Source organism: Wyeomyia smithii, chromosome 2 (assembly GCF_029784165.1).
Source record: "Wyeomyia smithii strain HCP4-BCI-WySm-NY-G18 chromosome 2, ASM2978416v1, whole genome shotgun sequence".
NCBI lineage: Eukaryota > Metazoa > Arthropoda > Insecta > Diptera > Culicidae > Wyeomyia > Wyeomyia smithii.
The window spans coordinates 53,471,698-53,615,876 of NC_073695.1; the positions used below are offsets into that span (position 1 = coordinate 53,471,698).

The window sequence follows — 144,179 nt, forward strand, 5'->3', positions numbered from 1 at the left end:
GCATACAATGCCTGGTAATGTTAACAAGCTTTACAATCGCACAAGTAAATCCAATTAGGCTCCATCGGCGTGTGGCAGATCCACAAAGTCGCGCAATAATGCGAAGTAATCATGTAAAACGGGATAAATGTGTAGCTCGTTGGATACGAAAGCTTTTCACAGTCAGTTTTATCTCATAGTGCTTCGCATCAATGGAAAAGTGGCCTTCGTTATGTTGATCGAATTAAAGCTCAACCGATTGCGTGTGCATGATTTTGCATTATCTCGGTCAACAGCTGAGATTGAATGGAAATGCCCTTTTCTAGGTAAATTGGTTATTCCGTTGATATTTTAACAAACAGTGGCTATATCTTCCCAAAATGTTCTAATGAATTTAGGTGAATAATATATGAACACCTTACAAGATGAACAAATAGATAGATTAATTGAAAAAACTAGAAGAAATGACACAAAAACTGTTAGAAAAGGATCAACGCAACTAGAACAAAAACTACCCGCATACAGCCATCTGGAAACAGTAAAAAAATACGACATCATTGAACGAATGCACAAAATAAAAGCAATGAAACAAAATTTTATTGAACTGAATAGTTTTAAGTTTTTACCAGCTTAGAATAAGAAATTCTTAAAGACCAATGGCAAACAAGAAACCAATTATATGCAGAAACAAACTAAGGAGAGCAAAGTTCCAAGGAGCTATCTGAGGCAAAAGGATACATCGATAAACATTGATTATATAAAGATCTTATATAGAGAACTGATAAATGGGTGCGAAATAAAAAATAACACCTTCCATCTTTTTTCTAAAGATTCAAGCTCTATTTCTTAAAATTGTATACCATGGAACTGGGTGAAATTGATCAATTTTTATAACAATTAACTAGCTTCATGTACATTTTTCCCGAAATAGTATAATTTCAAAACAAGTACTGGTATGTGCTCCAGTAAAACTCTATGACTATTGGTGAAATTTCTATCATTTATTTCATGAAATGAATTCGATAATTCTATTAGGTACTATGAGGTAAACTGGGGTGAAATTGATCGCCATTGAAATCCATACATTCTTTTGGAAATGTGCTTTTTTTCGATATGCTAAAGTTAAATGATGATTTCTTTGCTGAAAAATATCATTCACAGCTAGTTTGGAAACGAAAAAAACGATATTTCAGGTTAAAATTTTTTTTATTATTTCTGTTCACAAGCTGCTTGTTGCTAAATTTGCTCTTATTTGATTGTCGTTAGACCAATTCCAATTCGGTTTGTTGCAAAAGCTCAAAAACTAGCTCTGAAATTTAAATCTTTGTGGTTTCCTGCGAATTCATCAGTATTTTTTTAATGGTGTGGAATGATCATTGTTGAAAATTACATTTTTTGAGCTTTTATCAAACTTTGCTCACTTCTCCAAATTTAACGTTATTAAACCGCAGCTAAGATTACTTTAAGTGAATTCAATGATTTTGTTTGTTATTTGGAAACCTATTTGATCAATTTTGATTGAGTTTTGACCGAGTTAAAGATTTTTTCGAAAATATGAAAGATAGCACCGGGCATGCAAGGGTTAACTTTGACAGGTAAGTGAATCATGCAAAAGCTGCGTTTGAGGACATGTTAACATTGCCTAGTGTTGTAAGAGCAATATCTTTTGACTAGTATTTTTCATCACGAATTTTCAGGTGATCAATTTCACTCATTGATCGATTTCACCCCATTCTACGGTACGCAAAATACGACAAAGAAATAGCGAATAGTAGGATAAGTAAATAACGTCAGTATGGCCGTGATTATGTAGAGCAAAAAATAGAAGAACAAAGTACCACTTACCTAAGTAATTAGGAGCGATATGGATAGAGAAGGGCGGCACGGGACTTTGTGGTTTCTTCTTCAATAAAATATAACAAGTTCCGACAAGAGTCCTTGGCAGTACCCTGCACGTAATTATGCTGAACAACGTGGACACTTCTGTTCCAAGTTTCATTGATCGCAATAAACAATAAGATGTTGTGGTGTTTATAACGTACTTTGTTCGAGTGAAGATGGGGAATTATTCTAATCTTGCTAAAATTTAAGAGATTAGAATATAATAGGTTTCTCTTTGTGTGGAGTAAAATTGTGTAGAGTTCTACATTCTCTAATGTTTATGTTAACTTTTGTAAGAAACTAAAAAACTACAAAACAGGGTTGAACGGACTTCTTTTGCCCAATCTAGAAAAACGGCCATCGACTGAATTGCAGCAATTATCGAGGTATAAAGCTTCTCAATTCTGCTAATAAGATTCTCTCCCGCATCTTGTTTCATACACTGTGGTCGTTGCTGAAAGCCTTCGTTGAAGAGTGTGGTTTCCGGAAAGGGCGATCTAAAATGGATTAAATATTCATATTGCGTCGAATCCCTGGCAAGTTCAGAAAAACGAACATGAAGGGTTATCATATGTTCACCGCCTTCAATCGATATACGATTCAGTTAAGCGCAACAAGTTATGGCAGATTGAGCTTGAAGGCAGTTTCCCAATAATGCTGATTAAACTGATTCGTGATGTTGAACGGTCTGAAGCAGCGTAACGGAGAAATTGTAAGAATACAGATTGGGTATCATTCAAGGAACACCTGATCAATTCACGAACTTTCAGTTACAGCAACATCCGAAATTCAGTTGACCTGAATTCGGCAGCAAATGATCTACAAACAAGAATCATGGATGATTTTAACACAAACTGTCCACTAACACAGCGGTCAGTATGTCGTGACGTACCCTGATGGAATGATCAACTCAGTGACCTTCCTCGGGAAACTAGACGGTTGTTCAACAGGCCAAAAGTCACTTCTAACTGGGACGACTACAGAGCGTCCCTCACTAAATACAACGACAGGTACCACAACGCTAAACGGAAATCCAGAGCTCGTTTCTGTGAGAGAATCCAAACTCCGCAGGAAGCTATGCGGCTCCAGAAGGCGATGTACAAAAACCATACTAGCGGTTTATGACAAGTAAGGAAAGAGGATGGATGCCTCACTGTTACTACCAAGGAAACGTTGGAGGTTCTTATGAACACCCACTTTCCTGGATCGACAAAGACCGAAGAACTGAATAGTGATGGGTCGCGGCGGGACAGTTCGAGACATATGGTATCTCGGGAGTCCATCCTGCTGACCCGTCGACTGTTGACGGGAGCTTCAATAGGTTGGGCTCTAAGCACATTCAACCCTATGAAGTCTCCAGGTCCAGACGGCAAATTACTCTTCTCTCTACAAAAATCAGAGGCAGCAATTATGTCCGAACTCATCAACGTCTTCAGAGCCAGCTTTATCCTGGGCCATATTCCGGATAACTGGCTGAAGATGAAGGTAGTGATAAAACATTACCTAAGACTTTCAGAGCCATAAGTCGTCCCTTCTCAAGTTGATGGAGAAAATAATGGATAAATATATCCGTGATGAGTTTCTTAAAGACTCCCCGCTGCATAGGAAACAACATGCCTATCAAAGCGGCAAGTCAACAGAAACTGCTCTTCACAGCTTAGTGACGTTGATTGAAAAGTCCCTGGAATATCAGGAGACGGCGCTATGTGCCTTTCTTGATATTGAAGGGGCCTTCGAAAACACGTCCTTTGCATCAATTAATACGTCTCTCTTCTACAAGGGAATCGACCAAACTTCAAGGAGCTGGATACACGCAATGCTCTCCAGCAGAGTGATCACAGCAACCTTTGGAGATTCGTCTGTTACAATGTCGGTGATCAAGGGATCAAGGGAGGAGTTCTCTCGCCCTTGTTATGGTCACTAGTTGTCGACGCACATCTCAATAAGCTTTCACAGCTTGGATACGAGGTCATTGGATACACTGATGACATCGTCCTCATCGTCAGAGGTGAATACGACGCAACTCTGTCGAGCCGAATGCAAGCGGCTCTGAAAGCCACCATCTCATAGTGTCTACAGGAGGGTCTAAACATAAACCCCTCAAAAACAGTCCTAGTCTCCATCACTCCTCCAACACTGAAAGGAGTTAAACTGAGCTTCAGCAATGAAGTTAAATACCTGAGAAACGAAGTTAAATACCTAAAAACTGAACTGGTCTGCAATGCTGGAGCATACCGCTAAGAAAGCGACCTTGGCGATCTAAAACTGCAGAACTCTGTTCGGTAAGACCTGGGGACTGAAACCAGACTTGGCACTCTGATCTTACAAGACCATTGCTCGACCAAGAATCACCTATGTGTGGTGGCCTAAGGTGAACGAAGTGACCGCGCAAGCCAAACTCAAAAAACACAGGAGGGTTGTGTGCAAAGCCACGACCGCAAGAATGAAGTAGAATACTTTTACAAGAAAGAAAACCCGGTTGCTTGCGTGTCAGTCATTTTTTAACTTGTTGTTCAACTCAATAAGATACCGATAACATCTTAGCGTTATCACTGACAGTGCGAATATAGTATTCCTTGTGATAAAATAAACATTGAAAAGCTGATTTAACACTCAAAACTAGACGGCTTATATGTTGTCAAAATGAGTCAACATTTTTAATTGAATGCATTTACTAGTGCCCGCTATCGCACAGAGACTGCATTTCACTAAAGTGCCTCACTGCATCAGCTGCTATCGATGCTAAACCCGCCGCAACTGCTACGCTATCCGTATCCATGCCAATATTTTAGCCGCTATACGCTGGTATTGGTATCCGCTGTCCCTGCATCAACTGGCCCAACTGCTATCGATGCTGAGATCCACTAGTACACCATCCATTGCTATGCCACAGCTGGGGCCGCTATCTGCCTGGTATCCACTGCACTGCTACTGCCGCTGCTAAGGGAAGACTGCTGTTGTCGCTGTCTAGAACTATTATGAGCGGCTTCGACTGAAACAGGCTCTTATATAGGGATGGAAAACCAATCTATAGTAGACGGAAATCATCGATAACTATCGATAGCCATTTCAGTCGATAATTCCCATCCTTACTCTTATACAGACAAATAGCAAATTTAAAATGGCAAGTTCTATGATTTTGTCGACCGTGCTTGGGAAGCAATCATATTAACAACTAATCAGATCAGTCGAATTTCGCGCTGCTGATAATGGAAGCTTTTCGGATGTTGTTAGAATTTTATTTCATCCTGAAAAGGACAATTTGTTGTTTAATTTAATGTTTGATAAGATGCCGATCACATCTTTGCGTTATCACTGGCAGTGCGAATAAAGTATTCCTCGGGGGAAAATAAACACTGAATAGTTTTCCAGAACGTTTTTTTTTTCATAGGATGCATTTGCTAGTGTAACTGCTATCGCTCAGAGACAGCATTTCACTAAAACGCCCACACTGCATCAGCTGGCCCTGCTTATATTGATGCTGAGACCAACGTCAACCGCTGCGCTATCCCCGTTGCCACAGTAGTGGACGCTTCCGTTGCCATTGGTATCCGTTGCCATTGGTATCCGCTGCCCTGCATCACCTGGTCCTGCTGTCGATGCTGAGACGCGCTCCGCTATCCGTTGCCATACCACAGCTGTGGCCGTTATCCGCTGCATTGCTACTACTGCTGCTAAGGGAGGACTGCTGTTGTTGCAGTCTAGAATTATAATGAGCAGCTTTGGGTGAAACAGGCTCTTATATAAGCCAAATAGCACATTTCAAATGGCAAGGTCTATGATTCTGTCTACCGTGCTTGGAAAGCAATCATATAACGACCAATTAGTGGCCGAAGTTTTCGTTTTGACAAGGCCTTACTATTTTCAATAGTACAATAGTTTGGAACATAAAATTACAATTATCTGCATTTGGGAAGAATCTTAGAAGATTTTCCAAGCTATTGCTGCAAGAACGAAGGAAATTCATCGAATACTAACCGATTTATTAGCATTTGAAATTGGACATATTTTTCACTTTTTTCGGTTTTAGATTTTCATTTCACATCCCTATGTAGCCGAACTTCCTGAGAGAAGTATTCTACTTCAAAATCACAGGAGGGTTGTGTGCAAAGCCACGACCGCAAGGTTGAAGTAGAATACTTTTACACAGCTCTACTTACGGCTGTAAATTAACCTACGGCCGGCGTATCGGTTCGCGCCGCTTATCGCGTTTAGCCTGGCAGAGGCCTAATGCGCACGGCCAACACAATAGAAAGGTGTTTTCACATTGAAAATTAGACACGGCTTTACTGGAGTAAGTGTTGGCAAATGCATCTACCGCTAATACCGCCGCTATCGTACGAATAATGACTCGCGTCTAAGAACACCCGAACTGTTTCGCCGTGCCGCTTCCATTTACTTTCTCATTACATCGGCCTTAGGGAGGTACCGGCTGCACCTACCGCTGAGGCTGTTACCATACTGGCAGAGGCCTGAGACGTGGTGACCAACCACAGGGCAAGTGATTTGTTTAATATGAAGGCAGCCACAGGCGCGACCCGCTGCTATGGTCTGTTACTGCTGAGTGCCGATATCTGCTGTTACTGCTGTCAACGTTGTGGGCGGTCCATCCAGTTCACCTTCCGACTAATGAATGTAGCTTGTTTTCCCAGAAACACTCTTTTATAGCCGAAGGGTGCTACGAAATAGGCCACGCCTTTCAGTTCAGGTTTAGCATTTCTTTACGTTCTTTAGACGAATTATTCCACAATTCGCATTTGATTTTTGTATCCTGCGAATAAACACCGATGGTGCTCTCACACACGCAACGGTTTTAACCCGTATCTTATTACGGTTTGTAACTTCAAGCGATTTCGTTTGCTCGCTGTTGCGTGTTGCATCATGTTGCAACTTGGCAGCTGGGAGACGACGAAATTCTGTTTATGCTGATTGATTGAATCGGCTTCATATTAGCTCTGCATAGTCGAACTAACTGTCTTTGTGAATGCGGTCTAACAGGGCAGTTTGTTATTCAAAGTTGGTCATGCTGATCGCAGCCTTTGCACTGCCCCTACAGTGGGGGGTTTACTAAATAAAGTAAAAGTAAAAATTAGACAACTACAACAGAATTTGATTGCATCCCGCACAGAATGTCTGCTTGTGTTGATGCCAGAAAATTATTAACCTTCAATTATTTGTTTATTTGCCTTGAAAAAAGCATTTTGCGGTACAAAATCGGTTACTGATTACAACTTTTGAGCTGCCCTAACATTAGGGGAATTAAGATACACGGACAACATGCACTGTGGAAGCTATTTTACATTCAGTAAATTCGACGGGTGCGACAAATTCAAATTGCTAGATGCAACAAAGAATGCTTGCTTGCGTTGACAAAAATTATTAACTTTCAATGACTTGTTTATTTGCCTTGAAAAAGGCATTTTGATTTCCAAAATTGGATTTCCTGATGGCAATCTTCATGCTGTCCCAACACGGGGGGAATAATGGCTGTCTGACGACACACGCTGAGAAAAATCGCGCTGCTCCTTAGACGTGGTGACCAACCACAGGGCTAGTGCTGCTGCTAAGCAAGGACGACTGCTGTTGTCGCTGTCTAGAACTATTATGAGCGGCTCCGGCTGAAACAGGCTCTTATATAGGCCAAATAGCATGCTTTCAATTGCAATTTATACGATCCTGTCGACCGTGTTTGGGAAGCAAGCATATAACGACCAATCAGAGGTCGAATTTTTCGTTTTGACAAGGCTTGACTATTTTCAATAGTACAATAGTGCGAATAATAAAATTACAGTTATCTTATTTTGGGAAGAATCTTAAAATATTTTCCAATCTATTGCTGCAAGAACGAAGGAAATCCATCGAATACCGTGCTGGATCGAAATCCGTACACCTAAGCACATGATAATCTTCGACGGTCAATATAAAATCAAGAAATCACATATTGCTTTGAACTGACATGTTTAGTTATAGGTCTACTTATATTTTATCACTATTTTCCAGCAAAATGATTAAAATCACTCTGAAACTCGAAAAAATCATGTTTAAATAGAACATGTTTTGAATCGAAATCCGTACACAGTTTTTTGTCTAAATCAAAACCCGTACACTTTTGAATCGAAATCCGCTCACACGCGATATAGACTGGATCAAAGTCCATACAACAATAAATCAAATTCCGTATAGATGAAGAAGTACAAAAATGAACATCTTTTATTGATAATTTATCTTTAAATTACCGAATAAGTATATTTTGAGGATCAACTGGCTCCTATAGTTTCACACGGTTTTCAAATTTTTGATATCAGCTGAAATAGTGCAATATTCGTAGCGTTTCGTAGTAACCGGAACGCCGGAACCTCTCGAAGCTTCGCGGTACGACTTTCCCTTGCGCACCTCAGTCAAAGCTCGTTTAAAATTGTTTGCAGTATATTTATACTTGTTTTCTTCCATTATATGCTGAAAACAAGAAGAAAGTTCAACAATATATGCATGATACACACGCTGTACGGATTTCGATTCAAGCAAATAAAAAGAATCAAAATCCGTACAGCACAGTTTTTGTTGAATAAATACAACTTACACTATTTATTAGGCAATACACAGTTCGAAAATGACAAAGACTTACACTTTCCATCAATTTTAAAAAGATTCACAGAGTAAAACACTTATATCTCACTTGAAAATCGTTTTTATCTGAAGAACGTTTCCTTAGTAAATTCTCTAACGATACAACGAAATGACAACTGAAACCGATACACGATTGATTTTTCATTTTTAATATTTTTATTTCATGGCCTACTGGCGCATAGTTTAATTTTACAGAAGGCCAACAACTCAACGGATATGTACATGTAATTATCATATGAATTTTCACTTTTATAATGCTTAAAACTGAAGAAAAACATCAAGGTGTACGGATTTCGATACTGTACGGGTTTCGATCCAGCACGGTACTAACCGATTCATTAGCATTTGAAATTGGACATATTTTTCACTTTTTTCGGTTTTAGATTTTCATTTCACATCCCTATGTAGCCGATCTTCCTGAGAGAAGTATTCTACTTCAAAAATTCATTTGCGTGTTTAAATAACGGTACCCCGCCGCGTCGAAAACGGACATCGCGCGGCAGTTCGTGGACACCGGATACGCCCGTTCCGGCATCTACAACATCTTGGCAATATTGGACACCAACCAGAGCATTGAAAGAAAGCCCCGTTTCCGGACGGCCGACAACCCTGAGCGACAAGAAACTCCAAAGGAAACTGAAGAGGAAGACCGAGGTAAAAGTAGCTACATCGCTGCGTGCGCTTGGCCTGGAGGTCTGTGCAACCGATCAAACAGTGATTGGCTAACATGGACGGTCAATACCCGTTCACTAGTCTCGGAGCTGCAGGCAATGACGCAGCGGCAGCGCCTGAATAAGATGGTCAAATCGATTTTCCTGGCAATTCACGACGTGGCGGTGGTGATGGACGACGAGACCTGTCTCACCCTGGATGGCAACGACTGGCAGGGCATTATAGTACGAAGTACCTGCCGGATGTTGCGTCGGTTACCAAAAAATACCATAAGGCCGAAGACACGGTGTTTTGGCCGGATCTAGAGTCGTCTCACTATTCGAGGAATTCATTTGAAGAGATGGAACGGCTAAATGTCGATGCGGTACCCAAGTTGGCGAACCCGCCCAACGTTTCCAAGATGCGTCTCATCGAGAATTTCTGGCAAGCCCGAAGCGTAAAATCCACTTCAACAATTTTGTCGCGGAATTACAGGAGAAATTGATAAATAAAACAAAAAAAGAATTAAAAAAACATGCTTTCACACATGTTTTCGTCCGCTATGGCGAATGTTCCGGTAAACTGCCGAAAGGCCGCACACAAGAGCGTAGATTTTTTTGCAAGTAAGCTAACATAATTACCTTCCATAGGAAATTTATCAAACTCAATTATCTGTCCTAGTTATTTTTTACCGAAAAAAGTCCATTTTTTAACGCATACGTTAGAAACGTTAATGATACAATACGGAAGCACAAGTGAGGACGAGAAGGACGACGCACTGTGGTCCAGGATTGGTCCAGGATTGAAAAAAGGTGGTCAAAAGTCATTTTCTCTTAAACGTTAAATTTTAGAGCAATACTGTCTTCGGGAAAGTTTCAGAGTAAAACCTAAATTAATCCACCTAGCGGTCAGACCCAGCCTTTGCCATTCAAACTTATTATATTAAGAAATAGATTTACATGGACGCTTCAATCCAATAAAAGTATATTCACTCTTTGGGTTCTAAAATATTGATATTGTAATTGAAGTATAAAATATGAAATTTGACGTAATGTTAGTGCTTAAGAAATAGCGAAATAAGAGAAATGATTAATTCCGAACAATTTCATCACGAGCGATACCGGGAACGTTCAAATAGTACGAAACCGCATTTAAATTATGTTAAGTCCACTTATATTAATCAAAGCAGGTATAGTTTTAAATAGTCTTTAAATTTATTTTCTTTCCATAACTTTTGAACCACATATCAAGTTGTTGTGAACTTAGTTGTTTGTAAATTTAAGAGATATCTCATTCGTATGACGCTAGTTATGTTGAATAAGTCGTGTAATCTTTGAGATAATAGACTCGTTGAAATGGGAGCGTATAGAGCAGCCGAATTATGAAACTAATTGTTCAATCAGAATTCATCAGTTAACCCTTAACTAGCCCGTTTATCTGATATCAATATTGTTCAAATCGGTTGTGTAGTTTCTGAGATTATGGAGTTTCGTGATTTTCATATTCCGATACACGAAGTTACAGTCCTATTACAGTTAAATCCAATAGGGTGTTATGAGACAGCTAGACTTTTTATTTGACACTAATTTTGTGGAAATCGGGTCAGCCATCTCTGAGAAAAGTGAGTGAGTCCGAGTAATCTTCGGAATATGTTCCTTTTCATAACTGGATTTCACATTTTTAAACATAACAGGCAAAGTAATAGTCCGATTGCAAAACAAATCAATAGGTTCTTATAAGGCAACTAGACCTTCCATTCGACACTGATTTTATGAAAATCGGTCCAGCCATCTCTGAGAAACATGAGTGAGATTAAACACTCTCCAGAACACGTTTCTTTAAATAACTTCTGGACCGCACATGTTCAATCTTCATGAAACTCAAAAGTTAAAGGTTTTTTAAGTAGCTCGTTCATTTAAAACCAATTTTGTTAAAATCCGTTGAGTAGTTTCTGAGATAATGATGTTTCGTGATTTTCACATTTTTGAACATAACCTCTAAACTAAAAATCCTATTGCAATGAAATTCAATAGGGTCTTATGGGGCAACTAGTCCTTTCATTTACAATTATTTCATGAAGATCGGTCCAGCCATCTCTGAGAAAATCGAGTGAGATTGGGAGAGCGTTACACACACACAAACACACACCCACACATACGCACACACATATACAGAAAATGTTCAGCTCGTCAAACTAAGTCGATTGATATACGAGATTCGACACTTTCGAGCACTTTTATACCTTCGGTTTTTCCAGTGATTGCTATACCTCTCTAGGAGAAAGGCAAAAAGACCCTTCTTTGGATATTAACAGATCCGTGATGAATCCCCCTACAAGTGAGATAAAAAAACATTTTCTCTAAAAATCAATATTTTTTATCGCCATATTTGGTAAAGTTTTCCAAAATAACATAACAAAAAACTTTGCTGAAGACACTAGGTAGCTATTCCTCAATCTTACTGAGCTATCTGATTATGTTCAATAATGTTTTGAAAAAAAGATTTTTTCCGTTGAATTTCATATTTTATATCACTATACCACTGATATTCTCACTGAACTTTTAAAACAACATCAGACCTTTATTTCATATATGTTACAGTAGACTTTATTTTACGATTATTAGGTTTCTATCAATTTTTCCTGCCAAAAAATTAACTTTTGACAAATAATTTTCAATTTTCTGCCGTTTTCCAACACATCCCACGGCAAGATTACCACCAATTGAATTTTCCATGTGCTTTGCACACACGGTAGTTAAAATTTTTGCAGAAATTTGCAGAAACTTTTAAAATCATGGAACAAAACAACTTTAACGTAGGTAAGTTCATTTACGTCACGTTAATCAATAACGGATCTTTGTTGGATAAAACATAGCAAGCTTTGCATTTTTACGTTTTGTTGCATCTTTCGAAGTATTATGAATGCATGTAAACAATAACTAATTATTATTGTTGCCTACTGCAGACAAAATATATGAGCGGTGCACCTATTCGAAAACATTTGAGCTGAAATTCGAATTTTCAAAAACCACGTGTTTATGAGTATCGATTATCCTTCAAAATATGCATCAAAACTTAAAAATGCAAAGCCAGCTATGTTTTTTCCAACAAAGATCCCCTATTGACCATCATGACATAAATGAACTTACGTTAAAGTTGTTTTGTTCCATAATTTTATAAGTTTCTGCAAATTGCTGCAAGAAACTTTAACTGCCGTTTGTGCAGAGCACATGTACAATTCAATTGGTGGTAATCTTGCCGTGGGATGTGTTGAGAAACGGCAGAAAATTGAAAATTATTTGTCAAAAGTTAATTTTTTGGCAGGAAAAATTGATAGAAACCTAATAATCGTAAAATAAAGTCTACTGTAACACATAGAAAATAAAGGTCTGATGTTGTTTTAGAAGTTCAGTGAGAATATCAGTGGTATAGTGATATAAAATATGAATTTTAAAGGCAAAAACCTTTTTTTTTTAAACAACATTGAACATAACCAGATAGCTCAGTAAGAGTGAGAAATAGCTACCTAGTGTCTTCAGCAAAGTTTTTTGCTATGTTATTTTGAAAAAGTTTGCCTAAGACGGTGATAAAATATTTTGATTTTTAGAGAAAATGTTCTGTTTATCTCACTTATAGGGGGATTCATCACGAATATTTTAATGTCCAAAGAAGGGTCTTTTTTTACTCTAAAACTTTCCCGAAGACAGTATTGCTCTAAAATGTAACGTTTACGAGAAAATGACTTTTGACCACCTTTTAAAGTAGAATACTTCTCTCAGGAAGTTCGGCTACATAGGGATGTGTACTGTGGATTTGATGGTTTTCATCCTATTACTTTTGCAGAGTTGAAAGATATTTGTTTCTCTTTGAAGAGATCGGCTGGTATCGACAATGTCAACGCAAAAGTAATATAAGATTGCTTTCATGTAATTGGACACGACCTGCTGGACCTTGTCAACGAATCTTTACAAACAGGGCACGTGCCTGAAGTTTGGAAGGAATCTCTTGTGGTTCCTATCCTCAAAATTACTGGGACGGATGAAGCCGAAGAGTACCGCCCCATTAATATACTGCACACATTAGAGAAAATTTTGGAGCTAATTGTTAAAGGCCAGCTAATGCGTTATTTGAACAGTAATAATTTGCTAATCCCAGAACAATCAGGTTATCGAGAGGGACACTCTTGTGAGTCTGCATTGAACTTGGTGTTAGCAAAATGGAAAGAGAAAATCGAGGCTAAAGAAACTATTTCTGCGGTGTTTTTGGATCTAAAACGCGCTTTTGAAACAATTTCTAGGCCCTTGTTGTTGCAAATATTGAAGCGCTTTGGTATCGTAGGGACAGCATACAAATGGTTTGAAAGCTATTTGTGTGCTAGAACTCAGAAGACTCGTTTTTATGATTCTGAATCAGTTTCCATTGCTAATACACTGGGTGTACCGCAAGGAAGTGTTTTAGGGCCCATTTTGTTTATAATTTATATTAATGACATGAAGCGAGTTTTACGGTTTTGCGATGTAAATTTATTTGCCGATGACACTGTTCTGTTCATAGCGGCTAAAAACCCAAATGATGTTGAAACACTTTTAAACCAAGATTTACATTATCTGGCGAATTGGTTAAATTCTAAAAAACTTAAACTAAACATTAACAAAACAAAATATTTGATTATTTCTTCGGCCAACTCCAGACCAGACGTAAATATTGCAATTAATGGTGAGACGATTGATCGCGTGAATGATGTAAAATATCTTGGAGAAATCATTGATGACAAGTTAACTTTTAAGTCTCACATTGACAACGTCATCAGAAAAATGGCTAAAAAATACGGTATTCTGTGTGGTTTAAAAAATGAATTGACTGTTAGTAGTAAAATTGTGTTGTATAAATCAATCATTTCACCACATATAGACTTTTGCTCATCCATCTTATTCCTTGCAAATAATACACAAATATTGAGATTACAGCGGTTACAAAATAAAGTAATGCGATTTATATTAAGATGTAATAGATACACTTCCTCAAGTTTCATGCTGGACGCGTTGCAATGGCTTTCTGTGAAGCAACGAGTATATTTTTTGACAATGTTGTTTCTTTATAAAATTTTTAATAATATGCTGCCTCGATATTTGTGTGATCGAATTGATAGAAGAAGTGATTTTCATAGGTACAACACTAGAAACGCGGAGGACGCTAGAACACCACACTTTTTATTTAGTAGATCACAGAACTCTCTGTTGTACAAAGGAATTAACTTTTTCATTTCGATGCCCAGACAAGTGAAACGTGCAGCAACAATGGCGGAGTTTAAAAGGCTTTGTATTTCACACATAAAATCTGTTTTGTAGACATATTTCAACGAACCTTTTGTAAATTATGGAGAAGATTGTAATATTTAAGATTTTTTTAAATTTATCTGGTACACTAAGTTATAATGTTCATTGATGATGATGGATTTTTGTTTGAATATAGCTAATAATATTAAATAGTAGAGTTGAAAAAAATGAGTTGACTACACATGTTTGAGCCACGCGCGCGTAGACTGACATAGACAATCTGGATACTGAGTACATCAGGGCTAAACCCCTGAAATTGGAACAAAAGGCATATCGGGGTGATAAGTTGCTTTTTGGTTTGTAATTGTATATAAACTTTACCAAGATTTTTAATATTTATCTGTTTTCACGATTTATAACAAAGGGTTGGGAGAAAAAACTGAAAAGACTTGGGTTTGCCTGTGGACTGTAAAGCTCGTTATCGAGAACTATTGTATCATAGGATCTCTCTCGTAGTTCTGGATCGTTATCCTGAACCAATTCTGATTAGTTAAAGCTCCTAAATGTTAGGTTCGATTCCTAACCAAATCCAGATAATTTTCGGGTTGGAAAATGTTTTGGATGAGCCTTGGATCAATGATGTTATTGGAAAATCGCTTTTTTTTTATTTTCAAATTATTGGTATTCTTTTGAAGGGTTACTATGTCTGTATTAATAACCAGTCCGTTATTTGTTTTCCTACTGGTTACATTGTATGTCTCTAAATAATATCTTTCATAGATAAATCGACCAGCTCAAACCGTTGTAGGGGAATGAGGTGGGATTTTCAAAAAAAAAAAAAATAACAGGAGGGTTGTGTGCAAAGCCACGACCGCAAGGTTGAAGTAGAATACTTTTACAAGGAAGATAACCCGGCTGCTTACGTGTCAGTCATTTTTTTCTAGTAAATAAACGTTGACTAATCAGATCAATCGAATTTTGCGCTTCAATAAGGATTGACCTTTTCCAATAATATAGTAAGTTGCTTTTATTTCATCCGGAAAAGTACAATTTGTTGTTCATTTTAGTATCGGATAAGATGCCGATCACCTATTTGCATTATCACTGACAGGGAGAATAAAGTATTCCTTGTGATAAAGTAAACAATAAAATGCTGATACGACACTCAAAACTAGACGGCTCACGTGTTGTCAAAATGAGTCAACTTATCATTGAATGCCGTAACTAGTGCCCACTATCGCACAGAGACTGCATTTCACTGAAGTGCCTCACTGCATCAGCCGCTATCGATGCTCAGATCCGCTGCAACTAGTTCGCTATCCATAGCCATGCCACAGTTGTGGCCGCTATACGCTGCCATTGGTATCCACTATCCCTGCATCAGCTGGCCCAGCTGCCATCGTTGCTGGAATCCGCAGCAACTAGTGCGCTATCCATTGCTACGCCACAGCTGTGGCCGCTTTCCGCCATCGCAGGTATCCACTGCACTGCTAGTGCTGCTGCTAAGGGAGGACGACTGCTGTTGTCGCTGTCTAGAACTATTATGAGCGGCTTCGGCCGAAACAGGCTCTTATATAGGCCAAATAGCATGTTTTCAATTGCAAGGTATATGATTCTGTCGACCGTGCTTGGGAAGCAATCATATAACGACCAGTCAGAGGCCTAATTTTTCGTTTTGACAAGGCTTGACTATTTTCAATAGTACAATAGTGTGGAGAATAAAATTACAAATATCTTCTTTTGGGAAGAATCTTAGAAGATTTTCCAATCTATTGCTGCAAGAACGAAGGAAATCCATCGAATACTAACCGATTCATTAGCATTTGAAATTGGACATATTTTTCACTTTTTTCGGTTTTATATTTTCATTTCACATCCCTATGTAGCCGAACGTCCTGAGAGAAGTATTCTACTTAAAAAAAAAATTATCGCTGTACGCGGATGATAGCGCGATACTGGCAAATGGACGAATGCCAATGGACTACCGAGCCCGGCTGCAGCGTGGGGTAACTGCATTCGTAGACTACCTTGCTAGATGGAAAATCAAAGCCAATGAAGCGAAAACTCAAACAATTATCTCCAAGCACCGTCAATCGCAAAAAATCTCACCACCGGAAAGTTGTCGAATAACGATCAACGGTCATCCCGTCGAATGGTCCAGCAAGGCAGGCTACCTCGGTGTTACCATCGACGAAAAACTACTCTACAATACTCACACAGACAACCTCAGAAAACGATGCATCGGACTGATGAAGCAATTACACCCGTTGACATGCCGTAGGTCGCGGTTGTCGCAACGGAATAAAATCTCAATCTTCAAAACGATAGTCGCTCCGATAGTAAACTATGCCATGCCACTATGAGGTTCCTGTACCGAGACCCATAAAAAGAAACTCCAGATAGTCCAGAATCGTCTGCTAAGGAACATAATGAATGCCCCCTACGACATCCGAATAACAGACCTGCATCGAGCGGCCAGATGCAAGACAGTACAGGAGCGAATAGAAAATTCCTACGCCAGTTTTGTGGAGAAGGCTCTCTCCTCAGAGCACCAACTCATTTGAGGCCTGGTAAATTAGGTCATAAAATTTTAGTGTAAGTAGGATTTTCAAATTAAAATACTGATGGTTGAACCATCAAAATAATGAACATATGAAAAAAGGAAATAACTGATATTAAAAATATTTAAAAAGAAACCCGAAGTTGAAAACAAAACATTGTAAATCTATTAAAATGTAACATTGTAAATCTATTAAAATGTTTGAACATTGTACAAAACAAAAAGAATTAAATAAAGACCAATTTTAATGTAAAAAAAAATAATGTAACGAAGCCGCTCATAATAGTTCTAGACAGCGACAACAGCAGTCATCCCTTAGCAGCAGCAGTAGCAGTGCAGTAAATACCAGCAATAGCGGATAGCGGCCACAGCTGTGGCATAGCAATGGATAGCGCACTAGTTGCAGCGGATCCCAGCATCGATAGCAGCTGGGCCAGCTGATGCAGGGGCAGCGGATACCAATGGCAGCGTATAGCGGCCACAACTGTGGCATGGCTTCGGATAGCGTAGCAGTTGCAGTGGGTATATCTGACCATTAATGAAAATTGCAATTACAGCAATCGGCCTTTTTCAAGGCTACTAAATGTTTTTGGAAGAGCATAATGAATGTTTAATAATAAACTGCAACTGAGGTTTGATGCTGCTGCAAATGCACAGCAGTGTGATGTTTATTACGATTTGTTGATACTGTGCTCAACAAGCGGTATATATGAAACAAATCCGATTTCAAACAGAAAAGTTTGGCACGTTCTGCTCACGATGCTGAATCTGTTTTAGAAAATTCACAACACTTCATTAACAAGGATGTAACGTCTTGAAGAAGACGGCTATAGTTTGACATCACACCAGAATTTCCACCGTCATACTCATGTCTACCATCGGCAATATCGAACCAAGCCGCGCAACACGACACAATACATGTTATTTTGTTGCCTTAATGAGAGCTCTATCGGTCCGGCTCGACAGAATGTCCACAAGAAATCATTTTTGTACATCCGTGTTACGAAATTGAGAAAATCTGTAGGAACTGAAAAAATAACGGGGCCAGAATGAATGAGATGTATTTTTCGTACATTGGTATTACGACATATGAAATAAAATTTTTCGAACGTTGTAGAATGGTATACCTGAAAATAATTAAGTCACACCTGTTTTCCCAGTTATACCATTTCACAAGGTTCGAAAAATGTGTTATGTCCGAGCGGATATAACACGCTATTTGACCATTAAGCATTTATGCGATAATTAAATGAAAATTGCAATTGCAGCAATCGGCCTTTTTCAAAGCTACACTAAATGTATTTGGAAGAGCATAATAAATGGTTATTACTAAACTGCAACTGTGGTTTGATGCTGCTGCAAATGCAGAGCAGTGTGATGTTTATTACGATTTGTTGATACTGTGCATAACAAGCGGTATATACGAAACAAATCCGATTTCAAAATGACTGACACGCAAGCAGCCGTGTCGTCTTTCTTGTAAAAGTATTCTACTTCAACCTTGCGGTCGTGGCTTTGCACACAACCCTCCTGTGATTTTTTTTTTGTTCGCAATTCACCCTCTGTCCCTTTCAGCGGCTGCTCTCCCATTTCTCATACGCATTCAAGTACCGTAAACTGGAGTGACTTTGATCACTCTACCTCGCTTTTAAATTTGTGATAAAAAAAACTTTAGAAGAGCTTGATTTTTGTTGTAATCTTCACTGATAGTGTTGAAATATGTCTAAATTGCTACTGTTCATTTATTTCCTGCTATTTAAAGAGTGTTTCCCATGCTGAAATATGACTTGAAAATAAAGTGGATTTTGAGCAATTTTTATTGTATACAAACAATCGGTTCAAGCAGATACAAAACAACAAGCTGCGATACGTAAAGTTTGTTCATTTTGTTCCCAGATTAGTTCTTGAAACAAAAAAAAGATTAATACAACGCTTCTTATTATTATTATTGCATTTTTTTCCTCAAAGGCGATGTTGAGTCCCAATAATCTCAACAGTGTATTGTATGATTTCGTCTTAATGACCACCAAAGACGTCACGTTACGTGCAACTTTGAACTACTGGATAAATCATATTCCACGTGGATTTGTTTTTGGTGTTTTAGACCCCCTTTCTCTCTCTTCATAGAAAATCGGTCATACATTTTCTAAAAATTTTGTATGAATCCTGGATATTCGTCAACAGAAACTGTTGACGTGAAATATGAATAGCCCCCAAATTGCTTCTCATATTCATAAACTCATTCAGGCCATTTTAGATTTTTCAAATTTGTTGAAGTAGTAAAGTTCAACTCCAAATTCAATAAAACAATGAAGTGATCAAAGTCACCCCCGAATGATGATTGATGGAAAAATTTCAGAACATATTTATAAATAGCAGAATTGTTGCTAAACTTTGAGAGTAGTGGTTGGATCTTGCTCAATTCATGCCAGTATTCATTTTAAAAATACCAAATAATTTTTCATTCCTTCTTGAAATATTGAAGAAATATTCAAAAAAGTGATCAAAGTTACCCCAGTTCTAAACATCTGTTCTGTAAGAAACATGAATTCCAAGATTTGGTGAATATAGGTCAATGCGTTCCGGAGATATGGTAGTAGATGTACAGTCAAACCTGTTTTTGTGCGACTTTTTTTTGTGCGGCTTTTATTATGCGATTATTTTTTTGTGCGACTGTTTTTGTGCGATTTTGGAAAAGGACCACTTCCGACAACATTTTCAGTCATTTAGTTTTTCCGATTCTTGGAATGAGTTCCAACGCATTACATAAGTGTTGCGTCAAAAAATTACTATTTGAGCCAGTTTTACGTGGGAAAAGTCACGAATTGCTAGCCTACGAAGGAAAGCGGTTGAAAGGATTAGTATGTTTAAAAAAGTTACGTTTATCAATCCGATGTTTTAAAATTGTTCTCATAGGTATTCTAAATCAGAATCAACAACTTTCGAGTTATTTTCAACTGAGATTTTTTTTATGCGGTCCCTAACAACAACAACAATCTCCCACGCTTAGCCTTGTGGCTAATAGCGGTCTCGATCAACTAGATTAGTTGAGAGAATTCGTTATCGATATTGCTTTTGGCACATTTTGCATGTGTAGGATAAGTACAACGATACACCGTGCCCCAGTGCTGAGTCGAGAAAATTTCCAGCTCGAAAAGATCCTCGACTCGATCGGGAATCGAACCCGATATCACAACCGTGTGGGAGAGCTAGCTGACCGTCATCGCTAACCGCAGAACCACGGGGACCACGTTATGCGGTCCCTATTCACCGCATAAAAAAAAATTTTGTTTTGATAATGTTGTGGAAATATTGTTCTAAAGCTGCACGTGAAATTTCAAATGATTTTTTTATGCGATTTATTTTGTGCGGTCTCTATCCCTCGCACAAAAATAGCTTTGACTGTATATGCGTAAAAAATGCCAAAGTACTGCTCGAACACCTCGAACGCCAGAACCATAATGGGTTAACCCTCTAGTGCCGCCTTTAGACGGTCTTCAGTTTAACCTCTAAAAAGCTTCAGTCAATACTTAAAAAATGTTTATAAAATTTCAATGTGATTTCTTCAAAGTCCGTCTGAAAATTAACTTGGGCACTAGCGAGTTAAAGGATGTAATTTTTGGTGGCAACACTTTAAAGATATCTTTTACGGGTAACACTTCAATTTTGGAAATACGCTCATTTCAAATGTTGATATCTCTGGATGGGACAAATGAAAAGTAAATCTTCTGGTTCCATTTAGTAGAGCAACTACTTTGCTATATAAAAAAATTGGAGATAAGATATTTACTCAAATTGAATAAAACTAATTTGGATCTGCTAAGTGTTTGGTCAGTAAGGTGAAATGAAGCTTGATGAACTGTAATAAATTATTCTCAAGTAGTAATTTCGATCAAAACCAAAAAAATGCTTAAAATACTTAACCTCAACTGCCTAAAGACCCCAATAAATCTCATTGCGGAACCAATCGATACAAAAGCATTTCATGGTTACTTCGAAACCGAATCAAATCTGGTGACATCAATGAAGGCCAAGAACCAATCTTATTGCGGTTGCCTTTCACCACAATAAATCTAACTAACTCTGCGTCGTCTATTTGAAGACGGCCATGTGTCTTTCCAAATACAGTTTCCAGGGCTATCTGATATAGAATAGTATTAATGGTGACCAAATCCATCTATTTTTCTGGAAAGTAGAACGCAATAAAGTTGCCTAGTTTTTATGTTACTTTTCAATAGATAATGAGATCCAATAGATAAAGATTATTTTAGCCATATCGTTGAAAACTGTTCTACTATTTTTTCTCACCTTGGTTCAAGAATTACGTCTCTTTCAGGTAAGAAATAAAATAATTATTAAACTGAGAAAATCCAAATTTTACGAAAAACGACCTTTAAAAATGATTTTGTCAAAGTTCCACTCTTTTTCACCATGTCGATTGGCAACTATAAAGCGATACGGTAAAGGCGCCGGAATATTTCTTTCCCCTTGCCTTGAATCTATTGCTTTTTGCATTGATACTTTCTGACAACTTTATTTCAATTCGATCGTTTCAAAGGAAAATCAAAGACTGCCACTGTTAGGATTGGCAATCATTGCTACATTCTTTTTTTGTTCGATACCTCGACGAGAATATTCTCTCTTCGACCATCATCTTTTGCTGGAATTCATTCAAAAGCAAAATGTAATCGGGTTTTCCACCGCTTCTCCTCCCACTGATTTTACCGGCAAAAATGACGTGTAAAATATATGGATGGATGTGAATTTTTATACACAGCGGATGTTTTATTCATTGTTCAATTGCACACCTCTTTGTCGTAACACGTCGTTTGCGAGGTGATCAAACGTAACGTTGTCAAACGTATTTTGACACGGCAGTCATCGACTATGTGACGGCAATCTTTTCGCATCGGCGAATCGACGGCATCCATTTGGATTTGCTTTCATTTCAAAAGAACTGCGAAATTATGTTTTTTTGCCATCGTCATCATCATCGCTCGCACCGATTGATGACATAATGTGCGAAATGTGCATTCACACTCTAATGCGTAATGAAAATTCAACGAAAGTTCTAAACCATTCCGCACGACGAGTTCAGCTTTTTGATGGGTCGATTCTGTGGGATAATTGGAGATGAAATTGGAAATTTATTGTGTTGAATTTATAGGCGGGCAGCACTTTGGGAAATTTCACTGCTCTAACTGACAAACGCAGTGTAATACGCAGTTGAAAAATTGTTATCGTGTTTAACTAATAAATTTGACGATAGGAAAGTTTATATTCCAGCCGTTGAGACCATAATATTGCATGACAAGTATATCTAATTACTCCAAATATTTTCCGACTATAATACGTATTCGTAGCGATACAAGTCCCAAATGGCCAAAGTAATCCTGCACTGAGCCGTTGTGGTCCACTGCAATGAAAGCATTTTCCAAGCACGATTCTCATCAATAATACAAACTCTGCCCAGCGCAGTTTGGCTAACAGTTTCAAAGTACCATCACTAGCAACTTGCTACGTAATTATCTGTAATATCCCCCCGAGAGAGAGAGCAATAGTGTTGCTTTTGTATGCTAAACTGATAACTGTACTGAACGTCCCGGGGGTGCGCTTCAAAACCGACCGTTATGTTGAAGTTAAGCCACTGCATTGCGCTCATTCAGTATATTTCTGATGAGAAATTAAACATATTTTCCTCCACCATTCGCTTGCCGAATAATAAAGTCCAGTGGAAACTCGAGCAGTGATTGAATATTTATGAAACCTTCTGCGCCACAGCAAGGCCACCAAAGATCGACCCGTTCCAGACCCCAAGTCATCATTCAAAAGTAAACATGTTTTGAAATCAGTGAACCGATTGCTGTGAAAATGTTATGAAAGGAATCAACTGAAAGGCAGATTTGTGTGCTTCAGTGTGGATAGAGAGTCTTACTTGACTCCTCGACTGCAGCGGTCAGGTTGCGAGATTGATTTATCGTCGTGGGTCATGAAGCGCAATCGGTCTCTTCCGGAGAGCGTCCGGAAGGTTACACGCCATTCAACTTTTTCGATACATTCAACGTCACACGCTGGTAAATTGATTCCTTCACGTGCACAAGGGTGGGAGGAATGTGGCAGCATGCGTTTTATTCGAACAACTTTAGTGGCCGTTTACTAAGGCAGTTTTGAGGCATATTTTACCAATCAGTTCATTTTGTTGTAGAAACTTAGTAGTTAAAACTGTCAACGTGTCAAGTCCACACAAAACTTCAAACTGCGTTCGAACGAAATCTGTTGGCAATACGAATGGGAATAGGAGCATGTTCGTCCGAATGATGGATGTTTACTTGAGTACTGTTATTGATCGCCCGTAATCAGTTCCTGAAGAGATCTTTTGGACCGTGATAATAAATTATAATAAATCACAAGTGCAGATGTTTCAGGTTATGAATATCAATTACGTATTCTGTGTGGTTCAAGAACAACATAAAACTCAGAAATATTAATTATTATGAAATTAAAAGAGAGAGTCCATCGTTTTCGATAAACCTAATCACGTTTCTCCTGTGAAACATCCAAGAGATTATCAGTACGACTTGAACTGCCTTGCAGAACGGTCGCATTTAACCAACAGCTTGAGGCTTGTCTTAGACTACCGAGAGATATTGGAAATTTTCCGCTCTCAACAAGTAATCTTTTCTAAAGAGTATCTGTTGAACCGCAAAGTATTGAATTTGTTTTTAACGTTTAACGAGTGATCAATGTGTAAATTTGTGTTGACAAAGTTTGTGTAAAGTGAAAGTGAAGTGAAAATCATCCTGAAATGCCAGGACGAACCAAAAAAGCTCGCTTTGATGCGGCTATGAGGAAACGTGAGGCTTCTCCTCCGATTGATTCAGAAAGCAATAGGTATTTTTTCTACTATAGGGGATCAAGAATTTGAAGCTTCTCATTCTGAGCAAAATGCCGGTATGAAGAAAGCTAAAGTTCCACCTATTGTGGTAATCGTTGCAAATTTTAAAGCTTTTCGTTCAGAACTTTCATCATTTCTTTCTGATGTGAAAGTTAATTTTCAAATTGGCCGCCGAAGCGAAATTCGTATTTTGGCCGAATCTTCTGAAGGCCATAAACATCTATTACAGTATTTGACTGAAAAGATGTACAAATTTTATAAGGCTGTTTAAGGCTGTTTTGAAAGGACTTTCAAATGACCAAACTATTGATAAAATTTAAGATTGTTTGACAGAATTTTTTGGTTTTTCCCCCAACCAAGTAATTTTGATGAAACGTAAATCAAATGCAAATATTAATAATACTGGAATACACCAAGAAAATCACTTGGTACATTTTGATCGTACCAAAGTAAGTAATTTGAAATTTTTAGAAAAAGCACGTGTTTTGTTCAACGTGCGAATAAAGAGAGAAAACTTCAAGAGACATGGAGGCATCCATAATCTCACGAAATGCCGGAATTTTCAAGCTTATGAACTCGTAACTGCCATATGACAACAAAATGCATGATTTGTGGTGGCTCTCCCCACACAAAGGACATCTGTCCTGTGAGAGAGACCACTGATAATTTCAAATGTGTAAATTGTGGAGGTAAACACAAATCAAATTTCTTTGATTGATTCTGTTAGGTCGAAGATTATTTCTTCCAGACAGCGTAGGTATTCAAATTTAGAAAACAACAAACTGAAAACAATTAATCTTGCTCAGGCATCACCAGGCATTTCATATGCTAGTGTCCTTAGGGGCCGTTCCTAAACCACGTGGTCATAAAGAGGGGGACGGGGGGTTTGTCAAAAGACCACAAAAGATCACGCATGGGGGTGGGGGGGTTAACGAAATGACCACGTGGTCGTTTTTCCTGACTTATAATTTATTGTTTCCACCAAGTCAAAAATGAAGCTCTTGCATGTTAGCAATATAGAATGTACTGAAAGTTCAATAACAAAAATGTGAATAATTTAAGCGAATTTTTGACACTTGACAAAAGAAAAGACCACGTGGTTAAAGTCGCAATGGGGGGGGGGGGGTTTGGTCAAAAGACCACGAAAGACCACGGGGGGGGGGGGGTACGGGGGGTATGAAAAGTGATCATAATATGACCACGTGGTTTAGGAACGGCCCCTTACAGGTAATATTTCGAATTCAAACAGCAACAAGCGTTTCGTGTTTGGTGCTGAAAAGCACAGAACAGATATGCAACTTCGAACAAAACTCTGCAGCAAATCGGTGCTCAAGTTTTCGCATTCATTTTTTGCTGTTCCATCCTACATTAAGTTTACAGTGCATCGTTCGAACAGTCCGCTCCAATAGTTTGAACATGCACCAAAAAACTTTTTTTTTTGCTTTAATGACCAGGCAAAAAGGTGATCTTGAATAGTTGAATCTATCAAAATCAAGTTAAGACAGGATCGCATTCAAGAAATCTTTAAAGTGGAAATTCAGAAACAATTCACAATCAACGTCAATAAACTAAAAATCTTTCAACCATTCAAACATTTTATATACCTAACATTGCTAGAAATGCATATCAGACGCGCTGTACCAGCACTGCTTACGACATTAGGTACAATGTAAAAAAATGATTGTCGTTAGTCAAGATATTCAGTTTTCAACTTGGGCAACAAGGAAATTCATTAAAAATATATCTACATAAAAACCGTTGCACGTATGCGGGTGGTACTGTACGTTTACCATGAAAAGGCACACTCGCTATACCAGTACCGGGGAGAACAAAGGATTCTCTCGATGAAAAAGCGGCGAGAGCTCATACAGTCCTTTTGTTGAATGAATGGATTATAAGCGTAATGAAATTTCGAGTGTAAAATGCATTCTCTCCACCGATAGATGTCGATACCTTAAATAAAGAGATTTTGTCTCGTTTTTGGTTCTTCAGTTGAACAGATGTGTGAAAAGTCAGCCAGTATTGATTTAGGTAGTCCTACTCCCGAGAAGATTGACTACCTACAACAATCCATGCTGCAGTTAATGTCCGATTTGTTGAATTGTACTCGATGTACGAGGCTGTTCAAGAAGGTATAAAATTTACAACTAATATTGTTATGAAACTAAAATTCAGTAATGACTTTAAATAATGCTGTAAATTTTCTAAATTGGAATGCTCGCTCTTCAAAAGCGAAAGAAGATGAATTTTTTAATTTTTTAACAGTCCATGATGTGCTTATTGCAGTTGGGACTGAAACGCTTTTAAAGCCTAACATTAAAATAAAAGGAAACCCCAACTATAATAGTTCACAAGTTCGATAGAATTGATGTTGCCGGAGGTGGAGTTGCAATAGTTATCCACCGCACATAGGATTATTCGAGCCAAAAAGCTGGCCAAAAGTCCAAGCTGCTCTATTTTGGTAGTAATTGGATAGATTTATATCAAAAACGTGTTATTTTCGTATAATCAACACAAAAAAGGTGATATCCATTTAAAACGTCACCCAATATATAAAATATTACCTTAAATTCGCTTAGTCTATTTTTTAGTGTCTTTTTACACATGATATAAAACAAAGATATAGAAATTTCCATATGAAACTTCATTTAATAAAATGTCAATAAAACAAAAAAGAGGAACCCGGAGGATGATTTTTCTTTTCGTATATTTTCAGAAGGCTTTGACCTTTCTGTCAATGAATAAAGCTTCAACGGGACTTGCGCGGAAGGTTACTAAATCGTATAATTAATTTCACAATATTATGGATTTTTCGCGGTCGGTTTTCACAATCACTTATTTCGTAAACAATCCATAATTATTTTATGCATTCAACGTTTTAAATATTGCAAAACATTTTATTTATCTTGTAGATTATGTCCTGTGAGAAAGAAAAACTATTTGACGAAATTTTTCAACTTTTTACGCCACCCGGGCAGTAGCACGTATTTTTCAAATTGATCAATTTAATGTGGAATAACTTTGAAATATAACAGTTTGGTTTATGTGATAAGACATCAATGGGTTCTGGGATAACATGAGGGTATGTTTCAACTGAAATCAATTAAAAATAATGGAAATCGTGAATTTTGTATGTCGGACTTTTGGCCAACTTTTTGGGTCAAATACTCCTATGTGCACCGGTGAATAAAACATCGTGCTATGCCCAACTTGAAACGAAGACTATTGAAAGTTTGGGAATTGAAATCGGAACAGATATTGGCATTTTATTTATAGCCGCAGTGTGTTTATCACCGGTGATTTTAATGCAAAACATCGATCGTGGAATAATGCACAAAGCAATTCCAATGGAAAAATATTGTTTATTGATTGCTCGGCTGGATTTTATTCAGTTTCATTTCCAAATGGTCCTACATGTTTTTCTTCTGTTAGGAATCCATCCACAATTGATTTGGTATTAACAAATCAAATTCATTCATGCAGTGATTTGTTAACTCATGCTGATTTTGATTCTGATCATTTTCCTATAACTTTTTCCATATCCCGTGAAACTTAACTTAAATTCCACTAGGTCTGTGTTTAATTATCACAAGGCCAATTGGGATCGATATCGTACCACGATCGAAGAAAGCTTGAATTGTGATATTGTATTACAAAACAGTGCTGACATTGACGGAGCATTGGATGATTTGTACAGTTGATTACTCAATGCCCGAAACTTATCAGTTCCTAAGGCTAGAGTGAAATTTAATACACCTATTATTGACAACAAGCTTCAATTTCTTATACGTTTGAAAAACACACTGAGACGTCAATATCAAAGAACTCGTGATCCTGCTTTGACAGTTATTTTCAAACGAACAAACAAACGAAAATCAAACATAGATTCACTTTCTTGCGAAATGAGAATTTATAAGAGAAATTGAACAACTAAAATCATATTCCAAACTTTTCTGGAAGCTTTCGAAGGTTCTTAAGAAACCTTCAAAGCCCATTCCAGTCCTCAAAGATGGTGACCAAATATTTCTTACGAATGAACAAAAAGCTCAAAAACTTGCTCAGCAGTTCGAAAGTGTTCATAATTTCAATTTGAACGTAATGAGTCCTATTGAAAATGAAGTATTACAAAAGTATGTGTTGCGGCAGAACGCAGTTTGTCGCAGCTCCCCAGCCGGCGATCCAATTCGATCATTATATACACGGTCACAAGCAATAGACAATAAAGTAACTCTACTCAGTTCACTCGCAGCCACCGCCGCTGGCGGCTGGTCATGCTACCGGCAGCAGCTATTGTTTTATTTTATATCACCGTTCCGTTTGTGTGTTCGTTTGCTGCTGTTGGTTTTAACAACGGGTCCTATCGTGCGCGATCATATTTGGTGCCGTGACCAGGATCGCGCCAATTTGGCATCACCCGCGAGTGTTCGAACGCCAATTTTTACTAACGGGACGTCACCCGCATCGAGCTAAACCTACACGGCTAAGTTAAGTGTTAAAGTTTTTTACGTTTACGATTTATCCCTCACGCGTTGAATGTGAGCCGACAGTCGGTGTCGGCAAGGAAACAAAGCCCACCAGTCTTGCCGCAACGCAATGGCAACAAGAACAATCACAAACGTGCGGTGAATGAAAACAATAGCCAGATGTAGATTTGTTCTTACAAAAGTGAGTGGAATTCGGACTACAAAGTTAAGTGAAGGTTAAACGAACGTTTGTTTTATGAATTTGCAACCGTAATAGTGAAAATTAGTGTGAAACATCTTCGGACAATGCACTATGGTCGGAATCGTGTGAATTATACGACAAAAATCTGACAATGGTTCTCGTGTGCCGCTCAGTGCTGAGTCAACGACGAACAAGAAGTATAAAGTTGCCTTCAACAATTGGCGGAGTATGCCGTTCGCTAATTTCGAGGAATGCTGATAAACGGGACGAATCGACTTTCATCCGTTTCATCATGGGTAGCCACAAACTAAAGGTGGCCAGGTGGTTCCAGTAACCGATGCCTCTAGGGGTAGCGCGTTTAGGTCAACCGCGGCGACCGAAAACTGCTGCCCCACAATCCTGCTTAGTTAAGTATTTATTCTTATCTGCAACAATGCAGTACGTTTACGCTGTGATAATTTTCAGTTCACGTCAGTTACCTGACTGTTTTCAACGGAGTTAAACCTCCACCCGGACCGCTGCGTCTACGTGTTTTCGGAGTCGGACCTCCGCCTGGACCTCTGCGTCATTATGTGTGTTTGGAGCCGTGCCTCCCCTTGGATCCATGCGTCCCCGCCATGGAATGGTTAGCAGCCGTGCCTGCTTTCGATGGAGCTGTGTATTCATCTCGGACCCACGCGTCTGTACAAAGTGATGTTTATGGAATAGCGCCTCCATTAACGGACCTGTGCGTCCACGCTGTTTTCGGAGCGATGCCTCCAGGAGCCTAGCCTCCTTTGTGTAAATATTCGGAGTCGTACCTCCACCCTTCGGAGCCCTGCCTCCTCGTGTTGATATTCGGAGCCGTGCCTCCAACTGCCGGACCCCTTCATTCGGAAAACGTTGAAACCCATAGGGTTTCAAGGGGGGGGGAGTATGTTCGCGCCAAAAGTCCCGCCTCAGATGGGCACAACTGTAAGTCGCCCACCACACAGGCTGAGGCCCAAGCGACGCCGACTTGTGCGCGCTTATTCCAAGCTTAAGAATATCAGCTTCATCATAATATCGGAAGTACTCTATCCTGATACTGTTGCGGTTCAGGTGTTCATTGCCAAATTAATGAGTTTTTTGAAAACAAAAATACAGTTGAAAAAAGCGATATTAATGTCTGATGGAGCGCCTCACAATACAAAAATAAAAAAACTTTGCAAGTCTTTGCAAGCTCAAAACAAGATATAACGTCGATGCAGAGTGGCATTTTTTTGCGTCTTCTCATGGTAAAGGCCCATGCGATGCAATTGGTGGCACATTAAAACGAATGGCAAGAAAATGCAAGTTTAGCTAAAGAACATGAACATCCCATTACAAGCGCAAAAGAATTGTATGATTGGGCTAATCAGAAAAGTAATAAAAATTCATCAAAATTGTCATTTAGTTAGGTATCATATGAAGAAAATGAACAAGGAGTAACAGAATGGAGCAATATTTTCAAAAAATCTAAAATAATAGCTGGCACACAAAAGTATTACTCTTTTGTTCCGATTTCAGAAAATAAGATACAAACAAAGCTGTTTTCAAAAGATGACGAATCATTTACTTATGATGTATATAAAATATAAGGTGACACTAGTTCTGTAAAGTGTCTATGTAATAAAAAAAAATATGTTCCTAAGATAATAAAACTCGAAAATAAATATTTGATTTTTATATATATTTATATCACTTAGGACATTTAACTCTTTCCTTGAGAACCGTTCGCCCAATCGTTTTGTTGTATATTTTTGATCAAGCATTCCAATGAACGTATGGTTTTTGCTGGAGAACCATGGACAAATTAAGAAAAACGTGTATTTTCCTAAACTTTAATAATTGTTTGAGCTTAAATTAGAAATAACTCGAAAACCAATGCCTTTAGAATGTTAACTATCAAGAGCTTTTTGATTCAACATGACTCTCTGCATCTTTTAAAATCATCAGAATACAAATATTTTGAAAAATGTTTGAATTAGAATTTTCATAAAAAAATTAATCTACCATAAAAAATTATTTTTCATTTCTCCATCCTGGACTTTTTTTTTAAAAGTTGCGTATTATCGTCAAGTTTCTTTAAAAAAAAATTTAAAAAAAATTCAACTCTTTTTTTTTTAAATTGAAATATAATGTTTATTTTTATTTTTTTTTGGTCAAAAAAACAATTTTTTTTCTACAGTGTATATTTTTTTTTATGATGCATTTTTAATTTCCTGCAACTCATTCTCAGACAGTTTTTCTATACAACCAACGGTTTCTGGGCTACAATGCTTCGAATAAAACCTATGCCAAAAGGCATTCTTCCTTTTAGAATGTAACTCATGGGTGTAAAAAATCACTCCATCTGTGGAGAATGCTCAGTTTGCTGAGCCAAATACGTGTGCAAAGTTTCATTCAAATCAAAAATGGTCGATTAAATTTTCGCGTATTTTCAGGCGATTTGAAATAATTTTGCTCATGTAATAGTGTTGATATGTCACCGTTTGTGGCAGAACACACAAGAAAAATTATTATTGGATTAAACATTTCTTGGAGAATAGAAAAAAAATTCATTGCTATTTTTTCTACAAAATGGCGGCTGTACAGCGATTGCCGTGAACCGCTTTTTTAAAAGTTCTTTCGCGGCGAGCAGTAGAAGCGTGCCCAACGCCACCTATAACCAAAACAAAATTTTCTTCATTATCTACATGAGTGTTGCTAGTGAAGTACGCATGATTATATTTTCGGATTTTTTTCGCAAAATGGCAACGGTTTGAAAAAACAATTCTTTTTCGACAAATAAAATCGTTTATAACTTTTGTTGTTGTTAATCAATCTTCAAAATCGTGTGTACTTCACTAGATAACTAGTTAAAATTATTTAAAACTAGTTAAAATTTCAAATCAATCGGATGTAAACTTTTTCAGTTCTGCTGCTCGCCGATTTTGAAAACATGGTTTCGAGAAAAACGCGTTCAAAGTTTCAAAACGCTATAAATCTCATGATAAATAATAAAGCAATAATAAAGCCCCTAATAATTTTTTTACCTTCAGTCAGCTATCCCTGCGCCGTAAAATTGTTCTTCCTGGGCTTCATTTTCCTCTTCTTCCTTTTTGTTATCTGATGTAAGGCTGCGCTTAGCCTTTATCGCGATATGAGACATGCGATGCTCGGCGACTTTGACGCGCAAAATGCAAAACTCAAATTTGTCACTCATATTTAAGTACTTTTGAATATAACTCACAGTTGAAAAGTGTAGAAAAACTCAAACAAGGAACGCACACAACGAGAATGGCTGATCGACTAAACAAAGGGAAATTGTGAGTAAGGGGCCGTTCAATAATAACGTAAGCATATTTTTCCACTTTCCCAACCCCCCCTCCCCCCTTGTAAGACATCGTAAGATTTTTTGATATTCTCCCTCCTCCTAGTAAGATCTTACTATATATACTATATATAGATTTTTATTATAGTTTTATCATCCTGACGCAAGCACAATACTTCGTTTTAATTCGAGTTAATCATTCTGCCGTAATTTTCTTTTAATGAATTTTACCGTCCACACTTTCATGAACATGGTTATTTGAACATTAACAGCTGCATTAACAACATTAACAATGTTTTTCTTACGTAAGATATTCAACTCACCCCCCCCCCCCCTGTAAGACAGCGTAAGAAAATTGCACACCCCCCCTCCCCCTCTACTTGCTTACGTAATTATTGAACGGCCCCTAAACACGTGCTATGGAGACGCTATAACGGTAGAAACTTGATGCAGCGACCTCTATACTTCAAATTTGAAACACTATAACGATCATGGGTAACTTCTGTTAATTTACAAAGCCTCGAAATAAAAAGAAAAACGAGCATGGCCAAAACAAACGAAAAATGTTATTTTGGAGCATGAAAGTTGTTCGGTAAAAATTGATTTAAACGAATTTTGAGTTTAGATCAGTACTTGGGCGATGTAGATTTCAATTCTAGGACAGTTTTGGCATGATTTAAGCCAATAAAAAAAATGAAGAGAAAATTTTTTTTGGTGGAGCACATCTACCTTTTCGACAGCAGTTGTAAAAAAACAAAACATTAGCTAACACTCGTTAAAAATCATTGGCGGTTTTAGGAAAACCAGCCTCATGCGCTATGTCACCAAAACAGTGGAGCATATTATATGCGTCTGTCTAGAGTTCGAGTGACCACGGCAAACAAATAATATTTCCAATAAAATGAAAATTCGCTGTCGCCTTCGGATGGAACATCCACCGTACCACCTCCTAGTCAAAAATTCTGGATCTACTTGTCCCGTATCTCTCGTGAAGTCACTGCTGAACAAGTTTGCGAGTTGGCAAAGCAAAGATTGGGCACAAATGACGTTGACGCTGTTAGGTTGGTAGCCAAGGGAAAGTATATCAAATCGCTGTCATTCATTTCATTTAACGTTGGCATTAGTGCTGACCTAAAACCAGAGGCACTTTCGACTTCAACGTGGCCTAGAGGAATGTTGTTTCGCAAGTTCAGAGACAATAATGCTGCTGCAAATTTTTGGAATCCTATTCAATCGATAGCGGTCTCGATCAACTAGATTAGTTGAGAGAATTCGTTTTCGATATTGTTTTTGGCACATTTTGCATGTGTAGGATAAGTACAACGATACACCGTGCCCCAGTGCTGAGTCGAGAAATTTTCCAGCTCGAAAAGTTCCTCGACTCGATCGGAAATCGAACCCGATATCACAACCGTGTGGGAGAGCTAGCCGACCGTTATCGCTAACCACAGAGCGACGGGGACCACAGAATGCAGACCCTCAACAATCTTCAATCATGGATCTGATGTCAACTCACTTCCTAGGACCCAGGACGAAGTAGTAATGACGGAATAAATTGTATTCAAGACACCATCCTTCCTGTCTTCCAACAACTGGGACGCAATGATAATAGTGGAAGCCCCTAATCCCCCCTCCGCAGTCGTGTCATTCCAGCCAGCGACCAGCAGCCGTCCCAGGCCTGCGTGTGGGCATGGAGAAGGGGTCTTCCAAATATCTAACGCAGGCAAGTATGATTCTATTTCACACTTGACAAGATCTAATCTGCCTATCGCTTCCAGCCTTTCCTCGTTACCGCCAACCATATCTCATCAGCCATCTGTTACGACCGAGCTAAGACGTCCTTTGGTTAATGTACGAAACGAACGAAAGTTACGCATCTTTTACCAAAATGTTCGTGGACTCCGGACAAAAATCGACACTTTGTTTCTTGCTGCTTCCGACTCTGAGTACGATGTTATCGTTCTCACTGAAACATGGCCGCAGCTTTTCGGTAGTTCATTCACTGTATTTCGAATGGATCGCAGTAGGGTGAATAGTCGAAAATCGCGTGGTGGTGGAGCCTTGATGGCCGTTTCCTTCAGGCACTGCTGCTGCTTAGACCCAGCACCGATTAGTAACACACTTCGGCAACTGTGGGTAAAAATCCAACTGGATAGGTCAACCTTAAGCATTGGAGTGTTGTATCTGCCCCCTGATCGTCGAAATGATCTTGATGATATTCAGAAACATGCTGACTCAATTGGATCCGTTCTATCCCGTCTGAATCCCCACGACATTGCTGTTCTATTTGGGGATTATAACCACCGAGAGCTACATTGGGTAGCTTCGGAGAGCAGTGGCCTTGTTGTTGATACAAGTAGATCACGTTTAACCGCAGCTGGAAGTGCTCTGTACGACGCATTCTGTTTTAACGGTTTGACGCAAACAAATCCAGTCAAAAACGCTCGTGCTAGAACTCTCGACCTAGTGCTGGTGAACGAGCCAGCGTTTCAGAACCTTTCTGTTATGGGGGCCAACGATCCTATGGTGAGAATTGACCCGGATCATCACGCTCTGGATGTAACCGTGACGGAAGTAGTGCCTATTGCACTTGAATTAGCTCCACAACATCGTGGATTCAATTTTAAGCTTGCTGCTTACGATGTGTTTAATGAAGCGTTATCAGCAATTGACTGGAAATTCATCGATTCGCAAGAGGATCTGATAGACATTGTCGACATGTTTACCGCAACGATTCGAACAGTAATTGTAGCTCATGTTCCACTGCAACGACCACCGATGAAACCTGCTTGGGCTAATCGACATCTCCGTGAGCTGAAGCACCTCAGACGAACTGCTCAACGAAACTATCAAGCAACACATACAAATTTTACAATCAATTCCTGTACTCTCGTTACATTGAGCGAACTCAAAGAAGTTTACGTCGACATCCAAAAAAAGTTCAGGTCTTTCTTTCGTTCTAAACGAAAGGAAAATGGACCAGCTTCCATGTTCCTCGGTAATTTGTCTGCTAACACAGCTTCTTCTAAATGCGAATTATTTGCTGAGAATTTTAAAGCCGCTTTTTCGTCTTCAGTTGCTATGCCAGATCAGATTGACGCTGCAATACGCGATACTACGCAGGAGAGTTTCGATTGTGGAATTTTCCAAGTGACAGAAGCGCACGTTTTGAGTGCAATTCGAAAGCTGAAACATTCCACTTGTCCTAGGCCAGACGGGATCCCGCCATCATTGTTGAAAAACTGCTCGAACGAACTGGTGGCGCCTCGTGTAAAGATGTTTAATCTTTCTCTGCAGCAAGGATTGTTACCTACTAGTTGGAAAAATTCATTGCTCACACCGATACACAAAGAGGGGACAAGTGCAACATAGCTAATTATCGAGAATTTACATCATTATGTGCTTGTTCCAAAGTTTTCGAAATAGTCGCCAGAACACTGCTGTTTTCATCGTGCAACAACTATATTTCTAGCAACCAACATTATCCTAAGAGATCCGTCACAACCAATCTGTCGCAGTTCTCTTCGTTGTGTTCTCGCTCAATAGACGCGGGAATGCAAGTGTATGCTGTGTACACAAACTTTAAGGCTCCGTGTGATCGTCACATTCCGAGCCATTTACAATGTCTTCTGGAGTGCCGCAAGGGAGCAATCTGGGTCCACTTTTATTCTCACTGTTTATTAACGACGTTGCTACAATTTTACCGCGAGGTACACGACTCCTTTCCGCAGACGATGTAAAAATGTTTCGGATTATAGCCTGTCTTGGAAACTGTTTGGAGTTACAAAAGTTGCTTGATGCTTTCAGTGATTGGAACAATCGTAATCTTCTTATCCTGTGTGTAGAAAAATGTCATGTGATTACCTTCAGCAGAAAGCTTCAATCAATTAGCTTTCCATACAGCTTGTCTGGGCAAGCTCTTCAGCGGGTAAGCCAAGTATAAGATCTTGGCGTAATTTTGGATAGTCAGCTTACATTCCGGGCACACTACGAAGATGTCATTTCAAGAGCCAACAAGCAACTAGGGTTTATTTTTAGAATTGCCGATGGATTCCGCGATCCACTGTGCATGAAAGCTTTGTACTGCGCCCTGGTAAGATTGATGCTCGAATCAGCGGTTGTCGCTTGGTGTCCGTCTGGATTGATCGCATGGAAGCTGTTCAGAAAAAATTCGTGCGTATGGCACTAAGGCATCTTCCTTGGCATGACGCTACGAGGTTGCCCCCCTATGAGCACCGCTGCATGTCATTGGGGATTGAAACGTTGGAGAAAAAAGATCCAACGCACAAATTATCTTTGTTGCGAAGGTCCTGAAAAATTAAATTGATTCACCCGCTATTCTCGCAAAATTGAATCTCTACGCTCCAGAAAGGAATCTGCGGAGACGTCAGCTTTTGAACTTGGAGGCAAGGTAGAGTCGGTACGGCCAGTATGATGCGATTAGGCTTATCTCTACGAGGTTCAATGAGGTTGCAGAACTGTTCGACTTCAACGAACCCATCAACACTTTTTTACGTCGCCTGCGGATTTGCTAATTATTTATTGTTAATCGTCTTTAGTTGTTAATTTTATTCATTAAGACAAAAATTGTCAGATGGAATTTTTAAATACGTACAACATAACATAACATAACAAAATTAGAGAAACACTCAGCAACGATAAAAAAATCACGCAAATTCGATACTTTGCATCAAATTCGCATAAATACCTACTCAAAACCGCCTGAAGTGGGAAATTTTAATTAAGATGCGACCTTCAGCGTCTGGTAACACGTTCAATCAGTCTGATCAAACAAGTTGTCTTCGTTGCAATTTTCCTGCAACAATCTGCAAAATTAGCCTCCCAAACATCGTAAGGAGAGAAATACTTGCTAGTTAAACCATTTCAAAACGTCATGACAATCCAGTCGGTTCGCAAAAATTTAATCAAAACATACTTTTATCCGCTGCCGCGCTTCATCAAACGAATAGCGAAACTCTCAGTTGCCAACAAAACGAAATTGTTATCCAGTGCTTCATTATCTGCTAACCTCGTTTCAAATTGAAATTCCTTACCTCGAGTTGCGAGACCGATTGTTGTTCAGTTCAACAATGAGCGAACGAGCGAACCTGTTATCTCTGCAAACGAAACCACCCAACCGGGTGTAAAATTACCGGATGGATTGCAGTGACTAGGGTAGGAGCTCCAAAAGTTCACAACTTTACCGGTATCAGAGTGGTACGGCGCTTCGTGTGAAGAATTCGTAGTACTTTTTCAAACCCCTAACGGTGTCCCAACCAGACTCCAGATATGGGTTCATATTTTTTTGACTGGTGTTCACCCGTCATTGTTGATGTTGGCTCGGTTCTTTTTGCTCTTGATAGCCTCACTCAAGTCGCGGCAGTCAAGTGTCAAAGAGTGGAGAAAAATGACGTTCAAGATTATGTAAAATGTGGTGTGTGCACTTTTCTTGGCAGAACAAACCGCGCACCCTGTGGGAAAGATCACTCAACCAAAAACCGCTTGCGTAAACGTTGTACAAATCACACGAAACAAAAGTTGCAACTAAATCTATCACTAGTTGTATGAAACAAAGCGTTATTTTGGAGAAAAATAGATTCGCTTGCCGAATGAAATTCTATGCTGACATGACATGAATTTCTCTGACTTTGATATTTTTTTATATAAAATGGCAACATCATGACATTCGTGTCATAAATACTTTTGATATGTTAATTTCAAAGTACTGTGCTGGCGGCGTTAGTTACAGCGGCAAAATATTGAATGATAAAGTTATACAGGGCGCATTTCTGCCAGTCGGTATCAGATTTAACTCCCGAGGAAATGCAGACAAATATTTACAAATTTTATTTACTTTTTTGGAAAATCCAATTATTTCCGCTCCACAATACAAATTTGGCCTTGTTGAAGAGTGTCAATCAACCGCACGCACGCACGCAACCATGCACACGCATTTGAACCACCCAGTCACTCCACTCCGGCCTGGTGCCGGGTGGTTACAGCTGCGAGGTGAGTTCTGTGCAAATAAATTGCAATCGGGTCATCTTGTATTTATTTTTAATTTCCTGCTGTCGGCATAGGTAATAACATTGGAAAATGTTGATGCGATTAATATTGTTTCAGTTGCGGTTTGGTAGCAAGGAAAATATGTAATCACATTTTTGAAATCGTGTTAACCACTGCTGCGTGGAGCCTGCTAACCGCTGCTATCCGTTGATGGGGAACGATATTTATTCTGTCTTTTAACCGATACATTGGGTAAAAAAAATTGACAGACGCAGGACAGATGGATGGACAGAGCAATCGATGGTGACGGACATTATGAAGAGTTGTTTATGTTAATTGAGTTCTTTTTTCTCGGTTTGTTGGACAACAACTGGCAGGAATATTAATCAACGTGTACAAATTAATATGGAACTAGAGTTTTTGAATTGTAATAAACTGAGAGCGTCAAAAATGACAAGCCTAATGGGAGATTATTTATTGGCATATTACATATTTTTTCCATTACTCATAAATTCTGCCGTAAGAATTGGTTTTCATTTTACAGTTCATAACATAATCATACAGTCGAAAATTGCCATCTCCCAGCAGCGACAATGTTTTCGCTACTGCTCAGCAGCAACATTTTGAAAACAAACATTTATTGACCCACTGCGACTAGCTCTGTTGTTTTTGCGGAAGCTCTCGGTCCTGTACCGGTTCGTTAACCGAATTAATTGCTCTGTTTTTCACCCAGCAGGAGTAAAATTACGGCCCAAATTATTTATCACGCCACGGTTGCACTCACTGTAATCTCGGTTTCGGGCAGTTATGAAGTGGCACCGCGGTTTGCACCGGTTTCTACACCTTCTTGACCTTCAACCCCTGTCTAGGTGTTTCTGCTTTCCGCCCTGCCCAAAGTAGCAAAACGGGCAATATTTCTACATGCATACTATAATATAACACCAACGTGGAGTTTTACGTTTGTTCCTTCGGGGTGAAACGGCCATGATGAAGCTGCACGAACAGAGCTCGACTTTTGGCTGCATTTGGGGTGTGCCGCTCTTCAGCTACCAAAACGTAGAGTGTCCCGCGCTGTCAGATATAAATTGAATTGTTTATGTTACTTTTGGAAACAGTGTCTGTGGCAAGATTCATATTACTAGATGAATGTTTCAACTTTTTTTTTGCGCAACCAAACTCAATTTAGTTCGAATAAGCTTTGCGGCAGACAGTAAATTTAATATGCGGTTTGCATCCGAAAATTGATAAAATATGCACAGTAACTGCTTTTCAAGTCGAAACTTTAGGTAAGTATTAAACTAAAGTGATTTGCTTCTAATAAAATAACATCAGAGACTACCTGAATGAGAGCTAATCGTTTCTTAAACTTTCTTAGCTTCCTCCTAAATTGTTCAATTAACCTAAATTAATCGGTGCATCCCGCGCCCCATCACCTTTCTACAAGGGTTTCCTCAAAGTCTAGTTTGCATTTATGCTGCACTAAGCGATGAGACTGTTCGCTACACTGGAAACCCAAGCCAGGCTGGGTAATAAGAGTCTTCTGTCATAATATAACAAGCTAGTGGAAACTACGGCGAATCTCATTACCTTCAATACCGCACTAGGGAAGTCACGGTGGGACCGCGATTCCAGCTCATAGCGGGTTGATATCACTATCAGTTTGGAGCACGTCTCAACAGTGCTGTCTTCTTCCCGCTGAACTTTCAGCAGCAAACCGAGAAACAACTAAACACAATGTAGGAAGGTACGTGAACATAGAGCTGACATTCCCGGTGCAATATCAGTCTTACCGAGTTACGGCACACTGCCGGAGAAAGGTTGGCACTCATCTTTGCCCGGTCATCTATACGCGACCCGTGCTGTATCATAGCTAGGTCCTAACCAATGGGAAAATTGAATTTCATCTTGATTTGCTTGTTCTGTTTCTGTTTCTACGGCAGTTTTCTAGTGTCACAACTCACCACAGTCTATTACTTCTGTACTTGCCACGTGTCACGGTGAGTCCCGAGTGTATGGAAAATACTGCTTCCCTAACACGAAACTATTTCTTTAGAAAAAAACATTAGGTTGGTGGCCATTGTATGTAATTATCATAGAAATAATGTATTTTTTCGTTAAAAAATTAACATACCTAAATAATTGCCTAAAAATCAATTTAAACCTATTTATAATCTAAACCAAACCGGGAACATTTTTTGTTAACTATTCGAAGTTTAATTTCTGTATCAACTGAATCTCAGTTCAATATTTTGGAAATAATCCTAAAATATTGTTACCTAAAAATGTGTCAGAACGTTAACGTAAATATTTGTATGTGAGATATGTGTAAGGAAGTCAAACGCGGCCTAAAATTTTAACCTGAACGAGGACGACTGCGTCAAAATTAGAAACAAATAAAAAAATGAAAACCTGATTTCTATACTAGGTTTATATAATACGTTGAATGTGAATCATTCGGTTTTATACCTTAAAGTTTCCTACCTTTTTTTTTTTGATCCTGATTGATTTTTCCGACTACCATAAAAATTTATTTCCAAAACGCAAAATTGGGTATCTGCCGGCTTCTTCAGGATGGCTGTATTTCACCGGTTAACACAGGTGTGGCCCTTAAGCTTAAACTAGAAGATTATTGGATTTAGGCCGTTCCTGAGAATTTCAGTGCCCCTAGCCACCAACATTTTTTCAGATACTTAAATGAGTATTCTCGTAAACATAACGTTGAAGCGATAAACCCGGCGAGCCACTTCAATGCGACACTGTCACGTAAGTTGACGCATTTCTACAAAAATTTCACATCAATCAAGCTTCGTTTCAACGTTTTGACCGATTAAAAATGCACAGATGTAGTTCATGGAATCATCAATTTCAAAAACTTGTTTTTTGATGCCAAATGTCTTCGAAATGCATGAACATGTCTCAAAATTTTGTGCTGGGGCCAATAAAACATACGGGAGGAAATTGATATTCGAATTTCGTTTAGCGATAGGGCTCTAATGATAATTTAGAGCATTTTTAACTGTTTTATTATTTTTCACGATAGAGACTAGTTTGTTTTTTTTTCTCTGTGTGCGCTTGTGTTTGAAGCAGAGCAGGTTCATGCTTCCTAGAAAAAACTACTATCTCAGTCTTCTCCGGAGAGAATTCGATACCTAGCTGTAAAGCCCAAGCAGACAAATTGTCCAAGGTATCTTGCAATGGTCCTTGCAAATCGGCAGCTTTGGCTCCTGTAACAGAGATTACACTGTCGTCTGCAAGTTGTCTTATCGTGCATGAGTTTGCCAGACATTCGTCGATGTCATTTACATAAAAGTTGTAAAGAAGGGGGCTTAAACATGAGCCCTGGGGAAGACCCATGTAGCTAATGCGAAAAGTTGCCAAATCGCCGTGTGTAAAATGCATGTGCTTTTCGGACAAAAAATTGTGCATAAAATTGTTCAAAATTGGAGAAAATCCTTGTCGGTGAAGTTTACCCGAAAGAATGTCAATAAAAACGGAATCAAAAGCCCCCTTAATGTCCAAGAACGCAGACGCCATTTGTTCTTTGCGAGCATACGCCAGCTGAATATCTGTTGAAAGCAACGCAAGACAATCATTCGTCCCTTTGGCACGGCGGAAGCCAAATTGAGTATCTGATAGTAGGCCATTTGATTCGACCCAATGGTCTAAACGACGGAGTATCATTTTTTCCATCAATTTCCGGATACAGGATAGCATTGCAATCGGCCTATAAGAGTTGTGATCAGAAGCTGGTTTCCCTGGTTTTTGGATGGCGATCACCCTCACTTGCCTCCAATCCTGCGGTACAATATTTTGCTTCAGGAACTTATTGAACAAGTTCAACAAGCGCCTCTTGGCATTGCCGGGTAGATTCTTCAACAAGTTGAATTTGATTCTATCTAACCCAGGCGCGTTATTGTTACAGGACAGGAGGGCAACTGAAAATTCTGCCATCGTAAAAGGTGATTCTATCGCGTCGTGGCCCGGAGACGCATCGCGAACAATGTTTTGCTCAGGAACAGAGTCCGAACATACTTTCCTGGCAAAATCAAATATCCACCTACTTGAAGACTCCTCGCTTTCGTTGACCGTTACGCGATTCCGCATTCTTCGGGCTGTGTTCCAAAGAGCGCTCATCGATGTCTCCCTCGACGTCTCGTTCATGAACCGACGCCAATATCCGCGTTTCTTTGCTTTAGCCAAGCTTTTAAGCTTGGTATCAAGCTCGGAATACCGTAAATAGTCGCCAGGTATACAGTCAGGTTTTTTTTACGCAGGAGATACGTACCTCGTAAAAAAAACCGCGTAAAAAAAACCGCGTTAATTCAAAAATCCGCGTAAAGAAAAACCACGTTTTTTTTTAAATCCGCGTATTGTAGTCCAGCAAGAAGGGCTTTAGAAAAAACTCGAGGCGCTCTAGAACCAGTATTTAAAATTGTCCTCTTTGACGGTCATTCCGGATCTTTCGGTGGGCGGAGAGTTTTTTTTTTTGGACTAAGTATTTTACTAGATAAACACTTAAACGTTTCTGGTTCCCCACGTTAATTCGGAAATTCGTAAAAATTTTTATGAATTATCGCGGTATCGCGTGAAAAAAAACCGCGTAAATTCAAAAATCCGCGTAAAAAAACCGCGTTAATTCTAAAATCCGCGTAAAAAAACCGCGTTAATTCAAAAATCCGCGTAAAAAACCTGACTGTACCTCCCTTCTGGAAGGCCCAAAACGCGTCGGATCTTTGTGTGTAGACATCGGAGCACTCTTGGTCCCACCACGGAGTGGGAGGCCGTTCTTTAATCGTTACGCCGGGATATTTCTTCGTTTGGGCTTGCAACGCGGCGTCGAGAATCAAGCCCGCGAGGAGGTTGTATTCTTCAAGTGGTGGATGATGTTGAATCGACACGACCGCTTTTGAAATCATTTCCTCGTATGACTTCCAATCGACATTCCGTGTGAGGTCATACGGAATGTCAATTGGTCGCATGCGAGTTGACCCGTTAGTAATTGAAATAAGAATAGGCAAATGGCCGCTACCGTGAGGATCGAGGATTACCTTCCATGTGCAATCCAACTGTAGCGACGTCGAGCATAAGGATAGAGTGGCTTGGGCGCGCTGGAGGTTTCGGGATACGTGTCATTTCACCGTTGTTTAAAATAGTCATGTCGAAGTCATCGCAAAGGTTATAGATTAAAGAGGAGCGGTTATCATTGTAAGGGGAACCCCAAGCCACACCATGAGAGTTGCAGTCTCCCAAAATCAAACGTGGCGAGGGAAGAAGTTCTATTAAATCAAAGAGCAGCCGTTGCCCAACGTGTGCTCTGGGAGGAATTTATATTGAGGCAATACAAAGCTCTTTACCTTGTATTGTCATTTGACATGCGACAACTTCGATGCCTGGAATCGAGGGGAGGTTAATACGATAGAAATAATAGCACTTTTTAATCCCTGAAAGTAATCCTCCATATGGGGTGTCTCGATCAAGGCGAATAATATTAAAATCATGGAAGTTGAGATCAATATTTGAAGTGAGCCAAGCTTCACAGAGGGAAAATGCATCGCATTTGTTTTTATTTATTAAAACTTTAAGAGAATCCATTTTTGGTAAAATACTTCTACAATTCCACTGTAAGACAGAGATAGAATACTTCATATACGCAGATGAATTAGGCATCGAAGGATACAATCGCTGCAAGGTGGTGTCAACTGCTTCAAAAATGATCTAACTGTTGGGAGGAATGCTGTAAGAAAAATTTTAATAGGATCGGGTACATTGAAAGTTTCAAAAATCCAGTCCACAATGTCAGAAAATTTCATTAATCCAGAGTTTGTTTCATCAACTGGGAGAGCAAAAGGAACAACTGGGGTTTTAGATGTTCCTGGCAGTGCTGGAAACTCCTTCTGGGACTTTAAATTTGCAGGCCCAGGAGGAGTTTGCTTCGGTTTTTCCGCAGCACTGTTTGGTTTGTTTGTAACTTTCATTTCACTTTGAGAAATCTTAGGACCTTTTCTGGGAAGTTTAGGAGAGGAAATATTTTTCCTCTTTCTAGACCCCCCTAGGATTGGCGTAAGATGTTCCCGCTGGTGAATCGTCAGAATCGGTTTCATCAGAGGACAACAGATCAGAAGGGTTTGATGTAATGGGATAAGTGGTAACGGTCTTCTTCAGCATCTCAGCGAACGCTTCGAACGCTCTCTGAGAGACCTCTTTATTTTATCCCTGCGCTGCATGTACACCGCACATGTCGAGAGCTCATGCTGACTCTCCCCACAGTGATTGCATTTTTCAGCATTTTTACTGCAGGAATCATCCGCATGATTCTCCCCACACTTGCCACAACGTGCCTTATTGCAGCAGTAGGCGGCGGTGTGGCCTAACTGCTTACAATTCAGGCAGTTCATGACGCGAGGCACATGTAATCGCACAGGGAGACGAACCCGGTGGATCGAGACGTGGCTTGGTAGTGCTGACCCGGCGAACGTAACTCGAAACGAGTCTGACGGAGTGTATACTGTTTTGCCACCGATGATCGATGCTGACCGCAGTTGCTTGCAGTCGAGCACCTTTTCATCGGGACATGTGTTGTTCTTAAAGCACCCTTTGGTACTTTCCAATATACAATCGACGGACAGACTCGAATCGGTTATGACACCGTCGATCTGCACGTCTCGTGCGGGTATGTAAACGCGATACTCGCGTGTGAAGAGCTCAGAGCAAGCTATATCGTTGGCCTCTTTCAGGTTACTGACCACGACACGGAGCTTGTTAGGCCGGACCTTGGAAATTTCGGTCACGCCCTTGTACTCCTTCGTCAGGTCTTTAGAAATCTGCAAGAGGTTCAACTGTTTCGATTTCGGTCCCGCCTTTGGCCGAAAATAGACAGTATAGCTGCCCTGGGCTCCGTCTGGGTAAAGCCTGGGGCGAGGGGGGACTGAAGAATGAACAGGGGAGGGGGTAACAGAAGGGTCAGGGTCAAAGGGGTTCGGGGACGGTGGCGCGGGAGGCGAGGGATCTACATCCATCGCGCTAAGTCTAGCGCACTAGCGCCGACAAGAACACGTACCTTTTTACTTCTCCCTTCCAGTAAGGTTGGTTGTCCGATCGTTCGAAGCAGCACCAAACAGCCACCAGCAGCGAGCCAGGTGTGAGATCACTCTACACAGCGATACAGCCCAACTGTCAACTGATGGCTTCTTCTTCTTTCTCTTTTGTGTTGAAATTCTCGTCAACTCGTCCAAATCGGCTTACGCACCAGCTGGCAGTGCGAAACAGTTGCACAAAGGCGCGACCTTGAACTCGGATTTATTTCACTCGACCAGGCAAACAATGCCAACACTTGCTCACACGTCTTTTATTTTATATTCTATCGGAGCGATTACCAAACACGTCCGATACTGATGCGTGTTCGGAACAGAATGAAAAGAATATGTTTTGATTTAAATGAAATTTCTAGCAAATAAGTGTTGATCATTCATCGGCAGTAATTTTTCCTCGATGAATAAAGACTAAACCGTTTTCATTTGGACATTTTAATATTTTTTATGAATGTTAATGAATAGGGTAACGGGAGTATTTTGGCCAGTTTAAGGAAATTGTTGCACAATTTATTGAAAACAAACACAATTTTTCAACATAAATACTTACTCTATTGTCCAATTGTTAAGAGCTAAGTGTCTATTTTAACATACATCGTTCAACAATGCAATATATTGGAAAATGTTCTAGGAATAACAAAATTTCTACTTAGTACTGAAAACATATTTTGGTCCACCAAATTTTTATTTTGGCGTACCTCCATATTTAGAACCGTGTATGGAAATATGTCGGACTAATTATATTTAAGATCATCATCAGTATTTTTAGAGCAGAAATAATGGAGTTGAGGAGGACATCCTTGGGCTGTAAGTTTTTGGAAATTTTAAGCATCTAAAAATTAAAAGATTAGGCTTATAGTGGTTCGACAAACATTCTCAGCCAATTTCAAATCGTTGAATGTAATAAATTAAGAAGTAATTACCTGTAAATTGTCACAAGCTGATTTTTTGTTCAGCGCGCAGCGGCCGAATGGTAAACAAAGAGCTGTCAAAAATTGGCATGGCACAAAATATGTTCGCCTTAGAGAGAAACAAACATATTTCCGCCATGCCTTAAATTACTATTCAAACTTTTTTCCACACACATGGTATAGCAATTTGTACATACGAACGAATGAGAAATTTAATTCGATGGCGTGCGCTTTTAAAAGCGATTAATATTTGCCACCACCCGCTTTCTGCTGCCCCAGAAAGAACCGTCCGCTTTGCCAGCCAACGCACGAGTGAGAAGTTCAATTCGATGGAGTGCGTATGATACTGCTAAAGTTTTGGAATGTAAATGACGGGGTAAAATGTTCGAATAGTACCTTATATATCGAGGTTTCGTCAGTTATTCAAAAAGAGGGAGGAGTTCAGAAGAATAGGGAATGATAAGGAAAGTAAAACAGCATCGGAAACAGAAAGTGACCTCGAGTTAAACAACAACAACAACAAATCGTTCACAAAGTCAGATCGGTTATATCCGTTAGTGTCGGCTATGCTTGGGAAGAGAGGTAGTGATTGGCTGATGCCAAAACCCCGATATTCAGAAAAGAAATGACTGATAAATAAGCGCTCAAAACCTGACCACTTTTCCCTGGTTGAATTACTAGATTCTCAAATGCAGGCGCCTAACTTCGATATAGACGTTAGTCCAACGTCAAAAAAAACTAAAACCATGTACTTTCTTGAATTTAGACTTTTTCTTAAATGAGAAGGTTTTTTTTTTTCTTCATCTATAATTTATTTGACACGGCACAAATACAATTTTTTGTTTAACGGCGCCAATTATATCTGGTAGCTTACTTTCTAAAGTATCTTAATAACTAAAAGCAAATTTTTTATCCTCGCTGCCGACTACGAGCTGAAACTAAATCTAACTTAAAGCTAGAATGTTTTGCATTAAAAGCACTGATTTGTTGTTTGATGGTTTTCCATCGCCATAGGTAAGCAGCATATTGAATATGTTCCGCTGCTGGGCCAAGATATTACGGACTGGCATATTGGGTTGTCTCCCTCGGGACCTGAGAGTATCGTGCGGGTCTAGTTGCTGTTTCCGGATCCAGGTTCTTAACGTGTTCTTGTCGTTTGGTTGGATGTAGGCGGAAGGGAATAGGATTAAACTGGGGCGTGGATGGATTTCAGGAAAACGTATATAAGGGACATGTAGGATAGGTCACGGCTCGCCAAGACATCACGAACAGGAACAGCCGGCTGCCTACTTTCGGCCTGCAGGGAAGCTATTAATTTAGACCTGGCGTCACGGTGTACAGGGCATGACCAAACCACATGCTCTATGTCGTGATAACCCTCACCACAGGCACAGATACCACTTTCCCCGAGCCCAACACGACGGAGATGCGCGTCAAATCAATAGTGATTGGACATAAGCCGGGACATCACGCAAATGAAATCCCGACCTACATCCAACCCCTTGAACCACGGGTTCGTCGACACCTTGGGGATTATGGAATGTAACCACCTTCCCAATTCCCCTCTGGTCCAAGCATTTTGCCAACTGGTGATCGTATTCTGACGTACAAGTGCGAAAAATTCATTAAAAGCAAATGGTCTATCATAAATTTCACCGTTTGTTGCGCCCACCTTAGCCAAAGAGTCCGCTTTCTCATTGCCCGGTATCGAGCAGTGAGAAGGGACCCACGCTAAGGTAATCTGGAACGATTTTTCGGATAAAGCACTCAGATGTTCCCGTATTTTCCCCAGGAAATACGGAGAGTGCTTAACATCTTTCATCGATCGGAGAGCCTCAATGGAACTGAGACTGTCCGTAAAGATGAAATAATGGTCCGTGGGCATTTTTTCGATAATCCCTAGGGTGTACTGAATTGCAGCCAATTCTGCGACGTAAACAGAAGCAGGATTATCAAGCTTATGGGAGACGGTTAAATTGTTATTGAAAATACCGAAGCCAGTGGACCCATCAAGAAGTGATCCGTCAGTGTAGTACATATTGTCGCAGTTGATGTTTCGATATTTATTGGAAAAAATTTTGGGGATCTGCTGCACTCGTAAATGATCCGGGATTCCACGAGTTTCTTCTATCATGGATGTATCGAAAAACACAGTAGAATCAGAAGTATTTGATAAGTCGACACGATTTGGAATATTCGAAGAAGGGTTAATTTTTTGGGACATGTGATGGAAATACAATGTCATAAAACGGGTTTGAGAATTAAGTTCGATTAACCTTTCAAAATTTTCAATCACGGGACGGTTCAAGACCTCACATTTGATAAGAATACGAGAAGACAGGCTCCAAAAGCGGTTTTTGAATGGTAGTACTCCAGCTAAGACCTCCAAACTCATCGTATGGGTCGATTGCATGCAACCTAAGGCGATACACAAACGACGAAATTGTATTCGCTCCAGTTTGATCAAATGTGTGTTTGCTGCGGAGCGGAAGCAGAAACACCCGTATTCAATAACAGACAATATCGTTGTTTGGTAAAGCCTTATAAGGTCTCCTGGGTGGGCTCCCCACCATTGTCCGGTTATTGTACGAAGAAAATTCACTCTTTGTTGACATTTTTTCATCAGATACCTCACGTGACAACCCCAGGTGCCTTTAGAGTCGAACCAGACACCAAGATATTTTTGTACCAAAACCTGAGAAATCGTTTTACCCATTAATTGTGTTTGAAGCTGTGCAGGTTCATGCTTCCTAGAAAAAACTACTATCTCAGTCTTCTCCGGAGAGAATTCGATACCTAGCTGTAAAGCCCAAGCAGACAAATTGTCCAAGGTATCTTGCAATGGTCCTTGCAAATCGGCAGCTTTGGCTCCTGTAACAGAGATTACACTGTCGTCTGCAAGTTGTCTTATCGTGCATGAGTTTGCCAGACATTCGTCGATGTCATTTACATAAAAGTTGTAAAGAAGGGGGCTTAAACATGAGCCCTGGGGAAGACCCATGTAGCTAATGCGAAAAGTTGCCAAATCGCCGTGCGTAAAATGCATGTGCTTTTCGGACAACAAATTGTGCAAAAAATTGTTTAAAATTGGAGAAAATCCTTGTCGGTGAAGTTTGCCCGAAAGAATGTCAATAGAAACGGAATCAAAAGCCCCCTTAATGTCCAAGAACGCAGACGCCATTTGTTCTTTGCGAGCATACGCCAGCTGAATATCTGTTGAAAGCAGCGCAAGACAATCATTCGTCCCTTTGGCACGGCGGAAGCCAAATTGAGGATCCGATAGTAGGCCATTTGATTCGACCCAATGGTCTAAACGACGGAGTATCATTTTTTCCATCAATTTCCGGATACATGATAGCATTGCAATCGGCCTATAAGAGTTGTGATCAGAAGCTGGTTTCCCTGGTTTTTGGATGGCGATCACCTTCACTTGCCTCCAATCCTGCGGTACAATGTTTTGCTCCAGGAACTTATTGAACAAGTTCAACAAGCGCCTCTTGGCATTGCCGGGTAGATTCTTCAACAAGTTGAATTTGATTCTATCTAACCCAGGCGCGTTATTGTTACAGGACAGGAGGGCAACTGAAAATTCTGCCATCGTAAAAGGTGATTCTATCGCGTCGTGGCCCGGAGACGCATCACGAACAATGTTTTGCTCAGGAACAGAGTCCGGACATACTTTCCTGGCAAAATCAAACATCCACCTACTTGAAGACTCCTCGCTTTCGTTGACCGTTACGCGATTCCGCATTCTTCGGGCAGTGTTCCAAAGAGTGCTCATCGATGTCTCCCTCGACGTCTCGTTCACGAACCGACGCCAATATCCGCGTTTCTTTGCTTTAGCCAAGCTTTTAAGCTTGGTATCAAGCTCCGAATACCGTAAATAGTCGCCAGGTATACCTCCCTTCTGGTGAGCCAAAAACGCGTCGGATCTTTGCGTGTAGACATCGGAGCACTCTTGGTCCCACCACGGAGTGGGAGGCCGTTCTTTAATCGTTACGCCGGGATATTTCTTCGTTTGGGCTTGCAACGCGGCGTCGAGAATCAAGCCCGCGAAGAGGTTGTATTCTTCAAGTGGTGGATGATGTTGAATCGAATCGACCGCTTTTGAAATCATTTCCTCGTATAACTTCCAATCGACATTCCGTGTGAGGTCATACGGAATGTCAATTGGTCGCATGCGAGTTGACCCGTTATTAATTAATATAAGAATAGGCAAATGGTCGCTACCGTGAGGATCGAGGATGACCTTCCATGTGCAATCCAACCGTAGCGAAGTCGAACATAAGGATAGATCCAAAGCGCTTGGGCGCGCTGGAGGTTTCGGGATACGTGTCATTTCGCCGTTGTTTAAAATAGTCATGTCGAAGTCATCGCAAAGGTTATAGATTAATGAGGAGCGGTTATCATTGTAAGGGGAACCCCAAGCCACACCATGAGAGTTGAAGTCTCCCAAAATCAAACGTGGCGAGGGAAGAAGCTCTATTAAATCAAAGAGCAGCCGTTGCCCAACGTGTGCTCTGGGAGGAATTTATATTGAGGCAATACAAAGCTCTTTACCTTGTATTGTCATTTGACATGCGACAACTTCGATGCCTGGAATCGAGGGGAGGTTAATACGATAGAAAGAATAGCACTTTTCAATCCCTGAAAGTACTCCTCCATATGGGGTGTCTTGATCAAGGCGAATAATATTAAAATCATGCAAGTTGAGATCAATATTTGAAGTGAGCCAAGCTTCACAAAGGGAAAATGCATCGCATTTGTTTTTATTTATTAAAACTTAAAGAGAATCCATTTTTGGTAAAATACATCTACAATTCCACTGTTAGACAGAGATAGAATCCTTCATATACGCAGATGAATTAGGCATCGAAGGATACAATCGCTGCAAGAAGGTGCCACTGGGCAGTCAACTGCTTCAAAAATGATTTAACTGTTGGGAGGAATGCTGTAAGAAAAATTTTAATAGGATCGGGTACATTGAAAGTTTCAAAAATCCAGTCCACAATGTCAGAAAATTTCATTAATCCAGAGTTTGTTTCATCAACTGGGAGAGCAAAAGGAACAACTGGGGTTTTAGATGTTCCTGGCAGTGCTGGAAACTCCTTCTGGGACTTTAAATTTGCAAGCCCAGGAGGAGTTTGCTTCGGTTTTTCTGCAGCACTGTTTGGTTTGTTTGTAACTTTCATTTAACTTTGAGAAATCTTAGGACCTTTTCTGGGAAGTTTAGGAGAGGAAATATTTTTCCTCTTTCTAGACTCCCCAGGATTGGCGTAAGATGTTCCCGCTGGTGAATCGTCAGAATCGGTTTCATCAGAGGACAACAGATCATAAGGATTTGATGTAATGGGAGAAGTGGTAACGGTCTTCTTCAGCATCTCAGCGAACGCTTCGAACGCTCTCTGAGAGACCTCTTTATTTTATCCCTGCGCTGCATGTACACCGCACATGTCGAGAGCTCATGCTGACTCTCCCCACAGTGATTGCATTTTTCAGCATTTTTACTGCAGGAATCATCCGCATGATTCTCCCCACACTTGCCACAACGTGCCTTATTGCAGCAGTAGGCGGCGGTGTGGCCTAACTGCTTACAATTCAGGCAGTTCATGACGCGAGGCACATGTAATCGCACAGGGAGACGAACCCGGTGGATCGAGACGTGGCTTGGTAGTGCTGACCTGGCGAACGTAACTCGAAACGAGTCTGACGGAGTGTATACTGTTTTGCCACCGATGATCGATGCTGACCGCAGTTGCTGCAGTCGAGCACCTTTACATCGGGACAGGTTTTGTTTTTAAAGCACCCTTTGGCACTTGCCAGTATACACTCGACGGACAGACTCGAATCGGTTATAACACCGTCGACCTCCACGTCTCGTGCGGGTATGTAAACGCGATACTCGCGTGTGAAGAGCTCAGAGCAAGCTATATCGTTGGCCTCTTTCAGGTTACTGACCACGACACGGAGCTTGTTAGGCCGGACCTTGGAAATTTCGGTCACGCCCTTGTACTCCTTCGTCAGGTCTTTAGTAATCTGCAAGAGGTTCAACTGTTTCGATTTCGGTCCCGCCTTTGGCCGAAAATAGACAGTATAGCTGCCCTGGGCTCCGTCTGGGTAAAGCCTGGGGCGAGGGGGGACTGAAGAATGAACAGGGGAGGGGGTAACAGAAGGGTCAGGGTCAGAGGGGTTCGGGGATGGTGGCGCGGGAGGCGAGGGATCTACATCCATCCCGCTAAGTCTAGCGCACTAGCGCCGACAAGAACACGTACCTTTTTACTTCTCCCTTCCAGTAAGGTTGGTTGTCCGATCGTTCGAAGTTGCAGCCGTTACAGCCAGCAGCACCAATACAGCAGCACCAAACAGCCACCAGCAGCGAGCCAGGTGTGAGATCACTCCACACAGCGATACAACTCACTGTCAACTGATGGCTTCTTCTTTTTCCTCTTTTGTGTCTCGTCCACTGCTGTAGCACAATTCAGCCAGCAGCCAAATCGGCTTACGCTCCAGCTGGTAGTCACGATGCGAAACAGTTGCACAAAGGCGCGACCTTCAACCCGGATTTATTTCACTCGACCAGGCAAACAATGCCAACACTTGTTCACACGTCTTTTGTTTTATATTCTATCGGAGCGATCACCGATCACACGTCCGATACTGATGCGTGTTCGGCACAGAATGAAAATGAGAAAGTTCTCCAACTTAAAATTGTTCAAGTGGTAGAGCTCAGTATGTGCAGCAAACTGTGCAGATATGTCATGCACACTAGAGTGCTGATGAGGTGTATGAAAAAAAATGACTTACGAATTGCGTTTAGCGGTAGGGCTCAAAAGTTTCGTCTTCTCGAAAAAAGTCCCAATGCAAAATTTCAGCTCGATCGGACATCGGGAACACGTGCCTCAAGGCGGTCAAGTTGCAACGAAAATTTTAACCCCTACCGGTAAACGGTATTCGAAAAGTCGATTTTCATTGGCACTCTAATGCATACCCTTTATACTCAATTCAATGCTGGCATTGAAAAAAAAAATGACTACTTGTATTGCAATGAATTTACACACATTTCCCTTCAGACATTTTAGGGGCCATCCACATACCACGTGGACAGCTTTGGGGGGGGGTATGGCCAATGTCCACGGTCCATACATATTTTTTAGAATTTATATGGGCAGTTGTCCACGGAGGGGGAGGGGGGGGGTCAAAATCGTTAAAAATCTGTCCACGTGGTATGTGGATGGCCCCTTACTAAAATCAATGGCGCATCGATACTTCTAATATCGAACTCATTTTTGCGGTGGTGCTACACCGTCATAGACTACACTTTGTAGCTTGAAAATGAACAGCAAAACGAAACTAGCACTGCGTGTAGCAATTTTTTGCACCACACTTCTTCTTCATCTTTTGCTTTATGTGCTGTGTTTCTGCCGCTCGCAGAAAAACTAACTAACACAGCTGAGCGAAATCACTCTAGTGATGATACACAGACGCACACTGCGGTGCGCGCTACTGAGATAAATTCAAAAGCGTTCGAAGAGCAAACATGCCTGACGTACGGCTGGATTTAATATTTTTTAGGTTTGAGCTGCAAAGCAAACAATGGAAACTACCTTCCTACCTAGATGCTCCCTTATTTGATATATTCATCAGAGACACACAGTAAAAGCACTGTAGTGGACTCTGTAGTGTAGATATTGTGCGTAATGTTCCTCCGTGTGAGAAAGATTCTGGTCTTTCAAAAAAATGCTACGTCAATTTTACTCTAACCCCTCTCCCCCTTATCGCAGACTGTCTCGAAACGATGATACCCCCTACCCCAATGAATGCTACGTTGAGTATGCTTCCTCACTAAAACCGGCAGAGCTATTCACCGGACGAAGTGCTGGCCAATGCACCTACCTCCGACGCTACTACCGCTGCAACTATTACTGCTAGTACCCACTGCCGCTACTGCTGCTCCTCGCTGCTACTTAGCTAGGACCGTTTCAGTAGCCATCCATTAGTAAACTGTTTGGTTTGATCAGATCAGTTTGGCTTGTATAGCCAAAAGTGTGCATTCCCGGTTAATTAGTTATATAACTCTGTCTAGCGGAATAGCAACCAAGCGACCAATCAGAAGTCGAAATCTGCGATTCAACAAGGCTTGATAATTTTCAATAGTACAGTAAAGTTCTTTTTTACACGATTCTACGTACTGTGCAAAAAAAACGCCTTATTTGGAAAAACTTCGTAAAAAAAATCCTACAAAAATGAAACTGTGTGAAAAACAGCCTACTATAGTCTGTTACTGTTACTATTATTTACTGTAACAATTTACGCGAAGACGAAAAATCGTGCAAAAAAGCATGTAAAAAACACCGCGTTATTGGAGAAAACGAAGCAAAAAAATCGCGTTATATGTGAAATTGTCGTAAAAAAGAACCGTGTAAAAAAAGACTTTACTGTACAATAGTTCGCATAAACAAATTATAACTTTCTGCATTTTCACTGATGAGTTTCCAATCGATTGCTGTAAGAACGAAGGAAATCCATCGAAAATTAACCGACCTGATTAGATTAGACAGATTTTAGATTTGTATTTTACACCCCTATAGAGCCGATGCACACCCTTTATACTTCCTAAGAGCTCAGACTAAAAAATAATTAAAGATTAGAGCCATATAACCATTCCTTTTCAATTTAACCACTCCAATGCGAACGTTAACCGTGCACTTCCTTTCACTGTTGAATCAATGGAGACGCTAGGTTTACCATTCGAAAGCGTTTTAGGGAACGAGTTTAGGGAGAAACTTGAATATAGAGCTCGAGAGCAATATTCTAGAGAAAAACTTTCTTCTACAAAGTTGTTACACATCATGAGGCGGTTATTTTAATCTTAACACAAATTACGGTGATCAAAATTTTCGATGCAATCCTTCGATGCTAACCTTGCAAAGAAAGATTTCATCCCTAACTACACACACTGCTGTGCAAGGGATGAGCAATAGAATAAGTCGGCAGTGGAATGTGGTACGATATAGATTGTGGAACAGTTCCACCGTCCCCCGTAGTTTAATAGGTCAAAACACCATGCCGGAGACAGGGAGATTGCGGGTTCAAGTCCCGTCGGGATGCGGTATATTTTTCCAAATCTGTATCATATTTCCAGTTCGCTTATTTTTCGCTTTCCCTACTGCACATACTGTCTGCTTAATGAATCGATTTAGAGTTAGATAATTCATAGATCATAATAAGGTGACAATGGAACAATTTTTGCCACTATGAATTTTAAGTACAAAAACAACATTGTTTAATATAAGAAGAAACAATCTTTCTCTTCAATATGTTTTGTTTCACGCTTTTTTGAAAAAACTTTTATAAGTAAGACATATAGATCAAGTTAAAACTTACAATTTGACTCAAGAAGTTGTAAAGGTAAGTCACGAACTTCACAAGTGCACAGCTTGCGAGTTTGGATATGCTCATCATGCTGATATATTGCGTCCCATGTGATGGAATTCGGTCACTTTTCCTATGAAAGATAGACTGACTTTTTTTTTTCTTCAGAAGCTGTTTGCCACTTTCGCCGAGAATATTCGTGCAGTCGACTCGTGGTATATTTATCGTATAATCGACAGCGGAAGAATTCACACTGTTTAGAGGGTCGGTGCACCGATCGTGCATGGCAAAATCAAAGAAATAGAGAAAATAACATGTGGAGTCGCTTATCAGTAAATGCATAATTTTTTCATACAGTCTCTTATTATACAAAATCAATCTGCGTCTTTCATATAAAATTATGCGAAAAAAAAACAATCGCATTTCTGAGGTTTGGAGTAAATTTTAAACAATTGTATGTAAAATTGAACCATACCATTAGATTGTTCTTGCGCCTTCATTTTTTAATATTAGGTATTATTTGTTCATATAACTTTCCAACTATACAACTACCTGGAAAGGAAACAGATTGTGTAAACACCTTTTTAATACAACCAAGATCGTTCAGTTCAACCGTATATCTGATTTTATTGAATTTTTTTGTAACCTCAATTTGTGATGACATTAAAATAACCGTTACATCATATGTGACAATGTTGTAACAGAAAGATTTCTCCAGAACTTTGCTATCGAGCTCTAGATCCAATGTTCCCTCTTAACTCGTTCCCTAAAACACCGTGCAATGGTTATTTGGCGTCTCCACCGATTTGACAGTGAAAGGAGGTGCACGGTTAACGTTCGAGTTTGAATAGATGGGAGCTTTTGATTCGTTTTTGAAATGGAAAAGGGCACGAAAATTCACAGGAATGGTTAAATAGCTGAATTCTCTATTTTTTTTCAGCTTAAGCTTCAGATCCGCACCTGTGTTTGCTGGTGTTATAAATATATGTCATTCCATACAAAGTGTAGTTGCCATTTGGACATAACCATCACAGATTCTGCTCAAAGCAGAAGGTAATAGGTAATTATTCATCTAGTGTCGCTTTGCAAAAAAAAAAAACAATATTGATGTCGATTGGAATTGTTGTAAAACAACGCATTTTGGTCAAAACCTTTTTATTATCTTTTCTACATTTTATAGACGTATGATATCCGAAAAACACTGAGCAAGAGCCAGGAATCCAGCAAAAAACATTATGTTTGATCGGAAGTGTTGTTAGACAGATTATTTTTGTATTTGATTATTATCATTAAATCATTAAATTTGCATTTTTGCTTTAAATTTGATTTTGTTATCGTGTTCCTCGGAAAATTTCACGTAATAAACACTTATCACCCCGAGGTAATAAAAGCCAATCTCCAGTTATAACATTTTTATGAAAATACTTTGAAATTGCTTAAATATTTTTTCTTGAAATTTATAGACGTTAAACGTCTGAAAAATACTGGTAGGTAATTTTTAAAGCAAAGAAATCGAGAATTCTGTATTCTGTATTTGACCGGAAGTGTTGACAGATAGATATTTTTTTGTATTTATAAACTAGACTTGTGTTTCTCGGAAAATTTTACGTGAGAAACACTGATCACCCGATATTTCCAAAGTAACACTAGATGAATTATTCCCGCAAATTTGAGCAAAACCTGTGATGGTCGTGTTCAAGTTTGTGCTTTTTTCGTGGCCATTTCATAAGGAACAAATAAAACACCGAGTTTTACCTGATATCTGTCACAGAATTATATCAATTTTACAAATGCCATTTGTCTAGCCTTCTGTCATAATCAACTTCGATTATTTTCAATTTTAACTCAATATTTTCTTATTTGACTTTACCTTAATTCGGCCACAAATTTAGAAATAGATCTAAGAAATAATCATTGCAGTAATAGCAGAACAAATCAACAACAATAATCTTTGATAAATATTATTTTAGAGCACAATCTTGCACCCTAGCGTGGTCGGGATAGCGTCAAGATGAACGATACTTCGGTGTGTAGTGCGTCTGGCACGTAATTTCACTACTTGAGTATATTCTTTGGGAATACTATATCAATAGCGTTTCCTCCATACCTCGCTGACATTTGCTTGTTCAATGATGACAGTCTGATTTCGGATTTATTCGAAACCTTGCTGATTTCTAGGCCTAGACAAAAAGAACTTCAATTTAATTCGTAACCAAATTGTCAAATTGTAATGTGTAGACAAAATAAGGTAACTTCCATAAATTACGTAACGTACCTAGTGGCGAGTAACGCATGAGGCCTTGTGGTCCCCGTGGCTCTGTGGTTAGTGATGTCGATCGGCTGGCTCTTCCACACGGTTGTGATATCGGGTTCTATTCCCGGTTAGGTCGAGAATCTTTTCGAGCTGTAAATTTTTTCGACTCAGCACTGGGGCACGGTGTATCGTTGTACTTATCCTACAACATGTAAAATGAGCCAAAAACAATATCGATAACGAATTCTCCAAACTAGTTGATCGAGACCGCTATAAGCTCCTCAGGATAGCTTGCGATATTGTTGTGTTACTGTTGAGAGAAAGTGTCATGATTATTATAATTCGTGCTCGTGTGTCTTTCCTTTTTACACATACTGATCCGAGCCTCGCTGCGTCTGGCCAATATTATCGTCAATTACAATTCCCTGGGGAGGTTACAACTGTATGGCCCTCTGACAAGTTTTATTGTGAGAGGGATTTATTTTTGTCGAGGTTTTGTAGAGTTGAGCGTAAAGAAGAGTTATTGAAAAGTCTGAGAATAAACCTATGCATTCGTTGACATCGACTAGTTTGGATTCTACTAAGATTCGAACCCACGACCAGTCGTTTGTCGAGGCGGTCTCAATAACCTGCAGCTACCAAGTTGTACGTGACCAGGTCCCGTTTGCTTTGGTTGAAGGCGGCTACTGTGAAGGATGTTGGAAAAATCCTGAATATGCAGTATTGAATACCGATCAGCAACTGTGATCACATTGAGGCCTCTGTAATCCTCACACGGTCATCATTTTTCCTTCCGACTTCTTGACCATGTCAAGGGGGTTGGTCCAAGATCTTTTGAAAGGTTGGCAGATACCTTTCTCCATCAAAAACCTGAACTTCGCTTTTAGTTCATCCAGTTTAACGATCGGAAGACGGTGAGAATACAGGCTGACCAGTGGTGATCATTTGATGGACGTTTTCGTGGATGTGTTGTTCATGTTTAGATTGGTTATGGCTAGGTACTACTTGAGGATGCCGGCTAACGGCAAGTTCACGTCGAAGGTGATGACGGTGGATTCGGAGACGGCATTGATGTTGCCAGGCGAGGTTGATTGCCAATGGTGGTCATGTTGATTAATGTAGGGTTCGAGCAGGAACTGGTTAAACGATGTGTTTCATATGTCCGAAAATGTGCAACGACAGCGGTTTTTAGTGTTTCGAACCGGTCTTTGTTCGTAGATTCGTTAACTTCACGATGACGCAATATAAAAAATTCACACGTTGTCCAAGTGTCATTACGTAAAATTTTTGTTTGTCGTGCTTGACCTTGAACTACTATCTACAACTTCGCTGAAGACATCACATAAATCTAACAATTGGCACAGATAAAAACAACTAATCGAAATTTAAGCTTTTTTCTTATTTCTCCATGATCAACCTTTCGTAGTTACCATCAACCATGGTTTACGGCAGATCGATATACATATTCGCTCAATGTTCGTCGAAAAACATTTCTGACGTTTGTTAAAAAATTTGCCGGTGTAGTTAATACAAATTTTAAATATAGAAGTTAAAGTTCATGACATCTTAAACAACATTGTAATATCCGTTTTATACAATACTGTAGATTTCAAACACATCAGTTTTAATCAACTTCGACATTTCCATACATAGACCCCATTTCGAGCACTTTATTGCTTCAGGTTCTAATTTATAACCGTTGCTTCCAAGGTGCTGAAGCTGCTGAACTCAACCAAAAGCAGAGGGAGGAAGAGAAAGAAGGATTGTTAGATTGTAAGTTATTTCACACGCACAACGGAAAAACAGTTGCTCCGATAAATCATGAAGTTTCCTTCCCTGACGTTCGCCGTTACTGCAGCAATCAAACCGCGGCGTGAGTTTCCGGAACTTTTTGCAGCGGTAGGCCATTACAGTTTTCCCATGGTACACTGCTGTTGAGTGTTGGGTGCGGGATGTCTTGAAAACGAGGAATTATTTTGCCTGCCAATATTGTGGGTCGTTTCGAAAGGCGTGTGAAAAGCCGACTACCGACATTTCCAGTTCCGTTTGTTATCCCACTGCTCGATGGACGGTGAAACGGAGGTGTTTTTTGCTCTGTACAATGCTTCTGTCCCAGGGGAACTCTATACCTAATACCAGACAGGCGTCAAAGGAAGAAGGTCGAAAGCTAAATCTGAATGGGCCATAATTCAATTTTTGACAGTTATTCATTTATGCCAAAAAGCGATTACTACGAGATTGGATCGCCCAATCGGATGAGGGTTTCCGTTGCTGCTGACGGGGGAAAGCAGTTAGTGGGAAATTGACTTAGAAGATAATGGAAAATGGGAACGAGTTTTGGGTTGCTCACGGAAGAGTGGTTTTCGGCCGAGATTTGCATGTGGATTCGCATGGGTGCTTGCAATTTTGAAGGACATGATAGTTTAACTCTGTCAGAATTAGAATGGGAATTGGTTTCTATAATAGACTAAATTCGGTTCCGGTTGAAAAATACCTCCTCATTAAAGCATTTTTATTTACATATTTTTTATATATTTAGCATGAAAATCGTTTGTCTATTGTGTTACTATCCTTCGGTGCAATTCACTGCCCTACTTAACCTCTTATGGCGACTATGTGTTCCAAACACTAATGACTGCTTGCCTCCTCCATCAATTATTACCATTCATCCCCTAATCAGGCGAACGTATCTGATTACAACCGAAGCCAGCACCGGTCAATAGACGTGGAATCGAGTTCACGCACCCCAATCTGTGTGCTAGTTCTGTGCATGCCGATGTTGATCATTAAACACACGAAATATGATCCAGCCGATGCGGTCCGGCAGCATTCCGGTGCGCGGTGGCCGCTTTCCCCCGACCGGAGTAAACCATAACCGGCAAACAACAGTAAATCACGGTTCGATTACCAGTCGAGACCGGAGGGCGCCGCCAACTGTCGGCTTGTAACGGGGTGCAATTACCACTCTTATCGGAGTCGGTGGAATGTCTGCCCGGCCAACCGGAAAGTGGAGCACAGTACAGTCTAGCCAGGGTGGTTCGCACATTAGAGCGCCAGCAGCAGTCTGCCGGTTGCTACACTCTTCGGAAGAACGTTAAAATTCACACAAAAATTGTTCAAGTGTGGTTAGAAAAGTATGTGAGGTGGAATGCTTACGCCGATCTCGCTTTAGGTCATCAAAACTAAGGGTGCCCGGTCATATCACAGAGCTTTCGAGTAGTCATAATTGGAGAACGAACTGTGTAACTGGATAGCCTTGGAGCGCGGTGAGATTTACAGGTTGTTCACATTACAAGCCGCTGTAAATAGTTCAAAGAAAATCAGTGAATAACTACGATTTCATTATGCGAATAACCTGCTACTCAAATGTGTTGCATTGCAGATGAAATTATATTATTGCCACGACGTTCTCATAATTATACAGAGTAGCTAAAGTACTTAGTAAATAGAGTAACGAGTAACTAGAAAATCTCCAGTGGTGTTTTGACCAATTATGGTTCAACCATGACACTTTTTATCCACTTTATCTATTTAATTCTATCACTTTTCACTTATCACTTGCATATACGTATTTCAACGCTTACTTAGCGCCTTCGACGGTGCTTCTTTGAACTGTGGAGAAAAAAGCGAAGCTCCTATACTGCTTATAATCGCATACCAGTCCCATATGGATTTTCATCGTTTTTGAGTTAAATATCAGATTCCATCTATTTCTTACTCTACTATCGATTAAGGAAACAAAAAAGTATGTTTTATTAGAAAAAGGTCAGAAAAATATGTGAGGTAAAATTTTCCCATCTTAAACATAATCGCGTATCAGTGCCACCAAATGTTTTTCCTAAGTATGGCCATATTTTTTTCTTCAATCCATATAATAAATACTTGGTGCTGTTTTTCGAGCTTTTTACTGTTGAAAAATCATCAAATAATTAATAATTGCAAGGTTATTTTAAATAAATTCTACACAAAAAATAATTTTAAGTAGACACTGAAACTCCAACTTTTTCTGAAGGTTCCCGAAAGGTTATTGGTTTCGTCAATCAGAGGGATAATAGCCTTGAGCAATACTGCTTTCTGCAACGGGTTAATTTTTTGTGGATGATTTGCTCACTTCAAATAATTATTCAAGTTGAAATTGTCAAAACTCAGAAGTTTTTAGTTGCTTAGCTAAAAACAGCTTGTACCTCTTTTCATCGCCGTCGTCTTCCGTCAAGTCACAGTTGTAATGAAATTGGAAACTTCTCTTTCTCAATACCACTTTTCCAATAAGCTAAATGCACGGGCTAGAAGCTGTCTACGGCCATAAACGTCTGCCCATATTCAAAATACTTGAGAAATATGACTACTCCTACACCGACTGGTTGAAAGTGAGACTGGTATGCGATTATTTTGCCACTCGATGACCTAAATAAACGCATATTAGTCTCTTCCTTATGTTTCATTGTAATTTTCTCGACAAAGGCAATTCTTCAATGAAGAAGTTATGATTGAGATCTATTTCATTACATCATGACAAAAAGATTAGAATAACCTACCCCAAACAGGAGAAACACCCAAAACAAGAAAAATATCTTCAAGTGCTTGATGATTTTCCAGATGGGACTGATATGCGATTATAGGCAGTATATTTATACCTAAGCAGGTAAACGAATGGGACAAATTTTAACTCAGAGAACGTAAACAACTTGAGTTAGGCAGAGAAATGTGCGGCCTGGTGATCCATGCCTTGTCGGGGCGTTTTAGGTAGAAATTTAAAAACCCAAGAGAAATGATTACCCTGATCTCTGTTAAGGAGGGTAGCTGGGTTTGTTTGAAAATTCTAAACTTTCTGCGACATCTAATTTCCAAGGAGATTACTGATCGAACTAGACTAATCTGCCGCTCATAGCAAGTCCGTCCTATTTGCTTTTTGGTGCTGACGAGAAAACAGCAATTGAAAATCGTAACACTTTAAGTGCAATTTTGCACTTAAATGCTTTTTCAATCAAGACCAGCAACAGAATTTAGTACTGCAATGACAATCTAACACTTTTGCATCATAAAACTTGCATAAACACCGAAATTTGAATAGAATTTGTTAAAAATAATAAGCTGGGACTCACATGCGATTACTTTTACGGTACGTAGCCAGAATGATAGCAAGTCAGTCCCATAGCCAGCTACGACCGGTGATGAAAAACAAACTGCTGCAAATCGATGGCGGTGCTATAGCTTGCGTTTGGAATGAATCCATCGCTGGTCATTTCATAAATGACCTTCTCTCGTACTTCATTAAACAAGTTTTTTGTGAGAAGCATAACACAATGTACCAACTGCGCCGCTCAAAATAAAATAAGATTTTGTTTTTACATTTGATACTACTGATGAGTTCAAAATCAGTTTAGGTGTAGGAACCTGTTCAAAATTTCTCTAAAAGCGGTCACACGTTCGTGACGGCGGACAGCTTCCACGTAGCAGTGGAAGCAAATATGAAAGAACACCCATAGCTTAGAAAAATGTTTGCTCCATTAAAAACAGCTAAGTGGTGTACCGAAGTATTTGGTATAACTGACAAATTCTTCAAAACGAAATTCACGACAATAATTGAAAAATTCTTAACCACATCTTTACATAAAATACGAAATGTAGTATTTAGTAAAGAATGCTTTAACTAACAATACAGTGACACTCCCAAAGCGTTCACTGTCAACAAACAACAGCTGAAGGAAGCTACTGGTGGAAACTTTGTTTTGAAGAAAACATTGTACTATCAGCTAGAGCCACACGTTGTAAAACGCGTAAAATTCAATCACACCTCCTATCGAATATCACTTGGTACATCCAATTCCAAACCTGAAGACCATCAGTTGTGGTAAATATCACATTTTTTATAATCATTATTTGCTGTGGGGCTAAATTACGAAGGTTTTTTCAATGGGACCGACTTGTGATCACTTTTGCTATGGGACAAACCGACTTGCTATTTTTTGAAGTAGAATACTTCTCTCAGGAAGTTCGGCTACATAGGGATGTGAAATGAAAATCTAAAACCGAAAAAAGTGAAAATATGTCCAATTTCAAATGCTAATAAATCGGTTAGTATTCGATGGATTTCCTTCGTTCTTGCAGCAATAGATTGGAAAATCTTCTAAGATTCTTCCCAAATGCAGATAATTGTTATTTTATTATTCAAACTATTGTGCTATTGAAAATAGTCAAGCCTTGTCAAAACTGATTGGTCGTTATATGATTGCTTTCCAAGCACGGTCGACAGAATCATAGACCTTGCCATTTGAAATGTGCAATTTGGCCTATATAAGAGCCTGTTTCAGCCAAAGCCTCTAATTATAATTCTAGACTGCGGCAACAGCAGTCCTCCCTTATTAGCAGCAGTGAATACAGCAGCAGTATCAGCATCGATAGCAGGGCTAACTGATGATGGGCAGCGGATACCAATGGCAGCGAATAGCGACCACAGCTGTGGCAACGGATATCACCATCGATAGCAGCAGGAACAGCTGATTCAGTGGGGCATTTTAGTGAAATGCTGTCTCTGAACGATGTGCACACTAGTAAATGCATCCAATGAAAAGAACGTTCTGGAAAGCTCGCGTTCAAACTACATGAGTCGTCTAGTTTTGAGTGTCACGCTTTTCAGTGTTTATTTTCCCCCAAGGAATACTTTATTCGCATTGCCAGTGATAACGCAAAGATGTGATCGGCATCTTATCAGACATTGAATTAAACAACAAATTGTCCTTTTCAGGATTAAATAAAACCTAGTTGAAGAGTTGATATTTTCTCTAAAATCAATTTACTCTTTTAAGAAATTTGGAACAGATCTATGTTTGGCTTGATGTTGAAGCGCAAAATTCGACTGATCTGATGCTGATGCAGGGCAGCGGATACCAATGGCAATGGAAGCGTCCACTGCTATGGCAACGGGGATAGTGCAGCGGTTGCAGTTGATCTAAATACCAATATTAGCAGGGCAAGCTGATGCAGTGGGGCATTTTAATGAAATGTCGTCTCTGAGCGTTAGCGGGCACACTAGTAAATGCATCCAATGAAAAGAACGTTCTGGAAACCTGGCGAAATTTGGAGCAGAACGTTCTGGATACCTGGCGAAATTTGAAGCAGATATATATCTGGCTTCATCTCCGTGTCTCAAAGCGTACTGAATTATCTTTTACTTCAGTCATGAGCACGACATCCGAAATACTTTCATTATCTGCTTAAACATTAATTTTTCACATAACCAAAATTTAAAAATTATCAAGTCCAAATCATGACAAGCAACCTACTATATTATCGAAAATGGTCAATCCTTGTTGAAGCGCAAAATTCGATTGATCTGATTGGTAGTTAATATGATTGCTTCCCAAGCACAGTCGACAACAACACAGACCTTGCAATTGGAATGTGCTGTTTGTCTTATAAGAGTAAGGATGGGAATATCGACTGGAATGGCTATCGATAGTTATCAATGATTTCCTACTACTATCGATAACTATCGATAGATTTCTCATCCCTATATAAGAGCCTGTTTCAGTCGAAGCCGCTCATAATAGTTCTAGACAGCGACAACAGTAGTCCTTCCTTAGCAACAGCAGTAGCAGTGCAGTGGATACCAGGCGGATAGCGGCGGCCACAGCTGTGGCATAGCGATGGATAGCGCACTAGTTGCAGCGAATCTCAACATCGATAGCAGCTGGGCCAGCTGATGCAGGAACAGCGGATACCAATAGCAGCGTTTAGCGGCCAAAATATTGGCATGGCTACGGATAGCATGGCAGTTGCAGCGGGTATCAGCATCGATAGCAGCTGATGCAGTGAGGCACTTGAGTGAAATGCAGTCTCTGCGCGATAGCGGGCGTAAATGCATTCAATGAAAAGTTGACTCATTTCGACAACACATGAGCCGTCTAGTTTTGAGTGTTAAATCAGCTTTTCACTGTTCATTTTATCACAAGGAATACTTTGTTCGCCAAGATGTGATCGGTATCTTATTCGATATTGAACAACAAATGAAAAAATGACTGACACGCAAGCAGCCGGGTTATCTTTCTTGTAAAAGTATTCTACTTCATCCTTGCGGTCGTGGCTTTGCACACAACCCTCCTGTTATTTCATAGTTCCTCGGAACGAAGTATTCAAAAATATTTGTTTTATCGAAAGTAGATATAAAAAGCAATTGATTTCATAAATAAACTCAAAATTGATAAAAATGCAATTGGGACGGACTTGCCATGAGCGGCAGTAATGTTGTCGGTAGTCATTAATGCTGGGACTTCGGATCGGATTTATTCGTGATCCGGATATCCGGAGCTCGGATCACGGATAGGTAAACGAATACTATCCGGATATCCGGATACGGATTATCGAATAGTCGGATATTCGGATATCCGGATATTAACTACCCGGATATTCTAAATGCTTTATACGATTCAATAGATGTGAACTGCGTTTCGTTATTACTACAAGCTGAAAAGTCTTCTTTTTTCAATTTTTCTGAGAAACAACGAATTTCTTCATTCGAAATTATTTTCAACTGACTCGACATTTTAACGAATTGAAATTGTTTCGTTGTTCTGAATAGCGTCAATAATAATTCTACGAGTGTAAACAACAAAATCACAATGAACAATGGAATGTTATATCCATGAAAATCACACTATAATATAACGGGTTGAACCAAAAAGTCCCAAGATCAAATATTACTACTGCCATCTAGCGGAAAACGTGGTTCTATGGTTAAACGTTCAACTTTAAATATTCTTGGTCTGAATGTTATTTTTTGTTATAATAATTAGTATATAATAATCAGATTTCTAGTACCCCAGCGTTAGGTATAATTTGTCCTGACCCTTATTAAAGATTCATCAAAGCAAATTTGATTACGGTTTGAGTTCAAATGATATACTCTGACATTGTACGTTCAATACGTCCTAGTGCACCATGCATTGCGGGTGTATCACGTGTGAGTCTGATCTCCGTGGATTTCGTTTCGTTAAGTGTTTGATAGTAAGTGACATAAAGTGAGTGTAATTACCTTGCGCTGAATTTCTCTATGCATGTTTAATTCAGATAACATTGTTTTAAGTGTGCAAAAGGTTCTGAGTATTGGACATCGTGTGCAAAAACATTCAGAATAGGTAAATGTTGTACAGTAGCCACCCGGTTGAAAACATTTTATTCGACAGCCACCAGACGAACAGTGTGCTAGTGCCCGTGTCAGGTCGAGGTATCTCCCTGCAAGTGGCTTTAAGAGAGCAATACATTCCCCGCCGCAGTTCATCCCCCGTCATTGTCTACGGACCGATCGCACGCACGTTGCCGATTGTGATTGAAATCACCAGCAGCAGTAGCAGTATTCAAATAAGCAACCAACAACAACAGCAGCAGCGACAGTAGCAGCTTTGGTGAGTCATATCAATCCATTGCTAGCGTTGCCTCTTTAAAGGATGCTCTACAAGGCCGGACAATCACACAAAATTTCTATATTAGCCTATTTAGAATGTAAAATAAATTGTGCTCTCTTTTTCAAGGTCCTAGCAATAAAAGACGTCGTACAAAGACTGATGATCACCCTACAAAACAAGTTAGTTCAGTACGATATGAGGAGATTACAAAAGCAATTTGCAAAATGATTGCAACAGATATGCAACCAATACCGATTGTGGAAGATATTGGTTTCATAGAGCTAATAAAAGTTCTGGAGGCAGGCTACACGATTCCGTGTATCATAAGCTACGTGGCATTGGCATCGGATGCTTGGACATTTAATGCAAACGATAGCTACTTGACAGTATCAGCACATTTCCTGAATGAGGACTGGATACCCCAAAAACTAACGCTCGGAACGTTCGGACGTTCGGACGTTCGGAACGACATACAGCTGATAAACTTTGTAGTGATATCAAGGAGGTTATGAATGACTGGAACATTACAGAGAAGGTTGTTGGTTAGATAAATTGATTTGTGATTATAATATTGAACACTATGAATAATTTTTGATTATTTCTACAGCTATTGTTCATGACAATGCGTCGAATTTCATTAAGGCAATTGAGGATCTCGATTCGGCAAGACAGACTATATTTAGGCAACGATGTGCTGCACATACTTTCCAACTAGCCATCAATAACGGTGTAGGTATAGAAGAATGCAGTGTGTTGATTAGAAAATGCAGTGAAGTTGTAGTGCCTTTCGACATTCGTCTATCAGAACAACTGCGTTAGAATCGTACTTGAGTGCTCTCGATTTACCAGAAACGTTTCAACGTTTTTCATGTTGGAGCGTCTCTCAGAGCTCCGTGCAGGAATTACAACTGCGCTAGCGGATCGAAAAATATTTAATTTCCACATAGCTGCAAAGTTAGAGTTATGTGAGCATGATTGGGTTTCGATTCAATTGCTTGTTGAGCTTTTACGTCCACTTCAACAAGCAACGACAGTGTTATGCTCAGACACAGCAATTACTATAAGTTTGGTTCGACCCATAATGTACAGCCTAGTCACCCGACATCTAAAAATAAGAAACCAAGACAATGCCATGATAATGGATGTTAAGTCCCGAATCAGTCGTGAAATTTTAAGGAGGTACGTACCTAGAAATTTCAAAAAATCAGTGAAATAATAATGTTTTTGATTTTACCAGATTTAACATGGAAGATTCGCATGACGAAACCGCATGCTTGTAACAGCTGACTTGCTTCTTTGATCCTCGCAGAAGGATCATCTGCAAGGGACAGGATACGCGAGAAAGCAAAAATACTAGTGGAGAGTAGAAATCAACCCAGTAATACGGACGCTGATGGTGCCAGCAAAATGAGCGTACTGGACTTCCTTTTAGGGGACTCAGAAGAGGAAGGTGGAGAAGAGTTAGATAGGTATGTGGCAGAACCACAAATAGATCGCAATCTAGATACAGCCTTGTGGTGTAGAGAACATGAAAAATGTTACCCCACACTAGCCGATGTCGCGAGAGGCATTCTCGGCGTGCCTGCAACATCTGCCAGTGCCGAAAGGGATTTTTCCTGTGCTGGTTACATTGTATCGTCTAGACAAAATTGTTTAAATCCCGATACTGTGAATTGTTTTGTTTTTCTGCATCAAAATAGAAACTTTTTGTTAGATAGCGCAGAAAAATAGATAAATTGCGTTCTGACATTTTCTGGTGAATTAGAATTCACGTTTTTTTTGCATGTTGTCGTAATATATGTTTCTAGAAAAACGAAAAATTAAGTTTTATTAAACTATCCGAATATGTATAATCCGGATATCCGTTTATTCGAAAATCCGGATATCCTGTCGGATAATATCCGGATATCGGATCGATCAGGATTTTAGATATTTGCCGGATATCCGTGGTCGGATAACGGGATATTTTAATCCGGATAGTCCCAGCACTAGTAGTCATAGCGTGATCTTCATGAAAATATGTTCGGCTATTTTGGATCAGAAATGGTGAGTTATTCCTTTTTCTGAGTCTTTTTTAGCCTTTATAAGTTCTGAAGTATGTTCCTTAGCCCGGATGTCTAAATTTCTTTCAGTTTGACTGACGAAGGCGCTAAGTAAGCGTTGAAATACGTATTCGCAAGTGATAAGTGAAAAGTGATAGAATTAAATAGTGAAAGCGGATAAAAACTATAATGTGTAGTTAGCTCGTTCAGAAGTTAATAAACCTTATTTTGTTCCTGTAATATTTTTTGACGTAGGACTACGTCTATCTAAATGTTAGGTACCTAAATTTGAAAATCTAGTAATTCAACCTGGAAAAACCAGCGCTTATATTTCAGTCATGTATAATCAGGTTATCGAGGTTTTTGCATCAATCGATCAGAGATACTTTTACGGTTAAATTTATGTAACTAAAGCAGCCTATTGTTTGAGATACACTATTGAAAAATTTGTAGAAAACATCGATTGTCTAAATCATACCGAGTAGCCAATCACTACTTCTCTTCCCAATCACAGCCGACATTAACGGATACAACCGATCTGACTTTGTAAACGATTTGTTGTTGTTGTTGTTTATTTTTCTCGAGGTCACTTTCTGTTTCCGATGCTTTTTTACTTTCCTTAACATTCCCTATTCTTCTTAACTACTCCCTCTTTCCAAATAACTGACAAAACCTTGTTATATAAGATACCATTTGAGCATTTGACCCCATCATTTTCATTCCAAAACCGTACCAGTGACATACGGACGCTAGGTGTTATCCGTTGAAAGGAGAAAAGACAAAATACTACCGGTCAACTCGCGCCAGGTTACACCCGTAATTCTAGTGGCTGTTACTAGTACATGGCTACAGCAAAACTACTAAAATGACTGGAATTCTGGCCGGAACAACCAGAGAACTAGAATCATCGACAACTGGCACCTTTTGGTACCTCGAAGTGTTGTAATTGAAGTGGCTAGTTGGATTTTCTCTTTTACAAAACGTTGCTGATAGCGTGGAAAGCCTTGCAAATTAACATTTTTTTTGGTGTTCATTCTTCGACAGCGGCCGGTGCAGCTTTCAAAAATGTTTTTCTTCCTTTGCCATTCTCTTCTCTTCGATGCGCCTCATTCTTTCCAACTAACTAACGAAACCTTGATATAAAAGGATCCATTCGAACATTTTGCTCCATCACATTCATTCCAAAACCGCTCCAGCAGTATTGCTAGAAAAACTCAATGGTGAGCCGTTCATCAGACATGCAATCATGAATTGGGATGAATAACTTTTTCTACAAGCATCGTAGTGCCTTACGGTCTTCAGAAAAGCTTTTTTCCAGGAAAATTTCCTACAAATATTATATATTGATATATTTTTAGGAGCCAGCCGGACAACTCTAGAAAATAAGTTTTGGAAAAGTAAATTTTGCCATAAAAAATCGTATGGAAACTTTGAAAATCGGGTGCAAAAATATAGTTTCACCGATCGATCTGAAAAGTTACATAGTTGTTAAAGGACCCATAAGGAACACGAAAAGTGCATGGGAGCGAAAATATAACACCATCACTTTTTTTCACCCAGCAAATCAGCAGTTCTTGACAAGCGAATAGAAAAGAAAAGCAAATGAATAAACGGTTCAACTATCCGGAGAATTCGGTTAGCTAGGGTGAAATATTTTACTCCGGACAATCGTGTCGAGTTGGTGCTCAGATGTGTTTAAAATCCTAAAATTTAATAAAATATGAAATAATAGGATCGTAATTCTAAAGATAGATTCTTAACTGCATTTATTATAGGCAATATTAAACTTTTATTTGGTTAGAAATTCATGAAAATAAAAATAAAACACAATCCTTTTTTTTCTTTGAGCAGCGGGAAGTATCTAAAACCATTGCAAGAGAACGTTATCGAATTTCATGGTCATTTTTTTATATTCTTCGTGATAAAAATCAAAGCCTTAGTGCTACATTCCGATTGGGAGCTCGACCTTCAGTTTATTATACACAAGCTTCGTGATAAAAATATCGAAAAAAAACAACAAGCCGTAGTTCAAAAACACACTATATCAAGCTATGCTACGCTGAAGTTCTTCCAGATCGAAACACCTCTAAACATGCGTGAATATACAAACAAGTTGAAAAAGAGAAAAACGATATGTAGGATTCTTGAAATCAGATAAAGTCTCTACAGGCGCCGGGTAAATTGTTGCCCACCAGGGAGCATCCCACTCACAAGGAAAAGTGACAGCAAATAAAAGGAGGCGGAGGCTAGGAAAAGTTTTTTTTATATGTCCCAAAGAATAAGCATAACTTTATAGCTACTTGGTGAAACAAAACAAGCAAACAAATCGCGTTCCAGATAAGGACTTCTCTTTGCGGCGGACGAAGGGCACCTTAAACGACGTTCGCAACCGGCAACGACGGTAGAATCGTTGGGGTCGGAACATCGTGCCGCCCTAATTACATATCTTTTAATTACGACGATTGTGATGATCACTTCCCGGCTAGGACTGTGAAAAGGTACAATTAAGCTGTAAGAGGATAATAATAGACAGCACTGACTATCTGATGCTCTTGCTTTTCTAATGAAGATGGAGTTCAAATAGTATATAACGACGACAGTTACATTTTGGGAGTAAAATCCAATCTAAATTTGCACTGTGGATAGTGCCACCATATGTTTTCTTTTTCTTATTTGCAGCAATTGCTTATATGTGAACGAAACGGCAGCTCAGTTTTGCCTGTGGCTGAAATGAAATTCAATCATTAAAATGTCAACACAGGACCCAATGTTGCTGGAAAACGTTCGTTTCACAGTGTTGTCGTGTACCCAAAATAATCGTAAAGTAAAAAGGTCTCGGTCATCCGTTCGTCACAATGCGCACATTTTGCTCCAGAAACTCAAATTCACAACGGAGTGCACGAATGCTGCTACGTGCAATTTCAGAATGAGCAACGGAGTGAGGGTGCTTGAACAAATTAGTATCGAGTCAGCTGGTTCCTCTTAGATTAAGGTACGCTTCAATTAATTTGCATAAGTTCATCCTCGACTTGATTGCATAAAAGAACAAAAATAATGACACCGGAACTGGCAGAAACAGTTTACTCTCAAATGAATGCAGTCGCGTAAAACGCATTTAAAAGCGAATTAACCTGTACGGAAGTAAACACAGCTTCGAAATAGTTCGCATAATTCTTTAATAGAAATCATTAGGAACTGTTAGCTTATTTCTTCAGTAAAACAACACATAAATCGATCTAATCACAGTTCTTGGTGAGAATACAGTCGAGCTATCAGCGATAACCAATAATTCAACGAACCAATCGAATGTCACCCCTAAACGACTCCAATGAAAATCTCGCTTCCCGTGCTGAACCTCAAATTGAATTTTACCAAAGTGGGTAATTTAATACCTGTGCTGGTCATAATTTACGGGCGCACGTTGACAGTTGAAATAGCGTGTAATTACCGCATTGATCGTTATGACTCTTTACGGTTACGAATTCGGCACAGCCCACAACCGCACGTCCGATTCAGCACTGGTTCCAGTCAGCTAGCGGTGAAACCCCATTTGGCAAGCAGGCAACAAGTCGCAATAAAAAGAGCCATTAATTGACCGATGTACTCATTAAGTTTTATTCATTCCGGATTCATCTTTTCAAACAGGCTTTTAGCAGGTTGTGGCCAATTTTTTAGTTGAATGATTTCGTCCGTAATTATCAATTCACCTTCCATTAATTAATTTCCATTGACATGTCTGAGTTTTGGATTCAGCATTCATATCAGAAACTTATTACCAATTTTACAAAATTTGGTAAACAAGTTTTGATAATTTATTTTGATTTTTTGTTTAGCAAAAATTTCAATCATTTTTTATGTTTTTTTATGTTGTTGTTTTATGTTTTTTTATGTTTTTATGTGAAATGTTTAACATGCTCTTCTCTTTTTTCACATCTTTTCTAACTTTGTGATGAATTTCTTGGTTTAGTCAAACTTCTGAAGGTTTGTTCAATGATTTTCCATAAACGAATATTGCGTTCTCAGAATATAACCAATCCCAGTTGAAGCCTTTCTTCGTTCGCACCAACAATAAAACGATCCTTTTCAGGGCTACCACAAATAGCACTAGAGTTCGAGGAATAACCAATACTTTGCGCAGTCCTACGTCAATAAGGCGGCCATGTCTCAAATACAACCCCACACTGTTTGAAACAAACCTTGCGATCCATACGTAGCCTTCTCTGGCCTAGGGAGAATTTGCAATTTTGCAGCGCATCTAAATTCAGTGTACGATAATTTTATATTTTAATGCGTATCCCCATATAAATTTTTTATACGATTTTAGAAAAAAAATTCTAATTCAACACGTAAATCTAATTTAATTATTCAAAGACTGAAATTTCCACCCACAATTCGGTGCCAATTCAAAGAAATATTCAACATTTCAATACAAAGGTCAAAGCAACCTTTTATTACGCAGCCGAATTTTTGAAATGACAACCAGTGAGCGAAGAACTGATTCACAAAATAGGTGCAAAAATCTTTGTTCTGGTGCTGTGATTTGAGAGTTATCTTATCTATTGTACCGATCGTTCAACAGCATCAGTTGTATTTGGTGATAGTTTAGATAGAATTTCATACCTGTGTACAACTACTCACATTGTTCGTCCAGTCCCGGTTTATTATGTTGCTGCGCTGTATTAAATTGATCTGCCTTCAACTCTCTAATTGTCTTTTGTGTCAGGCTTCACTCAAATCATCAGATCCTCTGGTTGTTTATTTTCAGTTTGAAACAGCATCAACGACGAAATTTCTGAATATTGCTCAAACTTTGAAAAGCATGGAATCACGTTACAGCGCCATGACCGGAGATTCAGACCAGAAAAGCTCCCATAGGGGTCAATGATCTGAAACAAACCAACGATGTAGCTGATTTTGACCTTTCTAAACACGTTTATCGCGTGTATAGACGCGCACGAGACGTGGTCGAGTGCGACTTGAAAGATGGTATTGACTGTTTCAAAAATCTTGCATATCCCGATGTAAAGATACTGCATTGCAAGCATTTATGGTCCGTATTGCTCGTCTATGGTAAGAAAGTGGTTGTATGTAGCCCGCATCATAAACTGTCCACATAGTAAGTAGTTAGGCAACTTGCTTAATTAAAGTACTGCATCCATTGATTAGAACTATTGTAGTATATCCCCATTGCTATACGCCCACGATGTGGCATATGTGGAGCACTAAAATCATGACACCTAATTATATTATTACAATTTCATTGATTGTTTTGAATGAGACAGGAAAAATTTTCGTTGTCATACTTTATTTATATTGACTGAAAAATACGATTTTTTCTGCATTTCGGTTAAAAATTATAGGTTCAATAGAGATATACAATATCAATTTTCGAGTTCAACCCTTAGTAACATAACAACGAGAGCTCAAATTGGTTCCCGAGTGAGATCGGGTTCTCAGCTAGTCTAAACATACAAAGCAAAGCAAAGCCTAGGTGCTACATTCCGATTCGGAACTCGACCTTCTGTTTGTTATACACAGACTTCGCAGCCAACTGTTAAGTGTACAGGACAATTGCGGGGCTAGCGCTACGATCCTACTGACACTAACAGTCTCTCCCGAGCCAAGACTCGAACCTACGATGACTGGCTTGTTAGACCAACATCGTACCTCGAGACCAACTGGGTCTAAACATACAGTGAAACACAAATTTCGCACCACTCGAGAACCAACCAAGCAAATGCAATCAAATGTGGCATGCAAATGTTTCTAGAAGTAACAAATATATCCAGAGTGGTTCGACACCCCTCCTTCTTCCGTAAGGGAGGGGTCCTATACTAATGAAACACAAAATGTTGCACATCTTCAGCATTAATCAAGTAAATGGAACCAAATTTCGGTTGTAAAAATTTTTGAAGCTAAAAAATATTTCTGTGGTGGTTCAACATCCTCCCTTTTCTGGAAGGGAGGGGTTCCATACAATTGGAACACAAATTTTCGCATATCTCAAGAACTAATCAAGTAAATAAAACCAAATTTGGCATGTAAAAGTTTTTAAAACCCGGGAATATTTCCGTCATAATTAGACACCCTCTCTTTTCTAGAAGGCAGGGGTCCCATACAAATAAAACACAACCAAATTTTTACACTCTTCGTAGTGCGTCTTAACTGGTGGAAATTAATTATCTTTTAGCATCTTCTTAAAAATTGAATTAGATTTTAGAGGAAACTGCTATGCTCACTTAGTTCTTTTTGTCGCTTGCGAAGCTTCCGTCCTCACTTTCTTTAAAATATATATTAAATTGTACGTTGAACCCAGATTTACGAAGAATAAGAAACGGGAGCCAAGCATTAATTGAAAGATAATGTTATTCATACTATTTTCGTAGAACATTTCGACTTTCTATAAATTGTTTTCAGGTTGCCCAAACATGATTTATGAAAAAATGACTTTTTTGAGCTACAAACCCACTTTTTTGCACATTTTCCAATTCTGTTCGATTCCTAAATTTTTCCATATATTTTTTCATTTTTGTGGGGTCGTTTTTGATTATTTTGCATGGTTCAGTTCAGCATTGCATTTAGTTATTTGATATCATTTAGTGATCATTTAGTTATTAAATCACAGAAAAAATAATTTTTCCCATAATTTTTAGATAAAACTTTTCAAAACACAAATAAAAAATTTTTTTGATCAACAACTGAAATTTTTATTGCAAATTGGGATTTATGACAAAAATCTACATGAAAATAGATCCTTGATATTTTATCGGGGGGTTGAGATATTGGCATTTTTATATTTGATGGAAAACTATGCATTTCAACATACATGTTAAATAACTGTTTTATTTTAGGTGATAAATAATAACAATGTTCAGAAAACAAATGCATTTTTGGATGGCTCATAATTTAGTTAAAGGTTTATTAATTCAGAAAAATCTGTGAAAAGGTTAGAACGAAAATTGTGATTTTAAGTGCCTTCTAACAGAAAACTTAATGTTCCTCGTAATATATAAGAGATAGCAACATGATGTCTTCAGGAAAGTTTCTTGTTTAAAGATAACCCAAAACTTTGTCGGAGACACCTAAAATTATGTGTTTTGAAGGGTTTTATTTAAAATTATGAGAAAAATTCACTTTTTTGTGATGTTCAATGGACTCTGTGAGTCAAAAATTTGAATGCGATGCTAGACAAAACCATGCAAAATATTCAAAGACAATCCCACAAAAATACAAAAATATAAAGAAAAATGTAGGAATCGAACAGATTTGAAAAAAGTGCAAAAGAGTTGTTTTGTAGCTTGAAAAAGTTATTTTTTCATAAATCACATTTGGGCAACCTGAAAACAATTTTTTGAAAGTCGAAATGTTCTACAAAAATGGTATAAATAACATTATCTTTCCATTTAGGGCAGAACACCATGACTTTTTCAACATCGTTTTTTTTTTTTTTTTGGGACAGCCTAGTGCACATGTAACACAATTAGCGATGCAGATATTTTGAAAAGCTTTACCAAAGATGTATAGACTAGTGTGCCAGCCAAAAAGGTCATCTCGAATTTCAAAAAAAACCCTATACAAAATGTTCACCTGCTCGAAAAAACCACCCTATGCAAAATTTCAGCTCAATCGGACTTAAAATGAGGTGGTGCAAAGCGATTGAAGTTTGGCCTTTTTGAAAACCGAAAAATCACCCCAGGGAGGGTGGGGGCTGGGTTCGTGTAATTTCGGTTTTCGAATTTTTTTTTATGCCAAATGACTTAAAAACGCATGAAACTTCGAGAATTGGTGTCATCTGAAAAAAATTTTTTTTTTGCCGACTCTCTGGGACGTTCGACTCTCTGGGACGTTTTTTCAATTGTGGAAGGCAGAGTTTAAAACATATAGAATTTATCTAATGAAATTGATCGCTAGTCTCTCGAAACAGCATGTATACACTATAACTAGCATCAAATACATTAGGGGTCTTCACATCGAGCTCGTATACGAATACCCAGCCGTAAACTGTGTATCTTCCATTACTCGTCAATGGAGGTGAGTATTTTTACGGCTGGGTATTTGTTTACGAGCTCGACATGAATACCCATATTATGTTTCATTGTTTCATTTCTAAACCTGCTGTTAGAGCGTAATATAAACTGATGTCTTGGAAGAAAAAAATCCTGGTAAAAGCAACTGTACCGTCGTCGTCTATAATTGCAGCGGGCACGACTTCTATTCGCGTGCAATCGAAAATGCAATACTGCCACTGATGGTGATTGAAAGTTTATCTCATGAATATGATTACCATAAAAACCTTAAATTCCTCAACAAGAATTTAACATTTTTGCAACGGTTATAATACGGTTACATACCTCGTGGATAGCTTGGGGGAGGGGGGGGGGGTTTGTGTAATGTCCACGGTCCATACAAAAATGTCCACAAATGTTTGTAATGTCCACGGTCCATTTTAGAATTTATATGATCAGTTGCCCACGGGGAGGAGGGGGGTTAAAATCTTTAAAAATCTGTCCACGTGGTATGTGGATGTCCCCTTACGACCAGACAAGTTCCAAGTAAAAGACTGATTGTATAACTATACAACTACTCACTCAGTTGTATATGCCATTCTCAATTTTACGTGCGATAACTTAGAGTGGCAGTGAATTTCTCCTTAGGTTACAATTGTGCTGCACGCTTTTTGTTATCAGTTGTTCAGAGAAACTCCCACATCTGCACAAATGATAATTTTATGATATCGTACATCGCATTTGCCTGATATAAGAGGTATAATAAGGTGTGTTTGGTTCCCATAGTTTAGTTCTGTCAAGATGTCTCCAGAGAAGGCTGCAATTTTGCTTGCGTCAATTCTACTTATCAGAGTACAGCAATTGCATTCGTTTTTAGAAAATGGTTATCACATCTCACCTTACACGGTAGGCTAAGGTTTCATGCGTACTCGGGAAAAAAATCACTTCCCTTTTTTACATATAACAGAGCAATTGGTTCGAAGCCGTGGAGTATTGTCATCGCCTTGGAATGCGATTAGCCATCGCGGATACAGAAGACAAGCACAATGCCATCGCCAAGCTCGGCCAGGATACAGGACTGTGGACGAGCGGTTTTTTCGGAATATGGCTCGGGGCAAGTGATCTAGCCAGGACGCACATCTACGTCTGGCATGACACTGGTGCGCGGATAAGATTTTCGAGGTGGAAAGCGGGAGAACCAACCGGTGGAGAAGAACATTGCCTAAACCTTTACTACTGGCCTCAGCTTCAATTCAACTGGACATGGAACGATGCACCGTGTGAGATATCGCTGTATGCCGTATGCGAGAAACGAGATCGGGACAATAATATATGAGAGTGATACTGTTCCTTAGGCGTTCAGTCTCTTGTTAACATTTTCAAATTTAGTAAATTGAAAAGATTGTTTTCAACAATACACTAGGGTAGGATTGGTTGTACCGCTTTCAAGGATTAAATTAAATTTACTTATACTCAAGTTATTTGATTCCGCGTACAAAAAATCTTTCAAATCGCGTAGAAACATTCCGCTTAATTGTAAAAATAGCGGTAAACGCATAAAAATAACCCGCGTTAAATCAGACCCCAGTGTATTATGTTACATAATATTTTAGTATGTAATCATAGTTAGTTCCCAAATAAAATAACTTTAACGATACAGATTTCATGAACAGTGTTCATGAAAAAAAAATATTTTTATCTAAATTTGCGACACCGACTATGAGAATGATCACTAATAGATAATAATCAGAATATTCAACAGTGACAACAAAATCTACAATGCTGGAATCAACTGGACGCTAACAGCCACTTTGTGTGTGATCTTTATTCAAACCTACGATTTCTTTGTACTGCGTAATGGTGTTGTGATTCAATTGTAATCTTATCTGTTGAGTGGTTTTCTGGGAAACGGTTTAATCATTTTAAACAAAGAAAATTTTAGCTGAGATACTAATGTTTGAAGTGAGAGTAGAGACAATAAATAAGGTACTTCATTGGTACCTGTCATCATTATACGCTAACAAACAAAATTTTTATTTCTCGTCTGTGAGCGTAGGAATACCGTTCATCAAGCTGCGATACTATAACAGAATCAGTTATTTCTCTGCGTGGAGCAATTACAAGCAGAACAAAGGAAAAGGTTAATGCAGAACGACAACATACCATGACAGTCATGATGCGAAATACCTGCATACCCGGGCAAGCATCCCCAGGGAGAAGGAAAAAAACTGTCACTGCATTCAGCCGAAAAGAATTCTATATTAGCAAAGAATCCATTATTCCACTTTCTTCCTCCGAATTCCGGCAGAGCATTTCGACCCGAGCGCCGTGCAAATATTTCACCGTTCATATCAGTCGATTTTATCTCACAGAACATCGATTAAGAGACACTCCCCATCCATCCCTCTGAACATCGCTTCGGAAAGAAGCGTAATCAATCGAAAAATGTAATACTTTTCACGCCCTATCGTGGGTTATGTAGACTTCCATTTTTCAAATATCATCAATAACGTTTCGTGGGTTCTCTTTCGTTCGCCCGGGATAATATTTGTATGCGAAAAGTAATCGAAGGTAAATAACACTCGGTTCAAGCAGATCTGCTGATTACCAATTTGAGGGCAGTAATTACTTAGTCCGCTTAGTGCTTGATTTCAGAGCAATCGGTTTGAATTCAGCGCTATTCAATTTCAAAGATTCTTCGCTTCGTAGAAACGCACAAGCGGGAAATATTTGTTGGATTGTGTAATAGTAATCGATGTTCTCCTTTCTCCTTTGAAACATAAGAAATTGGAAATTCCATTGTGTGCCATCAGTATTCAGGGAACTTATTTCTTCACGTTCATTTTGAATTGCGGAAACAGAAATTCTGCGAGAAAATCAGGTTGATTGAAAATGTCAAACGTACAAATACTCTACTAACGTATATTGAGCCATACAATGTTACTTGATGCACCACTCAAGCGCATCGCGATGAACTATCCAAATTTCGTTCCATCCTCGATGCAACATTCTACCCTTTTAGTTCGTGTTATACAATCCAGTTTTGATGAGACATCCATTTTAAACTAAATTGAATTGTTCCGTCCCCGAAAAGCACGCCTATCCTAAAACCATGTATTATTACGCGTTTTCCACCAATCAAACGGCACAACGCGCGCAACAAAATGACAATTTTGTGTAAAATTAACAACTCAATGGAAATGGGAAAGCAGCAAAGTGTCAATATGAGCAGCAAACAGTCATGTAGCGTGGACAATGTTCGTAATCAACGGATGCAATCTGATGACGTTATCCAGCAAACTGGAGGCACCACAACATGGTTCTTGTCGACGGACAAATGCAAATGTGTTATCACGTCAAATTTCGAACTGGTGCCGAGATCAACCGGTACATGACACGTGGCGAGGGGTGCGCCTAGTAGTCACCGTTAATTTAAATATTAGACAATTTTAACCAACTAACTGAACCATTACGTCCGCATAGCGAACCAGACTATTAATTGGAATTTTTTTTTTCTACCCAAAAAGATTGTTAAGTTGGCTGCATAAATGCACAAACGAAAACTGCTAACGCAGTTAATTGGATTATTTTTCATCCTTCTTTTACATCAAAAAACAGATGCAATTAAATGGTCAATTCAAATTTTTTCAGGTAATATATTTTTTATTTATCGAAGCAGTGGTCAGTCATTTAAGTGGTTCGAAATAAAACATGCGGCAGTTATCAGTGTAAGAATCGGAGAAAAAAATCAAACGCCGCTAAGAAGTTTTTTTTTGGTTTATTTAGCAATTAGGGATCTGAAATAAATTTCAAAACATATTTTACTACATTTCAAATCCTTCATTTAAATGCTTGCAAAATTATTTGTATCACAACTTCGTACAATAGTTCTATATTTACAAAAGAGGATGACACCCCCTTAAGCATACAGACGCGTGGCATACGGACACTAGACATAGCACGCTAGCAATAATGGACGGTAGGCATACGGACACGAGACATATGGACACGAGGCCGAATGGACGCGAGGCCGAATGAAAACAAGGCCGAATGGACGCAGGCAAATCCGGGACACATAGTCACGATAATTGGATCTCATGGGACCATACAACATCGTATTCGGCCTCGCGTCCGTTATGTCTTGTGGCAATATGCGTAGCTTACTATGCCTAACATTCATGTGCCTAGCGTCCATATGCCTCGTATCCCGTCCCCACAAAAGAGAACAACATGCCACATCAACGATTAGTTGCAGGGAAAATTATTTCATGGCGCTCTCATTGGTTGTAAAAATTAGGATTTAGCTACAAGCCAAAATTAGGATGCGACTTTTTTCACACAATAAAAAAATAGGTAACAGAAAACAATCTGTCTCACACATAAGACTCAAACACAATGGATACATTGCGGCTACGGTTGCGGCAATTTGACAGTTAGCCCATACATTTTCTGTCAAATGAACGTCAACGCAACGCATACGTATCCATTAGGGTGGGGAAAAGTGATCGGTTTTCCAGAACTAAGTTTTTTTGGTTCCTTTTGAGGTCCCAAGCAACTCTAAACATACCTGAAGTCGAATGGTTTTGTCTCCGCTTGGCGCATTGCATTTCAAATTTGTATTAAAATTCATATGAGAAAACCTACGTTTTTGCATTTACCTTTCTAGCAAGCTCAATAATGCTCTAATAATGCATTACATTATGTTAAAGTATAGTATTTTAGATGCCTAACAACTTTGCAGAAGACACTGAAGAGCTAGAATGTCCCTAAGAAGAGCTATAGCTGTTCAAAGTTGAGTATGTCGATTTAAATGCAGAAAATCTTGTTTTCTGCCAACATTACCAATGTACCGGCGCCAGTATGATTCCTATCAGAAATAACATGTCGTAACGAGTTCATACACTCAGTTGGATCAAACAAACAAATTCAGGTCAATATTCTAGGCGTTACTAGAATCTACAACGCATTTCTAGGGTACTTCTGATGGAAATCTGACTGACGCCGGTACACTGGCAGTGTTGGCAGAAAAAATGATTTGCAACATAAATTTCGACATATTCACCTTTGAACAGCTCTAGTATTTTTTTGGCATATCCTAGCTCTTTAGTGTCTTTGGTCAAGTTGTTAGGCATCAAAAACCTACCATTTGACGTCATGAAACCTATGGTTTGAGCCATTCTGAGCTCTTTAGAATGGAAAATACAAAAATGTTGGTTTTTCCATACAAATCTCCATATAAATTTAAAATGCAATGCGCCAAGCGGAGACAAAACCAATCGACTTCCAATAAATTCAGAATTGTTCGGGGCCCCAAATAGAACAAAAAAAAACTTGGTTTTGGCTTTCTGCTATCAAGTTTCGTTTTTTCCATATAACGATTTTCCACCCTAGTATCTATTGTGTTTGGGCCTTTATGCGCTTTCCAAGTAACGAGTCGCTATGCGACAAAGAATAGATTGACTGTAGCGACACGACCTCAATTTAATTCAACATATTAAAGTTATTGACTTACTGCAAAATTTTTATCTAAGGCCAACGGAAAAGAATTGAAACTGACGCTCGAGCCCACAGACACATGGACGTAATAAAACAAGGCACGAAAATCTTTCTTAGTCTACACAACGCAGGAAAGTATAATACCTATTGATTTTAAATTTTGCACTCGAAGCGCAAATAGTCGAGAAAATCCATTATCAATTGACAAAATGCATAAAAAATCATTTATTATTTCGAGGTAGATATTTAAATCTGGTCTATGAGAAACCGCAACTTTTCGAAGGATAAACATGAAAATTGCATGAAAAAAGGTATAGGATCAAATGTTAAATGGAAATTCCAAATCATCCTACAGAAGCGTTGCAACAATTGCGAAATAAAGCTGTCTTATGCCAATGTAATTCTAGTAGTAGGATAGGAAATACACTCTACTAGTGTTAATCAGTTTGATTGTCTAAAACAGTAAATTTGCAGTAGTATTTCTCTTTTCACACTTTCTTTTTTTTTTGCTTAGTAACCCTGAGAAAGCACGCGCTGTTTAGTTGCTTCCAAGTTATTCTGAAATAATGTTGAAGATTACTGAAAACACAACTGCGATTGAACACCTGTTCACCTTCAAAAAAAAATAAACAGAGGCTTGTGTGCAAAGCAACGATGGCAAGTTTTGCGAAAAACTACATTAGGATCAAACAGGTATCAAACAGTTCATGTTACTAGCGGATAAAATAATTCTATGGCAATTTCTGTATAGTGCCCTGTCGAATATACTAGTATTATTGACTAAAAAAATTCTATGTAAATAACATTGTGGCCTTGAAGAGATTCAAAATGACATCTGGGGTCGATTTACAGCCTCTGGATATCGTTCCGATTCCAGAAATACTCGAATTGGATTGGTATCTGATATCGAGTTTTAGCCTCCCATGTTGAATGAAATTTGGCTTTGTTTTCAGCTATGATTGATCATAAAATCACAATTTATCACAGTTCAGTGGACGCGCAGCCAATTTTTCAACCGATTACTGCAAAAATGAAAGAAATCTGTTTAAGGGTGACTGAGTTACAAGCATTTGTAATTGGACAATTTTCGTCACGCTCTCGATGTTTTCGATTTTTTTGCACCCCTATCTCATAATGTTACCGAAAGACGTGTTTCTATGTCAAAAATCTATAACAATCTGTGCTTATTCCAAAGAGTCCACGCAAACATGAGAAAACTTGAGCCCAAATCCTAACTTTACATTTAATAATAAATCATATGAAAAAAAAGTCTGCCCTATTATTGATTGTAGTGCATGATGTCCTTAAATGAAAATGAATCATGTTTTAATTTGGTGCAGAAAAATTTCATGAATGGAGCACGTTTTAGCAATAACATTTTTGAATGATAGTTTTATGGGTCTTGCTTGCGCAGTATTAACTACGAAAAGTGTTGATAGTAAAACAACGAAAAAATATGTAACTTTACAAAGGGTTATAAGTTATATTCATCAAATCTGATCCGATAGCTAGTGCAAACGCTCTCGCTTCAAGGCACATAACCAGCGACTTTTTTGAAAAACGCTTGTTAATTTCGAAAGTAACTTTTGTGAGAACGCTTATAACTTACATTCACTACTTACCATATTAAACATATTTTCATCCGAAATATCATTCTGTAGTCTGATTCCGATCATGGCCTGCTTCGATCTTGAGTAAAATTCACGTGGTATTTTTGTTGAAAAATAGGTCTGTTCTTCCTTGTTGTCCTGGTGAGTATTTTTTTCCAGATTTTGCGAATTGCAGTGATTTCAAGTACCGTGCTGGATCTGGATCATGATAATCTTCGACGGTCAATATAAAATCAAGAAATCACATATTGCTTAAAACTGACATGTTTAGTTATAGGTCTACTTATATTTTATCACTATTTTCCAGGAAAATGATTAAAATCACTCCGAAACTTGAAAAAATCATGTTCAAATAGAACATGTTTTTAATCGAAATCCGTACACAGTTTTTTGTCTGAATCAAAACCCGTACACTTTTGAATCGAAATCCGCACACACGCGATATAGACTGGATCAAAGTCCATACAACAATAAATCAAACTCCGTATAGATGAAGAAGTACAAAAATGAACATCTTTTATTGATAATTTATCTTTAAATTACCGAGAAAGTATATTTGAGGATCAACTGGCTCCTAAAGTTTCACATGGTTTTCAAATTTTTGATATCAGCTGAAATAGTGCAATTTTCGTAGCGTTTCGTAGTAACCGGAACGCTGGAACCTCTCGAAGCTTCGCGGTACGACTTTCCCTTGCGCACCTCAGTCAAAGCTCGTTTAAAATTGTTTGCAGTATATTTATACTTGTTTGCTTCCATTATATGCTGAAAACAAGAAGAAAGTTCAACAATATATGCATGATACACACGCTGTACGGATTTCGATTCAAGCAAATAAAAAGAATCAAAATCCGTACGGCACAGTTTTTGTTGAATAAATACAACTTACACTATTTATTAGGCAATATACAGTTCGAAAATGACAAAGACTTACACTTTCCATCAATGTTAAAAAGATTCACAGAGTAAAACACTTATATCCCACTTGAAAATCGTTTTTATCTGAAGAACGTTTCCTTAGTAAATTCTCTAACGATACAACGAAATGACAACTGAAACCGATACACGATTGATTTTTCATTTTTAATATTTTTATTTCATGGCCTACTGGCGCATAGTTTAATTTTACAGAAGGCCAACAACTCAACGGATATGTACATGTAACTATCATATGAATTTTCACTTTTATAATGCTTGAAACTGAAGGAAAACATCAAGGTGTACGGATTTCGATACTGTACGGGTTTCGATCCAGCACGGTACCTACCCAATCATAAACCACAAAAGTTAATGGGTATGTGCTTGAGCTTAGCTTAGCTTAGCTTAGCTTAGCTTAGTTCTGACTGCACATATCAATGGTTGCTACTCCGTGATGGGTCCGAGCCACTCAAGATGCACAATGAATCAACTGAAAGAACGACTGGGAGTGGTTGTTCCTTCTCACTGTGCATCATTCAACGACCCGATTTTTTGTAGACCAATAACGGCGCCGGCCACGTCCTTACAGTCAGGTGGGGATATCTTCGGTTTCGTGCAACACCGGCACAACTCAAAAGTTTTCCATGTTGCAGTCAAATGATACCAAATATGATTAACTGTTATTTCACAAAGACTTGTGTCAAAATCCACAAAAAAAAACTGAGTTATGAGTCGATGTGTCTTTGAAAGTTTTAAACTTGCTCATAGATTTCTTGTAGACGACAAAAGTAATTTAAAACGCCAACTTTTCAATCCCGTTTCTCTTGGAACTCTGAACTTTGAGATATGCCAGTACCGCACGAAGCCTTCAATAAGGAAGGAATGTTAGAATGTAGTCTTTGCTTTGTTAGAGACCGAGTATACCTCTGCATCCCTACAAAGACCACGGAAGAAGGTTTTTGTTAGTGGGGTGGGTTTTTGATCAGGATTCACTTTGATAAGTGATACGACCATGATTTAATTGGGTTAATGTAACAATATAGATATGATCATATGTATATAATGTGAGATTAATGAAGTTGAATTCTAAAATACAATAAGAAGTAATATGGCGTGTAAATAAGATCTCGGTTGGCTGCCTTGCATAGCTGAAATATCCAATTGTTTAACGCAGAAAACGCAAAAGAAATATTAAAAGAGATTCGATAAACGTATGATAATGATCCGTCATGTTGTGCTAAAATAGAATAGATGAACTTATATTAGACTAATTCATGACAATTCTATAGTAGTTATTGTGCTGCTTTCGGCGGCTGAAAACATTAATTGAAATAAATTATTAAAACAACATTGCATCGCAACTATTCACAGTATAAAGTCATCTAAACGTTGTAGATATGATCATGTATAATGTGAGATTCTTAAAAATGAATATATAAAATACAACAAGAGGCATGTGAAGAAAATCTCGGTTGACTGCCTTCCATAGCTGAAATTTTCAAACTTTTAAAGTGGAAAACGCAAAAAATAATTAAAACTGATTCGAAAAACATGAAAAGTGTCCGTTATATTGTGTTCCCAAAAAGAGTGATGGACTTTTTAGACTATTTCACGACATATCAATAGTTGTTGTTGTGCTCCTTTCAGTGGCTGAATACATGAATTGAAATAGGTTATTAAAAAAACACTGCCGCGCTTGCACAGACGTCTCGCTCATCTCCACGACCATTCATCGCGTAAAATCATCTAAACAAATCATCCACAGGTTCACGCATCCATCACAACCACGAACGCTATCGGCAAAAAGTGGAAAAATTGGATTACCGTGATGCGACGATTCACAGACCTTTCACGGCTTTAGACTATTTTACGAGACGTTTCAGAACTCAATTCATGAATAATATTTTCACAGAAAACATGGAACAGCAAATACCGTCTATCCTACTCTAGCGGTTCGTAAAATGGTAAAATGAAATTGCCAATAATATGAGTGAAAAATATGCAGGTCGCAACTTTTTCATGTACACCTCTCGCTTTTCCATTCGCTAACAGACGGCGCTGCGAGCGTACTTTATTCGTCGGTGATTTTTGTGCGTCTCGAATAACCGCCTCGAAAACAAACGACTTATTCTCGAAATAAAATGTTACTTAGCTTGCTTAGAATGTCCTGGTGACTCCTTTTTCCACTGTTCCGGTAACCAGCAGAACTTTATTTGTAAAATTCACTGAATATACTAATATTATTTGGGGGGAAACAGCTTAAATTAGCTAAATTTCACGTAGAGATAAAACACGCACAACACTTACCGGCCTTGTTGCCAGTCCTCCACTCAAAAGTTAATGGGTATGTGCTTGAGTGCACAAACGTAGGCTTGACGTGGGACTATTGTGGGTGTAAAGATTTAATCCTGCCATAGCCATAGTATATAACACACACCAAACATACAAATACCAAACACAACAATCCATGAACACTTCACAAAAAAACACATAGACCTGTCATAAACCATAGCATACAAACTAATAGGAAAAATAATTAACTTGTTGCCTATAAAAGTATTCTGTCATGAATAAATTTACCTCGGATGAATGCTTTTTTGCACACACATACACGTTATACACACACGCTATATACATACACTACTCACAAGCACACGCTCCTCAGACACACCCACGCTACTTACGCACACACACATACACACACACCACTTACATACACACGTCACTCACACACACACATTCACACACATACATACACACACACATTCACATATACACACATTCACATATACACACCTTCACACACACATTCACACACACACACAAACACACACACACAAACACACACACACACACATTAACTCATACATACACACATTAACTCACACACACACACATTAACTCACACACACACACACATTAACTCACACACACACACACATTAACTCACACACACACACATTAACTCACACACACACATTAACTCTCACACACACACATTAACTCACACACACATTAACTCACACACACACACCCACACACACACGCGCTACTCACACACACACGCTACTCACACACATGCGCTACTCACACACACATACACACGCTAACGCTACTCACACACACATACACACGCTAACGCTACTCACACACACATACACATGCTAACGCTACTCACACACGTACACACACGCTAACGCTACTCACACACAAACACACATACGCACTCTAACGCTATTCAGACACACACACACAGTTGGTATACGACACACTATACCTACACAAATTACTATCGGCAGCATCTAAACGGCTTCCAAGTCTTCCAATGGTCCCTTCCAACGGCTTCCAATGGTTCCCAGTGCCGATCACGTCAAGTTTCGGGCTGTATTCCAACAGCGATGTCTGAATTAGATTACCACTGGTGGGGTCCAACTCAGATCGAAGGGAAGCCGAACTGCTCGCTTTGACGGTCGACCAGGGAATGAGCTTCTCTCAACACGAAATGTCCTTTCATAGTGTCACCCAGTGTGGGGAACTTGGGTGATTGGGGAAGAACCAATTACGTGGAAGCATCTCTGCTTTCTTTCTTCGTCGTTTACGTTGGGTGATGAATGCGATGCCAATTGGCTGGCATTGCTAGCCAATGACTGAATGCGTGAAATCATTTCGTCTATGTTTTTGAAGTCTGCGTTAGGGAAATATGCTAATCGTATGAAAAATGTATGTGGATAACGACCTTCAAACTTTCCCGCAATTTTCTCGAAGTAATGAGAAAATAGTAACTAAAATTATCATGTTATACAAATCTTGTATGTTTTAGCTTTCCATCGGTATATTAACTATTAAAATCGGAACAGTTGTTTGAGCGCTATTAGCACCTAAAATCTTCCATTCCGCCAACCAAAAACGTTACATGTTCAATCCAGTTTTCCCAGAATGTACCTTAGTATAGTGAAGAAAGACGTAGTCCCACGTCAAAACTTCATCAGAGAAAACTATCGCCTGAGTTAATTTGAGAATAAACGAGAACCGAAAAAGACTATATTAAAAACTGGCCTCACATGTAAATCAGGCAAATAAAAGCCAAAACGTAGCTCACATTATTCGAGGTCTGACGACGGTGGCGTAGTTCCATTTTATATGTTATTCCAGCCATTTTTTCATTTGATGTTCACAGCATTACCTATAGGTACGCATTAATTGTATATTTCGTAGCGCACGAAATACAATACTATCATACTATCAAATAACACTCTTTCAAAATTAAACGTCACGATACTGCTTGTTACTGTTGTGCATGTAACCTATTTTAAACAAACAGCACGCGAGCGAAAATTTTGTCATCCGATTCCGATCATGGCCTGCTTGCATCTTTAATAAAATCACAACAATGATTTTCTCGAAAAACAAGTTCATCTTTCGAGTACCTCATACATTTTCGCTTCAATTTTCCTAGAAGGCCTACAGGTCGGATTCGATTATCCGCAGCCTCGGCAAAATGTGCACTCCGGATAACTGAGATTTTCAGATAATCGATTCACAAGAAAAAAATATTCAAATTTGCAATCAACAATACAATGTTCACGTAAAACTGTGGAACCGCTAGATTTTATCAAATTTTAAATCGACACTTGAGCCAATTTGAGCTTTTAATAGATCTTCTTTCTCAGCTGCTCGAAAAAAACGTAATTTTTGCTCCATAGTCAATGCAATACATTTTTAACGATTTATTTTTTACAAAATTATGACACATAAATAAATTATATTAGATATGGCACTTGGTTGCCCTATGCAGCAAAATAACTAACCATGAAACCCAAACAAACTATATTGAAATTTGCCTCAAGTTTCATGAAAACAATACAAAATTTAGTCCAATATGAACCAAATGTGTAGCTTAATTTGGAAAGGTTTATATGTATTTTTTTTTTTTTTTTTTTTGTAAGGTTTGGACCACTGCGACCATTGTTTTGACCTTTTGTGGTATTATATGTATTTTACTATGCATCTTGTAAATTGGACTCCCAAAATGGCTTGTATCATTTTTCACTAACCGCTAACAAATAGTTGAATTTAACGGACAAACTGTCACTTAGGACCATTTCTTTTTATTTTGTCCATTAACGACATTTCCTTTCTACTAAAAAACAAACGCTAAACTGCGCAATATCATTAGTACATCAAACTGCAGAAAAAGAGTTGGGCGCTTAGGAGTCAGCTTAGACTCCAAACCTTTACTGACCATTACAACACAATAATGACAAATAAAAAATTCTGAAGATAAAGATACGCTATATTTTTTTGAAAATATGTGAATTTCTCGTACTACAAGTTACTTTGAGGCATCCAGGTTGTTCCGGAAGTGGCCAATGTAGCCTATATTCAGAAATATGTTTTTCGAAAGATTCCTGATAAAAAATCCCGATGAAAGCGTTGTCGCACGCTATAAAAAGCAAAGTCTTGGTGCTACATTCCTTATCGAACTGTTAAGTATATAGGACAATTCGGTGGTCTATACTACATGTGTTGTCAGCAAATGAGACTTAAAAAGTTTCCCAGTTAAATGATGTTCGAAATATTAAAATAGAACAGTTTTTAGCAAAGTTACAGCATTTCAAAGTTGATCAAAATTTTGCCTTTCCTACTTATTTTTACTATCCCTTCCATCCATCAAAACACTATATATATCTTATGTGAGATCAACACGGGAATCCTGCAGCATTGTGTGGTGTCCTGTTACATACACACACGAAGAATTCTAGAGAAACATTTCAAGAGGTCTATCTGCCTTGATCGATCACTTTCATTCAATCACCACAACTTATTGAACACCTTTTATGATACGTTATTTGCACAAGTTGATAGCGGAAAGATCACTTTACCACGCTTGGGAGATTTACTAAAGCTATACCATTGCCAAATTGAAAAGACCCTCAGGAAAAACGATTAAAGCAGATAGGACCTTTTGAAATTTTTATCTAGAATTAACCTATAGTTGACCACTCGCCAGACTAACTCAATTTATGCAAAAACTCGAAGGATTTCCAGAAAGCTTTCATCGGGAAACATTCTATCCAGCCAATCTGCATCAGTGTCACGAGAAACATTCATAGGGTAGTTTAATCTACAGTGGACCAGCCGTCAGATGTACTCAATATCTCTGAACTTAAATCAAAATTTAAGATGGTTTAACCTATAGTTGACCCTTTTTAAATAGTTTTCCAAAAATTCTCAATCTTTTTGCATAAATTGAGTTAATCTAGCGAGTAGTCCACTATAGGCAAGGAGTCCACTATATTATATCATGAACTGATTATATTTTTGTCCTATGACTAACATTTCTAAGTTGTAAAGTAGGCAAAGTATGTGATTTTTTCGAGAATGCGAAAAATGAACGCGGGCTGAGGGTGTGACTGCAACACTTTTTTAGCCCGCTACGAAATCGCTAAGCTTATTCAATGGGATAAAGCTTGTGAGTGAACGCTGTATTAGAATATTGTATATTGTCTACTTTTGATTTAGGCAAAAAATAAATATTTTTTCGGGGCAGTGAATGTAGGTATGAAAACAAGTTAGTTGAAAATACGATAGTAGAAACTTCGGACACTATACTACTCGAATCCACTACTTTTGATCTCTGGTCAGATGCATTTCCTATTACACCCCCGCAGCACTGATTCGAACGCATTCTGGAAATCTGAGAAAATCGACCACAAACTCTATAATAAGCAAATCTCTGGAACCGGAATTACTTCCAGTGGTCAAATACTGATATTCAGCGCCATGTTTCAATAAAAGATGGTGACTTGCGGTTCTTGAAAAGATGAACACAATTCCGCGTAACTTTTCAAAAGGATCTCTCTGAATCATGACTATGATATTTATACATTTTTATAGTGCTCTTCGCATAATAGGAAATATTATTTACAGTCATGTTTTTTCTACGCGGTTTTTTTCACGCGGATTTTTGAATTAACGCGGTTTTCTTACGCGGTTTTTTGAACTACCGCGGTTTTTTTACGTGATACCGCGCAAATTCAAAAAAAATTCCACGAATTTCCGAATTAACGTGGGTTTGGAACCAGAAACTTTTTAGTGTTTATCTGGTAAAAGACTTAGTCAAAAAAAATACTCTCCGCCCACCGAAATATCCGGAATGACCGTCAAAGAGGACAATTTTAAATACTGGTTCTAGAGCGTCTCGGGTTTTTTCTAAAGCCCTTCTTGCTGGACTACTTTTCGCGGATTAAAAAAAACGTAGTTTTTTTTTACGCGGATTTTTGAATTAATGCGGTTTTTTTACGAGGTACGTATCCCCCGCGTAAATAAAAACCTGACTGTATTATCTTTCGATTTGTGGCAAGAAATCATTGAAAACTCTAATAATGACCCAATATTGAACGAAACAGAGTGAGCGAGGAGAGAATAGGTACTTTTGAAAAGTTACACGAGAGTTAATGAAAGTGTTGAACAAAACAAACGGGTAGCTTCAAAATCAGAATCACGCCATCCGTAAACCGTAAATAGGCACCCCTCTACGTTTTAAATTTCAACGGCTCCTTTACTGGGAGAAGGCTTACACTTTGAAATTCAATATGACGAATACTGTTGAAATTGATAAGACATGCTGGGACCAAATATAAATGTCCAGTACCATTTTTAACCCAAGAGAGTGACTACCGGGTTCTGAACCACGATTGTTTTTATCGATGACTATTGGTCCTTTCAGAAATATTCCTCCTGCAACAATACATAAGTTTCCTTCCTATACAAACTCGGCAAGTGCAACCAACTTAAACATAGCGTAGCGTAGCGTAAACACGGTATATTTCGTAGATTGCAGACTGGTGACTAACGATTCCACTTGTATGGGGTACAATGTTTGGGAGTAACATTTAAACCAATCTGAGATGAAGTAGGCCCAATGGTCATCATTGCTGGCCTCGCCCATCTTCACCGTAGCTTGGGGATATTAGAAAGGATATTGTGTTGATGATGTAATACTTACTTAGTGAGAGGCCACCGACTCAGTGACATTCTCGTAAATACTACGGAGTTGGATTGAGAGGGTTATGCAGGAACTTTTTGACGTGAAAACTCTCTATTAAAATTGAAAAACTGGGCAAGTGTAACCAACTTAACCAACACTGCGAAAACTATTAAATAACAAACGCTAAAATGATACCTCAGATTTTTTTTTATCTGAACTGAACTATTGTAAAAATATGGATAAGACTCAATGCTTTTTCGCCCTGAACATTTTATTTTAAGATTTTTTGACGTGAAATTTTTTCGTCAATCAAATTGTGTGTGTGAAGGAGAGAGGTACCTAAGTATCAGCAATCACGCCTCTCTCCGGTAGCCAGAAACAAAGTGTTATAACTTGCCTGTTGGTATTCTTCTCTTTGTATATAGAAAAAATTGCAACAAACAAATTTGCAGATAGGTGTGCTGACGATAACGGATTACAATTAAGATAGTTAAGTGCAGGTCGATAAAAGCATCGTTACTTTAAAACTGCCTTCTGAATTGAAATCTGCTGCTATAGATTTCGCTCCAAATACAAATATTCTCGGACACCAGCTTATAATGGCTTCAAATTTGAAGTGCTTCATAATTCTATTGAAAGCACACCTGGATGCACCCGAATGGAGAGCTTTGCTCTCAAATTGACCACGTTCTGATTGATGGACGGCACTTTTCAGACGTTACAGACGTGAGGTCGTTCAGAGGACCGAAAGTTGACTCGGATCACTATCTCGTAGTAGCCAAAATCCGCGCCAGGCTGTCCAACATGCTGAAATACAAGGCAACGAGGAGGATGCAGTTGAACATCCAGCGGCTATCAACTGAAGGAGGAGCAGCAGAGTACTCGCAGAAAGTTGATGAACGGATTGAGGAAAGAGCTGAAAGGAACCTGAATGAACAGTGGAGGTACATCCACAGTTCGATCAGCACTACAGCGCGAGAAGTGTTGGGTACAACTGCGGCAGCTGTACCCAATGAGTGGTTTGACGCTGAGTGCCAGCGAGTGACGGAAGGGAAGAACCGCGCCAGGGGTCACATGTTGGCCACGGCTGTGACTCGTCAGAGCATGGGTGGATATCGAGATGCAAGAGCCGCTGAAAAGAGACTCCACCGCCGGAAGAAACGACAGCATTGGGAGCGTATTCTTGCGGAGGCGGAAGGTTGCTTCTCCAGGCACGATGCGAGGAGCTTCTACAAGAAGGTCAACGGAATCAGGAATCGAAACGTGTCAGCCCCTGTCATGTGCAACGATAGGGAGGGGAACCTGATAACCGATAAAACAGAGTTGGCCAGGCGCTGGAAGGAACACTTCAGTGTGCTGTTGAACGGTGAGGGAAACAGTGGAGTCGAAAGGAGCAGGATGACTATTGAGAATGATGGTCAAGCTGTGGATCCACCATCCATGGACGAGGTGAAGAAAGCAGTGAAAGAGCTGAGAAACTGCAAGGCAGCTGGGAAGGACGGCATTCCCGCCGAACTCTTCAAAGTCGGGAGCGAACAGCTGTATCGTGCCATCCATCGGATCATGCTGAGAGTGTGGTCTGATGAAGAATTGCCCTCGGACTGGTTAGAGGAACTCATATGCCCGATCTACAAAAAAGGCCATCGCCTGGACTATAGCAATTATCGGGGCATAACACTTCTCAATACCGTGTACAAAATTCTCTCCCGCATCCTGTTCCACAGACTGAGGCCGTTGCAGGAGACCTTTGTTGGCGAGTACCAATGCGGTTTTCGAGGGGGACGCTCCACGACGGACCAAATGTTTACCTTGCGACAAATCCTCGATAAATTTCGAGAATACAACTTGCAGACGCACCATCTGTTCATAGACTTCAGGGCAGCGTACGATTCAGTCGAGAGGAATGAGTTATGGCAGATTATGATGGAACATGGCTTCCCAACAAAGCTGATTAGGCTGATACGTGCCACCATTGAAGGTTCTACATCAAGCGTCAGGATAGCGGGTGAGATATCGGACTCGTTCGTGACGTTAGATGGTTTGAAGCAGGGTGACGGGCTGTCGAACTTATTGTTCAACATCGCATTGGAAGGTGCTATACGGAGGGCTGGTGTGCAGAGAAGCGGCACCATCATTACGAAGTCGCACATGCTTCTCGGTTTTGCGGACGATATCGACATCATTGGTATCAACCGTAGAGCTGTGGAAGAGGCCTTCGGACCTCTCAGGAGAGAAGCTGCGAGATTAGGGCTTGTCATAAACTCTGCCAAAACGAAATACATGGTGGCTGGCAGAGTGCGTGGTAGTCCGTCGGAGGTTGGTGCTGCGGTGGTGATAGATAGGGAAACATTTGAAGTAGTCGACGAATTTATTTACCTGGGAACATTAGTGACATGTGACAACGAGGTTAGCCGTGAGATAAAGAGGCGGATAGCAGCCGCAAACAGGGCCTTCTACGGATTACGTAACCAGCTAAGGTCCCGCAGTCTGCAAACCCGTACTAAACTTGCACTCTATAAAACACTGATTCTTCCGGTGGCTCTCTACGGCCATGAATCATGGACGCTGAAAGAGGCTGATCGGCGAGCTCTTGGTGTTTTTGAGCGTAGGATTTTGCGTTCAATCCTTGGCGGCAAACTAGAAAATGGTGTTTGGCGCAGACGCATGAACCATGAAGTGTACCAGGCATACAAATCGGCGGATATAGTCAAGCGGATAAAACACGGCAGGCTTCAGTGGGCTGGGCATGTAGCGAGAATGCCGGATGAGCGTCAAGCGAAGGCTATATTTAGCAGGAATCCCGATAGAGGTCGACGACTTCGAGGTAGACCCCGCACTCGTTGGATGTGTGCTGTCGACGAGGATGCAAGCGAAATAGGTGTTAGGGGCGATTGGAGGATAGCAGCCCAAGACCGAGGGACATGGCGACGTATTCTGGATTCGGCATTGGATCAATAATCGGTCTGTCGCCTTTAAAGTAAAGTAAGTAAGTAAGATAATTCTATTGAAACCCAAGCAAGTTTTCAGTGATGAGTCGAAAACGAGCAGTATTACTGCTCTAATAGCGCAACACTTCATTGGGTTCCGGGGCATGTGGAAGTTTATGTTCGCAGAAAAGCAGACCATCTAGCCTCGGCCAGTAAAATGAGCTTTCTAGCGGGAAGTACCTGAAAAAAAAGCAAAGCCTTGGTGCTACATTCCGTATCGGAACTCGACCTTCTGTTTATTATACACAGACTTCGCAGCCAACTGTTGAGTGTTCAGGACAATTGCGGGGCTAGCGCTACGATCCTACTGACACTAACAGTCTCTCCCGAGCCGAGACTCAAACCTACGACGACTGGCTTGTTAAGCCAGCATCGTACCTCGAGACCAGCTGGGAGAGTTCGGGAAGTACCTGAACTAGATATAAATATCAGGAATAATAATCTTTAAGGCGCAGAATCTGAACGGAGAAGTGAGTGAAACAAACTTTGTAGAAAAGTAGAAGGTAGATATTCTTTTCATCGCAGAAAGTCTGTATTTTTTTTCTAAGAAAAGTAAGCTAATTTCAGCGCACAAAATCTTTCAAAAAATCGTAAGACGTTACACATTTCAAAAGTATGTGTTTCTTCAAGGCAAAAGTTACAAGTAACTTTTACCAATGAATCATGATTGAAAAAGTTTTTGATAAACTTTTTGAAGCTTTCACCTGCAAAAGTTTTGGTTGAGTAAGCTTCATGAAAGCAAACGTTGGGATGGGGATATTCGATTGATTTTTCTTTACTGACACAGAAAATAATGGTTCCTACTTAAATAGACCTTGAAATCTTCTATCGGTTTTCAATGCCTATAATAACACACCATGTTTCGTTACTAGCATCATACAAATCATATCAAGTTGTTGCAAAATTCCGTTTGATGTTGACTCAGTTGTCAAATTCAAAGCCATCACTTGAGACGTTTCCAGATTTCATTGATACCGCACAAAATAGAGTATACAAAAAGTTTCAGGATCCTGTTTTAATGAGAATAAATCAGCACTCATGATCCCTGGAGGCTTTTCTCGATCGGAAATCAGGGCAAATAGATCGAATCATGTGTCGTAGAAACATTAAACAGAGACTGAGATTCTTTCTATAGTTCTAATGTTCAAAAAAGAAGATTTGCGGAAGAACAACATCCAAGTTCGGATGTGTCTGGTTGCAAAAAAATTTGATTTGCGATCGCATAAAAACGTATAGCAAAAATTTTCCCCAGGCAATTTAGAGAGAAAAACGTCAACTTTAGTTAGTCGAGTCGAGAAAATTTATTTCACTTGGATTAGAATAACATGGGATATACAAATTTGCGTGGCGTAACGCTTTAACATTAAACCAATCTTTTCACTATCGGAATACATATAGTTTGCTTGTCTTTCAGTCACGCACACGACAGACAAAAGTTACTCAAATTGTCTTTTTCCCAAGCAAACTCTGAACCTGAGGAACACTAAAGTTTGTAATTTTTTCGTGTGTAGCAACGCAAACACTTCTGTTCTGACTACAAGTTAGTCCTCCACTCACTTCCTCTCGCCTGGTATGAAGCCAGACGTAAGAAAATCAAAGCTAAATGCGTCTTAACTTATATTCGACACACGTGTTAAATTAGCACATGGCAAAGGGTTCTGATGCAGGTGCACCGAAAAAAACCGCCAAAACTGGGGCAAAGGGCAAAGGCAATTTTGAGATGTAAGAATTTCAATGTAGTATCGAAGATATCAAGCATGTGAATGAAATTTAAAATTAGCCAAACCACTGTCAGTTCATTATGAATGTATGTAGTTACGTGTCCGATAAGTTCTGTAACGTCATTACATTGCCATCAAAATTAGGTTGTCAAGTGATGGAATAAGGTAGTATCCGCTGCAATTCATTGAGGGGAGACTATGAGAAGGCCAGGAACATGATGGGGATTATAAATCTTTTTGCTCGAGAAAATAAGCAGTTTGGATTTCTCTAAAAATGTGTAGCAATTTTTTTATGCATTGAAGTTGTAATTTTCTAATAGTTCAGTTATTCAATAACAAAAGTTATTTGTTTATAAAAAATTTCATTTACGACCGAAGACGTTAATAACGAACATTTGAAACAAAAATGGAAAAATCGGTTGTAACTCAGCAAAGCCTTTTTCTGCAAAACACCATATCGAGTTGCAAGTTTAACTTATGGCGCCGTGACGAGCCGCACTAAAAATCTATTCAACTATCTCCCTGTTGCTCAAACCTCTATGGGAATTGGCAAAAATTTTCTCAAGAGATTGTACTTTAAGATGGAGCCAAATAATTTTTTTTCGATATTTTGAAAAATAAAAAAACATAACCTCTTAATACAAGACACAATATGCTGCACATATTGTACCTAAAATTGGTCGGCGTGCGACCAGACCGAACCAAGTACCAAAAACATTATTTCGAGTAATCGGCGTTAAAAGCTTACCCTTTCCGTGTGTTTTCTGCAAGTTTTTACAGAGAATTTTTGTTAGAATATCATTATAACCTGTTCAAATGATTTAGTTTTTCTATGAAGGATAGATTTTTAATTTTCACATCCACTGGTGTTGAAAACTCAATTTTCAAAAAAATGGCGCTTGGTTCGGTCTGGTCGCACGCCGACCAATTAATCCTTCAAGTATTCTACGACGTTTAAACTGTACAAAGAAAACGATAATTCTTTTGTCAATACGTGAAAATGTTAGCAGGTAATTGAAAATCTACAGTATAATAATAACCCATTCCCGGTGGGTGACATACAAACTTCGATTCAAGTTCAACAATTATACTTGAAAATTTTCACGATAAAGCTATTCAGTATGATTAGGGAGCAGATTGATCTTTGATATGTAATACAGTTTGTGTCAATTTTGTATTTATTTAAAAGTAATAAGAGTTTGAAGTTCAATTTTTTAAGGTAATAACTGATTCCTCTCTGCCGGGAGCGGGTTAAGGTATTCATCATTATTTTTTAACATTATGTAAAATCTGATCAACTGTTTTGATTTTAGATATTTTCGAATATCGACATAAAGTTTTAAAAGTTTTAAAAATTAAACATAGGTTTACCTATTGTCCTGCAAATGAGTTACTGTAAGGAAACTTTTTCTGTTTTACATCAAATAATGTTTATTTGAAATGTTATTTCGAAGTATTAAAGAGTGATTTGAACTACACATCAATGATTAAAAAAGGGCAGTACTCAGTTATGTATTCCAAGCTTTGATATGACTATTAACAAGCTGCATAGACAAACTTTTGCACGTGTAAATATTTTCTTGAGCAATCCAGTATTTTTTCATGAGCAATTGTATCAAATAATGGAGATCAAAATCAATAATCAATCCAAGCGTTTTCATGATCTACTCAACAGAGGATTTATTGCAGTTCAGATAATTAATTAAATTTTAAACTAGTGCTGGCCAGCTGCATCGAATTGTCGATATTGTCATAGTTACATCTTGACCTTCAACTCGATATTTAAAAAACAAAATATCATTTCAGATTCAATATCAACTTTTAAAGGCCAAAATGCATTTGAAAGTGGCTAGCCACTACGGGCCAACTAGTCGAAAAATGATTGGGTTACATTGATCATCATTTGGGCTTCAAATTGTGAGTCGACAACTTGGAAGGAGCGTCAAACTTAGCTCCGGTCCTCACAAGTTCCTATCTCACGCCTCCACGAGTCATATGATACACTAGACTACCAGTTAAAACATGGACACAACTGGTTGGCGTTGCCTGGGCAATGCACCGTGGTTCCCCCATAGGTCATAGAGCCAAAAATTAAATTTCATTATTTTGGTATTTCTTCACCTCTCAGCATCCTTCGTAGTCTGAAGCTAACAATGGCATCAATTATTATGTTGTATTACGAAGGAATTGTTTACTGTGGGACTTGGAAGTGCGCATAGTTTTCACTTTTAAAAAGGCTGTAAGAAGTATGCTATTAGGTTAAGTGCAATTTCATCATTTTTCAGTGAATTCAAGTATTCCAAAGTGTTTTTTTGATATGGAGGTCCAAAAACAAGGAATGTTGAGCCTTTTTTTGTGGTTTTGAGGATGTTGTATTGTGTTGTTAACAACTGAGCCAACGGTAAAATAGGTGCATTTTGATATAAATAGATATCACCAATGTATTTTCATTTGTCAATTAAACAATGTTCTTAAGCGAATTAACGTAAGAGCAATACATGAAAATGTTCGTTAGGTATCGTATATATGTCAAAAACACAATTTGGCTGCCGAGACCTGCCCATTGGTTTGTGAGAAGTGAATACAAAATGGTCACTTTTGGGATGTATCCTTCGTTTTTGTTTTGTTTTTGAGGGTTTTGTTCGGTGGTAAAATTTGGCAACCACTTTTCGACGAATACTTTTTAACGTAAATATATTTCAAGGTTCATTGCTTAAATGTACATTTCACAAAATGCATATTTTTAAAATTTGAGCTGAAAAATCTGGAAGAATTCATTAGAAGATACAAAATGTTTTAGAATCTATAACTCATCACTATGGGATTTTTATAACTTGAAGCTAGATGAATAGCTCGAATACATTACAGTTGCACACGATTATCAGTTTCTTTGTAATAATGTAATAGAACAAAGAGCAACTGCATAAAAAGATATGCCACATGGTTGAATGAAACAGCGCAGATCTATCTTTGATTATCGAAGTATAATAACAGCACCAAGGAGAGAACAGTTTTTTTTTCGTGGTCAGCCGAGAACGCAGAAATATTTTTATTTTATCACTTTTCATGACATTATGTGAATTATATTTTTTGTTCATTGTAATTTCCTCAATATGTATTACCATATCAAATAAATGTTGTGAGCCAAACATATCCCTAATTTTCAAACATTAAAAACACACTTCTTTTATATGTATACACTCATTGAATTTCTGGCATCGAACAATAAAAGTTTAGAAAATTGCATAGTAAAGAATAGTAGTCAAGCCTAAGGTGGTAAAAGATACCAGTAATTTTAGATGACCCTTGACCACGAATCTATAGAAAATACTACATAATAGATGTGATTTTCGAATTCAGCATCGAAAAATACACTAAAATTGACGTTTTGAACTCAAAACATAGGAAAACAATATTTATGACCGCCCTTCTTAGAAAACGGAACCACTGTGCAATGTTGTCATCCGACAATAGCTAAGTGAGAAGGTGCGATGCGATCGTTGGCGCGGTAACCATATCTTGGCGGTAGAGGAAATGCTTCGCCAACCTGAGCGTCTGTCCACCAAGATGGTGCGGCTCAAAACAGCGTCTGATCTCCATGTTAGGAGCGGCTGATCAACGTCCTGGTGTCAGCGTGGGTCTCTAATCAGAGCTGACACGATGGTCCTCCGGCGAGACAGGGGGTTGGGGAAGGCCCAACAAGCCGCCCCGAAAAACACTAAATGTTGCAAATATCCAAGAAGTTAATACGGATCGGAACAATCGGCCCAGATCTAGGCGACGAAATAAGGACTACGATTGGAAACTCGGTACATGGAACTGCAGATCGTTAGGCTTTCACGGCTGCGACAGGATCATGTATGATGAACTTAATCCACGCAACTTCGAAATCGTAGCACTGCAGGAACTTCGCTGGTCGGGACAGAAGGTATGGAAAAGCGGACATCGAGAAGCTACCTTTTATCAGAGCTGTGGCACAACCAACGAGCTTGGAACGGGCTTTATAGTGCTGGGTAGGATGCGCCAACGCGTGATCGGGTGGCAGCCGATCAGTGCGAGGATGTGTAAGTTGAGAATTAAGGGCCGGTTCTTCAACTACAGCATCATCAACGTGCACTGCCCACACGAAGGAAGAGCCGACGATGAGAAAGAAGCGTTTTGTCCGCAACGGGACGTTAAGATCGTCATCGGTGATATGAACGCTCAGATAGAACGGGAGGCAATGTACAGACCGGTGATAGGGCCGAATAGCCTGCACGCCGCATCAAATGATAACGGCCAACGATGTGTGAACTTTGCAGCCTCCCGCGGTATGGAAGTCAGAAGTACCTTCTTCCCCAGCAAAGACATCCACAAAGCCACCTGGAGATCACCTGACCTACAAGTGGAGAACCAAATCGACCACGTTCTAATCGATGGTAAATTCTTCTCTGACGTCATCAACGTTCGCACCTACCGCAGTGCGAATATTGATTCGGACCATTACCTTGTTGCAGTATGTATGCGCTCAAAATTTTCGACTGTGCGAAACACGCGTCAAAGTCGCCCACCGCGACCAAACATCGGGCAACTACGGGACGCCGAGGTTGCACGGGAGTACGCGCAGCAGCTGGAAGCAGCATTACCAACGGAAGAGCAGCTTGGCGCAGCTACTCTTGAAGATGGCTGGAGGGACATTCGATCAGCCATAGGTAGTACTGCTGTAGCGGCGCTTGGTACTATGGCTCCGAACAGGAGAAGCGACTGGTTTGACGGCGAGTGCAAACAGTTAGTGGAAGAGAAGAAAGCAGCACGAGCGAGAATGCTGCAACACCAAAAGAGGGCGAACGTGGAGCGCTACCGACGCGCACGGAACAGGCAGAACTCGGTCTTACGGAAGAAGAAGCGCCAGGAGGAAGATCGAGATCGCGAGGCGATGGAGGCACTGTACCGTGCGAATGACACACGAAAGTTCTACGAGAAGCTGAACTGTTCCCGCAAAGGCTATGTGCCACAAGCCGACATGTGCAGGGACCTGGGCGGCAACCTTCTCACGAACAAGTGTGAGGTGATTGACAGGTGGAAGCAGTACTACGATGAGCACCTTAATGGCGATGTAGCAGAGGACGACGACGGAATGGTAGTAGATCTCGGTGTACGCGCAGATGACGACAGAATCCCAGCCCCTGACCTCCAGGAGGTTAGAGAGGAGATCGGCCGGCTAAAAAACAATAAAGCCGCTGGAGCTGACCAACTCCCCAGCGAGCTGTTAAAACACGGTGGTGAATCACTGGCTAAGGCGCTACACTGGGTTATTGCCAAGATTTGGGAGGAGGAGGTAGTACCGGAGGAGTGGATGGAGGGTACAGTGTGCCCCATCTACAAAAAAGGCGACAAGTTGGATTGCTGCAACTACCGCGCAATCACGTTGCTGAACGCCGCCTACAAGGTACTCTCTCAAATTCTGTACCGTCGACTATCACCGTTTGCAAGGGAATTCGTGAGGCAATACCAAGCGGGATTTATGGGTGCCCGCGCCACCACGGACCAAATATTCGCGGTACGGCAGGTCTTACAGAAGTGCCGTGAGTATAACGTGCCCACACATCACTTGTTCATCGATTTTAAATCGGCATACGACACAATCGTTCGAGACCAGCTATGGCAGATTATGCACGATTACGGCTTTCCGGATAAACTGACACGGTTGGTCAAGTCGACGATGGATCGAGTGATGTGCGTAGTTTGAGTTTCGGGGACACTCTCGAGTCCCTTCGAATCTCGAAGAGGGTTACGGCAAGGTGATGGTTTATCGTGCTTACTATTAAACGTCGCTTTGGAAGGTGTGATACGTAGGGCTGGTATCGACACGAGTGGCACGATTTTTAGAAGGTCTGTTCAGCTCCTTGGCTTCGCCGATGACATTGATATTGTAGCACGAACCCTTGAAAAGATGACGGAGACGTACATCAGACTGAAAGCTGAAGCCGGACGAATTGGACTGGCCATAAACGCATCGAAGACCAAGTACATGAGAGGAAGAGGTTTCAGAGAAGACAGTGTCAACCTCCCGCCACGAATTCATATTAGCGGTGATGAAATCGAGGTGGTAGACGAGTTCGTGTACCTGGGCTCACTGGTGACTGCTGACAACGACACCAGCAGAGAAATGCGTCGACGCCTTATGGCAGGAAATCGTGCCTATTTTGGACTCCGGAGGACACTCCGCTCGAATAAAATCCGCCGTCGCACGAAGTTAACCATCTACAAAACACTAATCAGTCCGGTAGTCCTCTACGGCCACGAAACCTGGACTATGCTCGTGGAGGACCAACGCGCCCTTGGGGTTTTCGAACGAAAGGTGTCGCGTACCATCTGTGGTGGAGTGCAGATGGAAGATGGATCATGGCGGAGGCGGATGAACCACGAGTTGCATCAGCTGCTGTGAGAACCACTCATCGTTCAAACGGCGAAAATCGGGAGACTACGGTGGGCTGGGCATGTCGTTAGGATGTCGGACGACAACCCGGTGAAAATGGTTCTTGATAACAACCCGACTGGAACAAGGCGACGGGGCGCGCAGCGAGCAAGGTGGCTCGATCAAGTGGAAGACGACCTGCGGAGCCTCCGCAGACGACATGGCTGGCGAGCTGCAGTCATGGACCGAGTTGAATGGAGACGACTTCTTCGAACAGCAAGGGACACTTCGGCCTAGAGCTGACTGGTAAGGTATGATCATACATTTCAAGGAAACCATGCTGTGAAATTTGAATAATTTGAAATTACTGTTGAAACCACTGTGCATCAATGAATTTTGATTATTCTTGAAATATTGAAATCGAAAATTTTTTTCTATCCTGATCCTTTTATGTAAAATTAAAAAAAAAATCAAAATAATATCAAAATTTTTAATTTAATGCGGCATTACACGCATTAACAAAACTAATATATTCAATGAATTTTTGGAATTTCTACTCTTCGCCTTTTATTTATGTCTGATAGAGCAGGCCTTAGTAACCCAAAAAAAACAACACACAAACAAAATTGAAGGAAAATAAATTTCAATTCAACTATTTGTTTCTGTAATATGAAATTCAATGTTTATTTTCTAAACCTAAATTTCCTGAACCTGAATTAAAAAAGAATTTTCTAAACCTAAATTAAAAATAACTTGAGAACGAATGCAATTAGAAAGTTATTTAGGCTGATACAAATTTCGAATTTTTTTTATGTCCAAGGTTATCAAACTTAGCAAAGGGGGTGGCAAAAAATAAATAACACCGAGACGAAAAAAAAGAAATATCTTTGATAAAAGTTTGTGTGCAAGTTATGACGTTTGTAACTTGCACTCAAATAAATGTTGAAAAATAACACTTTATTGTTATTATTATCTATTTCGCTTGCCTTTTGACGACACTCTCTCTGTCACTGGATTTGTCCATTGCTAAATTAAGCATTAATGCTGTCGGAAAACCAATAGAATGAATAAAACCGTATGAGCTTTTTTTTTCTTCCCCTTCCAATATTTAAGATTTTTTAAGGGGGGGGGGGGTGACATAAAATTAAATAAAATTAAAATTTGTAGCGGCCTTATTGTGAGTTTTTTTATTTAAAACAGTTGTTTGAATCATTCAACATCGTTGGAATACAGAATTGGAATTCTTAAAAGTATAGAAATTGAAAAACAAATTTCAGTCTTTTCTCCATCCAGAACTTTTTACCGAGAGTTTTTGTTATACATAATTTCACAATCAACTAATCTTCCAAACCCAAAAACCAACTAATATTTAGAGTTTTCTCAGATTTTTTGCAGTCAGAACAAACTTTTTTGCTGTGAATATTTTGTTGTGAGACATCTTAAAAAATTTTCTGGAATTATTTCTTAAGCCCGCATTTTTTCCGCCAGTGGAAAACTTAAGTTACTTTCTCTGTTTCTTTTTCGTAAGACAGTCACGAAAAATGACACAAAAAAACATGTAAAATTGTGGTTCTTTTTTATTAACGTTTAGCAGTCAACGACCGACCGGTTAGGAGATGTGACAGAATGCAATCACAAAAGAGCATCCATCCGGCAACAACAGCATCAACCTCGCCCTCTTAAAGGCAGGCAACGATAGACATCGTCGTTGACTTCCACTTCATCGGCAACGCTCGTTAGAAACAGTAATAGAAACGCGAGATCAGGCTACTGTTCATCACTGGTGATAAAACGCTCCGAGACGCTCGCCCTGTGTAATGCCTCTTGATAGCCTCTATCTACACTTTAAGTACCTACGCAAAAATAGCACACAATCACTGCCCGCGCACTAGGCCGCGATCTAATCGGAAAGCTCCACTCCAGAGCTGGCAGCTGACTGCACAACAGGGAGTGCTTCCTAATTCAAGGGTTTCTACCTTGACGAAGAAAGCAAATCAACATGACACAAAAATGATATTCAGCACCAGAAATGACACCCGCTAAAGAGCTTGCTTGAAGACGTTTTTTTATGACAATCCCGCCTGGTGGGAAAAGCTAGCTTAGATAACGTTGCAACTTTTTTTTCCTCCTACCAAAGACGGGGAGGATAAACAAAAACAAAGGGCCAACATGGCAGCCTCCGGGAAATGATACGTTGCTTCAAAGTCCGCTGCTGCACGTTACAATATAAAGGCCGGAAAAACAAACATGAATAGTAACGATGAACAAATAAAAGAAGGCAGACGCATCGTCCAAAAAAGGCACAGCCTTGGCCTAATGCCTAGATGGGTGGCCTCGCAGCCGCAGGAAAGCATACTGCTGCCGAAACGGTAGGTTCATTTTTCAACCAAACACGGCGGTACGGAAATGGCATTGTTAATTGTGCCCGTGGGGCTTCCGAGGCAGGACAAAAAATACCACACTGTTTCTGGGGAGCAACATAGCAACTCCTCAACGTGCAACCTGACGACAGACGGTGCGCAATGGGTTCATTAGTTCGTGGTTCGGATTTTGTTTTGTCTGGCAGACTGTTTTATTTTTTTGCGCTGTGAGCCCTTTTTTCCTCCTTTCGTTTCAGTTATCGATAATCGAACGAACGAGAATTGACACCACGCTGAAAAGGATTAAGATGGAGCTGTTTTTTATGGGTGGCATGAAAAAGAGCGGAGATTGGTGCTAAAAAATGCACATTCATCCGAATGCGGGTAAAACGATGTCTTAATATACTGGTGGAAAGTAAGTTTTCGGCTATTCTGGCGTGGCAGGAAACATTAATCTTTTACGATGGGCAAATCCATGAATCACGATGGTCTGTGCTGACCTAGTTTTTTTCTTCCTCAAGCCACGCTGCAACGGTATGTTTGTTTGTTGCATCGTAACAAACGTTCATTCATAGGGGGATCTTATCCGATAACGGGTGTATAAACGAGATGAGGTTTTATTTGTATCCTGTTAGTGTATGAATTGGATATTCATCCATTATAACTTTCTTGTACTTGTAATGAAGTTTTTTTTTGGCAGATCTCCGATTACTGCTATTCATGCTATGGATGTAATAATCAATTGGCACCGAACCGAGCTGTAACATTGCGAGATCTTTGGGCGCTCAAACTCTTGTATCCAATCACCATACTGGGCACAACTCTGTTGATAAATAAGCTACGTCGTTTATTGAATTTAAAAAAACTGAGAATGGTCGTCATTCTTAGGTCGCCATGAATTAACGTAAAATTGAGTTACAAAACGAAATCCAAAAATTTAGGTTAAAAGATTTGAATTAATAATTAGAAAACTTATATTGTTGAATAAACCAATGGTTATATGATTGTTTCCGGAATAATTACAAACATTAGATTGGAGAAAACCAGCCATTATGGCTTCTTTGCCGTTTTCTGCGGGAGCAGAACTGCTTGGATAGGTATCAGGCAGAACACATCCCCGGACAATAGTGACATCAGATAAATGCTTGTTCATTTCCTCGGCATTGCGGATTACCAACTGCAGGTGACACGGTATCTCTCTAAAACTACTCCCTCTTAAACTGAGAGAGCAAACAAATGTTTACCCCTAACACGCGATGATTAAGAGTGAAAAGGAACTCTGCGACTGAAATACTGTACGCCTAAATGTGGATAATTACTAACTCTGTGTGAGAGAAAGTCCAGTTCTCCAAGGGATTTGGCAGGTAAAGAAGGAAATTTGAGCAAAATCAAGAGAACGGAAAAAACCTGGTTTTTAATCATCATTCACTTTGATGATCATGATTTTATTGGATTAATGTAACAATATAAATATGATCATGTACATATAATGCGTGATTAATAAAAAATCATAAATTACAATAGAGAGTAGGTATTAGAGCATGTACAGAAGATCTCGGTTGGTTGGCTTCCATAGCAACGCAAACAAAATAATAACAAAAGGTTCGAAAAAAATCACGAGGGTTGTATGCAAAGCCACGACCGCGTTGACGTAGAACTACATAAGGTTGAACTCATGAGGTTGTATGTTACATTACTTATATTGAATATCTTTTAAATTTTGTGCAAAAGAGGAATGGAACAAACACTATACAACGCAAACAACTTTCAATAGTCAGAATGCATGCAGATTAAAATAACATTTTACTTTTTTAAAAAAAATTTTATTCTTGCGCAACAGGGGCTTATGTCTAAAATGTCTATGTCTATGTCAAAATACGGCAACTTTTCATTTGAGAAGTGCTGATGTATCTACTACTGATGCTGCTCGCTACCGCTGAAAGCCAGCTTTTCACTAGAGGAAGTGCCGCTGCACCAACTGGCTCTGCCACTATCGCTGATACCCGCTGCCACTGCTGCTGCTGCTAAGTAAGGACTGTCCTAGTCGCTGTCTAGAACTAATATGATTAGTTTAGGCAAAAACTGCCCGCTACCGCACAAAAATAGCATTTTACTAAAGGAAGTGCAGCTGCATCAGCTGGCGCTGTCACTATCGATGCTGATACTCGCTGAATCTACTGCTGCTGCTGCCACAGCTGCGGCTGCTATCCGCTGCCACTGCTATCCGATGCACTGCTGCTGCTGCTGCAAAGTAAGAACTGATGGAGTCACTGGCTAGAACTAATATGAGCAATTTCGGCTTGAACAGGCCCTTATATGTTAAATAACGTTTGTGTTATAAAAATAGACAAATATTAACAATTTTTCATGGGTTTACCTTTACGCACAGACGAAACTACGCATACAGCATTAATCATACTAACCCGTGAGACAGCAAAAAATAAATTGACAGCTCTACCAGTCGAACTCTAACCGTGATGGCGAAAACAGTGAAGCTACTCCGTTCAGAAGTGTGCGCGTTCAAAAAACGGTACACCATCGCTTCGATAAAGGATATCGTGCGGCAGTTCTTGGACACCGCATACGCCCATTCCGGCATCTGCAATATCTTGGCACTATTGAACAATGATCAAAGCAAAAAAGCAAAGCAAGAAAGCCCGGTTCCGGACGATCGACGACCCGAAGCGACAAGAGGCTCCAAAGGATGCTGGTGAAGAAGACCAAGGGAAAACAGGCTACGTCACTGCGTGCGCTCGGCCAAGAGGTCGGTGCAACCGGCCAAACAGTAAAAAAGTACCTGGCGAACATGGACATACATGTCAGGAAGCAGCAGTCCCGTTCACTAGTCTTGGAGCCGCAGGTAATGACGCAGCGGTAGCGCCTGAATAAGATGGTCAAGTCGATATTCCCGGCAAATCACGAAACGACGGTGATTATGGATGACGTGTCCTATCTGACCCTGGATGGCAACGACTGGGAGAGCACTTCATATTTTGCCTCCCCCACGAAGGGATAAGCACACGCATGTTATCGTCTGCCATGACAAATGTTCCGGTTAAATGCCGGTAGGCCACACGCAAGGGCGTAGAACCGTCCATGAGAAATTTATCAAACTTAATTATCTGTCATAGTTGTTTTTTTAACACCATCCGAAAAAAGTCCGTTTTTAACGCATTACAATAGATTCCGAATTACGAAGTTTATAACTCTGTCGACCGTGCTTGGGAAAGCAATCATAGAACGACCAAACAGAGCACGAATTTTGCGTTTTAACAAGGCTTGAAAATTTTCAATAGTTCGGATAATAAAATAAAAATGTTAGGCATTTGGGAGGTTTCCTAGAAGATGTTCCAATCGATTGCTGCAAGAACGAAAGAAATCAATAGTTGTTGTTGTGCTCCTTTTTGCGTCTGCAAAAAATGAGTTGAAGAAAGCCATGTCGCTCCTTTCTACAACCATTTATCGCGTAAAGTCATCCAAACAGATCACGTTCATGCATCTACAACAACGAACAACAACGAACGTTATCGGCAAAAAGTGGAAAAATCGCAGCACCGAGATATGATGATTCGCAGGTCGAGCGAAACAGAGACGACGCTACACGACTAAAGACCATTTTAGGAGACGTTCAAGAACACAATTATTGAATAAAATTTCAACAGAAAACGAGGAACTGCTTGCATAACGCACAAAAAAGCAACATCAACATCAGCAAATACCGCGTATCCTACCCTACCAATTCGTAAAACGGTTTACACAAGTTTGCAAGTGTATGTACGGGGAATGTTACTTATCTTATCTTATCTATAAGCAAACGCATTAAGAATGTATAATGAAGATCAAATAGAAAACAGCAGGAAAAAAACCTTGATATTGCAATCCACACACGCAATATTTTCCTGCACTTTCAGTGCGGCGTAAAATAGGGCGAGTATTTTCCATTGGGTACCCGATCAGAAGAGCATAACTCAAAAATTACAAAATTCCATCAACGTGAGAAATATGTTATTTAATTCGATACAATTTTGTATTTTTCCATATAATTTTGATAACAAAATTGAATCTGAATGAGTTATAATAACAAAACGTGAAATGAAGTAGTTCTGAAACAAGTCTAACTAATTAATCGTTTTTATCAAAACCTGTTGTTTCTAACAATGTTTGTTATTATATTGTTCTATATACTATTTTATTTTGTTAGAAAGCTGATGTATTAGTAACAAATTTCGATATGTGTTTGATACTAGTAGAATCATTTCTGTGTATCGTATTAATTGATATTTTTCGGTGAACAATTTGTTCACCGAAAAATATCAATTAATACGATACATATGAAGTAACGGTGATTATACCAACAAATAGAATCATTTCTGTTATAATTTCTGTTATTTTAACACCTAACGGGACCAAATTGAAAACACAGCCTGTAAGGTTTTTCCCGTAACAAACTAACAACTTCTGTTACATTTTTGTTTTTTCTTCTGATCGGGTATGAGCTCAACAGCCTACAGGTACCATTCACACCGAACACACTAGTTTAAGACAAAAATCAAAAGGATTGTATGCAAAACCACGACCGCAAGGTTGACGTAGAACTACATAAGGTTATTTGTTACATTAATTGTATTGAATAAGTTTTAAATCTTGTGCAAAAGAAGAGTTGAAGTGCTACCGAAATTCAGTATCCGCATACATCACTGAACAGGAATAGAATAAACACTATACAACGCAAACAAGTTTCAACAGTCTGAGTGCATGCTGACTAAAATAACATTTTACTTTTAATTCTAGCGCAAAACGAGAAAATACGAAATCTTCAATAATTCGTTTGTTGTCCTTATAAGGACAGTTGTTGTTCGATCCCATATCGGATATAATGTTGATCGCATCTGTGTGCTACACCGACAGAGGGGATAAAGGCATCTTTCTAATAACACAGTTGAAAACTGTTTTTACACAGAAAAATTTGGCGGCCCATATATTTTGAATGCCAGCATTCCAAAACGTTTGTGTGTTGTCAAAATAGAGCAACATTTCATTGCACAAAGGCAGCTTTTGCTAGATGAAGTGCCGCTGCACAAGCTGGCCCTGCCAATATCGCTACTGATACCACTGCTGCAGCTGCTGCTGTTAAATAAGGATTATTGTAGACTAATATGAGCAGTTTCGGCTGAAACAGGTTCTTATATAGGCCAAGTAGTACATTCTGAATTGCTGGTTCTAGAATTCTCCCGGTCGTGCTTGGGAAAGCAATCATATAACGGCCAATCAGACCAATCGAAAATTGCGTTTCAACAAGAATTGACCATTTCCTATGGTATAGTTAATTGCCATATTAAGGCTTGACAATTTTTATGGTTTGATTAAGTGAAAACATAATTTTTATGGAGATGGATCGGCTTTCTTGGTCTTCGGAATCAAGCGATTAAATTATGTATGTCCTTACGTTTCGACCTTCGGCTTAGGCCTTTTTCAAAGGTTACTATAATTCACTATAAATGCAGATAACAAAACTGTTCGGGTGTTGTAGATTACTGAAGGGAAAGTTAATTCAGTACGTTCTGAGGAATGGAGATGAAACTAAATTTAATTCATCCTGAAAAGGACAATTTGCTGTTTAACTTATTATAAAATATGATGCTGATCGTATCTTTGCGTTATCACTGGCAGTGAGAATAAGATATTCCTTCTGATAACACAGTGAAAAGCTGCTTGAACACTGAAATTTTGACGCCTCATGTATTTCGAATGCCAGCATTCCAGAACGTTAGTGTGTTGTCAAAATTAGGTAACTTTTTATTGTATGCATCTACTACTGATGCTGCCCGCTACCGCACAAAGACAGCGCTTTACCAAAGGAAGTGCCGCTACATCAGCTGGCGCTGCCACTATCGATACTGAAACCCGCTTCATACGATAGGTACTTTTTTTTTATATTCTCGCTTATTTTCCGTCGGTCTAGTTCCGCCACTGTTGTGGCCAATCACCGACGCCCAGGGAGGCGACTCCACACCCAGGACCCTAACTCACGACCCGTTTATTAACGGACCGGCGCCAACGGCTTTACTTCCTCATGCGATGGAAGGCGTGATCCCAGAGATTTTTCGCCTCAGAAAATCTCCCGATGTCGGCTAGGATTGAATCTAGACCAGTTGGGTTGGTTGTGAGTGGATCACGCCACCTCACAACCATCGACACCTATGTCGGCGGTGGGATTCGAACCCAGCGTGGTTGGCGGAGACGTTACCAACCACACTAGGCCCCCGCTGTGTACGATAGGTACTTGATTCAACATTGTTTGGTTTGCATAATTTTTATTCCTAGACTCAGTATCAAATCTTCGTAGACCGTTCAAGCAAGTTTCAACCGACATGAAACGTACCAGAGCCCGGACTTGAATTCTACACTGACGATTGTGTACATAAAAAGTTAAAACATTAGTTTCATCTAAGTTTTGTTTTCTCAACGCAATTGTGTAGGTACTCACAGGAGTAAACGAAAACATCAGTTAACGTTGTCAAACAAATTGTGGGTACTAACTTCCATTCCACTACTTCACTCTTCGCCATGGCATGAATATAGGCACTTTACGTCCATAGATTCGTACAACATCTCTCGATAGTTACTTGTGTTATTTTTGCCAACGTGGTTTGGAAGCACACGTTGAACAGAAATAGCCACGGTGCGATTGATGCTTTTTCAGCTTCACCAAAATGTTAGTAAAGTTTCTAGAGAAAAAAATCACAGTGCCCACGTAGCTGGTACCGCTAGGCCTGTGCAGCAGAACAGAACAGTATACCGCTCATAAGTAGGTATGTGTCAATTTCACGCAAGAACTACTTCTCGGTGACGAATCTGCTTCGGTTCATACGTAGCTCCCTTGCAGTAGCCGATGTACCGCAGGTGGTTCTACCAGGCTGCCATCGTATGACGGCTCTCTGGCTTCTCTGGCTTCTGCTGGCATCTGTGCAAAGCTACCTACTACTGTCACGAGAGACAGGTTCTCATGCACGTGCACGCTGGCTTGCAGCGCGAGACACCGTGGAAATAAAACGAAAAGTAAATTTACTCATTTATGTAACCATCTAGGTCGGTATGCTTCACAGCACTTTTTGGCAAACCGGATGCCATTCGTGAAGGCGTTACAAAATGCCCAGAAACTGGCGGGTATGTTAAGGTTTTTTTTCTTCCTTAAACTCAATTCAAAATGTAACTGCAACGACGGAGGCTGCAGTGTAAACTGGAATAGTGCATGCGGGATAGGTAAGTATGTACACACACTGCACATGCGGTTTCTAGCTGTTTGCATTACTGAACGGTTTGGCAGAAGTACTCAAATGCTTGGTTTCGTGAGGTACGAGACAGCAAAATGCACATCCGGATGATGGGTTCTGTACATATGCTGGGAGCATTTGAAGTAATCACCGTTCTGAAGATTCTCGCATGGTTGACGATGCAATGTCTAGCAACCAGCAGAAAACGAGTAATAGTTTCTGTCAATAATCTGCCCTCGCTGGTGGAAAGAAAAATTCCTTCGAGTGCACCAAGACTGGGCGCACTTCGTTAGCCGGGAATGACACATTTGTTGCAGTGTAACATCTCATGTGAACATCGGTTCTGCTTGTGGTTCATAAAAATTGTATCGGACTTCCCATTATTGGATGCCACAGATTGTGACCGAAATTAGTTTTGGTTGCAGATGACAACTCAACCGAGCGAAATGAAGATTGTGTTTTTTTTTTTCTAAAAGCTTTAAAATTCGAATTTATTTTTAACTATATATTTCTTGTTACATGTGTATAATTCATGTTCACAGATTTGAACGAAAGTTTACGATTAAAAGATTCATCAAAACATCAATAGCAGTTAAAAGTTTAGATATCTTCAATCCAGAACCGAACAACAAAAAATTAACGTGATTCAAATCACTAGCAGCCTAGACTACTGGCTCTTCTATTTGCATTTATATGAAAGTACATAATTGAAATTCATGTTCATATTTTAGAGTGGAAGTCAAATATTTTTCATGAATTTTATAACTTTTTTATAAATACTAGCATAGCAGGAACCAAAATAATTTCTGTTACGGTACGAGAACTCGGAAATTTTTTTCTTGAATTTTGTTGTTAGCATTTTGACATTTTGCACATTCACTTCTTTGTGGGGAAGATGTGAATATTAGGAATTTTTGTTGCTTACCAACAATCGGCTTAAACTAATACAAAACTTCAAGCTCCGATATGAGCAATTTCCGCTGAGACCATGATATACATGATGGTATTGAAAACGATTCAAGTTATTTTACGAACTTATTTCATTTTTTGTCATATAACTTACATTTTAAGTTTAGTAAAGCGGGCAATGTATGCAGTTTGCGAGGATGCAAAAATGAACGGGAATAGAAGGTTGTAACCTGTGCGGTTGCAATTTCAGCATCGAGTGGAAAATTTATCTAATTTTGGGTAAAGCTGCAAGAGCGTGTTCACGTGAAAGTAATCCTTATTATGGGTACTTTTGCGAGGGAGTGTATCAGTGAAAATTACCCGCACTTGAACACCCCCGCAGCAGCGTGTACCCAACATGACAACTGTCACCACTTGCGCTGAATATCGTTCACATAAGTTTGTTTATTTTCGTTTAAATTCGTTCGTTTTTCCGTTTGTGAACGATATTGTCGCGTTAGATAGGTTCGATAATTTTTATGTCCTGTTTGTAGATAAATTGTTAGGGTTAGATAGGCCGGTATTTTCCTCTAGCTGCGAAAAAGTGGTGCTGAATCCAGTCTCGGCGGGTATGTTGTGGTCGGCAGCCATCGCGGGATGATCAGTTTAGCCTCGATCACGGTACGAGTGACACGCGTCGTTTGTTTATGTTCGAAAAGTGCGCGTTTTTAACTGTTTCATTTTACAGTTTGTGTCCCGTAGGAGCGAAGTTTGTTCCGCTCTTTCTTAAGACCAACGAAGGTTGTCCCGTTGGCCCGTGAATTGAGTGCTTTTTTGTGTTTGCTCGCCGGAGGGGGTAAGCTACACGACTTGCTACCCCCGGCTAAGTGCCAAGGAGAGAAGGCACCGCCCCGCTGAGAACCGAAGCAGCAGAAGGGTTCGGATACTGCCGAAGACCGTCATCGCAGCGGAATCCGCAGCCGGACACCTCAACCGGCCGTACAACGACCACCATCGGCAATCATCCCCACCACCGACAGCAAAGAGGAAATAAGGAATAAACGCGATAAGTTTGGCTTATTAAATTTGTTTATTTTTTCCTTCTTAATCTAGAACATTAAGATCCGAAAGATCCGAAAGATCCGAAAGATCCGAAAGATCCGAAAGTCCGTTAGAGCCTGTCAGGGTTTCGCCGGGCAAATTTTAGTGTGTACAGGGTGACCCCCTGTTACAAGGTGTGACTTTAGGCTTAGGTGTGCGTGAAGAGACTACTCTCTCAGTTACAGAAATAAACTCCCACCGAGCAGTGTGTGCAGTTCCTCGTGGCGGGCCGAGATACGGGAACACAATAGTAGAGGGTGATACGACTTTGGTTTAGAATTAGTTATATTTTTCCCAGTAGTTTAATTGGCTAAAACATCTTGCCGGAGGCGGGTTCGAGTCCCGTCTGGACGAGGGAAAATTTTTTCTAAGCCTAAAGTCACACCTTCTATTCCGGTTCATTTTCACATCCTCGCAAACTGCATACATTGCCCGCTTTACTAAAGATTCAAGTTATGTTCTTTTGGAAGCCCATGTTGAACAAGTAAAGAATCTGCATTTGGTTGATCAAATTGATGGACCCCCCGTTAACTGGAAATCAAAACTTTTCTAAAATTTTTCGTTTTTCTTTAAAACTTGGCTCACCAAATCTGATCTAACTCTTGAATTTCTCTATGAAATTACCTAAATTAACATATCATTGGAAAGGGAAAAAATAGGGCCTTCTTTTGCAAATATCAAAGTTGGTAGTCACCATATTGGATTTAGCCGCCATATTGTTTTCTTTCAGAAAAATTGATTTTTAAATGGGTGCCTACCCACCTACCTCAAATTTTATTATTCCATTCGAAAGATCATGCTTTCATGCATAAAATATGTGAAAATTGGAGATGTATGTTGCCAAAAAATAATATTAAAATATCTAGAACATGTTCGACTCGTCACTTTTGAACCCCCAGTTTCTTCAATTGGAATGAACATGGAATTAAGAATAGAAACAAAGTAAATTTTACAGAAAAACTTATTTTGCATTGTTTTGAATTATTCAAACAAGTTTTAACATACGCATGCGTCTATAGAATTGATTCTTCAACTGGGGGTGCGCGCAAAGTGTGGCCGAGCATTGTCTTTATTGAAAGTTATTGTTCAATGGCAGCTTTTCTATTGTTTACGTACTTGATAACGATTTGCGCGCATCAATTGTTGCCGTCTTCTGTGCTTAATGCTTCTTGCTGGTGCACGACTGCTTTCTGATCCATTTAAATATACGGAATATTCCCTGAAACGTGAAAACTCGGTTTCGAAGTGAATTTCGCTTGTTGACTAACCGTAATCTAAGCCTTTCCTGGGAAATCATATTATTTGGTAATCTTGATCCGAAAATGAAACACCATAACCTTACACCCATTGCAATCTCAGTCCCAAACTCTAACTTATAATGGAATCAGATACAGCGCGAAGTTTGGCAAGAGCCTCTGGCATTGAAACAAGTATATTTTCCAGTTCGACGCCGAGAAAAAATCTTTCAAACGCACGGTAACTTTTCCTTCCTACAATCTCGTCTCGGGAGCATATCGGCAGTGTTAAATTATTCCTACCCCAACTTTGCACTTGCTCTGCCAAACATAACTTCACCAGTTGTTTCGCAAACTACGTGGCGCAATAATGCAATTTTGTAACAAACGAATCTTGCGTGCGGTTACGGTAAGAGCGGCTTCCGGATATTTTCGCGTTCTCCCTGCCAGCACCGAGCAGAACAAGCTATGCTACTGTGGTTGCGGGCAATACATGTTCATGTATATTAATAATGCTACAACAGCTTTCGACATACTTTCTTGCACCAGTTGCTAGTCCCAGCATGGCACTCCTGTTGCGCCAAAGTAAACGCATGTCATCAAAATAAACAATGTAATCCTTGCTATGTCACCGACTGGCAGTTGCAGTTCAGTAAGTAAACTTCCACCTGTTCCGTCAATAGCAGAGTTAGAGCTTTTTGTTCCGGAAATGTTAGCTATTTTACCGTAGAAGATGAAAGATAATATACAAAGTTTGTACGTGTCAGCTCCTGTGAGCCGTGAAGTAAGGAAAAAAACTTCGAGTTAATTTACCAGCACTCAACTAATAAGAACTCTTTTATCTAATTCGGAATGAGTGAAAAAAAACTTTCCATAATAGTTTAACGTCAGTTTTTCTCCAAATCCACCACTCTATTTAAAACCGGAAATTAAATGCAATTTCGTCCGGCTTCCATCACAACGACCAAAAAAAGAAGTAAAAGCAAGGCAATGAAAACTTTTCCAACCCAGCCATCCCCTGACGGATGCCACAAGAGCAGAGAGAGAGAGAGCTTTGTTGTTTGCTAGCTGCTCTCCACCAGGGTCGCCACTTGAATCATTCAGCCAACCGTCGCCACTGGATCCTCAGCAAGGTACACCAGAAAAAAACCTGTCGAGCCGCTGATTTCGTGAATATTTCATTTGATGGAATAATAAAAAATTTAAATTGCAAAAAAGAGATGCTAAAACAGCGAACGCAACGTTTGTGTTGGGTACTTTGTAGAAGGTAGGTGGCTCTAATTTAAATTCACCTTATTTTCGAATTCCGTTCGAAGGAGGATACCGCATGCTACGGGAAGCGGTCGGCTCTGATGAACTTTGCAAAATTTTAATACCGGGGAAGGTATGACCTTATACCTTAATCAGTTCGCCCTTTGACTGGCGTACGAACATACGACAGTTAACGGGGCCGAAAACAAAATCTGCGATAGTTCTGTTGATGGACGGTACTGTTTTCAGCAGATTAAATATGAATGGCAGGCTGGTTTCAAATTCGATCCATTCATGAAACTTCCGCCGCAGCGCCGACGGCGCCAAATATTTCAACTACCTTCATAACGGAAGCATAAAAATGCTTCTAGCAGTTTACTTTTTCAGCTACAAACGATTCACTAAAACTTGCCTGAGTAAAGTCCATAAAACACCCAGCAATATAATTACTCGTCATGCAGTCAACATGTTCGCTCGCAAACTGTGAATAATTTAGCCCATTTGTTGTACTGCAAATATTTGGGGCCAGCAAAACAACGACACTGCATTCCATTATACATATGCAATGGATACTTGAACAACATTGCACTAAGCCCAGATGATTTATTGTGTTCGACTTGTTAAGCGAGGAACGGCTAAAAATACTTTAGTTATTCAATTAAATGTAATTGCTTAGTCAATGCGAGTGCATCCAATTTAGAACTCTCACACGATAGCATGATATGTGTGTCCTAAATAATTTTAAATCTGAAATAAATTTATAACAAAACTTATACTTTCTCAACTGCACTGTTGTAAAATTGAGCGGTGTTTCGCCAGTATTACCACAATTCATAGCATTGGCTTATTCATATAGTTTATTCGGTGTTTTTCAATGTTGTCCAAACTCGCTCGTCAAAAACTTTTTTTTTTCTCTTTCGCTTCTGGTAGACAGGGGTTTCGAACTCCAAAAACCACCCCCGTGCGCGTGGCGATGATCTTCACATTCCTTCGAGATAATTGAACATTTTTTCTCAGCAAACCAAATTGAAACATTTTGGGTAGCATGAGGGTGAACGTTATGCGTGCCTGTAAAATAAAGTAACGAAATTAATTGAAAATTTTATTCACAGTTCCACCCCTCACTCATTCGATGTCGACTAATCTGAGTCCTAATTATAAATTCTAAACGTCCGTCTTCGAAGAACAGCAAAAAATAGGAACCATTGTACTTTGCACGTGATATTGCACATAGTAACTAGCAGAGCCACGTCCAAGGAAAAGCGTCTCTCGATGCCGGCTTGTCACATGACAGGCGAAAGTCCAATTTCGTCCAACCAGATCGGTTTCGGTCTGCTGCGACAAAAGCGAAGAGAGCGACGATTAATAGAAAATGTACTTTTAGCGACGGATTCCTTCGTCCAATTACCTCCTAACGATTGTTGGTTCAGTCAAAACAAACCTTAAGTAAACACATTGGATAGACCATGTTGTAATACCTTATTTGTAGAACGGTTTCGTTAGGCAAACAGATTCTGCCATGTTGAAATCTCATAACATCAAAAGTTTTAATCACTTCTTTTTGGCTACGCGACAAGTTGAAATTATTACACAACATACATTAGGGCTTTCTCCGATGTTTGTTTTCGTTTCGACCTTCTTTTACTCATTCCGCCCGTTTGCCTTGCTGCTGCTTCGAATGATGCGCGAGTTTGAATGTTTTAATTACAGCTCAATATTTGATTTTCCGTTTTTGCCCGCACTGCCGTAAAGTTCCAGCCTTTAGCGCGTGTTATGTAATAACTGATATTTTTTTTTTGTTCAAACGAGTCAGGCACTGAATGTGGAACTAGCATTTGTTAATTATCACGATGAGAGAAGCATGTTTATTAAACAGCTAGCTGAAGCTAAAGAAATTAATTTTTTAATTAAATGATTTGCACAGAAACATGCAAATACACAAAATTCTCGAACAAGATTTTCAGTAAAATTTTTTAAAATTGGTATGATTTTGGTAGTTTTGCCCTTTTTTATATCCTTTTTTGGTTTTTCGCTATTTCCTTGCGTTCTCATCTTTATTGTTGATGTTTGTATTTCTATTTGTCTCTTTTGGCGCGAAAAACCGGTTTTGTCATTCACTTATTTTGCCCTTTTTACATAAATCCGAGGCCATGTCTGTTCGTATGTCTGTATGTATGTATGTATGTATGTATGTATGTATGTATGTATGTATGTATGTATGTATGTATGTATGTATGTATGCATGTATGTGTGTAGGTATGTATGTATGTATGTATGTATGTATGTATGTATGTATGTATGTATGTATGTATGTATGTATGTATGTATGTATGTATGTATGTATGTATGTATGTATGTATGTATGTATGTATGTATGTATGTATGTATGTATGTATGTTTGTATGTATGAATGTATGTATGTATGTATGTATGTTTGTGGGGAATCGTTTAATGGAAAAAACGAAAATTGATAACAGAAAGCCAGAACCAAGTTTTTTTTGTTCTTTTTGGGGCCCCAAACAATCCTGAATACATTGGAAGTCGATTGGTTTTGTCTCCGCGTGGCGCATTGCATTGTATATTTATATGGAGATTTGTATAGAAAAACCAACTTTTTTGCATTTCCCATTCTAAAGAGCTCAAAATGGCTCAAACCATAGGTTTCATGACTTCAAGTGGTAGGTTTTTTGAAGCCCAACAACTTAGCCGAAGACACTAAAGAGCTAGAGTGTGCCAAAAAAGTAGAGCTGTTCAAAGTTGAGTATGTTGAAATTAATGTTGCAAATCATTTTTTCTGCCAACACTGCCAGTGTACCGGCGTCAATCAGATTTCCATCAGAAGTAACCTCTGAAACACGTTATAGATTCTATTTACGCCTAGAATATTGACCTAAATTTGTTTGCTTGGTCCAGCTGAGTGTATAAAGTCGTTACGACAGGTTACTTCCAATGGGAATGCAACTGACGTCGGTACATTGGTAATGTTGGCAGAAAACAAGATTTTCTGCATTTAAATCGACATACTCAACTTTGAACAGCTATAGCTCTTCTTAGGGACATTCTAGCTCTTCAGTGTCTTCTGCAAAGTTGTTAGGCATCTAAAATACTATACTTTAACATAATGTAGTATACTACCAGAGCATTATTGAGCTCTCTAGAAAGGTAAATGCAAAAAAGTAGGTTTTCCCATATAAATTTTCATACAAATTTGAAATGCAATGCGCCAAGCGGAGACAAAACCAATCGAGTTCAGGTAAGTTTAGAGTTGTTTGGGACCTCAAAAGGAACCAAAAAAAACTTGGTTCTGGAAAATCGATCATTTTTCCCCACCCTAGTGTGTATGTATGTATGTATGTAGGTATGTATGTATGTATGCCTAGGAGTAGCAAGCCATTTCCAGTGTACAGTTCCTGGTGATCTTTCTTTTCACTGGTCAATCAGTGACGAAACAAATACAGTGATCACCCGATTATATCACACCCTGTTGATTTTTGACGTGATAAAAAAGGGAAAGTGATAAAATCGGGAAATTTTTAAAATTTTATTTTTTTTACTGAAGTTGTGTTAAATTAATACCTAAATACGTAAAATCAGTGATTTAATTTTTTTTTTTTGAAAATTTATCTGTACAAACATATGAAAAAAGCTGCAGTTGTTTTTCCATAAATCAAAATATCTGAACAACGACGAAAGATAGAATAAAGTGGTCAAAGGATGAATTTGAGAAAACTGTCTGAGCTTTTATGAAAAATATTTAAAAAATTCAATTTGAGATCCCATACTAAAAAACAAAAAGTGACTATAAAGAATCGATCATCACTGTTTTTTAAAACATTTTTTTAGATAGATAATTCAGTTGCCTAAAACTTTTCTGAACAAACCTAAATAAATAAATAACCTAAAAGAATCGATGTAAAGTTGCAAATAAATTACAATTAAGTTTTTTATTCGTTCATGTTTTTGTTTGAGTTGGTAAAATGAATTACTTGCTTTTTTGTAGCGCAGTATCATCAGCAAAATATTAGATGTTCTCACTACACTAAATTTTGCCGAATACAGCATGCTGATAACTCTCATATTGCAACCAGAAAAATCCTAAAATGTAAATAACGATTTTCAATGCCTTCTCATAGAAAACTCTATGTTGCTTGCAATATGTAAGAGATAGAAACATGATGTCTTCTGTAAAGTTTCTTGTTTTGAGATCACCTAATACTTTGCCTAAGACACCAAGCGTCTATCTTTATCTAATGGAAAAGTAAATATTCTATCACACTTTTAGGAGGATTGATCACCCAGCTTTCTACATCAAAAGATGCGTTTCCAAATTTTTTGAAACTTCTCCGAACATATTATACGGTTATAATTAACATTTGTATTACTATTCCATTATTCGCACGAAAACAGCAAAATGTAACATTGTGCATCGGTTGAATTTTTAATGTGAACTACATCCAGAATGATGTTATTCTACACAGAATTATGAAAAAAATCTAAAATATTGAAGCGTAATAGAAAATCAGTTCATCCTGACATTTTTTTGTTTCTCCCTCTCTATCCCTCTCTCTCTCTCTGTTTCTCGCTCATTCTGTATATTCCTCTCTGTGTTCTACCGTCTCGCCCTTTCTTACTATTTCTGTCTCTTCTGTCTCTTCTGTCTGTTTTCCTCTTTCTCTCCTTCTGTTTCTCCTTCTTTCTCTTCTTCTCTCTCTACTTCCGGCTCTCCCTCTCTCTCTCTTTCTGTGTCTCCTTCTGTGTCTTCTTTTGTCTCTCTCTTTCCTTCTATCTTTCCCTCTCTCTCCCTGTCCCTCTCGCTCTCCCTTTTTCTCTCCATTACCATCTCTCTCTCTCTCTCTCTCTCTCTCTCTCTCTCTCTCTCTCTCTCTCTCTCTTTATCTCTCTCTCTTTCTCTCTCTCTCTCCATCTCTCCATCTCTCCATCTCTCACTCCAACTCTCTCTCTCTCCATCTCTCTCACTCCATCTCTCTCACTCCATCTCTCTCTCTCTCCATCTCTCTCTCCATCTCTCACTCTCCATCTCTCTCTCTCTCTCTCTCTCTCTCTCTCTCTCCATCTCCCTCTCTCCATCTCTCTCTCTTTCTCTCTCTCTCTCCATCTCTCTCTCCATCTCTCTCCCTCCATCTCTTTCTCTTTCTCTCTCTCTCTCCATCTCTCTCTCTCTCTCTCTCTCTCTCCATCTCTCTCTCTCCATCTCTCTCTCTCTCTCTCCATCTCTCTCTCTCCATCTCTCTCTCTCTCCATCTCTCTCTCTCTCCATCTCTCTCTCTCTCTCTTGCTCTTTATCTCTGCTCTCGTTTTCTCTTTCTTTGTCTTTCCCCCTTTTGTTGAATGTTTCTCTTTATTCTTCTCTAAGGCTTTCTCTTCCTGTTGCTTCTCCCTCTTTTTCTCTCACTATAGCTCCTTATCGTTTCCTTCATTTTACTACTTAGTTATAAGAAGTGTTATCAGATTTCAGACACGATATTCTTTTTTATGCTGTTTTTTGTACGCGGGTTTCGGAATTCACGCATTTTTTACGATTTTACAAAAAAATCAGCAGAAAAGCAGCATTCAGCAGGAATGTAATAAAGCCTTTAGTTTTTTGCACGCGGATTTCGGAGTTTATGTAGATTTTATTAGCTTTACGTACCTCCCACGTAAAAAAACTTCAATATTATATTTGCTGAATGCAATAATAATAAACAATGAATAGATAATGTAATCACAAACTTAAATCCGTTTCATTTTTGACATTGAACATTCAACTCCCTAACTCTCTTCCCCCTCTCTTCCCGTCACTCTCTTTCTTTTATATCCTGCTCTCTCCTTTCTATCGTTTCTTTTCTCTTTCCCTCATTTTCAATTTCCTACTTTCTGTTTCTCTATATAAAATTCATGACTTAGTGGTTTACAGTTTAACAACCTCGTTATCGATAGTTTTTCTGCAAGGAAATAAATTAATTCTAAAATATTTTTAAAACATTTATATGAAAAAAACAAATTGCGCTTGGTTGAAAAGTTCAGTTTTTGCCTTTCTCCTAGAAAAGTATAGCAACCACTGAAAAAACCAAAGATATAAAAGTGATCAATCAAAGAAATAGTTATCGGTTTCCGTTATACTCTACTAATTTTTTTGGAAATAAATATTGAAATTCAGTCCGCAAATATATATTTCGACTGTGACGTACAGTCTTCCTCAGTGCTTATGTGGACTGGTAAAGAGCAAAGCGTAAATCCTGTTTTTTTTTTTATTTGTAGTAGGTAAAAATGAAAATTTAGCACCCTTAATTGGAGTTAGGTAGGGAATTATGCGGTCGATTGTTTACCGTACCATGTCTGGGGTTTTTTGGGAAGCAGATTGAATAGCCATTAGGGGTGATTACCTGCGTCTTTATTGAGAAGCGTGCATGAGTGTTGTTTATAAATTTCTAAACTTTCAGCTACGTCTAATTTCCATAAATTATTAACGGGGCGGAGGAGGTGAATGTTATCCGAAGTTAGTGGATGTTCCTCGTTAAAAATATGTTCAGCCACTTTTGATTTGAAATGGTGTGGTGGGGCATTTGTTGAAACTTTACTTGCTTTGGTCACTTCTGCGAAATGTTCTTTGAAACGTATCCCTAGGTTACGTTTAGTTTGTCCAATGTAAACCATGTCACAGTGACTGCATGCAATTTTATAAATTCCAGCTTTGTTCAGGGTATCAATAGGGTCTTTGGTAGACCCTAATTTTGTTTTGAGTTGGGTATTTCTACTAGTGTAGACAATATCCATCCCAAATTTTCTAAATTTTGAACGAAGTGGGCGTGTCAAGTTAACGTCATATTCAACGGCTACCCTTTTCAGATCTTCTGTTATTGGGGTGGGTGTTGTAAAAGATTTCCGAATTTGAGCACGCTTCTTTTTATCAACAATGGCTTGAATGATACTTTCATTGTAGCCATTAAGTTTAGCAATTTCGAAAATATATTCCAGTTCCTTTTGCTTGGCTACTTCACTTAGAGGTAAAGTTTCCATGCGGTGGATCATATGATGGAAGGATGCCATTTTATGCTGGAAGGGATGGTTTGAAGTGTTAAGTATTACCCGTTTTGTATTCGTGGGTTTCCGATAAATTTCAAATTCCAAGTCCGTAGACTTTCTGACTACAACGACGTCCAAGAAAGGGAGTCTGTTGTTAAGTTCTTTTTCAATTGTGAAGTTTATATTTTTATGGGTATTATTAAGGGATATGAAAAAAGTTTCAAGATCCGCCCTTTTCAAAATACAAAAAATATCATCCACATACCTCCACCATCGAATCGGTAAGATGTTCCTCTTCTCTAATGTACTTTCTATATTTGCCATGAAGAGCTCACATAGAAAGGGAGAAAGAGGATTCCCCATTGGTGCCCCTTTAGTCTGTTTGTAAAATTTACCACGAAATGTGAAGTAGTTTTCTTTCATGCAAAGGCGTGAAAGTTTCAACAAACTGTCAACTTTCTTTTTCCAAGTATTATCAAAATATTGGGAAAGAAGCCAGTCCTCTAAAAGGTTTAAGGTTTCATTCACTGGAACGCTAGGAAATAAGGCCGTAACGTCAAATGAAACCATTATCTCATCAGATTGGATGTTACCCGAGGATCTTAAATTTTCAACGAAATCTCCGGTGCTCTTTACTGATCGACTTGGAAATTTATGGGGCATGGCTTGAAATTCTTTTACCAGCCATTTAGCCAATTTTTCTGTGGGAGCCCCTACCGCTGAGATAATTTCTCTCATTTCATTTCCAGGTTTGTGAATTTTGGGGAGACCCTTTATTCTTGGAAGAACTGGATTTGAAACACGAAGATTTTGTAACGCATTACCCAAAACGGGTTTGCATTCTTTTATTGTGTTTTCTACACGTTTTACCATATCAGCAAGAGGATTGAGTCGCAGTTGCCAATATGGACCTTTATCAATTTTTTGGGTTATTTGTTCATCATAGTCAGACTTGTCCATGATGACGGTTTTGTTCCCCTTATCTGCTTTTAAATAGAAAACAGGTTTTTTACGTAATTCCTCAACTGTCTTTAAATCAGACGAATTTTCATGACGTGGCAGTGTCTTAGTAATTTTTGAAAAAATTTGGCGTACTTCACCAGTTTGTTCTGTGGAAAGTTTACAACTGTCCATCCCAGCTTCTATATCGATGATCGATTGTTCAATATTGGGTCGTGAAGAAATTGCGAAATTTAGGCCCATATTTAGAAGATTTTGCTGGGGTTGTGAAAACTCGTACGAAACCTATTGACCACAAAGTCGTCAATGAGGTGTACTTTGGCTGTCTTTCTACTACTGTTATTTCGTAGAAGCAGTTGATTTAACTTTTTCAATCCCAATTTTCGTTTTCTTTCCCCTTCACACTTTTCGGCTACTTTAACTTTAGTTAGAAAATTTTGAAATTCAAAAGGAAATTCTTTGGCAAGTTTTAAATGAAGTGAATAACATTCCAGAGTTGTGGAGCTAAGTTTACTATAAAGAAACTTGATGCTACTTTTCAAACACTCCCGTTCCATATGTTTCATAATGGAGGGGGCTATAGGACTTTTAACTTTTACTCTATGACTCGTGGGAGTGACATGATATTTCAAACAATTTTTAAGAAAGGAAATAGATTTGTGGATACCCGCAATGCTCTTTTTTAACTTTAAAAACCTATTTGGCTCATTTGGCTTGGATGCCATTGTCAAATCTAGAAAATCTATAACGAGCGTCTTAGCAGAGTGATTGAGATCAATAAAAGAAATAGTTATCGGTTTCCGTTATACTCTACTAATTTTTTTGGAAATAAATATTGAAATTCAGTCCGCAAATATATATTTCGACTGTGACGTACAGTCTTCCTCAGTGCTTATGTGGACTGGTAAAGAGCAAAGCGTAAATCCTGTTTTTTTTTATTTGTAGTAGGTAAAAATGAAAATTTAGCACCCTTAATTGGAGTTAGGTAGGGAATTATGCGGTCGATTGTTTACCGTACCATGTCTGGGGTTTTTTGGGAAGCAGATTGAATAGCCATGAGGGGTGATTACCTGCGTCTTTATTGAGAAGCGTGCATGAGTGTTATAAACTTCACAATTGAAAAAGAACTTAACAACAGACTCCCTTTCTTGGACGTCGTTGTAGTCAGAAAGTCTACGGACTTGGAATTTGAAATTTATCGGAAACCCACGAATACAAAACGGGTAATACCTAACACTTCAAACCATCCCTTCCAGCATAAAATGGCATCCTTCCATCATATGATCCACCGCATGGAAACTTTACCTCTAAGTGAAGTAGCCAAGCAAAAGGAACTGGAATATATTTTCGAAATTGCTAAACTTAATGGCTACAATGAAAGTATCATTCAAGCCATTGTTGATAAAAAGAAGCGTGCTCAAATTCGGAAATCTTTTACAACACTCACCCCCATAAGAGAAGATCTGAAAAGGGTAGCCGTTGAATATGACGTTAACTTGACACGCCCACTTCGTTCAAAATTTAGAAAATTTGGGATGGATATTGTCTACACTAGTAGAAATACCCAACTCAAAACAAAATTAGGGTCTACCAAAGACCCTATTGATACCCTGAACAAAGCTGGAATTTATAAAATTGCATGCAGTCACTGTGACATGGTTTACATTGGACAAACTAAACGTAACCTAGGGATACGTTTCAAAGAACATTTCGCAGAAGTGACCAAAGCAAGTAAAGTTTCAACAAATGCCCCACCACACCATTTCAAATCAAAAGTGGCTGAACATATTTTTAACGAGGAACATCCACTAACTTCGGATAATATTCACCTCCTCCGCCCCGTTAATAATTTATGGAAATTAGACGTAGCTGAAAGTTTAGAAATTTATAAACAACACTCATGCACGCTTCTCAATAAAGACGCAGGTAATCACCCCTCATGGCTATTCAATCTGCTTCCCAAAAAACCCCAGACATGGTACGGTAAACAATCGACCGCATAATTCCCTACCTAACTCCAATTAAGGGTGCTAAATTTTCATTTTTACCTACTACAAATAAAAAAAAAAACAGGATTTACGCTTTGCTCTTTACCAGTCCACATAAGCACTGAGGAAGACTGTACGTCACAGTCGAAATATATATTTGCGGACTGAATTTCAATATTTATTTCCAAAAAAATTGGTAGAGTATAACGGAAACCGATAACTATTTCTTTGATGGATCTCAATCACTCTGCTAAGACGCTCGTTATAGATTTTCTAGATATAAAAGTGGTCCCAATGGCCGAATGTCATATACTACTCGACCCCTTTCGACGAACTGAGCATTTTCTGTATATATGTATGTATGTGTGTTTGTGTGTGTGTATGTGCAACTCTTTTTTCTCACTCACTTTTCTCGGAGATGGCTGGACCGATTTTCATAAAATTAATTGCAAATGAAAGGCCTAAATGCACCATGGGTTGCTATTGAATTTATTTTTATACTTATTTATTTTATTGTAATCATATTTTTAGTTTAGAGGTTATGTATCAAATATAAAAATCACGAAACATCAGTATCTCGGAAACCGCACAGCCGATTTCCATAAAATCGGTGTCAAATGAACGTGCTGGCTTTAAAACCCTTAACTTATGAATTTCGTAATAATCAAACATGTGGTTCAAAAGTTATGTAAAGAAAAGTTATCCAGAAGCTATTTAATCTCATTCATTTTTCTCAAAGATGGCCGAACCAATTTTCACAGAATTAGTGTCTTATGAAAGGTCTAGTTGCCCCATAGGTTGCTATTGAAATTCATTGTAATCGGATTATGACCTTATCCGTTATTTATAAACATGTGAAATCACGTTATAAAAAGAAACAAATTCCAGAAACTGCCTAAGTTCACTCACTTTTCTCTGCGATGGCTGAGCCATCAAGAAAGCCATTTCACGAAATCAGTTGCAAATGAAAGGCCTAGTGGCCCAATAGAATGCTATTTTATTTCATTGTCATCGTACTTTTAGTTTGGGTTTCAAAATGTCAAAATAACGAAACTTCATTATCACCTTAACTACGCAACCGACTTTTACAAAACTGGTGTCAAATGAATAGACTGCCTTGACAATCTTTAACTAATGATTTTTATAATGATCAAACATGTGATTCAAAAGTGATTAAAAGAAACGTTTTCCGGAAACTGTTAAAACTCACTCTTTTTTCTTAGAGATGGAAAATTATTCTCAAATGAAAGGTCCAGTTGCCCCATACACCCCTATTAAATTTTATTGCAAGCAGATTTTTAGTTTGCATGCTATTTATCAAAATGTGAGTATCACGAAAGTTGATTAACTCAAAAATTCACAACCGATTAGAATAAGATTGGTTTTAAATAAACTTAGGTAGCCCTAAAAAACCCTTAACTTTCTAATTTGATAAAGATTGGACATGTGGTTCAAAAGTTATGGAAAGAAACGTGTTCTGGAGACTGTTTGAGTGAGATACTCATGTTTCTCAGAGATGGCTGGACCGATTTTCATAGAATCAGTGTCATATGGAAGTTCTAGTTGCCCCAAAAAAAAATCAATGGGGTCTATTGATTTTTTTTTTTGCAATCGGACTTTTACTTTGCCAGTTATGTTTGAAAAAGTATATAGCTGGAGCTATGAAAAAAAACATATCCTGAACACTACTTAAATTCACTCACTTTTCTCAGAGATGGCTGTACCGATTTCCATAAAATTAGTGTCAAATGAAAAGTCTAGCTGCCTCGTAGCACTCTTCGTTTGTAACATATTGAAATGTGAAAATCAAGAAGCTTTATTATCTCAGAAACTACACATTCGATAAACGGGCTAGTCAAAGGTTAACCAATGAATTATATTGATTGTACCCTTGGTTCAATGTTGCGAAAAGAAAGTCATATTTGAAATAGAAAAAAATACTACTATAAATAATCGAATCTAAAATGATATTTAATCGAATGACAATTAATCGAGTCCACCCTAAATATGAGTACAGTGACGCTTTGATTATACCACGAACGAAAAAATTTCGCGTCATATATTTGATACATATTTATTTCATGTTATTTGCATGTGTTAATGCATGTTCATATATGTTTGAATGTTATGTTTTAAGTGTTCGGTATAGTTTCACTGTTGGCTGCCACAAATTTGTTATTTAGAGTCAAAAATAAATCCAGCTAATATATTGCTAGTGAATTTTTTTTTCTGAAAATTGAGTGCTCTTAAAAATATATTTTAAAATATAATAAGTTCGAATAAGAAAGGCTTGGTCTGACCGCTAGGTGGATTAATTTGGGTTTGTCATCTATATCCGGTTTCACATGTTTTTTTTTGTCTATTTGATTTTCTGAATTTTAGAATCTTGAAATTACCCTTTTTATTCTTTTCTCTCCCACTTTTTTTTTCGTTTCATTTTCTCGATTTCACTCATCCTACAATCCACCCCTCCTTCTGTTTTGGCCCTTGTCTCTCTTCACGTTTAATTTTGAGTTTTCCTTAAAATTCTTCCCACTTTAATTTCAATTCATTTTCCATCAAGCTTTTCCCTTGTCTCTAATCTACTTTAAACACTTTTCTTTACTTTTCCTATTTTCTCTTTTAACACTTTTCATATCTTTTTCTATTTTAACTTTGTCTTTTTCTAATTTTACTTTGATTTATTCCTGATATTCTCCTTTCTCACCTTTTAACTTGTTTTCGTTTTTCCCTGTTTCTTTTGTGCTCTAACCGCTTTTTGTAAAATAAATTTTTCATTTACGCATTCACTTCGTGCCTTTTAATAGTTCTGTTTCGTTTTACATATATCACTTTTCTTGCTTTGTTTCTTGACGTAGAATTACATCTTATTCTGGGAAAGAGGTACAAATTGAAAGCGTCACGAAAATTCTTCAAATGTTCGAAACTCAGTCAGTGCCCAACCGATTTCCTCAATTTCTACAGTAATCCATTGGAGAATAAGCTGTACGGAAAATTGTAATTTTGGGATACTTACCTCTTATTTAACATTGAAAAATGTAGAAACCATGTTGAACGCATGTTTCGATTAATCAGAGCTAACACAAGGCCTTCACCCCCAGCACAGCCAAACGATTGGACTTTATAACCGATATGTTGTTGTTGTTTTTAATTTACACGCTCTAGTCCACAAAGACACACCTTCCGGAAGTTTAACTCTCAGTAGTCACGTATAAAAACTAGCAGGAAACTGGCTCAATCCTCAGTCGGCAAAGCACCCGCTGACTTTAGCGCAGCAAAGCTGAGCAGGCGACTGATTCGATCGCAGCGTTCCACAGTAGACGGTCCTACCGGCAGACCACTGCATTGCTGAACGAGTGCGAGCATGTCAGAAATTTTGCCCGGCTCGGTAACGAACCCGGCGAGTATTTACTCTGCAGACTTTTCAACGTACTTCTCTTTTTGCTGGGGACATCAGAATTGACAGGAATGGTCGAAAGTTTCTGTCGGTTTTTTGAGCAAAGTTTCTGTCGGTTTCTGAGCATAATTCAGATTGTAGAAATGTGGATATTGGGGTGTATTTAAATGTATATAAGTTAGCAGAAACAAGAAGTCCTAAATGTCACCGGACATCGATTTCTGGTTTCTAGACGTCATTTACAAGAGATTATTTTAAATAATACATATTAAGGATTTTTGAACAGTTTCTTTAATTTTCCTCAACTTTGTTAAATACGGAAATCACCGTTTTGGGTTTCGAAAATGAGATGATATTTCACGTTAGGAACAATTTTGATCGCAATTTTGAACCCGATCGTGGTTCAATGTTGTTCCAATCATGGTACAAAACAGATTTTCTCATTGCACCAATAATTCCAACTTGCAAGCAAATATTTCGCCCAAGAAGTGTTTTTACATGAAATTTAGATTTTATAGAAGCCTTTTACTGAACAACATAGTATATTTTTCGAATATTTGATTCCATTAGCACTGCTTAAAGTTAAGGCATGGCAGCAATTGTAACAGCGAATTGTGCTCAAAAATGAATCATTTTAAAAACTTTTTTACTAATATTCTTGCTTAAATAATCTCAATGAAACTTTTTTAATATCATCAGAAGTTGCCGGTGAGAATTTGAAATAACTTTCCATTAAATAATAGAGCAATCTCGCATATTATAATTTGTTTCTATCATGGTACATTTTCTTACTGTTCCGATCTTGATACAACATCTTACTCATATTGCAAAGTATAAAATTCGCCGAGCGTTGGAGTTCCCGTGGTGTGGATGCTGAGGTGGAGATAGAAAAGGAACGATTTAAAGTGGTTGACGAATCCGTTTATCTTGGTACGCTTGTGACATGAGACAACGATAAGAGCCGTGATGTGAAACGACGAGTTGCAGCTGCAAACAGGGCCTTCTACGGACTACGTAACCAGCTAAGGTCCCGTAGTTTGCAAACTCGCACAAAACTAGCGCTGTATAGGACGCTGATACTCCCGATGACCCTTTACGGACATGAAGCATGGTCGCTGAAGGAAGCTGATCGACGAGTGCTCGGAGTTTTTGAGCGTAAAGTTCTGCGATCGATACTTGCCGAAGATGGAATGTGGCGCAGACGCATGAATCACGAGTTGTACCAGGTATACATGCTGATATAGTGAAAGTAATACAACGGGGCAGGCTTCAGTGAGCTGGGGATGTAGCCAGAATGCCGGACGAGAGAGCCGCCAAAACTATCTTCAGTAGGGAACCAGGAAGAGGCCGTCGACTCCGTGGTAGACCTAGCAGACGGTGGATGTGCGCGGTGGAAGAAGATGCGCGATCTGCTGGTGTATGAGGAGACTGGAAAACGACTGCCCAAGACAGAAGAAGCTGGACATCTCTAAATTGCTCGGCCTTAGACCGGTGAACGGTCCGTTAGCCAACAAAGTAAAGTAAGTAAGTAAAATTCGCCATCTTGAATTTCAAAAGGTCATCGGACACTGGTTTACAACTCTTTTGTTTCATCCTGGTTCCGGTAACACCAATATTGGGGGGTTTGTAAACGTTCTCCGCAGTTCCGCCATCGAAGGGCGCCATATTGGAATTAAAAAAAGGTGTTGAATATCATGTACTGGTTTTTTCTGCGACCGACATTTTTATCTATTGGCTTCTAGACATGATCAGGGACCTGAAAATCACCGAATCCATTCAAAAAGCTCCCATAATGCACGGAAAATCTTGACGTTTTCAGTCCTTCCTCCTTTTGGAATTGTACTCAATTTTATTTTTTATTTTCAGTGCCCTAATATTCGACTGTTCCGACTTCCGACTGTTTATTATTTTTCGATAATATTTTATTATTAAAGTTTAAGTACCCTATCGAAAAAAATGTCTCCCACACTTAGATATTTTATGATTCTGTCACCGAGAAATTAGTATTGGTCCTAGTTATATGATATTTTTTATTGTCCTGATTTTTAAACTGCAGACTTAAAATATCTCCAATTGTTCATACAATGGTTATCCACATTTTACTTTTTATCTGCACCAACAAACTAAAAAGGTCGAAAAGTTATTTAATATGAACCGGTCAACCGCTGTGCCAGTGTTTACATGCACATAACATAATTACCTTGTGCATTTACTTGCACTTAAAACATAATGGACATTTGTCCGTCTATGAAAAAAATCAGTAGAAATAATTATTGCAGATATCGTGGTAGTAATCGCATCAGCTCAAAATACATCACAATGCAAGTGACGCACTTTTCAAAAAATAATATCTGATAAGCTTCCACAACTGAGTTTGACATCGTGACAAGGACACGCTATTCGCATTGTACAACTTTTGGCATCAAAGTTTCAATGTAATCCGATAATATCAAAAATCCATCGATTTTCACTGCTGTCATTTAACCGGTGTCAATTCATCTGGTTCTCTGCTTTTCCACACTCTGCGGTTGCCAAAGTCCTGACAGACTCCATACCCGCATCCCACATATGTACGTTCGGCAGATAGTCTATTAGCCATAAAAAGATCCGGTATCGAAGCTCTACCAGTAATGACAACAGCAGTGCTCTTCATTGGTGATGGTTCAGGAAGCAAAAAATATCCTCACCGATGGGTAGAGTACTTTTGGAATCCGAGCCGGCTGGCAGCAGTAATCGATATCAAGCCCGATAATGGACTCTTGACCTTGTTTGCACGTATAAAGCTAATGTGTTATGAAGGACGGATCAATCGGGAGGGGTATTACAGCAAACTGGGTGTTCCGCTTTTGTTCCGTAATAACACAATGCTCCGATATCATCATCTCGTTTTATAACAGGTGCTACATCTGTACTATCACTATACCATTCATGAACACTAACGCTATTTGAAGTTTGTTTATAATCAAGTACTTTTGTTAATGTTTGATTGTTTCAGTTTGAACAGCTTCGGCCGCCAGTGATCGTATCGCTTTACATTACGTACGGTTCTAAAACTTCCATCATTCGATTGGTTGCTCCACTGTATAAACTATTCATTTGTATTTGCGCAACAGGAGAATAGTAAACCGAATGCTTCACCAACTGCACAACCGAGCTCATACTGAACGTTCTTATTTGCGGTGTAAAAGTCTATGGCTTGCATTATCCTTTTCATCGCTAAGCCCAAATTCTGCATCGATGTAAAATACTATGCAAAATAATACAGGTTAACTTCTGTCTGTGCTATCGAGAGGAGCTGGCGGTATTACTACCAGCGTCATGTACAATAATACTAACTTTTACATACAACACATACTGCAGCAGCCTTTGCAGACTGGTTAAGCTTTTCGACAGTCAATTTGCTGAATTTTTACAGGTTGAAAATTTTTCAAAATTTTTCGCATACCGACCAGTCTAGTCTGCACCGTATGATGAGCAGACGGCGATGATGGTGATGCAGTCTGTCAACTTTTTTGTTGGCTAACTTGCGAAGCATGGACTAACTGCGAACACATTGGGTAATCCTGTTTGCTCAGTGGTTAAAATAGGAACATTATTGTATCTAATTTTCACCTGTCAGCTAGCAGTCGTTAAGTTGAACGACAAATTGGTATGCCATCATCGTTATACACTGATTCAACATTCAATCGCACGCTGTGCCCACCCGAGACTAACTGCAATGCATAACTTTTCTGAAATACATGCATCCACTGCGCTCTAATTTTACGACCGCAGTTGTTGTGTCTGATTGTTCCTTTTCCTGTTTTTAGTTATTTTATTTTTTCCTGAGTTCCTCTGTTTGTTTGCCGTCAGAGTCTCTTCAGCTACTGGCAAAGTTCCAGAACGAGGGGCACACTTAAATGTTAGGTCTTGTCAGAAAAATAAATTAAAGTTAGGCTGAATTTAGCCACAGTCACTGCTTGGTGCGTGAGAAGGATTAAAACAGACAGAACCAGAGAAAAGAAATCAGAAGATCTTGACTTCCAGTGCACCTGGTTTTCCTTTGTTATCCATTCGAGTGGGAGGGATGTTTTCATTTGAGATATTAAAACAAGCGTGTTAAATAAATATAATCACTCGCAATTGACACCAATCAGCAAAAGAAAAGAAAATTCTTGTCTGTATGAGCTTTAATAAACAGCAGAGATCAGAGGTGATTTTTCGAGTAAATTAGCTTCGTTTTACCGCTTTGTACTAAGTGGTTTCAAGCCAAATGACTTTTTGTAGATTCGACAATTTTTGATTTAAATAAAATTTTGTACACGTATTTCACACTTTTGTTTTACCAATCGTCAATCGTCAACCAAGTTGGACGTGTTTGTTGTTAGCTCCTATCCACGCGCAAATTTAAATCAAATTATTGTTTTTTGCTTAGTTTTCATTTAGCTTGTTGTGTTTTTGTGTCGGTAAAAATGAATAGAGTTTGCGAAGTCTGCGCGAAAGACTCCGGTGCCGAAGTGTTCTGGTCGTGTGTTGGAGGGTGTAATCGAAAATTCCATGCCTCCTGTGTGGGAGTATCATGCCCCCCGAAGTAGTTGCTGAAAGCTGAAGTTCTATGCGCATTGTCAAAAAAGATAAACAAGGCAAACAAGATAAACCAGCCGTAGATCCAACCGCATTTCTGCTGCCGTGCTGCGATTCCTGCCAGCTTTTAGTAACCGCATCATTTGAGTTCAACAAGCTGACCAAACAGCAGAACGAGCTGATGAAACTAGTTGATGGAAATACAGAGGTCATCCATCGACTTGTGACCCAACTTGAACAACCGAGCACAATTCCAGAAGCTCTAGAGGGTATCGACAAGTCACTTACACATATAAACCAAATGCTAGCACCAATCATCAAAGATACAGTATGGCTGGGATTATGCCAACACTTAAAAATCACCTGACGCCGCTCGTTAACATTGCTTTTTTGGAATTCAAGAACAAACTTCGGAACGAATTAACGGAATCGCTGACCAGCATAACCAATAAAATTTCACAGTTAGGACAGCTGTTTGTAGACCAGCTGTTCCGTTAGAGATAAACATTGTAGATGAGCTTAAAACTTTGTCATCCTGCATCGAAGAACTAAAAACTAAGTCAGCGAGTGTTGCCGCTCCCCCAAAGGCTCCCGGTTCTTCAAATTTTAAGCTCTACATTTTTCAAGTAAGGTCTCCTGAATCAATATGCGATGAAATATTTATTTTAGCATGCAAATATTTTGAGGAAAACGAGTTTGAATTCACTAAAGTACGTATTTTCACGGAAACCTGATTTTCTCAGTCTCCCACAGTAGGTTTCAACTTGGCTCTTCAATTTTCAAGTTCTATATTTTTAGAGTAAAGTCTTCTAAATCCAAAGATGCTGAAAGATTTATTCTAGCATGCACAGATTTAGAGTAAAACGAGTTTGAATTCACTAAAGTACGAGTTCTTAGTAAAACTTCTCCAAATCTCCAAATCTGTGCATGCTAGAAATCCTTCACCATCTTTGGATGCAGGAGACGTCACTCTGAAAATATAGAGCTTGAAAATTGAAGAGCTAAGTTGAAACCTACCGTGGGAGACTGGGAAAATCAGGTTTCCATGAAAATACGTACTTAAGTGAATTTAAATTGGTTTTTCTCAAAATGTTTGCATGCTAAAATATTTTTCGTCCCGGGTCTTTACGGGTTAATTTCAAATCTCTGGGACATGCTGAATATTCACGACACTACGTTCATTTTACGTCCCGAAATCATCTTCCTCTGTCTTCAGCGAAGCAATATATTTTTGGCGGTTTTGTCGATGCAACTGGATCAGAACATTTAGCCATGTGCAAATAATAACACGTGTGCCTAAGAAAGTTAAAACTCAGTTCACTTTGATTTCCTCACGCTTCAATGGGTCCGTATAAGGCGAGAGGAGGTGTGTAGAGGACTAAACGCAATCAATGGTAACTTGTAGTTGCTACACATAAAAAAAATAACATTGGTGTACCTCAGGTTCATAGTTTGCTAGGAAAGAAGACAGTTTTAGTAACTTGCGTTTGGCGTGTGCGTGACCACTGACAGCTTACGGAACTATATATATTCCGATTAAAAAACTGGGATTTGAGTCAGGCTTACTTAGATGGATTGAATCTTATTTGACGAACAGGACACAAACGGTTAGGTTTAAGGGACACCTTTCTGTACCAGTAAAAGTGACATCTGGAGTTTCACAAGGCTCCCATTTAGGCCCTTTGCTCTTTATTTTATTTGTTAATGACGTTACCCTTGTGTTGAATGGTCTCAAAGTATTGATATATGCCGATGACATGAAATTGTACATGGAAATAAAACACAAATCAGACATCCAACAATTCAAACAAGAGGTTGACATTTTCTACATTTGGTGTTAAAAAAGTCTTCTTGATCTCAACGTAAAAAATCACAGGAGGGTTGTGTGCAAAGCCACGACCGCAAGGTTGAAGTAAAATACTTTTACAAGAAAGATAACCCGGCTGCTTGCGTGTCAGTCATTTTGAAATCGGATTTGTTTCGTATATACCGCTTGTTAAGCACAGTATCAACAAATCGTAATAAACATCACACTGCTGTGCATTTGCAGCAGCATCAAACCTCAGTGGCAGTTCATTAGTAGCCATTCATTATGCTCTTCCAAATACATTTAGTAGCCTTGAAAAAGGCCGATTGCTGCAACTGCAATTTTCATTCAATTATTGCATAAATGCTTCATGGTCAGATAGCGTGCGATATCCGCTCTGACATAATAAATTTTTCGAACATTGTGGAATGATATAACTGGAAAAATAGGTGTGGCTAAATTATTTCTAGTTATACCGTTCTACAACGTTCGAAAATTTTTATTTCGTATGTCGTAATACTCATGTACGAAAAATACATCTCATTCATTCTGGACCCGCCTTTATTTTCAGTTCCTACAGATTTCCTCAGTTTCGTAGCACGGATGTACAAAAACGATTTCTTGTGGACATTCTTTCGAGCCGGATCGATAGAGCTCTCATTAAGGCAACAAAATATATTTATTATGTCGTGTTGTGCGGCTTGAAAGAAAAAAATGTTCCCATCCCCGTGTCGCATGGAAGCAAATTGTTGCGTGTTTGATATTGCCGAAGGTAGACATGAGTATGAAGGTCGAAATTCTGCTGTGATGTCTAACCATAACCACCTACAAAGCGTTACATCCTTCTTAATGAAGTGTTTTGAATTTTATAAAACAGACTCAGCATCGTGAGCAGAACGAACTTTTCTGTTTGAAATCGGATTTCTTTCGTATATACCACTTGTTAAGCACAGTATCAACAAATTGAAATAAACATCACACTGCTGTGCATTTGCAGCAGCATCAAACCTCAGTTGCAGTTTATTATTAACCATTCATTATACTCTTCCAAAAACATTAGTAGCCTTGAAAAAGGCCGATTGTTGCAATCGCAATTTTTATTAATTATTGCACAAATGCTTCATGGTCAGATATACCCGCTGCAACTGTTAAGCTAACCGTAGCCATGCCACAGTTGTGGCCGCTATACGCTGCCATTGGTATCCGCTGTCCCTGCATCAGCTGGTTCAGCTGCTATCGATGCTGAGATCCGCTGCAACTAGTGCGCTATCCATTGCTACTCCACAGCTGTGCTGTGGCCGCTATCCGCTATCGCTGGTATCCACTGGACTGCTACTGCTGGTGCTAAGGGATGACTGCTGTTGTCGCTGTCTAGAACTATTATGAGCGGCTTCGGCTGAAACAGGCTCTTATATAGGCCAAATAGTATATTTTCAATTGCAAGGTATATGATTCTGTCGACTGTGCTTGGGAAGCAATTATATAACGATCTATCAGAGTTCGAATTTTTCGTTTTGACAAGGCTAGACTATTTTCAATAGCACAATAGTTTGAATAATAAAATTACAATTATCTTCATTTGGGAAGAATTTTAGAAGATTTTCCAATCTATTGCTACAAGAACGAAGGAAATCCATCGAATACTTACCGATTTATTGGCATTTGAAATTTTTCACTTTTTTCGGTTTTAGATTTCCATTTCACACCCCTATGTAGCCGAACTTCCTGAGAGAAGTATTCTACTTCAAAAATGTGATATTATATCCTACACAAGTAAAAGAAATCCTGAACATTCCAGTTGCACTCTTGGACATCAAGTTGTAGAAAGGTGTTATCAAATTAGAGATTTAGAAGTAATTATGGATTCTAAGTTAACGTTCACTGATCACTACAATACTATCATCAAAAGAGCCAACAGTATGCTAAGTTGCTGCAGTATGCTCTTTGTTACATATGTTAGATCTATTTTAGAACACTGTAGTGTTGTTTGGTCGCCTTATCAAGACGTCCATTCCAATGGAATCGAATCCGTACAAAAACAGTTTTTGTTATATGCACTAAGAAAACTAGGTTGGAATTCATTTCCTCTCCCTTGTTATGAATCGCGTTGCATGCTTATTAATATAGAAACGCTTGAAAAAAGAAGAGAAATTGCTTCGGTAACTCTTGTCAACGATTTAGTTTCACAACGCATAAGTTCGGAAAATTTGCTAGGAAAACTCAACTTTTTTGTTCCCACACGCTCATTAGAAACGCCAAAAATTTTTGCATTAAATTCTTATAGAACAGAATCTGCCATAGCCGGGCCAGTTAATAGTATGATGAGTCTTTTTAATAAATATTGTGAAGTTATTGATTTAACGATGTCACGAAATGCTCTTAGAAATAAATTGAACACTAGAATTACATAACTGTATTTGTGATGTTAAATAAACTTAAGAAAACTAAACTAAACTTAGCTAGCTTAGTTTTCGTGGATGGACAGATTTTTCAGACTTAAGAGTAATTTTTTAAAAGAGCGAGAACATTCTGGCAAAGGTTCTATTCAAAGCATTACACACTGGGAAAAAATGAAACCAAATTCCCACTAACTAGAAACCGCTGAGTTGGCAATCTGAAATATAGCATTTTTTATGGAAAATTGATCAATAAATCGATTGATGATTATTTCATTCTGTGCAGGGCAGGGTCTATATTCCCAAAAATACGCAAAAATAGGGTGAAAAATGGCAAAATAGACCATTTCCCGTACCCTGACCAAAATAAAACCATCACCATTCGATTTGTTGACCAATTTTACACAAGAAATGCTATATTTCAGGTTGTTAGCCCAGCGGTGATTATTTAGTGAAAATGTGGGTTAGTCTTCGAATGAAACCAACATCATAAACGCCTTAGCTAAAGCAAAGCAAAGCCTAGGTGCAACATTCCGATTCGGAACTCGACTTTCTGTTTATTATACACAGACTTCGCAGCTAACTGTCAAGTGTATAGGACAATTGCAGGGCTAGCGCTACGATCCTATTGACACTAACAGTTTCTCCCAAACCGTGATTCGAACATACGACGACTGGCTTGTTAGGCCAGCATCGTACCTCGAGATCAGCTGGGATAGATTAACGCCTCAGCTACTGTGACTGAAATATGCTCGTTGAACATCAGCTTAAAGTTCACAGTTCCTCCTGAATCCCGAATAGTATCAACACGTTCAAGCGCGTTATTACCGATGCAATATGAATGGTTTATTACGTTTTGCCGGCGGGTGAATGAAATTATTCTACATTTTGTTCCATTAATTTTCATTCCATTCTCACGATGAAATCTTGTTGATATCATTTTGCAGCTCAAGACAGTCCACGGTGGTCGTCGTTGACTTGTGTTGTTTAAATCCATGTTGGTGCTCCGATATCAGCGGGCGTGCAGCTCTGTAAAGCATTGCTTGGGCCATAGATTCGAAGACCTTTCCAAGCGAACAAAAAATCGATATTCCACGGTAATTTTCAGCACGGTAGCCCGACTTGTGTATCGCATTGATTTTGGCAGATTTCCAAATAGCTGGGAAGGTGTTTTTCAAAAGCGATTGGTCAAAAAGATGAGCAATGGAAAAAGCCAGTGAGGAAGCACAATGCCTGAGTAACAATATTTGGACAAATTGCAGATATAGAGTATCTCTACAAGTGCTTCATATATGACTTGTTCTCCTTGACAAAATACAGTTTAATAAGCATTCGAAGAGCAAAAGAGCGAAACCAAGCATGCCTTCAATGACTACACATATTTCACAAAAAAGGCAGGATTTTGCCTCAAATTCTCTTGTATGTTTTGTGTATACAACCTGTAGATTTTATCAAGAAGGTTTATGTACGCAGTCTCCATACTTCATAGAGAACAGAGATCGTGCGCGCATGAAACAATATCATGTTAGGACTTGTCAGCCTAAGAATGGAAAGTTACCGGTATACTGATAGACTGACGCGATAGTAGACCTGCCTCACAGAGGCTTGATAGAAAGAGCATTTAACGTGCTTGAATCAGTGTACTGTCTTAAGCCTGTATCAGACTAATCGTTGCAGCGGTCAACCGCTACCGTTCCGTTCTTTTTCGACCAATCAGAACACAGCGGTCGACCGTCGCTTGTTGTTGTTGCTGCAAAATATAGAATCTTTTCTATTTTTGCCGCCGACCGTTCCCAACGGTTGCCGGCTGCTGTCATTGATATGGCGAAGGCAAACGAATCTCTTCACACCTACACAAGATCACATATAGAGACTCGACAAATGAAAATGTGTGCTTCTCTTTTTGGCACACACGACAGCCAGTCAAAACATTGATAGCACCGGCAACGCTGGTTGGCGATGTCAATTTTCGACCAACGTACACTGGCAAAAATGAATCCAAAATCCCACTAATTAAAAGCCGCTGGGCTGGATACCTTAAATATAACATTTCTTATGTAAAATTTGCCAATAAATCGATAGGTGATATTTTCATTCTGTGCAGGGCACGGGAAAGGGCCTATATTTCCAAAAATACGCAAAAATATGGTGAGAAGAGGCGAAAAAGACCATTTCCCGTGCCCTGTCCAAAATGAAACCATCGCCAATCAATTTGTTGACCAATTTTACATAAGAAATGCTATATCTATGGTATCCAGCCAAGCGGCTTTTAATTAGTGGGAATTTAGATTCATTTTTGCCAGTGTGCGTTGGTCGAAAATTGACATCGCCAACCAGCGTTGCCGGTGCTATCAATGTTTTGACTGGCTGTCGTGTATGCCAAAAAGAGAAGCACACATTTTCATTTGTCAAGTCTCTATATGTGATCTTGTGTAGGTGTGAAGAGATTCGTTTGCCTTCGCCATGTCAATGACAGCAGCCGGCAACCGTTGGGAACGGTCGGCGGCAAAAATTCGGGTTATTCGCGTTGAAACAGATTTTGAAGGCTGTTCGCACTTACGTGAACACTGATATGTAATTGTCAAAATGTGCGTGATGACAAAAGCAAAAATATTTCCCTCCTTCTTTGTTACATGCAAAAACCAAACAAATATCAGCAACGCCGTCAACGCGAATAGAAAAGATTCTATTTTTTGCAACAACAACAAGCGACGGTCGACCGCTGTGTTCTGATTGGTCGAAAAAGAACGGAACGGTAGCGGTTGACCGCTGCAACGATTAGTCTGATACCGGCTTTAGGGTGGAGCGCCGTGCAGCTTTCTGACCTGCAGGATCAACGCTTAAGAGTGCGATTGAGGCGAGCAGGAGTGCTTGCTTGGAGAGGCTATGCACGAGCGCCAATACGAAACCGTGGAGTAACGTCTACAAGATCGTAATGGCCAAAACCAAAGGCGTGTTGGTCTTTAGACCTATCAGCTATCTGAACACTGCCGGTAAGGTGCTTAAGAGCATTATCTCCAACAGAACAGAATTGCTGGAGTGTTCCAACTTCCCAACGTGCTGATGAAATACGGTGGACAAATACTGGTTAGAACCGTGCCAAGATTTAGAAGAAAAATCGAGTACCGAAGAAATGAATGGAAAGCATTGTGTGTCCCATCTACAGAAAGTGTGACGAGTTCAAGTGCTGCAATTACTGAACAACCGCCAAGTTATCCCCATTTGCTAAGGGGCCATCCACATACCACGTGGGCAGCTTTAGGGGGGGGGGGTTTGGCTAATGTCCACGGTCCATACAATTTTTTTAGAATTTATATGGGCAGTTGTCCACGGAGGGGGAGAGGGGGGGTCAAAATCGTTAAAAATCTGTCCACGTGGTATGTGGATGGACCCTAATCAGTTCGTAAGGGCACTTCCAGACGAGATTCATTATGATATTCGCGGTTCGGCAGGTTATGCAGAAATGCACAACGTGCCCATAAATCATCCATTCGTCAATTTCAAATCGGCTTACGACACAATCGATCGAGACCAGCTTGTACGATTACGGATTTGCGGCCAAAGCAATGGAATTGGTTGAAGCGATGATGGATCGAGTGATGTGTGTAGTTCGAATATCGGGGACTCTCGAGCCCCTTCGAAACGTGAAGAGGTTGAAGGCAAGGTGATGGCCTCTCGTACCTACTGTTTATTAATGCTCTTTAAGGGTGATTGGAAGAGCAGGGATTACCACGAGTGGCACGATATTCCAAAAGTCAATTCAACTGTTTGGTTTCGCCGGCGATATCGAAATCAAAGCGGTCGATAAGTTCGTGTAACTGGGCTCACTGGTAACTGCAGACAACGTTACCAGCAGAGAAATTCATCGATGCATTATCGCCTATACCTTGGGC

General features: G+C 39.2%; 2 protein-coding genes and 1 long non-coding RNA gene across 3 annotated transcripts; all 3 read left to right on the forward strand.

Annotated features, from left to right (window-relative positions):
* The first annotated feature begins 16,390 nt into the window (after positions 1–16,390).
* Positions 16,391–35,219, forward strand: LOC129719624 (uncharacterized). Its single transcript, XM_055671017.1, has 4 exons — positions 16,391–16,691; positions 29,000–29,159; positions 33,626–34,845; positions 34,924–35,219. The coding sequence occupies exons 1-4, from the start codon at positions 16,391–16,393 to the stop codon at positions 35,217–35,219; spliced, it is 1,977 nt and encodes a 658-aa protein (XP_055526992.1).
* Positions 35,220–66,493: 31,274 nt separating this feature from the next.
* Positions 66,494–68,560, forward strand: LOC129722022 (uncharacterized). Its single transcript, XR_008727538.1, has 4 exons — positions 66,494–66,879; positions 67,006–67,421; positions 67,487–68,058; positions 68,117–68,560. It is a non-coding gene; the product is annotated as an uncharacterized LOC129722022 (long non-coding RNA).
* A 9,121-nt stretch (positions 68,561–77,681) lies between these two features.
* Positions 77,682–78,638, forward strand: LOC129722020 (CD209 antigen-like protein C). The gene is made up of 2 exons (XM_055675201.1): positions 77,682–77,833; positions 77,895–78,638. Exons 1-2 carry the CDS (start codon positions 77,729–77,731, stop codon positions 78,261–78,263), a joined length of 474 nt encoding a protein of 157 aa, XP_055531176.1. The 5' UTR covers positions 77,682–77,728; the 3' UTR covers positions 78,264–78,638.
* Positions 78,639–144,179: the final 65,541 nt, after the last annotated feature.

Bases quoted from the DNA above. Each gene is read 5' to 3' on its own strand.
- LOC129719624 (XM_055671017.1), top strand. From the start codon at position 16,391: ATGGACTACCGAGCCCGGCTGCAGCGTGGGGTAACTGCATTCGTAGAC. The intron at 29,160-33,625 runs GTTAGCAGCCGT...TATCGCTTCCAG, and splicing joins TGCGTCCCCGCCATGGAATG to CCTTTCCTCGTTACCGCCAA. The intron at 34,846-34,923 runs GTAATTTGTCTG...TTTCGTCTTCAG, and splicing joins ACCAGCTTCCATGTTCCTCG to TTGCTATGCCAGATCAGATT.
- LOC129722020 (XM_055675201.1), top strand. From the start codon at position 77,729: ATGTCTCCAGAGAAGGCTGCAATTTTGCTTGCGTCAATTCTACTTATC. The intron at 77,834-77,894 runs GTAGGCTAAGGT...TACATATAACAG, and splicing joins ATCACATCTCACCTTACACG to AGCAATTGGTTCGAAGCCGT.